The sequence below is a fragment of the Bos taurus genome, chromosome 17 (genome assembly GCF_002263795.3).
Source record: "Bos taurus isolate L1 Dominette 01449 registration number 42190680 breed Hereford chromosome 17, ARS-UCD2.0, whole genome shotgun sequence".
Lineage (NCBI taxonomy): Eukaryota > Metazoa > Chordata > Mammalia > Artiodactyla > Bovidae > Bos > Bos taurus.
Window position 1 is genome coordinate 43,585,642 of NC_037344.1, and position 144,179 is coordinate 43,729,820.

Consider the following 144,179-nt stretch of genomic DNA (forward strand, 5'->3'; position numbering starts at 1 on the left):
AAAAAAGCTTTACTTTTAAATAGCCTTTGCAGTTGACCAAGTACTTTCATGCACATTACTTCCTGTTCTTGATCTCGTGATCTGTAAGGTTTTGGTTTGCTCATTTTGGATGTGAGAACCTGAGGCCTGAGGAGAGAGGGGCTCACAAGCTGATGAGGGGCAACCCTTGACCCCTTGACCACAGCCCATTCCTTATGATGTAGCTCTTTTCCATCATGTGTCTAAAGAACTAGCAGGTGGTGTTTGTTTGCTTATTATATTATCTGATAGAGTAGATAAGAATCCAAAGAGATGTCACCTGTAGCATCTGCTGCACTGTGGGGAACAGACCACTGCCTGCCCCACCTCCCCCCACAATGTGATAGCGTGTGGTGGTGGTGGTGGTGGTGGTGGTTTAGTCGCTAAGTCGTGTCTGACTCTTGTAACCCCATGAACTGTAGTCCACCAGGCTCCTCTATCCATGGGATTCTCCAGGCAAAACACCAGACTGGGTTGGCATTCCCTTCTCCATGATAGCTGTGTACATTGAGGCAATTCACACCATTTTCCTTCTTTTTTCTTGTCTGTAAAATGAAGACCTTATAAATAGTAATTCTATATTAATACCTTCTGTAAGATTTTGATCCAGATGTTCAAGCTGGTTTTAGAAAAGGCAGAGGAACCAGAGATCAAACTGCCAACATCCGCTAGATCATCGAAAAAGCAAGAGAGTTCCAGAAAAACATCTATTTCTGCTTTATTGACTATGCCAAAGCCTTTGACTGTGTGGATCATAATAAACTGTGGAAAATTCTGAAAGAGATGGGAATACCAGACCACCTGACATGCCTCTTGAGAAACCTTTATGAAGGTCAGGAAGCAACAGTTAGAACTGGACATGGAACAACAGACTGGTTCCAAATAGGAAAAGGAGTTTGTCAAGGCTGTATATTGTCACCCTGCTTATTTAACTTCTATGCAGAGTACATCATGAGAAATGCTGGGCTGGATGAAGCACAAGCTGGAATCAAGATTGCCAGGAGAAATATCAATAACTTCAGATAGGCAGATGACACCACCCTTATGTCAGAAAGTGAAGAACTAAAGAACCTCTTGATAAAAGTAAAAGAGGATAGTGAAAAAGTTGGCTTAAAAATCAACATTCAGAAAACTAACATCATGACATCCAGTCCCATCACTTCATGGCAAATAGTTGGGGAAACAATGGAAACAGTGGCTGACTTTATTTTGGGGGGGCTCCAAAATCACTGCAGATGATGATTACAGCCATGAAATTAAAAGACGTTTACTCCTTGGAAGGAAAGTTATGACCAACCTAGACAGCATATTAAAAAGCAGAGACATTACTTTGCCAACAAAGGTCCATCTAGTCAAAGCTATGGTTTTTCCAGTAGTCATGTATGGATGTGAGAGTTGAACTATAAAGAAAGCTGAGTGCTGAAGAATTGATGCTTTTGAACTGTGGTGTTGAAGAAGACTCTTGAGAGTCCCTTGGACTGCAAGGAGATCCAACCAGTCCATCTTAAGGGAAGTCAGTCCTGAATATTCATTGGAAGGACTGATATTGTAGCTGAAACTCCAATACTCTGGCCACCTGATGTGAAGAACTGACTCATTTGAACTGACTCATTTGAAAAGACCCTGATGCTGGGAATGATTGAAGGCGGGAGAAGGGGACGACAGAGGATGAGATGGTTGGATGGCATCACTGACTCGATGGACATGAGTTTGAGTGAACTCCGGGATTTGGTGATGGACAGGGAGGCCTGGTGTCCACTGGGTTGCAAAGAGTCAGACATGACTGAGTGACTGAACTGAACTGTACTGAACTGAAGATTTTGATAAAGATTGAATGAGTCAACATATATGCATGTATTTTAGATATCAGATCAGATCAGATCAGTTGCTCAGTCATGTCCAACTCTTTGCGACCCCATGAATCACAGCACGCCAGGCCTCCCTGTCCATCACCAACTCCCAGAGTTCACTCAGACTCACGTCCATCGAGTCAGTGATGCCTTCCAGCCATCTCATCCTCTGTCGTCCCCTTCTCCTCCTGCCCTCAATCCCTCCCAGCATCAGAGTCTTTTCCAATGAGTCAACTCTTCGCATGAGGTGGCCAAAGTACGGGAGTTTCAGCTTTAGCATCATTCCTTCCAAAGAAATCCCAGGGCTGATCTCCTTCAGAATGGACTGGTTGGATCTCCTTGCAGTCCAAGGGACTCTCAAGAGTCTTCTCCGACACCACAGTTCAAAAGCATCAATTCTTCAGCGCTCAGCCTTCTTCACAGTCCAACTCTCACATCCATACATGACCACAGGAAAAACCATAGCCTTGACTAGCCGGACCTTTGTTGGCAAAGTAATGTCTCTGCTTTTGAATATGCTATCTAGGTTGGACATAACTTTCCTTCCAAGGAGTAAGCGTCTTTTAATTTCATGGCTGCAGTCACCATCTGCAGTGATTTTGGAGCCCAGAAAAATAAAGTCTGACACTGTTTCCACTGTTTCCCCATCTATTTCCCATGAAGTGGTGGGACTGGATGCCATGATCTTTGTTTTCTGAATGTTGAGCTTTAAGCCAACTTTTTCACTCTCCACTTTCACTTTCGTCAAGAGGCTTTTGAGTTCCTTTTCACTTTCTGCCATAAGGGTGGTGTCATCTACATATCTGAGGTGACTGATATTTGTCCCCGCAATCTTGATTCCAGCTTGTGTTTCTTCCAGTCCAGCGTTTCTCATGATGTACTCTGCATGTAAGTTAGATAAACAGGGTAACAATATACAGCCTTGAGAAACTCCTTTTCCTATTTTAGATATAGTACAATTTAATTACACATTGGAATTGCTGTCTTTATTACATGATTCTGTGACAGGCTGGGACCTGGGACCCCGGACCCTTCACTGCAGTGCTTGCACCTGGACAAATATCTCCTAGAAAAACAAAATACAAAGAAACATTAAGGGAGTAAAAATAACTGCCTGCATGCAGCAGTTGGGGCAAATTATGGACAAAAGATACATTAAGACCAAAACCAAACTTTCACTTCTGAAGAGCAAGGAGCAAATGCAGGGTGCTGTGCATGCCCTCTGCACTCAATATCACAAACGAGGTGGGGAAACCACTAAGCCACCCCGCCAGCCCCACCCATGAACACACTCCTACTCTCACCCCATATAAGGAACCAGCTCCAGGAGTAAGCAAAGGAACCTGTTACTTGTTCTCACTCCTTCCTGCTGCAACATGGGCCCCATAAAGCCTTGCCTGAATTTCTTGTCTGACCCTTGATCAATTTCTAGTGATTAAAAAAGCCAGGTGGCGCTAATGGTAAAGAACACGCCTGCCAATGCAGGAGACATAAGAGACATAGGTTCAATCCCTAGGTCAGGAATATCCCCTGGAGGAGGGCATGGCAACCACTTCAGTATTCTTGCCTGGGAAATCCCATAGACAGAGGAGCCTGATGGGCTACCATGCATAGGGTCGAAGAGTCGAACACAACTGAAGCAACTTAGCACGCATGCAAGGAAGCTAAGAACTTTGGTCAGTACCAATTTTCTGTCCGAATTACATGAATTTTGAACATTCTTCTTGTAAGAAGATGCGATGAAGGGGACGAGAGAATGGGACTCATAGAGCTTCTGGCCTTTGGTCTTACTGTGGACAGCTTACTACACCTCTCAAAGTCAGTCAGTCATGGAGAGGAAATGTATAATATATGTAAAGACATATTTTGGTGCTTGACACATGTAAATACTCACCGAATGTGAACTTCATGATCAATTTAAGGAATGTGTTTCTACATATGTAATGTAAACACTCCATGTCCACATGTGCTGTATTCGAGATAAAGCTTACATCCCACGCTGGCATTGTAGAAAACTGGCATTATAGAAAAAACCATGGTTTCTGCATCCTTCCCCTTATTGTCAATCCAGCCCCGCAGATAGGAGCCAACATAAGCAGAATGAAGCAGCTCTAGCCTGATGCCAATCTATTATCCTAAGTGAATGAAATTCAAGCCACCCTGGGGTATGTTTTTATGTTCTATCCACCAAAATAATGGGCATTCACTTTATCAAGCTGCTTTGTTTCTTTCTTCTTGGACTTTGTTGCTTTCGTTTTCATCCCTGCCAAAAAACCAATAAAAAGACCACAAACAATTGGCCATATTCTCCAAGGCTGTTCAATCTACATTTTTGGCTTGCTACAGAAGTCTGTGGTTTTTCCAATCTAATCTAGGTAAAGATGATTTTAGAGAAACCAAGAGTTTTCTCACATGAAAAAAAAAATGGCACAGTAGTGTGGCCTGTGAGGTGGGGAGTCCTGGGTTATGATGCGGACCTTCCCGCATCTGCAGCATCTGCTGTGCTGCAGGGGAAAGACCACTGCCTCCCCATCTCCCCCCACTCGAAGGCATCTGTGTCCTCATCCCCAGAGCCTGGGAATATGTCATCTTACCTGACCACAGGGGCTTCGCACACTAAGTCAAGAATACTGATACGAGGAGAGGACCCCAGATTTTCTGAGTGGGTCCAGTGTCTTCTAAGCAGAGGCAGGGAAGCTGGGAGAGCAGAAGCAGAGGTCAAAGGTGTTGATGGCAGTCCTGTCACCTGGTATATCTGTCTCTTTCCTCCTGTTGGCTGTGCTCTGTGTGATTCACACACACCCCACTGAGGTACCTGATACATGATATAGGACCCCCACTTCAGTGGACAACCACAGCCTTCTCTGAAGGAAGGGTGTTTCCCCAGGATTATAATGGATCTTGGTCTGTGCATCTCAAAAAGCTGCACTGCAAGCCCCAGAAGTTATGCTGACTTAAAAGGAAAAGAAACATAGGAATATTGGATAACTCACAGAATCACGAGGAAGACCATGAAAATGGCGGAGGAGATGCAATTTGTGTGTGAGTGAGTGAGTGAAAGTCACTCAGTCGTGTCCAACTATTTGTGACTCCATGGACTGTTGCCCAAAGGCTCTCCTCTGTTCATGAGATTCTCCAGGCAAGAATACTGGAGTGGATTACCATTCCCTTCTCCAGGGGAATTTATGTTTAATTCTACTCATTTCCTCCAAGAAAAGTGACCCAAAAGAGTTAGTTGTGTTGCATCAGTTACATAAGTATGTGAATTTGGTGGGGGGAGGGGGTGACTTCTTTCAAGACATAACCTTATTTAATATTGGGGTCTCTTTGTGTTGCTGAGTATATTACAGAATCTACAGTATTTTCCTGCCTGTCTTTCCACAGTTAGAAACCCTCCTTCCACCACCATCAAAATCCTTGTCTGTTTCCCAACACTAATTTTTTTTCTTTTTTTCCCATCACATTTGAACATCAGGAATATGTAAAGGGAGGTGGTTCATCCCAGGAGTTGAGAATGTGGTCTGAGAATGAGCCAGTGGTGAAGCTCGGAGGCTGGGAAAAAAGAAAAGGAGACTCAGATGAAACTCTTCATCTTAGAGGCAGAGAAAAAACCCAAAGGAAATGAGTCACATTTCAGAGATGAGCCTGGGAATACAAATCAAAACTGTGATTTATCACGGATTGTGCTGAAGATACTGATTGTACAACTGAGCACAAATGCAGGAAAACCCCTGTGGGCCCATGGGCTGGCATTTCTAGACTCTGATTCTACTTTTTCATTTTTGGTCTGTGGCTTAGTGGCCTCTCTATGGCACAGATTCTTAGTGACTGTCATTTTCTCTTCCTGTTGGTGCATGGTCCGCTATGGACAATCTGTTTCATTTGCTCTAGACTCAGGGGGCTGGAGCAGGAATATCAACTCTCTAAGCTATCTAGCCTAGGAGATGGGCCCAGGAAGCTTGAGGTTCCTCTCACTTCTGTGGGTGTGGCTGTGGTCCAAGAAGTAAGGAGCTGTGGGTTGCAACACTTACCTAGCAATCCACATGTCTGTAGCAGTGTCTGCAGTTAGCAGACTCTGCCATCCAGTGGGTAAACATTAACAGAGTTACCCAGCCCTTTGAAGGGGACTAGAGTAGGCTCCTGGAATTGAAAACTCTGATGAAAACCTCTTGAGGCATTTGTTTACAGTGCAGCTTTCTGGGCCCTGAGCCTATCATTCGAATTGATGAGTCTGTGGTTGTTTGCAGGAATCTGCAACTTTAACAAGCACCCCCTTCCTCCACTGATTCTACAAAAGGTGGTCCACATTCAGACACCCCTGTCCAGTCCCCAGGGTAAGTCACATGCTCAGCACTCCTGGCTCCCCTTCCTTGATGTCCAGGTTGGAAAATGAACAACAGGAACTCCAGGTGGAAAACTTCAAGAGGTTCTCAAGCAGATTGCAGCAGCTACAGGGAAGTTCTGCACAGATGACGTCCAGCCCTGGCAGTAACGAGCTTCTGTTAGCAGTCCCTTGGCAGTGTTCTTAGTGCACTTAGTCCCTGCTCTTAGTGCAAAACCCATCTGGGAAGAAGCCGCTTTCAATGTGCAGCTGGCAGGTGGGAAGCCCCCAGCATGCAAGCCCTGGTTGTTCAGAGCATCTGGTTACAAGAGACTGCACCCCTCCGGGGTCCCTTTACAACCTGTACTGCAGCAGATGGACGTGACTGTACACAGCCTGTCCGTGAGAGATGTTTCCTGCCTTTGCAAGGTGATGACAAGCTCTTTGTTTAGTTATGTCCTCCCGGGGGTGCCCTACCCCCAAACTGGGAACCGCCAGGCTTATAATAGATGTGTTTCATCTCTCCCTAGAGAGTTCTGGGCTCTGGTCCAGTAGGTTCCAGAGATGATGGACACAGTCCAGAGAGCACCATCCGTGGTCGTCCTAACTTGGAAGAGGGAAAGGGACATCCGACTCCCTTTGGGGAGGATCTGGTGGGTTTTGCCACATCATGATTCTCCCCCACTGTCACCTGCTCTCCAGGTTACACTGCCTCTGGCAGCATGGATGATGAGCCTGATCTGGGCAAATCACTCGATTTCCTGTTTCTTTGGAACTTCCAGATACCATGTAGCGCAGGGTGTGGACAGGTACTGGCTGGTACCCTGTGAGGCCACAGTGAATGCTTGTGCCAGAGCGCGCGCTGATTACCCAAGGACCCCGTTTCTTCCTAATGTCTCTTGCAGTGAGGTTGGACACGTCCTGGAGTTCCAGCCCCAGAAGAGATGTGCTCACCTCCCAGCCTGGACATAATCCACCTCACAGACTTTCCCATTTTCTTTCCCATCTCACCGTTGGGAGGAAGGGACCCTCTCCTCAGGGCACATCATGGAGGATACAGCTTCGTCTGTCAGCCTCTGAAGGACTGGTTATGTGAGAAATAAATTGCTCGTGTGGGCACCAAAACTCAGGGTCTGTTTGAGGATTAGCCTACGTTAACACGGACCGGCTGGCAGCCTTGCAGATGGCTCACCCTAGTGATGCCACTATTTTCTGTGCCATATACAGCCTTCCCAGGGCACGAAACTGAAGAAACTATTTTCCCTATACCCTGTCCATCCAAACTGGGTGGACCTGGGCCTTGCCCTCCTGTTAGGAATCCAGATTACAAACAAGATGGCTTCTCCTTCTGTAAACAGAAAGCAAAGGTGTGAGTTGGAACTTTGGTCTTACAGTCATCAGGTAGTTTACTCACAATAATCGAGCTGTTGATACAAGTACCTGAGGACTGAACCCAGGGCTGTTAAAGCCTGTACTTCAGCTAGTTTCAGGATGCAAACTGACCACCACCGTGTCATCTCCGAGAGAGATACACACAGTTATCTCCGACCAGTATTATAGCAGAATTGTATCAAAGAAAACCTCACTTTATAGAACCTGTGTTCTTGACAACTACACACAGTTGTCAAGACCATGAATCAAGTCACATTTAGGTGTAACAAGGGAAGAAATTTAATGCAAAAGTCCTATAGTTCATGGTAGGATTGCATGACATTTCATTGTCTTCAGAACTGAGTGTAGTTGTCAAGAACACAGGTTCTGTAAAGTGAGGTTTGCTTTGATACAATTCTGCCATAGTACTGGCCAGAGATAGTTGTGTGTGTCTCTCTTGCAGATGTAAGAGATGTGAGATCCCCTGGAGTAGGAAATGGCAACCCACTTCAGTATTCTTGCCTGGAAAATTCCATGGACAGAGGAGCCTGGTGGGCTATAGTCCATGGGGTCACAAAGAGTTGAACATGACTAAGTGACTGAGCACACACACACACACAATATGGGAGTCTCTAGAGGAAGACTCTTGACACAGCAAACAATCATTTTATCATAATTTTCATAGAGCAGTTTTGCTATACTAAAGAGGTATTCAAGAATCACAGCTCTAAAACCCACAGAGCTGCAAGGGATGTGAAGTGATGAGGCAGTTTGGGTAGGTTTGTTACCCAATCTAAGCTCATACTGTCGGCCACATGACAGGCCAATAAATCAAGAGACAAGTTGTTGGGGTGAGGAATAGTGACCTTATTTGGAAAGCCAGCAAACCCAAGGAGGTGGTGGACTCATGTCCCAAAGAAACATCTTAACCTAAGTTAGAATTCAGGCTTCTTTTATACTAAAACGTTAGGGGGTGTGGTTGCTTGTTGCAGACTTCTTGGTATGGGAATCCCTTGTTGTTGCAGCTGTTCCCTCTAGGTCAGATCACAGTGCTTCTGTAAACCTCCAACAATACAAATGCTATTCTTTGTTCTGCAACATTTAAAATAAAAGGGAGTGTTAGGAAATGCAGTGGACTGGTGAAGATTTATCAGCCCAAATGCTGCAGTTGTTACGCAGGGACAGACATTCCTTGATGGGACAGTGATGCCAAATGTACTGAAATTCCCTAGTGATAGCTTTGATCTAGATTATTATGCAAAATAGAAATAAAATAGTCTGATTTTTAAAAGTTAGCATCCTATGCTAACCACATCCACCTTGCAAACCAACAAGTTAGCCTGCTGCCATCTCAAGAACACTGATGGAAGACATGAGACTCCTGGGATAGTGGTGAAGACCACGGGTTCCTCACATCAACAGCAGTAGCCAGAGTGGCCAGTTTCCCAACTCTCAGTTCTCACAGGGGGATACCAAGAGGGCCACAGATTAGTAGTAGGCTGACGTACGGGCAAGAGTCCTGGACTTAAGGAGCTGAATCCTTTCTGCTAGATGGTCGGCATGCCTTGCTTTGCTTCAGAGGGAGGTGCTATCTCTATTTCTAAGGCAGCCAACCATGTTCACATCCCTGGAAAGACAGTGTGGACCAAAGGCAGTCAGAGCCTCTGGTCGTGAGATGGGCACAAATATGAGGGGACATAGAGAATTGTCTCCCAACAAAATCTACCCCTAGTTCTACACCATCCTGGCATTTGGTTTATTTTACAAATGTAGCACTTGGATTAATCTGATTGAAAACTGTGCCCTAATCTTTTCAATTTGGCTTAAGTCTCAAGTTCATCTCAGTCATGTCCAACTCTTTGTGCCCCCATGGACTGTAGCCCACCAGTATCCTCTGTCCATGGGATTTCTCAGGCAAGAATATTGAAGTGGGTTGCCCTTTCCTCCTCCAGGGGATCTTCCCAACCCAGGGATCAAACCACGGTCTCCTGCCTTGGTAGGCAGATTCTTTACCATCTGACTCCAAGTGGCAGTGAAGCCGCTCTGCAGGATTAACCCTAACCACGCCTGACCCCCAGGACTCTGGACCCAGCCAGCATTACAAGTCCATCAACCACCAGGCCTGTCTTACAGAGCCAGCCCTCTCCAACTGGTCCTCTTAGTGATGGCTCAGCCTCCACCACGACCTCAAGGAGAAAATCCAGGCAATTTTATCATCATTCCTAAGGTCCCTGACAGTGAGCTGAGTCTGAGTGCAGTGTCTTCAGGACCTGGGTGGTGTCTCTGACTTCAGCAGCCAAAGACATCCACTCTGCACAAAAAAAGGCCAAGGAGCCACTACAGGAGAGAGTGGGAAGGCAGGCAGTTGTGCAGGAGTTGCAGGAGCTGGAGCCAGGCCCTGCGGTGCTGATGGAATCAGTCAGTTTAAGGGAAACCGTGATTAGATCACAGTCAGGGTTGTCTGGCAGGAAATGGCAGGCCTAGGAATCAATACAATTTAAGGCATTTAAAACAGTTTGGAGAGCTGCACACACGGGGCCTGTTTCTTCATGAGAAAGGCTCCGGGCAGCTCTGGAGGACAAAGACCAAGAATATTCTTCCTCTACTGATCTGTGGTCAAGGTGGCCCCTCCCTAGGTACCAGGATCATGGCCCCCTTCTACCATCGTGAACCTATGACCTGTTTCAATAGCTATGACTTCAGCCTTTTCCCAGTTCTCTCCTAATTTAGCCCATACCATTCATCTGGAAAACTCAGGTACAGGAAAGACAAGGGTATGTTTTTTAACAAAACTTAGAGACATGAGTTCTATTCCCCACTCAGGCCCGGGTGAGCCACTGAGCGGGGAATGGACCAGAAGAAGCTCCACCAAAAGCTCTTCTTCCCTGTGATCTGGAACCTGTCACTCTGGCACGGGGACCCAAGCAGCTGAACCAAAGCTAAAACTGAACTTTCTAGGTCTTCTTGTTAATATCTGGGCTGCCAACAGATTGAAGTACAGTAGATTTACAATGCCGTGTTAGTTTCAGCATTGCTTGTGTATAGCACAGTGATTCAGATACACACACACACACATTCCTTTTTCAGATTGTTTTCCCTTGTAGTTTACTATGGAATACTGAGTATAGTTCCCTGTGCTATACAGTAGGTCTTTGTTATTTATCTATTTACATACAGTAGTGTGTATTTGCTAATCCCAAACTCCTAATTTATCCTCCCCCAACCCCTTTCCCCTTTGGTAACCACAGATCTGTTCTCTATGTCTGAGTCAGTTTCTGTTTCATAGGTAAGTTCATTTGCGTCATATTTTAGAATCCACATATAAGTGATATCATACGGTATTTGTCATTCTCTTCCTGACTTACTTCACTTAGTATGATCATCTCTCAGTCCATCCATGTTGCTGTAAATGACATTATTTCATTCTTTTTTGTGGTTGAGTAATATTCCATTGTATAAATGTGGCACCTCTTCTTTATCCATTCATTTGTCTATGGACATTTAGGTGGCTTCCATGTCTTGGCTATTGTAAACCATGCTGCTGTGAACATTGGGATGCATGTATATTTTTGGAGTATGGTCTTCTCCAGATATATGCCCAGGAGTGGGATTATATGGTCGCTCTACTTTTAGTTATTCTTTTTATCCTGTTCATTACCCAGGAAGCATCCCAGAGGAGGTGATTACTTTCGCCAACCAGCTGAAGTCAGTAACATCTTTATTAAGGTGTGTAAATCAGGAGAGGCGATGGGAGTGGAGCCAATAGAAATTTTAGTCTATTTTTGAGAAGCCTGCTCTCATGGTCTGCAGTCCTAGGTGCTTGTGGGTGACAGGAAGCATGGAAAGTCAGCTGAATAACTTGATCATTAGCACAATTCTGCAATAAAACTACGCCATTGTTAGGTTATAAATGTTCCCCAAACCTGAAAACAGTGTACAGCTTCTTTTCAAGGGCTATAATAACGTGACTTCAGTGAGCTGATCTGCTTCAGCATCATGACCTAAAAAGGTGTCAACACTGGTGGTGTCAAAGTCTGATGTGGCCTGTCTGCCAGGACTGGAGGAGGGGCGATGCTCCAAGCTAGTAGGCAGTCTCACCAGGAGACAGGTGGATCTACCTTTGGCAGGAGTCCCAAGCCTAGCAGGTGGGGGGAATCTCTGAATCTGAGCTATGCTGGGGCCTGACCTACAATAGTGACTATGTCATGTTCCGTACAATGACACATCCAAGTGGTAATGGTGGGAATCTGAGTGATCCAGACTCATTCATCCCCAGGAGTCCTATCACTGTCCTTGGAGAGCAGATCCTTAGTGTAGGCATTTACACGAACATCAACACTTGTGATTCATTTCCACAGTCAGGACCCCAAATAAAGGAGCCTTTAGCCTGTGGGTATATAGTTTTTGAAGGACGTAGGACATTAGTATAACCCAAGAATAAGCAAAAATAGAGTAGGACCCTGGGTTTCAGCTCAGCCAATCTGTCAGCAAACCAGGCCCAGACAAGTTAGAGGTCTCTGTGCACCAAGGGCTCCACTGAGCCAGTAGCTTTGGGGAGACTAATGATGCCCCCCAATTCTACAGCTGCTGCCTTTTCCTGTGAAGCTGAGATGCGGCAGGGTTAGGCTACTGCATTCTTAAACAAACCATTTCCACTTACTGAGTGAGGCTGTGGGAGCTTCCCACCTTGTTAATCATTGAGACTGAGTCAAGCTGTCCCCAGATGGAAGAGCAGGCCGGAGAGACCAGCACAGTCCTTCTAGTCAGGCATTTGGTTTTGACCAAAGCCTCAGAGCAGCCAGTTAGGCTAGACGATGGCAGGGTGGGGGGGGGGGCGGTGCGGGCAGGAGGAGGTTTTCATCGCTGTGAGGGAGGTGACAGGTCTAAACCCCCAGAGGGACCTCTGGTGAAGGCTGATTCCCTCTGCAAGGGGCTCTAGTCACCAAAATGATCAGACCAGAGTCCTGCAGCTTGATGACTTCAGCTCCTCAGGTTGTGGGCACTTGTTTGGTCAGGAGCATCTCCTCAGACACCAGGAATCAAGGAAGCAGGAAAACAGAAAGGTCACTTCCAAGTGGACACTCAGAGCTGTAACAGTAGTGGATTAGCCTAAAAGGTCCCAAACACACTGCTTCCCTTGTCCACTATGTGCGTGTGTGTGCTAAGTCGCTGTCGTGTCCGACTCTTTGCGACCCTAAGGGCTGTAGCCCATCAGGCTCCTCTGGCCATGGGATTCTCCAGGCAAGAATACTGGAGTGGGTTGCCAGGCCCTCCTCCAGGGGATCTTCCCGACCCAGGGATCAAACCTATGTCTCCCATATCTCCTGCATTGGCAGGTGGGTTCTTTACCACTAGCGCCACCTAGCCTAAATCCCATTAATGTAATTCACATGCCCCATGTCACCAGGGAATGAGCTAGGACGTGACTTGTAAACATAAGTCATAACATTTCAGTTCCCTCCTCCCTTCCCACTCCTCCTACCCAATATTCAGGTGAGTGCTCATGACCTGTGATCCCATCCCAGGGCAAAGAGACCTTGACCTCATCCCTGTCTTTCTCCTTAAAGCTGCTGAAGCCTGAATAGGAGAGGTCAGGGAATGCAGGGTTGGGGGCAGGTGGGAGATGGCTCCCACCGGCTAAGTGAGGAGCCTTCACATTTAATTTTGAGGCAGCTCATGGTTCAGCAAAGTGAAGGTCCAATGTTGGGGCCAACACCCTGGAGCAGAAGTTGGGGTCCTTGGGCTCACACCATCCACCTCAGCCTGGGGACCATGGGGTCGGCAGCCTTTGCAACACTGAATTCCAGCTGGGGGTGTGGAACTCACTCACTCCAGCTGATGAGAGCTCCACTTGCAAGGCAGCAACTTCTTTTTAAGGAGATTACTTTAATCTGGGGCATGTGTTGCCCTGTTTCCAAGAAAATATCCTTAAATTCTTTCCCAGCTGACAAGTGAGGCCTAGGGTGTCTTCCAGGGTGTGGGTGTCCCTTCCATCACTTGTCAGTGTCAGTCTCTCCAGTCACATTAATCAGCACTTTAACCCAATTGAGGGCCCAAAAGGTTCAAATACACGACCAAGCCTACATGAGTTTTCTGGGGCTGCTGCTGAAACAAGTATCCAGGTGCTTAACAGCAGAAATTTACTGTCTCCCAGCCCAGGAGATGAGAAGGCCAAGACCAAGGTGTCAGCAGCTTGGTTCCTGCTGACAGCTGTGAGAACTACCTGTTCGGTGCCTCTCACATAGCCTCTGGTGATTCTGGCAATAATTTGTATTCTTTGACTTGTAAAAGCATCACTTCGATCTCTGCTTTCATACTCATATGGGTTCTCCTAGTGTCTCTCTGTCCAGATTTCTCCTTTCTCTAAGAACACCAGTCATGTTGGATTAGGGGTCTAGTCTATCTGCCCCATGTGACCTCATCACAACGAATTACACCTACTCTGACCCTATTCCCAAATAGGGACCAGGGACTTCAACATATGGATTTTGGGGGGACACAGTTCACCCCACAGCAATGCCTTCTCGGTGGTTTCCATGCGAGTTTGTGTGGTTTCCATGAGATTTCTCAGGGCAATCTCCCTCAAAGAACCAAGCTCACTTATGGCAGCCAGGACTACTGAAAATTTTCATCGATCCCTGACTGTCATTTCTGCAAAGATCTGAGGTTCGCGTGAAAGTCTGTCAGGAGAGCTAAGCCTAAGAGTTCCCAGGAGTTGCATTCTTCCCTAACAGGCACGATGCTTCCAACGTAGCACACGCACCTCACAAGTGAACTAGCCAGTGTTTCAGTGATTCATCTGGTTTCAGCTCACAGGGCATGTGGATGGTCTTCCTTTGTATTAAGTGTGAACGTCCATTTCCGCGAATGTGGTCTGAAGAGTCTGGAACCTTGCTCCAGTCCAGGACTGTTCTTAGTACTGGTTATGGTGACAACGTGGATTTGAGCTGGCAGCCTGACTGGGGAGAAAGTTCTCACCCAGAGGAGTGTTGCAACAACCAAGTCACTCTTGAGACAACTGAACTGGAACCTCCTGCCTGGTACTTGACATGAAACTCCCCATGAGCCTTCCTCACTAGCTGACAAAACAGACAAACACTTACCACTCTGTGGGACATACAACTTGGTCACCATCATTGCTCCCACATCGCATGGACTCTCCCTTCAAGTCCCATTGATCAACCCACAAGACCCTCACCTACCCTCTTCCAGGAAGCCACATTTTCCATCAGCTTCCCATCCTCACTGCCAAACTGTCAAGACTACAAAGAGTGAGATTTTACTCTACTTGTGAGTTAACAGGTTAAACTGTCATGGTTTCATGAATTCTGGAAGAAGACACACGCATTCTCTGGGTGAGGGACAGAAGACTTCGTGGCTCACAGTGATGCCAGCAGACAAAGAGAATCAGAGTGTCTTGTACTGGCTTCCTGCCCCCAACCCCATTTCCACAAGACAATGTGATCTCTGCATACAGTGGTTTCAGTTATAGGACAGAAACCCCCAGCTTAGGAACACAAACGTTTTATAATGGGTAGTAACTGTGCCTGCCTTTTGCTCTGCAGGAAGGCATTATTGCTATTTTCTAAGGGCGCTTGTGCAAACATCCTTGAAAAGATCATGTAGAACGAAGGCAGTCAGTCCTCCTATTTCTCTACAAAATGCAAAAGAGTGATGGAAAAACATGTAGCAGCATGCGACCAGGACAAACTGACCCAGAGCTGGTGCTACTACCCATTACATTGCACTCGGATAAGCTGAGCACAGTTCTAGTCTTAAATTTAAGGTTTTTCTCTTTTAAAAAAAGATTTTGTGATTTGAAAAACTTGAATATGAGTTTTGTCAGAAGTAGGAGTTTTACATACCTAAAGAAATGTATTTCAGTCATACTAGTAGTATGGGGGTTTCCTCTGTCTGAAACGGCAAGACCCACAAGAAAACAAAATATTCAATGTTGTTTTTGCTTAAGTCAACAGTTCCTTTTCTTTTTAAACAGAACTCATTTAACATTTTAAGATTTTTATTTAACACTTGTATTACAATATTTATGTGGCAGCAATATTTAACAAGCTTCTGAGACACAGGATAAATTTCTGATAGATTTTGCAACTCTGCCAGAAGTAGAACTCAAAATAAATGTGTTATTTAAAACAACTGTTAAAGTAATAATAAAAGAAGTGTTGTTAGTATTAAGGAGGTTTTCAGTGCAAGGCTCAGTGGCTCTCCTATTTCACATAGAGGAACAATGAAAAGAAATACTTAAACCAGAAAAAAATTGCTAGATACTTAGAGCAATGCACAGTTACCAAAAGCTTGAGAAAATACACTGAGAGATATGTTTAATATTTGCTAAAAAGAAAACTTTAGTTGCTCATATGTGAAGCCCCATGAATCATTTCACAGAACCAGGAGTGAAAGAACTTACTCCCTTTGTGCTTCAAAAATCAACTGGTCATATCTAAGCCAAAATTCACAGACTTCTTCTGGTTCTTCATTCTCCTTTCATTCCAAATAGGACTTGCTATTTTCTCCCTTCTAGATAACAAGTTCTTGGTTTGAGGGTCTCTGCTACCCCACTGGGGTGGCCCAGGAGTAGATTCCAAGGAATCCCCAAACCTCTGGAAATTCATATCAGTCTTGGGGTATAAGAGCATGCCCACATGCTTGGGAAGGTGATGGTCTTATCTGTTATCTTTTATCCAGTTCTCAAAGTGATTTGTGACTCAATCAAAGTGGAGGCCCACCAGCCTGTTGTAACAGTTTCCAGAGTAAAATATAAAGACAATTCACTAGGGTAAGTGAAGAAAATACTATAATTTCTATTTATTTTCATGCTCTCTTAAAGATAAGCTTCTTACTATATTGTAATATATCAGATTGAGAACAGCATATTATATTAATCATAAATATTACTAATACATATATGATAATATGTATTTTTATGGATTCATAATATATTGTCAGTTTACTAAAAATTTTATTAATACTAATGATGTGCAGAATCCAAAAGGTTGGAGAACGCTGCTTGAAATTAGTGATTATCAAGCTGTGTCATAGGATTCTGCAGGGCATCTTTAACTTACATGTGGGAGGAGGTGAAGGAACAGAACATTCTCAAATACTAATATATTTTTATCCACTTCCATTTTCCAAGATACAATTTATTTGAGGAAGCAGGCAGCTCACTGTGATTGAACAACTTCACTGGCCACCAGTGCTTCCAAAGGCACAGAATTTCCTGAGCCTCGTCTCTGTGATTTCCCAAAAGCCCTCACCTTTACCTTCTTCTTGGGTATGTAATGTGTTGGAGTGTCCAACTTCTACAACAGCATCTTTGTTTTGCTTTGCTTTGTTTTAGTTTCCCCCGAGACTACCTCATTGCTCTTTCTTCAGTACAGATGGGTTTGGCAACATTTCAGACTAAACAAACATCTTAGCTTACAGTTTAAGATTTGGGCATTATGCAAAGTCCTTTTCTGCCAAGTGATTTTCTTCTCAATCTATAAGGTTTAGTTGCAATTTAATGTTTTGACGTGAAATACTTGGAAAAACTGAAAGGCAGCAGACCTTTATTGCAAATCTTCTACCAAAATTTCTGAGATTAAGTCCTAGACCTGCAACTTATATGTCATCCCAATTTCTACCCCATCTTCCTGACACTAAATTTATTATGATGAAAAAGAATTTGCATTGATAATAAAAGAAGCCTGGCTTTTAGGATATCATTTTTTTTTATCTTTTGGTTAGGTTTTTTTTCTAATTTTGGAATCTATGCATTTATGAAACCTATTTTTTTTTTTTTGCAGGCACTGAATGCAGGAAGAATATTAATAGTTTTAGAGGTAAAAGTGTGTGGATTGTGTGAGCTGGTCAAAACAGATGCATGTGTGACAGGTCAAGGGCAAAGCTGCTTCAGGAGAAATATAGGTGGCACTAAAGTGTAGAATGTTCCAAGAGTGCACGTCACCAAGTCAGTGCACATCACCAACACCATAAAAGAAGCATTTAAAGGGAGCCACACTTCGCCTACAATCTGGAACCAAACACACAAAGAGCAGAAGGAAACTGAAGGCAACCGGACTGCAAAGGGCTAATCACTTCCAGAAGCTCCCCGCCTCTCACACTGGGAGGGATCCTCCCCCTCAGGAGAGAACAGTTTTCCCAGGATTGGAGCTGAATTCCAACAAAGACTGTACACTGCGACACTATAAAGTCTGCTGAATAAAGCAAGCTGTCCCTGCTTTTAGCCTGTGTTTAGACCCAGGGGATTGCACTTCCCTAGCATCTCTGCAGCAGTCTCTGCAGGTTCGGTTTTGCAGATGATAAGTCCTTCTTGACAGGCTTTGCAAGGCCTCTGGCCAGACTCCCCCCATCCACCGCCCTCCCCCTTCACGTGTGCCACATCTGTCATCCTTTACTCTGCGAACCCTCCTTTACCTAACTGTCCCCGAGGGAAACGCACCCAGGCCCACAATCAGGCACAGACAAGCTCCTTGTTTCATGGTTCAGGGAAGGGCAGTGCCCTATGATGCCACCCCGACAAATACCCATGAGAGAGTCCTTTCCTCTGAGGAATAATGACTTCTCCAGGTAAAACCCATGCACTTATAGCCAGGATAATCCACTAACCCATTCTCTTTGGGACAACTACCTGTCACTTTAGCAGAGATGTGAGCGTGTCTTTCCAGCATTACACAGCCTAGACAGCATTCGGGCTTTGCTCTAGTGCTCTCAGGGTGGGATGGGGGCATGCGTGCCCCCCAGTCACTCCTCCCTTCACTCCCCCTTACCTTGCCCAGCAGCCTGCTGTGTCCACAACTGCTCCTCACCTCACCATAGCTGCCCCGGAAGGTCTGGCCAAGTCACGGATGGGTAATTTGGAGAAAAGTTTAGTAGTAAAAACAAACAAACAAACAAGCTACTGTAGCAACCATTCCTTCTTTCCCACCAAAGGGTGTGAAGGACAAGTGAGAGTGACATGAAATTTCCAGGCCGGGCATCCCAGCTTTGTGTTCATACTTATGGTCCTGCATCATTTTCTTCTGAGATACAGATGGATGCTCATTTAGTCATCTGCTCAGGTAAATTCCATCCTCATCCATGCTGCTCATGGCATGCTTGCACAGACTCACATCTCAGCATCACATTCCTTCCTTTTGCGCTTGAAGTGGTTTGAAAACTGTTGGGGAGAGAGGCAGAAGCCAATGGTCTGCTTGTTTTGCTTCTTTCTTTCCTTTATAAGCCATTTTGAACAAAGGGCTCCATGGACATGAATAATAACTAATAATAACAATGATTAACAATCATAGTCACTCTGACAAATGGACTTTCTGTCCTTTTTCTCCTCCCCCAACCACTGCTCATTCCAGGCACCTGAGGATGCAGAGTGTACCCTGCACCCCAAGCCTCTGTGTCCGTGTGCACATGTGCACTTGCCTGGCAGTCCTTCCCCTTGGCCTGATGAGCTACTTCCTTGAAGACTAAGACCCTTCTGCAGGCACTGAGTCTCCTCCTTTGGGTTCCATGGCATTTTGTGATTATTTTTCTTATGTGCACCTTCCAATTTTCTTTCTTGATAAAAGAGGCCTTACTTGGAATTCCAAAAACAGCATTATATGTTTCTGGCACATAGTAGTCATTCAGTAAAAGATGAACAAATACATGAAATGAATTTCTTCAGTGCTAGGTTCAAAAACTTTGTGTTTTCTTACGAAGTCCAGATGGAAGTAGAAAGAGAAGGGAAAATGGGAACAGATCTTTGAACTCTGTATTTCACTTTGCAGATATCTCTGGGAGACTTCAAGGGAACTCTATGCTCACTTGAGAACGATATGTGACAAGCAAATTTATTCTGTGTACTGGACACAAAATAATGGGACAAGAAGTCATGGAAACAACAGAACAGAAGAACAGCTCATGGAATTCTCAGGAGGAATAGGCATCTGGGGACTCAAATTGTATTATAGAACAGTTGACTTGGCGGTAAGATTCGGCCCTCAACCCTGTCAGAGACCCTCTGTGTCCACTCTTTATCCATTCTCAACTCCACGCCAGTCTCAAGCCTCTGTCTTGGTCCTTCACTTTCCTTGTGAACTCACCCTCAGGCTCTGTCCCTAGGCACCTTCAGTGATCCGGACTTGAATGTGTCTCTGACAAGTACATCCTCTAGAATTGATAAGGCAGAGATGAGAAGGGGATTCCTCCAAGTTTTTAGCATCCAAGTTGCAGATTTTGAGTGCATTCCATCACAGAAATGTTGTGTGTCCATCTGGCTACGTAGCATCCCACAGTTAAGGAGCCTTTGCGCACTGGGCTAGGTAATCCATAACAGGTGACTGAATATTTTTAAGAAAACACATTTTAGTAACTTTTTCTTTGGATAAAATATCAAACTTATGGAAAGATTGCAGGAATAGTACAAGGAATTCCCATGTAGCTTTGACTCAGATTGCTTACATTTCCCTCAGATTGTTTTCAACAGAGTCTGGTCAACAGAACATGCTGGTCATAGCAAATACCATCGTCCAACAACACAAGAGACAACTCTACACTAGACATCACCAGATGGTCAATACTGAAATCAGATTGAGTATATTCTTTGCAGCCAAAGATGGAGAAGCTCTATAACAGTCAGCAAAGACAACAAAGACCTTGGGCTGACTGTGGCTCAGATCATGAGCTCCATATTGCAAAATTCAATCTTAAACTGAAGAAAGTAGGGAAAACCACTAAGACATTCAGGTATGACCTAAATCAAATCCTTTATGATGATACAGTGGAGGTGATGAATAGATTTAAGAGATTAGACCTGGTAGACAGAGTGCCAAAAGAACTGTGGATGGAAGTTCATAACGTTGTAGAGGAGGCAGTGACCAAAATCATCCCAAAGAAAAGGAAATGCAAGCAGACAAAGTGGTTGTCTGAGGATTCTTTACAAAAATAGCTGAGGAAACAAGAGAAGCAAATAGCAAGGGAGAAAGGGAAAGATATACCCAACTGAATGCAGAGTTTCAGAGAATAGCAAGGAGAGATAAGAAGGCCTATCTAAATGAACAATGCAAAGAAATAGAGGAAAACAATAGAGTAGGAAAGACTAGAGATCTCTTCAAGAAAATTAGAGATATCAAGGAAACATTTCATGCAAGGATGGGCACAATAAAAGACAGAAACAGTAAGGACCTAACAGAAGCATAAGAGATTAAGAAGATGAGGCAAAAATACACAGGAAAACTATTAAAAAAAAAAAAAAAAAGATCATCTTAATGACTCAGATAACCATGATGGTGTGGTCACTCACCCAGTGTCAGACATCGTGGACTGTGAAGTCAAGTGGGACTTAGGAAGTAATAGTATGAACAAAGCTGGTAGAGGTGATGGAATTCCAGCTGAATGATTTCAAATCCTAAAAGATGATGCTGCGAAAATGCTGTGCTCAATATGTCAGTAAATTTGGAAAACTCAGCAGTAGCCACAGGACTGGAAAAGGTCAGTTCTCATTTCCAATCCCAAAGAAAGGCAATGCCAAAGAATGTTCAAAGCTATGATGCTGAAGCTGAAACTGAAGCTCCAATACTTTGGCCACCTGATACAATAAGCCAACTCATTGGAAAAGACCCTAATGCTGGGAAAGTCTGAAGGCGAAAGGAGAAGAGGGCAGCAGAGGATGAGATGATTGGAGAGCATCACTGACTCAATCAACATGAATTTGAGCAAATTCCAGGAGATAGTGGAGGACAGAGGAACGTGGCATGTTGCAGTCCATGGGGCTGTAAAGAGTTGGACATGACTTAGCGACTGAACAACAGATTGTTTATATTTTCCTTCACTGGTTCTGTGTGTGTACATGTGTTTATACACACAGAGAGAGAATATTTTTTGAATTCCAATTAACTTACAACTTTTGGAAAGTAAATTATTAGCAAATTTGTGTCTGCTTAAACAAGTGATAACACATTTTATGCTTTTTAATTTTCCTTAATTTCTAATATTTTCCTTGTAATAAGGGCTCAGTTCCAGAAAGAAAAATATATTTAAGTCTTGATTTTACTTTTAAATTCTTTTATTAACTTCATATGCTTGTAAGATTATAACTATATTTTTCCAAGTCCTGTGGTAGTCCCCAGTAATAGGATTGGCATTTAATGAGCCACATCAGTGCTTCAAGACACAGGATCATTATTGAGTAAATAATAATTATTGTAATATATATAATAATACACAGGGATGCTAAGAGACCTATCAGAAATTACTGGTATTCCTGAGGTCACCATGGACTAGCCTGGGGACCAATGGAGATAATTTTTAAATTTTTAAGCTGAATTACTTCTCAGATCCACAAATAAGAGTTTGCTGTATCTATAGCTCTGCTAATAGTGACCTAAACACTTTTATGTTCCTCTTTCTCTAGCTTTGAAGCTGTATTCATTTAAAAATCAGATCTTATCTCCAACCAAACTCTATGTTATTTAGTTCAGCAGAGATCTTAGACTAACATCACTAAAAATAAAAGTTTATGTTCCAGAAAAATGTTTTGAAAGTTCCAGAATAAAATCACAGCATCATTTTCTTCATCAACATTAACATTCCCTTTAAAAATATCATTGAGTTATTTCACTAGAATAAAATATTCACAGATGTGTACTTAAGACAAAAGCTTGATTCTGAGGACATATATACACACCAAAGTGCTCAACACAAATACTTAAAAGTAAGCTATCAGCAAAAAGAACAAGTCTTATTTCCGACTTCTGAACTTAGATTTTCCTCATGCAACTTTCTGTGGCTCAGCCTGGCAATGGAGGGTGTCTGCTGAAATAGGTCAAAATTACTTCGGTGTGTGTAAGTACTTTGCTTCTGACTTTATGGCTCGCTCCCTGAATGCTGCCTTTACTCCATGTTGCTTCAATTAAAGTAAATCATAATGATATTATTGCATTTTAATATAGGCCATAACCCTCTTTTACCCTGAAGATGACATAAAAATGAATTAATAGAAATGAAATTGCTATTATGAATTAAAATAGCCTTTACCATGTATAGACTTTTACAAATGTCAAAAAAGGAAATACTTATTTTTATGACATATTATGTTGTAGAGAATATTTTTATAAAATCATCTTGATATTTACAGGAGAACTACTTTAGATTCATATTGCATCTAACCCATAATGGCTTATTTTCTTTAAGAAAAGGAAAAAGAAAAAAGTGCAACAGGAAAAAAAAAAACTCAGTCTATCTTATTATATATGCTAACTGTTAAATGAGGAAATGTAACAAAATGTACAGTTGAAAGGTTCAAAGAGCTTATGGTATCAAGACTATTGTTTCTATTCAACAAGCATCTTTAAGGCAACCAACACTACCACAAGCACTTTGATAACCAGGGCATTCGGCCAGGGCAGGACACGCAGACAGCTCACCAGGTGGTACAGGTCACTACATTACCTGATGTATATACAAGGTGCTGAGTTTTGAGTACAGGTAATAAGTATATTACATCCCCTCAAAGTCACTTTTTGAGGTTTCTTTGTTTTTCACTGAAAAATTGAATATTGAAGTGAATACATTTTTGTCATGTTAAGTGGAAGGACAAGTAGATGGTGACTTGGCTCCTGAAATGTTAATACTGCTCCTCAGCTCACCACCATGCCAGTGTGCTCTCAGAGGGTCCACTCACGTTCCAAGGAGTCAAACCCCAAAGGCTAACAATCAGGTGTGTGTTTGGTTAATCTATTCCTGATGCTTTGCCTAAAAAATTGGCATTGGCTTCCTCAACATCTTTTTTCTGGAACCATGGCTTTGAAGTTGTTCCTTGTTGATATGCTTCCAGAAAATGACAGATCCCAGGAATGTCACTAGGAAAGTTTGGTGGAAGTTCTTCCCTTGATCGAGGTGTAAACACAAAACCAGGACAGTCCTTGAGTAATCTGGAAAGATTAAAAGGCAGATATTGATCATACAACAACACTGACATAACTGTCTAGTCAAGAAAAGGCAACATAACTAAGGGAACATTCCTGAGAATGTTGATAAACCCACCATCTTCAGTGTGATTGACAGAAAAATCCTAATGATGTTTACAAACACATTGTTCACAATAACAGAAAGTTCCACCAGATAATGGATTTCACTCATATTAGGAAAAATAACTATAAAATATTTTTGTAAAGATATCATCCATAATCTATACAATAGTGCAATTCATAGTAGTGGAAAAAACCCAAATGATACAAAGTCTAATAATATAAGACAATAATAATATAGAACTGAAGGAGTTGAAAGATATAAGACACTATACCCATTCATTTTGTAAATATTACTGAGAAATAATCATGGGCAAGAACTTTTGAAAGAAAAGTTCTACATAATATATACACACACATATATATGTGAAAGTGAAAGTCACTCAGTCGTGTCCACCTCTTTGTGATCCCATGAACTATACAGTCCATGGAATTTTCTAAGCCAGAATACTGGAGCAGGTAGCTGTTCCCTTCTCCAGGGGACCTTCCCAACCCACGAATCGAACCACGATCTCCTGCACTGCAGGCAGATTCTTTACCAGCTTAGCTACCAGAGAAGCCATATATATATATATATACACAAACAGACAGACAGACAGACAGACACATATAATGTGAGAATGGGGCTTTCTCAGTGACTCAGTGGTAAAGAATCTGCCTGCAATGCAGGAGATACAGGTTCAGTCCTTGGACTGGGAAGATTCCTTGGAGGAGGGCATGGCAACCCACTCCAGTATTCCTGCCAGGAAAATCCCATGGAGAGAGGAGCCTGGTGGGCCACGGTCCACGGAGTCACTAAGAATCAGGCACAACCAAAGCAACTGAGTGTACACACAAAATGGGGAAATAACTTTGGGATCTCTTTGGATAAAGTTTTTATGAATTCTGGTTAGTAGGACTAAAGTGAGGTTTAGTTGTATATATGTATACTCTACTTACTATCTGATATTTGCAATATGTTTTCTTCTTAAATTCTTAAGAATTAAATTTCCTCTTAAATTCAGATGTTCTACCAGCTTTTATTATTTGCTTCATTGGTCCATGAGGATAAACTCATTTTAAATTCTAATCACACTGATTAAGTTACTGGCTCCTCTTCCCATTTGCTTCCCGAGGTCTCTGTCAAATGCAAACTTAATAAGCATCTCTCTGATCTATTATTCAGGCCATGGATGAGAACAAGCTCTAAACCAGCTTCTACAGAAAATTACTCATATTGTCCCTTCCACTCCCCTGCAATGGGACATCTAAATGATGTGATGATATTATGCTAAAGTTCAGAACTGTGATGTTCTATATGTACTGAGGAAACTGCTATATAGACATGAAGGTCTCAAGGATTACAGACAGAAAACACAAGAGTGTTCAATTAACTAATTTTATAAGCGCATCAATAAATATTTAGTCTGCAAAAGAATAAAACAAGTGAAATGATGTTTTAGTCATGGATTTGTAAATATTTCAAGTACCTATTATTTATAAGGCATCAGATCAGATCAGATCAGTCGCTCAGTCGTGTCCGACTCTTTGCGACCCCATGAATCGCAGCACGCCAGGCCTCCCTGTCCATCACCAACTCCCGGAGTTCACTCAGACTCACGTCCATCGAGTCAGTGATGCCATCCAGCCATCTCATCCTCTGTCGTCCCCTTCTCCTCTTGCCCCCAATCCCTCCCAGCATCAGAGTCCTTTCCAATGAGTCAACTCTTCGCATGAGGTGGCCAAAGTACGGGAGTTTCAGCTTTAGCATCATTCCTTCCAAAGAAATCCCAGGGCTGATCTCCTTCAGAATGGACTGGTTGGATCTCCTTGCAGTCCAAGGGACTCTCAAGAGTCTTCTCCAACACCACAGTTCAAAAGCATCAATTCTTCGGCGCTCAGCCTTCTTCACAGTCCAACTCTCACATCCATACATGACCACAGGAAAAACCATAGCCAAGGCATAGTAGTTGGTAATATATAGTGAAAAATTACAGAATTCCACAGTATTGAAAGTGTAAGCTTCAAAGTGTGGTAGATCTAAGTTTGAATAACAGCAAAGATGTCAGATTTCTAGCCTTTAAAAGGAAACTATAATACACAGGGCTTCCCTCATGGCTCAAATAGTAAAGAATTTGCCTGCAATGCAGGAGACCTGGGTTCGATCCCTGGGTTGAGAAGATCCCCTGGAGATGGAACCCCATCTCTAGCTTCCTTTCTTCCATCCTTTGGAGAAGGGCATGGCAACCCACTCCAGTATTCTTGCCTGGATAATTCTATGGACAGAGGAGCCTGGCAGGCTACCATCCATGGGGTCGCAAAGAGTCAAACACGACTGAGCGACTAACACTTTCACTTTCATAATAATACAGGTCTCTTAGGACAGTTATGAAGATTAAATAAATTGTTTAAATAAGATTCATTAATCATCAATTGGATGTCACACAACACCTGCCATATTGGTAACAATAAGTTTGATAATATCAGGCATTGGGAAATAGAAACCTTCAGACACAATGGAACACAGATGGGTTTGGACAGCTGAGTGATGCTGAGTAAAGCTGAAACTGAGTAATGAAGTTCACGATCTGGGAATGTCATTCATAGGTATGTTATCTAGAGACATGTATATAAGTATATTTATCAAATCAGTTTGCATAATAATGAAAAACTGGCTATCCTGAAATTAACCATGGACAGAAGACAGAGTGGCTTACTTATATCCTAGAATACATATTACATCATAGGCACATCTGGCGACATGTTAGATTTATCTCTGACCTGCCTAGGAGAACCAACTGTTAAATACTCAGGAATCTGCAAGCCAATTAAACCATGGATAGGCTGAAACCAGCCACAGTGTAGTGTTTACACTTTAGAAATGGTAAATGCTAGAAGTCAGGGAGTATCTACTTCACTCCCCAAGCTGGTTGACCAGCTTACCACTGCATTTGGAATACTTTAACTAAATGAACTAGATTTATATGAATTGGATTTACATTTTATCAAGAAAAAAATCTCAAAAACATAATATTGAATGGATTCAAGGCAAGTTGCAAAAGAATTGAGTGGGAGTCTATTTTTCTCTGGTTTTATTTTTGTATCTGGTGCATTAAGAAGTGGCTTTAAAACAAATCATTAGAATGTATTAAGAGCTTTTCTTAAGATCACACAGCTGGTAAGCCCTGTACTGGGGACCCATAAGACATGTCTTTTGACTACAAAGCCCATGCTTTTTAAAGAAACTTATAGATAAACACAGTGTCATGGAATTAGAAATGTTCATTAAATCTTTTTTAAAATCCAAATTTATAAGAAAAACAGGTTGGAAATATAAAACCATTTAGATGAAAGCTTGAGGAAAGAAAGATCCGAGATTAGCAGCAACAGTCCCAGGGCGGATGTTCACACACGGAAGGCAGTTTTCTTACTCCCCCGGACTGGACACCATGTCCTCCAAGCGGCTGCATCAACTCTCCTAATTCTGTCATCTGTCCTTTACGCTCCTTGTTCCCTCACAGAATCCAAGTCCTGCTTCTGTGTCACCTCAGGAGTTCCTAGGTCAACCTTCCCACCCACAGGGGTGGCTCCATTATGCTCCATTATGCCCCAGTTTTGTCTTTAATGATCTTGGGATCATCACACACCCTTCTCCTCAATCCACTGATCCAAAACTCAAACGATACCAAACCTAGTCTCTGTGAGTTCTCTGCAGTTCAGTAAAAACAAATAAAAATGCAGAAAATTGTCCCCGAGAATAAAACTCCTCATGACATTTAAAAGAAAGGAATGTATAACTGCTATTACATTGCTACTTTCTAAATTACTGATTAGAATTTGGAAACAGAAGTTTGAAGGTAGTGGATATTTTTGGGTGTGGGGATGTAGTCTGTGTCCTAAATGTACAGGTTTCATAAATATATCAAGGAAGGTAAGCTTCCTAATATTATTTTGTTGAGAAATACCATTCCAGGATTTAACGTTCTATCATTAAAGCTCTGCAAAGAAACAATCACCTTTTATATCTGCATGAATTCTCATAAAATCTACCCTTGTCCTGAACTTAACCATTTCAGGCACAGGGATGAGCTGAGATGACCACGTGAGGGTGTATCCAGGGCAGGTGAGGAATGTGTCCCTGAAGAGATGACATCTGACTTAAGGTCAGATCACAAGAAGGAGGAAAACAGGAGATGACCCAGGAGAGAAAGGGAAAGCAGATTCAGGAATCAGTTTAGCAAGTCTGATGAATAAAAACGAGGCTGGGGTTGCAGGAGATCCATGAAATAAGGAGAAAGTGGAAGAAAATGAGGTGGTAAGAGCTGATGTGACTATGACCAGAGACACCACTTGAGTCTGTGGTTACAAGTCTGATTTTATTCTGGTTGCAGTGGAGGCCACCGGAGGGCTTGTAGGGCAGGGATGACAGATCTGCTTATGGTTTAGGAAGAGAACTTGGCTCTCGTGTGGAGGATGAGCCAAGGAGGAGGCACATGAGATACAAGAGTGAGAGTGATGCTGGGCTGGGCTGGTGGCATTGGAGGAGGTGAGAGAGGCTATGTGCAGGACACGCGTGTGGAGGCAGGGGCGGGGCACGATGGGGAGAAGGGAGAGATCACTCTGAGGTCCCTGAGGTAGACACTGCTGCTCTTTAAAGAGACTGATGGAGTTTCGCTGGGTGGGAAGTAGATTTTATCCACGTGGGGGTGGGGAATTGGAAATCAGTTGTTCTAACATGATCACATTAGCCATCTAATAGGTCAATTAGTCATCCAAGTAGAAATACAGGACAGAATTATATGAATCTAGCTCAGTAGAGAATCATGGGTCAGGCTAGAGATAAAAGTGGTAAATCATAACATTTCAGAAACATGAGAACACAGACATGGCTCTGGGCAGGACAATTTTCCAAAGTTTAGTGGTTTTGAGACAGCCTGGAACCTGGGGATCCTTTGCTGCAATGCTTGCACCTGGACAAACTTCCCCTCCAGCAACAAAATACAAAGAAACTGTGGGAGTCAAAATAACTATGTGCATATGCAGCTGCAGCAAATTTTGGACCAAAAAATACAAAAAGACCAAAAACCCAACTGCCACTTCTGAGGAGCAAAAGCAGGGGATTGGAAGCAAAAGTAGGGTACTTCACATGCCCCCTGCACTCAACACCACCAGAGGGATGGGGAATCCACCTAAGCCACCCCTTCAGCCAGACCCCTGGACACACCCTACCCTCACCCCATAAAAGCAACTAGCTTATCCTCCACTCCAGGAGCAAGCAAGGGAAACTTGTTACTTGTTCTCATTCCCTCCTGTTGCAGCTGCTGCTGCTGCTGCTAAGTCGCTTCAGTCGTGTCCGACTCTGTGCGACCCCAGAGGTGGCAGCCCACCAGGCTCCCCCGTCCCTGGGATTCTCCAGGCAAGAACACTGGAGTGGGTTGCCATTTCCTTCTCCAATGCACGAAAGTGAAAAGCGAAAGTGAAGTCGCTCAGTCGTTTCCGACTCTTCTCGACCCCATGGACTGCAGCCCACCAGGCTCCTCCGTCCATGGGATTTTCCAGGCAGCAGGGGCCCCAGTAAAGCCTTGCCTAAATTTTCTATCTGGCCTCTAGTCAGTTTCTACTGATTAAGGATTGCAATAACCTGGTGGGGAACGGTTTTGTGGAGACAGCAGCAACCAAGACAAGGAGAAGGCGCAGCCACAAGGGAACCTCGTGAATCCGTTGTCACAAAAGCCTGAAGAAGAAGATATTCAAAACATCCTGAGATGGTGAGGAAGATAAGGAGAGAGAACTGACCCTGAGTTTAGCAAGGGGAGCCATTGGAGTGGCCTGTGAGGGACAAACACTGACCAGAGTGAGCGGAAGAGCAAGGGGAGGCCCTGAGCACAGACGACCTGTGTGCAGAGTTTTTCTGGAAAAGGAGCAGGAACACAAGGAGACAGCAGAGACAGTCTTGGAAACAAAACAAAGATGTTACCTTTAAAGAGGTAAGTAAACAGATATGGCTGTATTTTGATGTGAAGAATCATTTCATTGGAGGAACTGATCATAGACAAAGCTGATATTTTCAAAAGAAAATGTTTGAAAGGACAGCAAATCCGGAGCAGGGCTGTTGGTCCCCAGGACAGGAACCACACACAGTCAAGAGTGCCAGGGAGCCAGGTGCACTGGATCTGAGCATGAAGCTGGAGCGGGTCTTAGCAGGTTTCAGCCTTTCTTGGGCAAAACAAAGCAAGGTTTTCAACTTAGAATCAGGGCTGAAAAGGAAAGTTGTTTGGAGTAGAAAGAAGATGCTATGAAACCATCATAGCAGTTCATTTGCTTAGATCTGGAAAATCTTTTTGTTCTTCGAGGATTTCCATTATAATTTGATTTTTCAAAGCAGATAAACTGTATATACACCTGGCACATGAATTAAGGGCATTCTTTTCAGGGACCATGCCCATCAACTTGTGTGGTCTCTGTAACTCTGATCAGTGTTAGAATACCTCCCAAGCCCATGAGAAGGAATACATTATTACCCTTTGCTTAAAGGGTAATAATGGGGGAGATAGGATATACATTGAGGATGACAGCCAGGCTACAGGTATCTCAGGAGGGTCATTCCCATAGACTAACAAGTAGTTTAAAAACAGTTAAAATGAGGATGACTCAATTATGACTTTTCTCTAATATTATCTAAGCAAGAAAATGTTATGAAGAGTGAGACAAATCAATGAACAAAAATGACAACTGCATATAAAAGAGTACATTGCAGGCGCTCAGTGGGGTCATACCTGTAAGTGGTTGGGCTGACGTTGATTTTCCGGGGAACACTGCACGATTCAAATTTGTTAGCCAGGGTGACATTGTTTCCAAAAAGGCAGTAACGAGGCATTTTAACTCCAACAACTCCAGCAAAAACTGACCCAGAATGCAGCCCAATGCGCATCTGAAAGCGAAAAGTCAGTCAGTGTTCTGGAAAAACACCCCTGCTTGTCAGTGCTGTTTGTGGACCTGTTGAAATTATTATACTCTTCACTCTTCCCACACCTCCTCCTTCCTCCAAACCTCCAGCCAATGTTCCTCTACTCCTCCCTTCCAAGGAAGAACCACTAGCGGGGCATCAGTCACCCCTCTTCACTTCTCATGGATGCACTTGGGTTTATCACACAACATGTATTTCACTCGTCTTTCCTATCTGAATCAAAGCCCCCCACGAACCTACCACAGTCGCCATGGTGACCAGACGAAGTCTCTGCAGGCTATGTGAACATGCTCTGTCCATTGGGTGAGACAGACAGGACTTCTGGAGCCCAGAAGCTGTTTCCCAAAACACGGTCACTTCTCAGGATATAAAATGTGGGTGTTTAGGTATTTTGCTCACAAGAACTTTATGCCAGACACTACCTCACTATTCAAATGACCAACCCGGGGAGAAAAAGAATTGCAATATTGAAGCAGAAAATGATGGAGGAAGCAGAAAGCTGGCATTGCTGAGCCTGGATCGCAGCGACTATAAACACTTCAGTCAACATCTGGATCCATGGAAAACAAGAGTTGTGCCATATCTGGGTATAGGAGGCAGTCAGAATACACTGAGGTGAATGTTTAGGAATTCTGAAAGCAATTGATAATTTGCAGAGCAGTTAAGGCAATGTTTTGGAGAAGGCAATGGCACCCCACTCCAGTACTCCTGCCTGGAAAATCCCATGGATAGTGGAGCCTGGAAGGCTGCAGTCCATGGGGTTGCTGAGGGTCGGACACGACTGAGCGACTTCACTTTAAGGCAATGTTTTAAACTGGGATCTTTTAGACTGAAAACTGGCTGATCTTAGAGGAGGCACAGATTTTTAAATCACTGCTACAACGAAGCAAGTGAGAGTAAGGATGTTTAAGATGACAATCAGACACCACGTTTGCTATTTTCAAAGTCTATGTTCAGTTGACCATTTAAAACAAGTTCCATCAGATTCCTGTATTGTACACAGAGGCTAAGGACTTAGTCACCTAGATGTAATTTAGAATACAGGAGACCCCACACTTCCCAAGTTTTATGGCTAATTTCAGACCTCTTCTAGAAACTTCTGAGAATCATTTGTTAAACCATGAATTCTGCAACATTTTTAAACAAAAGCAGTACATCATGAATCAAGGGATTTGTATTAGAAACCAAAATTCTGCTAATAGCTGGCAGTCTGACTTTTTTAATCGAAGTATACTTGACTTACGATATTATTTTCAGACATACAATTGTTCAATATTTTACAGATCATGCCCTACACAAAGTTATTATAGAATATTAGCTCTTTTTCTTGCACTGTACATTACATCCTATAACTTACTTATTTCATACCTAGTGGTCTGTATCTCTGACCCCCACTCCCTGCCCTCTCCCTCTACCTGCTTCTCACTGGTGACCACTGGCTTGTTCTCTGCGTCTGATTGTCTGACTTTCTCTAAATCTCCATATTTCCCTTGTACTCTTTCCTCACCTAAAAAATTCAGGATTGGATTACTTTTAAAGCCTCTTCTTCATCAGTTTTACTTTAAGCACAAAAACATAGATTTCTATTGCATCCAGCTTTTTCTTCCTTAGGAGAATAGGGTTCTATACATAAACAATTAACAAAGAACAATTTAAACAAACCAAGAAAAGGTGACAAAAGGCTATCTTCTGCTTATAAATACCAGGCATACTTTCATAAGTTTTTATTTTCTTTGGGCATTCTTCTCATTAAACCAGTTTCTCCCTTGTACCTAGTTATTCTAGCTTTTAACAGGACAAGTTCATCATAGTGTTTTAATGTTTCTATTGCATAATTAATATAGAAATGCATCCTCCTTGTAAACATCCAAACAACACAGACAAGGCCAAGGTCCTTTGCTTTCTCCCCTCCCTCCCTCCCCCGGCCCTGAACTGCACTCTTGACTCCAAAGCTATATCAGAGATCTTTGTAAATTTACAAGCACAAAAATGGTCCAAAGTTTGAGGTGCCCATCATGCCCCAAGTGGAAATCTGTTGGGGAGTCTCCCAATCAGGGCCACTTTAGACATAGCCCTTCCACACACTGGCTGCTGGGCTGGGAGGGAGGCTCCCAGAGCATGCACTCTGCACTTCCTGACTCCCGCTGTGCTTCTCAGCCTGGTCAAAGTTTCCATCCTAAGACAGAATTCACCTGCGGTCTTCCAAGCCTCAGTGGGTGGGTGTTGGTAAGGAAATTGGTAGAATAACCAGTAGACAGTTAGTACACATGACACATTGGAGAAAGACATAGAGTTTGAAAACAAAAATATTTCCTATTCTTTCACTGTGATTCCATTTCATGGGGAAGGAGGGTAAGAATGCGTAAAAGCCTGGGTTTTGCACCCAGAAACACACAGCTTCAAATCCAGTAGAGTCTTGATTGCCCTTGTCCATCACTGAATTGTGGATTCCTCTACAATGTGGCTCAATTATATTATACATTAAATATACTACATATATACTAAGTAAAATGATGTTTAAGTCACAACTGCTCCCGTGACACACATTAGTGTTTTTTTCTCACTACTAAAAATAGTCTGCACTTTTGGTAATTCATGAGTAACCCCTAAGGCCATAAGAAATTTCCTAGGTCAGTACAAATAAAAAGGCATGTTTAAACCTGAATTTATAGGTCAGTAAAACTTGCCTGGAGAATCCCAGGGAAGTAGGAGCCTGATGGGCTACTGTCTATGGGGTTGCTCAGAGTCTGACATGACTGAAGTGACTTAGCAGCAGCAGCAAAGCTAAATTATTATCACCTGGGTAACCATCTTTGAAATTAGCTATAAATAATTCTTGCAATTGCAAAACTGTAAAAGTACATTTCTACAAATGTCAAAAATCATGGCACTAACCCCCTTCCCCAAACACACACATCTTAATTATAGAATCCATTTAAGTGGAGATCACTGGGTTTATTATTAATCCGTATATTTTATGTATTCACTTTGATGCTATGAGATTCCTCATCAAAAACCAAAACAAAATATAATTATCTTCTAAAAAATTATAGAAATTAACCATCTGGAAAAGTCAGACACTGTGATGCTTTTAAAACACAGTGGAGAATTGTTTCACACTCTTCCTATTGTGACCTGGCATCTATGTCTTCTCCCTTCTGGGCAGGCTTAAGGTTGCTTTGACCAATACAATGGACGTGTCACCATGTATCTCCTAAGGCCAAGGTGTAAAAGGCCATGCAGCAGATACCAACTTTGTTCAGTGGACACCCACCCCCAGGTAAGAAGTGTGACTATCCCAAGGCTGCCCAGCTGGAGCAGGACATGTAAGCACTGGGCTGACAGTCCCAACTGGGTCCACCCTCTGCCATGCCCAGCCACAACCAGGCAGGTGAGATAGGCGGCATCTTGAAATGGTCCTCTGGTTCAAGTGATGTAATCCCAGCTACTCTGCATGCCCTCAACCACTGAGAATTCCCAGTGGAGGTACCAGATACTGTGAGAAATGACAAGGTACTCGTGCCTCATCCAAATTCCACCGCCCAGAATCAATGCATCACAAAAGCTCTGTGTGTCAGAATGGCTGCTATCCAAAAGTCTACAAATAATAAATGCTGGAGAGGGTGTGGAGAAAAGGGAACCCTCTTACACTGTTGGTGGGAATGCAAACTAGTACAGCCACTATGGAGAACAGTGTGGAGATTCCTTAAAAAACTGGAAATAGAACTGCCTTATGATCCAGCAATCCCACTGCTGGGCATACACACTGAGGAAACCAGAATTGAAAGAGACATGTGTACCCCAATGTTCATCGCAGCACTGTTTATAAGAGCCAGGACATGGAAGCAACCTAGATGTCCATCAGCAGATGAATGGATAAGAAAGCTGTGGTACATATACACAATGGAGTATTACTCAGCCATTAAAAAGAATACATTTGAATCAGTTCTAATGAGGTGGATGAAACTGGAGCCTATTATACAGAGTGAAGTAAGCCAGAAGGAAAAACACCAATACAGTATACTAACGCATATATATGGAATTTAGAAAGATGGTAACAATAACCCGGTGTACGAGACAGCAAAAGAGACACTGATGTATAGAACAGTCTTATGGACTCTGTGGGAGAGGGAGAGGGTGGGAAGATTTGGGAGAATGGCATTGAAACATGTAAAATATCATGTAAGAAATGAGTTGCCAGTCCAGGTTCGATGCACGATACTGGATGCTTGGGGCTAGTGCACTGGGACGACCCAGAGGGATGGTATGGGGAGGGAGGAGGGAGGAGGGTTCAGGATGGGGAACACATGTATACCTGTGGTGGATTCATTTTGATATTTGGCAAAACTAATACAATTATGTAAAGTTTAAAAATAAAATAAAATTAGGAAAAAAATAAAACAAAATAAAAATGCTTAAAAAAAAAAAGCTCTGTGGTTTTACACCACTAACTTTAGGGAAGCATGTCACACATCAGCATATAACTGGGACGACCATTCTCTTAAGAAATAGTTGTGAAGGCTTACACATACAGCTTCTATTGATAGTAACATTGGAGAGAAAAAGAAAGTGAAAGTTAATGGCTCAGTCATGTCTGACTCTTTGTGACCCCATGGACTGTAGCCTGCCAGGCTCCTCTGTCCATAGCATTCTCCAGGCACGATGCTGGAGTGGGTAGCTGTTCCCTTCTCCAGAGGATCTTCCCAACCGAGGGACTGAACCTGGGTCTCCTGAATTGCAGGCAGGTTCTTTACGGTATAAGCCAGAGCTCTGGCTAAACTTCTTTTTCCTCCTTCTCTCTGTATTTTATATCATGCCAGATAGGATTCCATATTATTTCAAAGGCTCATTTCTGAAGGTCATCAATTGAGGACTGTTCTATAAAAGTTAAGTGGCAGACTCACTTCAAGTAGGACAAATAAAGATATCTGTTCATGTGTTATCTATTAAATCTATGCCAGGCACGTTAATTTTATCATCTGCAATAAGACATTCTTATTCTGGGATCTGGCTTATTTAGAAATTTTGGAATTTTATGTGTCCTGGAAAATATTACTAGATTACCCAGTCCACATTCATTCTAGTTAAATTCCTCCCCTGCAGGGCTCAAAAAACCCAAAACTACATTTTTCAAACTCCCTCGAAGTTTCTAGATGTACTGAGGTTTTGGTGAATCAGACGCCCTTGCATAAGCTCTGGGAATCTGGATTTCTGCCTATAGCTTCCCTTGTGAGCACAGCAGAAGACTGCGTGCTCCGTCTCCCAGGCTTAGCAGGGAGCCCGGTTTCTAGTCATTCAATTTGTGAGTCATGATGCAGGATTTCCACGTTGCTGATGCAATTACAGTGGGTGCAACTCTGCTGTGCAGCCAGTAGTGGAGACAGCTACTTTCTGAGCACAATGGTTTGCTGCCTGGCTGTGGCTGTGTGGTTCTAGAACCAGCTTCCAGATCACAGAGGAAGCCATGGTTCTGAAGCATGGCTTTAGGATCCACTCTCTGAGAGCTCAAGTCATGGATGGCTTCCTTGGTCCTAGTGATCTGTAAGCCACTTACAGATTTTCTGATGCTTCAATGAGCTGGAGATCTACTCTATGCAACTAAACCCTGATGGATGCACCATTCTACTGATAACTAACTGTAGGGAAAAGGCTAATTAGCCAAGCAGGTACCGGTCAGGCTCTCTCACCCCATGGCCTCTCACTCTGGCCCCACGTGTTGTAAATACATGGTTATGTAACAGCTGAGCTAACTTATAGCACTGTGCATGCATGTCACAATGTACCCACTTGGGCACGGGCCACTTCTGTTCTGTAAACATATAGAAGATCCACCTGAAAAGCCCTTGAGGCTGCGTTATGGCCACGGTTATGGCTGTGTCCGCTGGGTCAACCATGAGAAAATACAGCTTGTCTGCTGCTATGGCTGCTGTGCCAGTCAGGAAAGAATAAACATGTCTGCAGTTCCTACAGCTCCTTGACTTTTCTTCCAGCTTCCCCGCTGGCACCTTGCCTACCCACGGTTCAGAGAACAGTGAGATACAGCAAGACTAACTACCCAGCATTTACTCTCGTGACATCTCCTGAACAACACGTGAGCAGGCTCACCTTGATGGGTTCTCCGTGGGGAGACACGACTTCATGAGAGAGTTCCATCATCTTGAGGGCCATCAGCGCGATCTGAACAGCGTGGGTGTCACTCTCTTTATGTAAGCCCCCAGCCACACAGTACGCATCGCCAATCGTCTCCACCTATGCACAACAGATTCTCCACATTACAAAAAAAAAAAACAACAAAAACCCAGGAAGCATCACAGTGTACATCATACAGCAGAAATTACATCATGAAGCAGAAATCTCAGCTTCATGGGCCAATGGAACATCAGAGTCAATCACAGACTCTTGGAAAAGGTTTTTCTTTCCAGGAAACTCACAAGGTTTCTAAGCTGAAAGGCAGCACCCTGCTGTGAATACAGTGTCAGGAGGGGTGTCTGCTCCCAAACTTGCCACTGATTCCCCCATATCCCTGCACCTCTTTCTTCCCACACCATGTAAAATGGACTTTGTAGAAGCAAATGACTTACTTTGAATCTATTATAATATGTTTGAGATATTGGGTGATAATATCCTCTCAGCATAAAATACAGTGCTTTGAACAAAGTCACTACTGAATCAAGGTCCTATGAATATAGTTAAGGTTAAAACTGACATTGCAACTTTTCAAAGAACTTTTGGTGCCGTCATAGCAATGATAAACTGTCTACATGAATATTAATCATAAAGTACAGAGACTAAGATGTCAAAGGGGAGGCAGAGACAATGGTGATTGGAAAGCTATCGGAAATCAATCTCTTCTGTGAATTTCATGTATTGATCAGTTATTATCATTGTCATTATTGCTGTTGTTACGAGTGCTTTTCAGTTGTCATGCTGAATATAGAAAACTAACAGTTCATTTAAATTCACAAATTAGCTACCAAATTGTAATAGGTGCATTTTTCTCCTCCAAATTCTTATTGTAACCTAGATCATATCACTGTTCTGATCCAAAGCTGGCAATCTGGAGGGGTGAAGGTGAGAGAGAAGAGAAAGGGGGACAGCATCAGCAATTGCTTATTTCACTCAGAATAAATGCCAGAGCCCTTAAGCTGCCCCCAAAGTTCCTGTCCTGCCTTTCTACTGCCCCTGATCCTGATCCTTCTCCTTATTCTCTTTCTTGCTCACTTTGTCCCAAGCTGCTGGCCTCCTGTTTTCCCTCAAACATTGCAAATGTTTGTTATTCCTTTGTCTAGATCAGTATTCCTGCAGGTGACCACTAGGCACGTCCTTGGTTTCCTCAGGCTCTGCTAAAACTCACCTTGCAAGGAAGGTGATTCCGGCCACTTCCGTGAAATCCCTGGCTCCCCTGCACCTGCTCTATTTCCTTCCAGAGAGAGCACACCAACTGGCGTGCTGTGAATTCACGCCTTTGTTGTCTGTTTTCCTGGTGGAAAGCGAGCTCTCTGAGTCTGCTGTCTCATCAACTCCTCCACCACTGGGGCCCAGGATATTCACCCGTGAGCGAGCCTGGCATCTGACAGTATCACCTTGGCCACACACACGGAGATGCACTCAGCCTAGGCGCTAACCTGTCACAGGGCTCAAAGAGCTACTCAGTAGGGGGAGAGGCCCCCTCAGCCCTGCTGGAGCCCCTGCGCTGGCAAGCGTGGCATGACGTCCCCAGCGTCACAGGGAATCTATCCTGTCCTCTATCTGTGTGTCCCTCCCTGGCTCCCTCCCTGCTCTGGGGCTCTTATCACAGGGACTGGACTCCGCCCCCCACCACGCTGGCAAACTCTGGAGGACCAGTAAGGATATTCTAAACCACTAGATAAATAATCAAACAAGCAGGAAAATGACCAAAAGAATGAAAGAAAGAAAATGAAACTGAACGGAGTCCTGGTCCAATTCGGGGCTGGGATAAACAAGCCAGCCAGGCACAGGTGAGCCGGTGATGGGAACACACTCTGTATCCTAAGTGTATTCTGAGGGGAGGCCCCCTCCCCATTTATTCACAGCATCTCCAGTGTTTCCACACAGCGTTGACGTGAACAGCAGGTGAAGCGAGGACACAGACTCACCGGCTGGGACAGCAGCTGGGTCCCCAGGGGACTCTGCGCCCCATCCTCACCATGAGGAGTAAGGCTCTGAACGCTAGAGAGGAGTGACAACAGTTTTAAACATTTCAGCAGGGAGCACCGTGCAGCAGTGGGCGGCTTCTGTGAGCAGCTGGACAGTTTGCAGAGGAGAGCGAGACCTCCTCACAGTTCTGAGAGGAGACCTTCTCAAGACATCAGCTGTCTACAAATAAATACAGTGAATTCCACAAGAGGCCATCCAGCTTAACCTAACTGAAGCCAATTATTTTATCTGTAATTATACATGGACCACTTTTTTCCCAAGGGAAACACAGCTCTGTCTGGAATTTCCTGTTAGAAATGTTTTAAAGAGAAAGTTTCACCGTGAGCATCTAGACTGGAACCAAGCAGGGCTTACATTGTCCCATAGATAATTTTTGTTTCCTCTTTAATCATTTATTTTTTTCATGTTAGGTTAAGCTCTGAAATGTCAATTTTTTATGTGGCATATTAAAACATGATTCAAGCCACATAAATGAGAAGCACGCTTTATTCTTCAAGCCAATGCTGAGAAATATGTAAGAAACATTAAATCAGTAAGAAAATGTTTTACTTCTAAAGAAACAGTCAGAATCTCTTCATTGGTTCTCTTATTAATAATGCGTGCTAAGTCATTTCAGTCGAGTCCAACTCTGTGCGACCCCATGGACTATAGCCTGCCAGGTTCCTCTGTCTATGGGATTCTCCAGGCAAGAATACTAGAGTGTGTTGCCATTTCCTCCTCCAGAGGATCTTCCCAATCCAGGGATCAAACCCACATCTCTTATGTCTCCTGCATTGGCAAGTAGGTTCTTTACCACTAGTGCCATCTGGGAAGCCCCTTATTAACAATAGTTACATTAAAAATAGTTTATTATGTTTCCGGGACAATCTCTTTACATCCCCAGAGCCTAGAATGATGCCTGGTACCCTGCAGGCACTCAGTCAACCCTGCTGGCTGATGAATAACAGATATTTTTTTTACCGTAATCTTTATCAGAGCTCCGTTCATGAAGATTACAGGACATAAAGCATGTTATTCGTGCATATTAACTCTGTGAATGGATATTATATCCTCTGTTTCAGAAATGGGAAAGGTTGTTTAACTTTCTCTGCTTACAAAGCAAACAAGGCAGAAAACGAGATTTGAAGACAGGCCGTCTCCTGCCCTTGGTCACCAGACAAGCAGGTGATTTGAGTTTCTGTTCCCTGGCCGTTAAAAGCATCCTGTTACTCTATACTGAATGAATGTGTTGGAAGACAATTGATGTAATCCTCCTGCTTCTTTACTTTTGCAGATGGAAAGGCTACATCCTCCCTCTTTGAAACATCTCAGGCTTAACAGTCCGTCTTGGTATTTCCCTGGTGGTCCAGTGGCTATAACTCCAAGCTCCCAATCCAGGGGGCCCAGGTTCAATCCCTGATCAGGGAACTAGATCCCACATTCTGCAAATAAGACCCAGAGCAGCCAAAAAAAAAAAAAATCAATACTTAAAAAAAACCAGAAAACAAAACCAAACCAATTCATCTCAGTTTTCACAGTCCAAGTGTCAGGCTCACTGACTTTAAAACGTCACCTTTCTGAGGGTCTGGCAGCCCACTCTCTTGCTGTCACCCTGCATTCTGTGAAAAGACACAGTGGCTGTCCTTTCTGGAATAATCATCTCTGAGCAGATTCAGAGCCAGAAGACACCCATACAACGAAGGCAGGATGTCTGCTCCCAGGACAGGCTCCTGGCCCAATGCCCAACTCTCCCCGTCCAGGGCCTGGCCCCCTACCTTGTAGACATCCAGCTCTCCACACTGCCGGTCAAAGCGGGTGTACAGTGCGTTGAGCATGGTGATGACCTGCAGCGGGGAGCACTGGGAACAGATGGCCGTGAACCCCACGATGTCCGAGAAGAGCATGGTGACATTGCCGAAGCGCTTGGCCTGCACAGCGTGGCCCTGCCACAGCTGCCGCGCCACCTCACTGGGGAAGATGGAACACAGCAGGTCCACCGTCTTCCGCTTCTCCTCCTCCAGGGCCTGGTGGGCCTGCTCCAGCGTGGCCTTCAGCTTGCCCAGCCTCTTCTTCAGGCCATCCTGGGCCCTGGCCTGCTCCCCAATCAGCACCACATCCCGCAGCGCGTTGTGGATGGGGATGTCGGAGAGGTACAGCCCTCGGCCTGTGAAGTCTTCCAGTCTGTCCACGCAGGGTGAGCCCAGGAACAGGATGGAGCTGGACTCCACCATGTAGATCATCTGGCCTTTGAGGTCCATCACCTGTGTAAAAGGAGGACCAAGCTTTGTGGCTTATTCACGTTCCCAACAGACAAAAAGTGAGGAAACAGGAACAGTGATAATCCCTTCTTTTTTTTTTTGAATAAGTCACACACCTTGCAGGATCTTAGTCCCCCCACCCCACCTTTGTTTTTAAACTTGAGCTTTTTCTACTTGTTGACAAAAACAATAGGCTCTCTTACGGTTTCAATTTACTATGAGCTCTAAAATGCATGCATACATCTGGAGAATATACTGGAGAATTGTTGCTGTTCAGTTGCTAAGTCATGTCCAACTCTTTGTGACCCCATGAACTGCAGCACACCAGGCTTCCTTGTCCTCTACTGTCTCCTAGAGTTTGCTCAAACTCATGTCTACTGAGTTGGTGATGCCTTCCAACCATCTCATCCTCTGTTGCCCCCTTTTCCTCCTGCCCTCAATCTTTCCCAGTATCACAGATTACACAGAAAATATGATTTTTCAATCAACAATGCCCCAAATTCTTGCTTCAAGGCTTTCTCACTGCGTGCTACACTGATGCTTCTGCTCCAACATTCTCTCAGCAGCAGCCATCAGCAGAAGGGTGCACAGGACCCCTGGGGGAGGGGGCTTCACGTTTTCATTCTGGGTCACAAGCTCACATGTGTGAAGGAGACAGATGTGTACATACGTGTTAACGAAACAGAGCCACAAAAGCAGCCTGGACGTCCTTCAACAGTGAATGGTTAACCAAAGTTCAGGACGACCACACAATGGGATACGACATGGCCTATCCCATCGTGAAAGAGAGCGGTGTCTAATGACATGGAAGAATACACACAGATATCATTTACTGATTAAAAAAGAACTGTAAAAAGTGGCTTTTTTGTTTTAAACAAAAATGTACATAATGTTTTTGATTTTGCAATGGACATCTTAAAAGTAGTACCTACTTTTAAACATTTAGTTGTACTGTGTTTATGACAAAAAGTAATAAAGCTGTTTCCATCTGGGAGGACAGATGGTTTGTCTTCTGGGTTAACTTGTCCAGAAGAGAGGTGCGTTGTGAGCCTTTCTATGAGCTCAGTTATACTACTGACTGTGGTTTCCAAACTTCTTTTCTAAATCACGCATGGTTCTCTACTATGAGATGAGAGCAGAACACTTTCTCCCACATTTTCTAACAGTTAATCAAACAAGTTATTGATTTTTTCCATGTCTATTAAATATTGACTTAAGAATCCATTTAGTTGCCTCCTCTAAGAAACAAGTCATTTTTGTTTCTTTGTTGTAGAACTCCTCTTATTATCCAAATTAAGTCAGCTATTTTGTGATGATCGAAGCCATATTTTTACAGAAGTATTTTTGTAATTCAGCTATAAAATACTCCATAAATATTTTCCAGGTGATGCTAGTGGTAAAAAACCAACCTGCCAATACAGGAGATGTAAGAGACATGGGTTCCATCCCTGGGCCGGGAAGATCCCGTTGGAGGAGGGCACGGCAACCCACTCCAATACTCTCACTTGGAGAATCCCATGGAGAGAGGAATCTGGCAGGCTACAGTCTATAGGGTTGCAAAGAGTCGGACACCACTGAAATGACTTAGCACAGCACAGCACACAAAGATTTTAAAAGGTAGACTGCGTTCAAAAAATATTTGTGAAGTAATGCCTTAAGTAAGCAAGCAAATGAATGCACAAAGAATCTTGTTTTAAGCCTTCAAAGTATTTTAGAATTATTTTAAACAGAAATATTTTATTAAAAATTCTGGCGACTTCCCTGGCAGTCCAGTGGTTAAGACTCTGCAAATTTGACCCCTGGTCAGGGAACTAAGATCCCACATTCCCTTCACCCAAAAAGCCAAAAAACAAAAAGTAGAAGCAACACTGTAACAAATTCAATAAAGACTTTAAAAATGGTCCACATTAAAAAATGTTTAAAATATTGTGAAGTGATACAGGTATATTTTTACATTTTTCACACCCAGTCTTTAAAAGTGAAATCATTGAATCCATATCACAACAGGACAACTTTTCTTCTTACCCTGGAAGATTTCTTCATGGAGTTGTCCCACCTCCTCACTCGCACCAGGAACTGCATGTTCAGCATGGTCATAATGCCGCTGAACGTCTGGCTGATTTTGGGGGTCAGGATCTCAAAGTACTCATCAAAATGAGGCTTCCCTTGCACGTCTCTCCTGCTCATCAGCCGCCTGATGCCGTGGCCGAGCTGCAGGATGCTCATATCTCTGTCAAGCATGAAGTGGAAAGGGAAGGTCTTGCAGAAGAGCGAGGCGGGGATGACCAGCGAGGACACGGGTTTCCCAGGGGGCGGGTGCGGCCGGGCGCTCCTGATGTGGACGGAGTAGAGCTCGCAGGGCTGGTCCACGAACTCACGGCAGTCCTGGTGGAAGCGAGAAGGCGTCGAAGAAACCTCCACTTCCGTCTCATACAGTATGCGAGCAGCTGCCTTAATGATGCCGGGGAGAATCAGGGAAGTGATCCTCTTGGGGAAGAAATAGTAAACATATAAGACATCGGGATCTTTATCCAGGCATAGGATGGATGCGTCCTCAAACCTGCCCTTCTTTTCTGCTTCTTGACAGTGGCTGCTCTGTTTCAGGAGGGTGCTGAAGCTATTTAAAAAATCTTTCAGGGTTCCTCCAACCACACCTAGGATGTATTCATCTTCTTCATAACATATTTTAAAAAGCTCCTCACCAAGAGATTCTTTGATGATCTCCACTGGAACTCCTGAAAGCATAGAACACATTTTTCTGCCATATCATATGCATCATCTTGGCAGAGCTGTATTTTTACTACTATTTTTAATACCACCTTATCTGACAATTTAGCTTGCTTTATATCTGCTATAAGAGTTCCAACCAAAATTAATCATTTTTGTTAAAATTATCTGCATAAATTCATTTCTAAAATTCAAGTAACTCCAAATATACACCCGAATTGGTTAATTATGAAATAATGATCAATTGAGTATATGACTTTTTATCACCCTGAAACTTAACTATAAAAGAGCAATTGGAATCAGAGGGTTAAGTCTCTTTCAAAAGAAGTTTTCCCACCTTGTTAACATCAGAAACAGTGGCACATGTTGTGAAGGGGTACTAGCTAGCCCCCTTGGAATATAAGCATCAGATATAGAATTAATTTATATCACTGGTGGTGAAATTCAATTTTGTCATTTTTCTTGAGATGATATAAAGTAATATATTATAATAGTAGTAAATATTATTATTATTATTTTTGAGCAAAATAGCATTCTTGTTGTTTAATGTTACCTGAATGAAAATGTGTTGGGAATATATCATTTACTTTCCACAACTTTTCCTTCACTAGTCTCCTTTATTCTTTAAACTCTTTGTACCACACTCTTCTCATCTATAACGTAGGGGAAACATGGATGCCCTGTTCACAGCACTGCTGTGGTGTTTGTGGGCCATGTTAGAATTGTGCCTGACCCAGAGAGAGGGTTCAGTGCAAGTCAGTCATCATCAGCAGCAGCAGAAGCAAATTCTTCAAATCTACTTCAAAAAAAACCTCACCAGTTGGTCCACATACTCGAACTTTGAAAAGGACAGTATGACAAAGTCACTCATCTGCTTGATTCTGCCAAACTAAGTATTAATATGTAAGCACTGCTCACATATTTCTCATAATTGCTTCCAACCTTTAAAAACTTACTTATATTACTATGCTGAGTAGAACTTTTCATGCATAAATGAAGGACACTTAGTTACCAAGTTCAAGACCAAAGCACATGAATGTCTATAAATCAGCCTGCCAGGCAGCTTTATCTACTTCTCAGCAAATAAACATTGTAAGAAGAGGAAACGTTTGAGGTCAAACAAAGGTATAAGTACGAAAAAGAGTAATTCTTTACATTAACACAAAACATGATATTTAACATTTCACATTGGATGTTACCAACAAATAAACATGAATATTTTAAAGAAAATATTAGTTCTCCAGGTAAATATTTTCTAGGAATAGAAAATTTTACTTTACAGGTGAAATAGTTCTATAAGCAAATTATTTTCTAATTTCATATATTTAATTCTATTACCTGCTGCAATTGCTTGGTCCACAACTATTTTTTCAAAGTCTTCTCTTTCCAAAGATTTCCTGAAATTAGTTCAATATCTTAAATTATAAACTGACAAATGAATGCTAAAATTTCAGATTATAACATACAGAAATGCTGACAGAAAATAATTTAAATTACCTTCTTTGTAGAGGCAAATCTTGACTGTCGAGTTTAAAGGACAGGAGCAGTGACATGTACAAACCAAATCAACGTTGGAAAACCCCCAAATATACATGACCTAGACTATTTCATCACTCTTCATAAAGCATATCTACCCTTGAGACTAACTGCATATAAGCTAATAGTATAAAGGTTTGTGCTGGCAGAAAACCCAATGGTACAAATGGCCAAGGATGATAATAAATCAGGACGGGCTTTTCTGATAAAACAACCAAGAAGAAAAATCTACCTACTGATGGGTTTCACGTCTAAGTAAGTCCTTATTTATTTTTTAAAGCAAATACACAGTACATGCTACTTTTAGGTTTTAGGTTCTATATATTTAACTATCAGGCATCATCACATTAAATGATCTAATTGATCTAATATAAAATTAGTAACGAAATAAATTTATTCCTTATTAAATTACTGAACTGCTTTAAGGAACACATGTTTATAATATACTTATATATTAATAATAATCAATATAATTTAATATATATGATTAATGATATATAATAGCATACATTTTGACTGATAGGATTTTGTAATTTCAACTGGACAACTTGTTGATTCATGTTTGCTTAATTGTTTTTTTGATGAGTTCTGATAGTGATAACTGATTAAAATCAAATTCACAAAACTACTAAAGCATATTAAAAGATACCCAAGTTATTTTGTGGTTCAGTTTGCTATTAGACAAGCCAAGATCACAAATAGGCATAAGTTGAAAATACTATATCAAACAGATTTCAATAAAGCATGATACATGTAGAGAAACTTCAAAAGAAAAAATTCTTGACAAGGAAAATCATCCCACTGGCTACTTGATCACATAAAGGTATACTGCTTATAACATGGCACAATAGACTGTTCAAAATTGGGAAACAAGTATGTCAAGGCTGTATGTTGTCACCCTGCTTATTTAACTTATGTGTAGAGTACAACATGTGAAATGCTGGGCTGGATGAATCACAAGCTGGAATCAAGACTGCTGGGAGAAATATCAACAACCTCCAATATGCAAATGATACCACTCTATGGCAGAAAGTAAAGAGGAACTAAAGAGCCTCTTGATTAGGGTGAAAGAGGAGAGTGAAAAATCTGGCTTAAAACTCAACATTCAAAAAACTAAGATCATAGCATCTGGTTCCATCACTTCATGGCAAATAGATGGGGGAAAAGTGAAAACAATGGCAAATTTTATTTTCTTGGGCTCCAAAATCACTGCAGACAGTGATTGCAGCCATGAAATTAAAGGATGCTTGCTCCTTGAAAGAAAAGTTATGACAAACCTAGACAACATGCTAAAAAGCAGAGACATCACTCTGCGGACAAAGATCCATCTGGTCAAAGCTATGGTTTTTCCAGTAGTCATGTTTGGATATGAGAGTTTCACCATAAAGAAGGCTGAGCACCAAAGAACTGATGCATTCAAATTGTGATGCTGGAGAAGATTCTTGAGAGTCCCTTGGACTACAAGGAGATCAAACCAGTCAATCCTAAAGGAAATCAACCTTGGACATTCATTGGAAGGACTGATGCTGAAGCTCCAATACTCTTTGCCACCTGATGCAAAGAGCCAACTCATTGGAATAAGACCCTGATGCCAGGAAAGACTGAGGGCAGGAGGAGAAGGTGGGCAACAAAGGATGAGATGGTTGCATGGCATCACCGACTCAATGGACATGAGTTTGAGCAAAGTCTGGGAGATAGGGAGAGAGAAGTGCTTCAGTCTGAAGGACTGGAGTGCTTCGGTCCATGGGGTCACAGAGAGTTGGACATGACTTAGCAACTGAACAACAACAGTCAGAAATATATTCTTATCTAAATAACTTGGGGATCAGGCTATGATATTACATCTAGTTTGAATTAGATACCCCCAACCCCTTGTTATATACTATATTAGTCAGTCTCCAGATTTGTTCCTTCTTCTCATTTAAGCAACTTCTTTTTTTTTTTTTTTTGAAGAATTAGCCTAAAGCTGCTCAGAGGACTCTTCTGCCAATTCCCAGCAAAGCTTAGCTAAGTCAAACATCACACTGCTGCTGCTGCTGCTGCTGCTGCTAAGTCACTTCAGTCGTGTCTGACTCTGTGCGACCCCATAGACGGCAACCCACCAGGCTCCTCCGTCCCTGGGATTCTCCAGGCAAGAATTCTGGAGTGGGTTGCCATTTCCTCCTCCAATGCATGAAAGTGGAAAGTGAAAGGGAAGTCGCTCAGTCATGTCCAACTCTTAGCGACCCCATGGACATCATACAGTGCCATTCAAAATAAGTTCCTTAACTTTACCTTCAAAAAATTTAAAAATAAGGTGTATGTCTGCATGTACACCAGCAAATGTAAGTATGTTATACACACAGGCACACATACACCAGCCATGAATTCACACATGATGTGATCAAAAGGTCCTAGGAAAAGATAAAAGCAAAAGCTCAAAACCAACCCAAAAGGGTATCATAATGACTGAATAAAACTCATTCACTTAAAAATGGTGGTGGGTGTGCTGTATGACTCAGGGAACTCAAATCAGGGCTCTGTAACAACTTAAAGGGGTGGGAGAGGGAGGAAGATGGGAGGGAGGTTCAAGACGGAGGGGACGTATATATACCTATGGCTGATACATAGTGATGTTTGGCAGAAACCAACACAATTCTGTAAAGCAGTTATCCTTCAATTTAAAGATAAATAAATTTAAAATTTTAAAAATGGTGGTGGGTGGGAAAGTGAAGTTCCCCTCAGCAGTCAGCACAGTGCCCTCAGTAGAAATGGCAGCCAACCTGCCAGAAAGATGGGGAAAAAGGCCCCACATAGCCAAGAACTAAAGAAACAAAGCAGAGAGAAGCCATTTGGCATTATCAGCAGGCAGTCTCATAAGAGAAAAAGTCCCTCTTCTTATTTCAACAGTGGTATAATCATTAGGACACTTTAACAGTATGATAATGCTTTAAGAAGTCAAAGAAGAGGTAAAAAGATTTTTCAAAATTTCAAATAAAATCATTTTTTAAAGTTTTGAGGTGTTTTTTTTTTTTTTTTAAAGAGCTCCATCTCTGGGAACACATCCTAATTGAATATCAGCATCGAGCTTAGGCACATTTCAGGACACCAAGCCCTGGGAATAAATTCTGAGTCAACTGGCTGCCAAGGCCTCAGGCAGACAGACAGAGTAGCACAGCTCCAGGACTTGCTGGCTATCTTATCAGCCGGACTGAGAATTAAGGTCAGAGGCTTCTGGAATGCTGTCCATATCACTCTGCAAACACAGCTTCTGTCAGACACATAGATTCACACTCTCTTTGGATCTGTCTCTGACCCCTTCTTGGCTTGCCTGCTGCCTGAAGCCTGGGACCAGTTAGTCAGCGAGTGAAATTAAGCCCAGAAAACGCACAGAGCAGATGATCCCCTCCTGAGCAGCAGATGGATAAATGTATAAAATATTCCTGACAAAGGTACTGGTTTGCAAAAGTTGCAAATTCAATTCTGAAATTTGAATGCAAGTGTTTATTGTAGTATTTACACAGCAAATAATCCTTCAATTTCTGGGAAACCAAAACAAAGCCAAATCAAGTTTCCCACCAACCGTAAATGTGCCAAGATGTATTTGTAAAATGAACTCTAAAAATCAGGGTTTGCTTGTTTGTTTTTAATTCACCTTATATATGAAACTGCTACAGAAAGCTTTCTTAAAGAAAGTTTCAAAGACAAAGTAGAAGAAAAAGTACAAATGGAATAGGTATTTGAATATCAGTATAATCAGTATAACCAAGCTAGTTAGGAAAATACCAAAACACCTCCCTAAGGACTGATCCAGCTGCTGCCCCACTCCTGAGTTGCCCACCTCTTACTCCCACATCCTTCCCTGCTGATGTGGGAGCTAAAAATTTAACCTGTGCAATATTGTAAAATAATCAGCCTCCAATTAAAATAAGTTAATTAATTTTAAAAAATTGTGGCTTAGGCTGGGGCAAAGGGACAGGCAGGCTGCACTGGGACCTAGCCCCAGATTCTTGGCACTGTTCTTCAAGCAGGAGTCTGCTCTGATCTATGCCTTAACTTTGTTAAATATTTCAGAAATTACACCCTAGCAGAAAAGAATAGGCCTTTTGGGAGTTTACTAAATGGAGAAGCACAGGGTAACATGGTTAAAATCACGGGCTCTGAAAAACCCAGGCTTGAAACTCCATTCTGCCATTTCCTAAACAGCTATAAAATTCTAGACATTTTATAGAAACCTGAGCTTAGTGACATATGAACTGTGAAAAATGAACACACTTCCTTTCAGATTAGTGGCAGCTCAAACGCTTAGCCCAGTTCCTACATACCAAAGTGATTCATATATGCGAGACACCACTAAGTGCTGGTTATTAGAAGCTGTGACAGTGATTGTAACAGGAGATTCATGCAACTGAAATGATTCAATTTACCTGTTTTCCTTTATTTTGTGTTTTGCCAATGTTCTCTGAAGGGCAAGGTTCAGACGCTCAAACTGAAAATTGAAAAGAAAAGTTTTAAACACTCCCTTAAATAATCATTTTCTTGAAGACACGTATTTCACAAAAATTTCTTCTGAGAGCTTGTCAGGAAGAAGCAGAAGCATTGCTACTTTAAAGACAAGTGTAGTTGAACTACCCCTGTGGAAAAGAGGACTGATTTTCAACAGCTCTCACATTTGGGAAGAAGCCAACCACTCAGACTGACTTGAATCTGGATGTGAGCTGTATCCCTGGTGGGTGGCACCAACAGCCACCGAGCTGGAATCACACAAGAGACTCAGTTTGGTGAAGTCAGGCACACCTTCCTCCAGGTCAGGAAATCCCTTGGACGTGCAGCCAGGACTTCAGTCTCAACGGGGCTCAAGCCAGGAGACCCTCTTTCCTTCCACAGACCCATAGCAGCCCCCTACCCTATGCTGAGATCCTCCACCCTCCCACAATCTCACATTCTGCTCATGTATCATTCCTGTCTCTTCCTTCTCTAGAAACTCCAAGCATCTGTCTCTTCCCTTTCTTTTATCCCTTAAATCCAATCTGTCACCGAGTTCAGTTGATTACTGACTGAAACAAATCTTGGATTTCCCCAAACTTGTACTCATTTCTTTTCCTTGAACAAACAATCTTCACAAAATACTTAACAGTGTTCTTCTCTTTTACTGATTTCTGAGTATCTCATGAATCTTCCTAGATTGCAAAATACTTGTATGTAAGCCTGCATAGTTTTAAATACTGGTTGATAACTAATATCTCTTAGCAGCTTGCTCTCCCTAACCAGTTAATAAGTGGAAAGTAAATCATTGGTAACTTCTTTACATTCCATAAAAAAAAAAAAGTTCTATGTATCTGCATGTGTATACAGCCACCTTCTGTAGTTTATCCAGAGGACAGTGGAGAATTCTCTGGCTCTGTGCCAAGTTGTGAAATTCCTTTTTCCTTAAGAACTATTTATATCCCTCTTGTAAGACAGTAAAGTCAAGCAAAATCGACCAAGATTCTGTTTTAATGAAATTATGAAAAGAACTTTTGGTTTCTAAAGAGCATATATTAGTAGAACTTAAATGTGAAATTTCTTGAAAGACAATATAAGTGCTGAAAAGAAATAAAATAGAACTTAAATTTACCCATATAACAATTTTTCTGATGGTTTAGATAAGGAGCGAGAGACAGAAGGGCTGGAGGGTGCTGGGCCAGCAGGCAGATTCTGAGCAAGGGCCCAGCACCCTGTGGCAAAGGGTGATTGCCTGGCAGGCAGAGAGCAGGTCTGGGAAAGGAAGGAAGAAGGAAACATTAGACTTGAGACCCTAAAGGAAGCAGAAGCAGACAGCCTAGGCTGCTTAAGACGGCTTTAATATTTCAAGGGCATTTTTTTTTGCTGTTTTTTTCTTATTCTTATGTATTGCTTTTTATTTCTGTAGGTTATATTCTTTTAAGTGGAATCCTTAAAATCTATGGATTTCCAGTAGCTCTTTCCAGATCAATTTCATAAGAGTTTGTAGCCATTGTCACTCCATCAGTTATATATAAGACTGCCAGTGTCAGCTTCACCCCATCAAGGGTCTTTGACTTCATAGAGAGTGACTCTGGAATCACGAACACCAGCAAGTCTTTGTGGATGAAAGCCCATGAAACTCTGGGTTGCTGGGAGTTTTGCCCTTCTCTAAAACCTAATCAGACAGAAAGTGTGTGCGTGCGTGCATGCTCAGTCACATCTGACTCTTTGCGACCCGACAGACTGTAGCCTGGCAGATTCCTCTGTCCATGAGATTTCCCAAGAAAGAATACTGGAGTGGGTTGCCATTTCCTCCTCCAGGGGATCTTCCCCACCCAGGGACAGAAGCTGCGTCTCCCACAACTCTCATGTTGGCAGGCAGATTTCTTTACAACTGAGCCATCTGGAAGAGGGGTCATCAGTGACATGATGGTCACTGCCTGCACAGAAGATCTTGGTTGTCCTTCAAGCATTTGCAACCTGACATTTTTTTTTCTTATTTTCTGTCTTCTCCACTAGAATAGAGACTCCAAAAGGACAGGGAAGATCTGTTTAGCTGACCACCGCATGTTGGGCACCTAGAAAGTACCTGGTCACAGGAGATGCTACCTACATACTGATGGAATGAAGGAAGAAAGGAATGAATGCACATCATCTCCCCTGTCAGCCGTTCCAAGTCCTGAAGGCTTAGTCTGTAACATGTGTATCAGTGAAGCAATATAACTCAGTACAGAGATGTTACCATTGCAGCTTGCTCAAAAACACAATTTATATTATTTCAAGTTAAAATAACTTTAATTACATTTACTTATACATGATTTATTGCTCTGACCAGGAACTTGGGATGGGCAACAAAGAAAGAAAATCCATCCATTTCTGCCCCTGAAGACTTTCTCCTTCCTCACCTCAAGTACTAGTGGAAATATCACCATCCTCTCTCCTCTTGACCTTTTGGTTAAACACTAGGACACGTTTTTACCATTCTCAGTCTGTATTCTTCCTGGTCTTTCATTTCCTTCCCACTGCCACCAGAAACTTCTTTTTCTTGTCCTTTCCTCCTAATATATATGCTGTCATTGTAAGAAAGGACAAATGGTCCCTCTCTCATTGCTGGACTTCCTAGAACAGGTGTCTTCCTGACTTTCTATGCTGAATCAGAACTTAGGACCCACTGTATAGCTTAGGGCCCTCTACTCAATATTCTGTAATACCCTATAAGAGGAAAGAACCTGAAAAAAGAATGAATATAAGTATATGTATAATTGACTCACTTTTCTGTACACCTGAAACTAGCACAACATTGTAAGTCAACTCTACTCCAATAAAACTTTTTTTTAAAAAAGAATTTGCTTTTTTTAAGTAAAAAGTTCTGAAGTCCTAGCCAAGCTGTAGCCGCATATGTTAGTGATATTACAGCTTAACAGGCTTTGGTGTCTGCTTTCATCATACACCATTGCTCCTCTGGAAACTGTTATAAATTCAAGATAAGACAAAACAAAACCCACAAGTTTTTCAGACAAAACATTTATTGGTAAAGGCTGCTGGTGCCTAGAGCTTCCTACCTTGGTGCTAAGGCTTCTCGAACACATCCTGAGCCTACACCCTGAGATGATGTAGATCACAAGAATGTCAGGAGCAGGACTCAACTTCCCTGAGATCTCACGCCTTAGGATACAGAATCAACGACTGCAGGATGGCCCTGGAGGATACCAGTATATTAACACTTCAGGTACAACTGCCATTTCATCCAGTATTGCTGGGAACACTCTGAATGGAATTTCATAGGTCTGGTTTATGGATTAGTGGCTACTTCAGATGATTTTTAACTTTTCTGCATTTTTTCTTTTTGCCTAGAGACTACACTAAGAAAGCTTATTTTTATGTAAGAGCGAAGAAAAGCCATTGAAAGGTTTTGAGTATGGCAGGACCTGGGATGGAATGTTTTCTATAGTTCTTCATGTTCTTCTAGACCAAGGAAATTTTAGCTCATAAGCATAACGGAATACTACTTCTTTTTTTCTTCTTGCAACCCAATATTCCACAACACCTTCAGAGACTTCAGGAGTTCCTTCAAGCCCCCTTCATCTCACAAGGTGTGTGATTTGGGATAATATCCTTCACAGAAGCGTGTGCTGCTGTGTGCTGTGCTGTCGCTTCAGCCCCGTGTCTGACTCTTTGCGACCCTAGGAACTGTAGCCCATCAGGCTCCTCTGTCCATGGGATTCTCCAGGCAAGAACACTGGAGTGGGTTAGCCATGTTCTCCTCCAGGGGATCTTCCCAACCCAGGGACCGAACCCGCATCTCTTATGTCTCCTGCACTGGCAGGTGGGTTCTGTATAACTAGTGCCACCTGAGAAGCCCTCATATAAGCATATGTGACTCGATTTAGTTCAGGGAATGGGTTCTGATTTGCTACAACTGTGGCTAAGATCATGATGCAGTTATTTTAAAAACACTCTGCTTGAGGAGCTTACAGGATTATCGGGGAGAATTTCCATGAAAAATCAGCTAATAATCAAATACAAGAGCAACAGATTATGAATGAGGTGCAGAGACCTTTCCATCTCCCCTAGTTATCTTAAAGCAAGTGATCTAACTTTTATGTGTCTTAATTTCCTCAAACAAATGAAAAGTTTGCACTAGATGAGCTATAAGACCTTTGTAACCTACGATTCCATGACTCTGGAATGCCATCTCCCACTCTAAATCTTCTAAGGATAATGAACTATAATACTTGTCCCCCCTAAAACATAACTAGAGTTTACATCTAATTATCGAAAACAAGAACGAGGATGCCATCAAATGCTATCTGGAGTCTCTTCTTTGGGGCTACGGATAGGACTGAAACTGAACAGTAAGCTAAGCATTAAATCTGTCCACTTAAAAAAGATCAGTTTTTTAAAAAGCCCTATTTAATCAAAGACACCTAGATGTTTGAATAGCTGATGAAGTAATCTAGTTTGGTTGCTATTCAGCATGAATGTATCCAGCCCTGCGATGTTCACTAAAATGTGAATGAAAATGGCCTCAGTTGTGGGAAAGAGTCCTGGTTCTTCAGGTCAAGGGCAGACCTCTTGCTTCCTGGAAGTCCTCAGCCTGGCTTTCTCTACTACATGACAGCACACTCAAAGCTATGAGCCCGCAAACAAACGACACACATTATCCTAAATAAAGGAAAATAAGAATGCATATATTTGATATTCTGAATGTTTTTAAAAGAGATTCCAATATGTGCATGACTTCCATTGTAGGAATTCAGAATTTATCAAACAAAATAATAAAGCCAACAGGGTAATGACAGGACCTGGGGAAAGCATGGCCACTCTCCAGCTTCCCAACCTCACCATCTGCTCATCCCTGTGCTCTGCCCTTGGAAATGAGGGTGCCAACCGCTTCCCAGACTGACACCAACCAACTGCCTGGGAAGAGCTGCATCCCTCATCCTAGTCAATGCTGGCTGCTGGTGACTGGAGCGGGGAGACTGTAATTAAATATTTCCATCTCAAAGGCCACTAGCCAGTCTACTACTGTGCTTATCTTATATTTGAAATAAGTTCCCTCAACTTCCTGCCAATTCTAATTTATCCATTCTTCAAACTTCAAGTCTCTTCTTTGCCCGTTGAGCCCATATTGCCGACAGCAGTAATTGCTATATCTTTCAAAAGCTGTGTGACTTTAGTCAAGTCACTTAGCCTCTCAGGTCCTTCTTGGGAAGTAAACAAGGTTACCTCTGAAGTTCCTTCCAGTCCTAAAGTCAGCAGCCTGTGGTCCTTCAGTGTTTCTCACAAGGCAAAGGGTTGGTGTGGAGTCAATTAAAAACCATCAATAAATTATGAGAGCCAGAATCTGATTTTTTCAATGCCCAATCTCCTAGGCTAAGTGAATCTGCATAAAACTGTGAACACTGATAGAAGGAGGAAGACATGCCATGAAGACTTTCAGTGGCTCTTCTCTTTAGGCCCATGGGGTGAGGAGCTCTCCACATGCCCTGTCTACTCCAAACATATTTTACCTAATTAGGTCTATGGCCTGTCCCCAGCATTCCCTGTTTTCTCTTTTTCCCCCAGTTTTATTGAGAAATAATTGACATACATCACTGTTTAAGTTTACGCATACAGCATGACACCTTGATTTACCTATCGTGTGAAATGATGGCCCCAATAGGCTTAGCTAACATGCATCTTCTCATACAGATGCAGAACAAAGAAAAGAAAGGAAAACAAAAAACTTTCTCTTTGTGATGAGAACCCAGATAACCTTCCTACACACCACACAGGATGGCAGGGTCACCATGAGTTACACCCATGGTACTCATTTATCTTATCTTCCAGCATCTCTGGACCACCTTCCTCTAATCCCCTTCCCCACCCTCTGCCTCTGGGGACCACATGTATCATCTCTTTTTCTATGAGTTATTGTTGTTTTTCAATATTCCACATATGAGACCATACAGTGTCTTTCCTGAATCCCTTTAAGGGTGGTGCTCCAGATCTCAAAACAGCATTAGGCTGTGCCACCCACAGACCTACACCAAGACATGTCCAAAGTGGTGACAGAGGTGTCATGAACAGGCCTGTGACCCTGTCCAACCCAGCAGGACAAGGGTGGGTCTTCCCACCTCAGCAAGTTGGTGGGAACAGATGATGATCTTAGGAATTAGATGAGGGAAACCCAGCAGAGAATAAGTTATTCTCCAAGGAATTTAGCTCTTAAAAAATAGCTAATGAATCCATAAAAAAAAATAGCTTGCCATCCGTAAGTAACTAATGGGTCCTGGTGGGTGGTGAAAGCTGTGGATTATTTCACCTAATGCTTGTGCAAACTCTAGGGACCCGGGATTGTGAGCATGTCTATTTTCAGATAAGGATGCTGAGGCCAAGAGGATGAAACAGCTGCTCAAAGTCATAAAGCTTGTCAGAGTGCAGGATGCTTTGGAAAAGAATGCAAGACTGTAAACATTTTAAGATTAAACACAATTTAAGAAAATGATTGCTTTTTAAAAATGTTTTTAAATGTTTTCAGAAAATTGTCAAATTGTCTACATCTACTATAGCCTTGAAAGTGAGAAAGCGAGTGTTCACATTTTCCTTAGGAAAACACCCTATTACCATTTTCAAAATGTCAGTAAGATCTTGAAAGGGCAGGCACTCACCTCTGGGAAAATCAGTTTGCAAATACTCTCTGCCAAAGTGTGAAGATAGACCCGGCTGCGGCTGGTCTTCCTCCGGGGAAGCCTTCCGGGAGGGTTCTTGTCGGGGACACCTGGACAGACGCCTGGCTGCCCTGGGGTCGATGCTGGCCCACTCCCTGTGGCTTCCCCCAAGGGCTCTCTGGGGACCTGCCCCGGGGCCAGCAGGGAGAAAGGGCAGTCCCCCGTGATCTGCAGGTCCTTCAGCTTCGCGCAAAACATGGTGATTGCTCCTGGGCTTGGTTCTTCTTACCAGGATGGACACACAGAAGCCACTAGCGGACCAGAGATGCTGATGACCAGGGAGTCCAGGGGCTGCAGAAGGTCAGAGGAGAAAGAGGAGTGACTCTGTATTCCTATGGAAAGAGAAAAATACAGGTATGAAAAAGTGAAGACCAAACAGTCCTATGTCATTTGCAAGTTAAAAAAAAAAATCTGGTGCAAATGTCCATTATAAAATGAATGGAACATTTGGTAAAGATCTTATTTCCTATGTGTGCATTCCAGTATACTAGAAAAATACTTGCTTTTAGTATTTTAATATTTTTCAAATAGAATATAATTTTCTCCAAAATGTCTTTAGCACAAACTACTGATTCCCATTTTTGTAGCCCATTTGGTCTCATTTGATTCCACAAGGGTGAAATATTGTGGTTTTATGACAGAAGCGGGAGAAGGCAATGGCACCCCACTCCAGTGCTGTTGCCCGGAAAATCCCATGGATGGAGGAGCCTGGTGGGCTTCAGTCCATGGGGTCGCTAAGAGTCAGACACAACTGAGTGACTTCACTTTCACTTTCCACTTTCATGCATTGGAGAAGGAAATGGCAACCCACTCCAGTGTTCTTGCCTGGAGAATCCCATGGACAAAGAAGCCTGCTAGGCTGCAGTCCATGGGGTTGCACAGAGTCGGACACGACTGAAGCGACTTGGCAGCATGACAGAAGCTGGGTCTCAAACTATGTCATATCACTGCTCATACTACTAAATTCTCATTAGTCTGTATTTTCTAAAAAATCAGAATAGCATGCATAATGTCTCCTAAACATACCCAAAGAAAAAAATGTATATAATGATGCCCAAGTATATGTTGTTAGATCTGAAATATTGTCTTTTACATGAAAAAAATTAATTGAAATGATTACTGACAAAGAGACTTATCTCTATAAATAGTAAAATATTTTTAAAATATCACCAAAATGAAAAACAAATAATATTTTTTCAAAAGACTCCTGATTCCTAAGAATAGGCCATTGGATTTACAGGAGACCTTGAATCCAAATCCAGATGACACTGGAGTAATCCAAGAAGGCCTCTCTTTCTAGGAGTCCCCAAAGTCATGAGCATGACCCTTCTGGCCAATTTTCCCCTGTACTTTTGTTTTTGTTGATGTTGTAATGGAGTCTCCACACAATTCACAACCCATGTCTCATTAATTTTTCAGTGGAACCATCTGGTTGTAAATTCAGCTTGTCAACAATACAGTGATGTTGATTAACTGAGCCCACCAGCTATTTCGATACTTGGAAAATCAAAAAACTCAAAAAAGAGGGAAAAAGAATACATGGTCTGGTACAGTGCTAAGAACCCTGTCTTTACATTTAAGCTTCACAGCAACCACTTGAAATAGGTATTCTTATCACCAGTGGGTCAGAGGCTCAACGTTTGTGTCATCTTTGATTTGAAATGCTAGAAAGTGCAAGAGCTATGATTCAAACATAGGTCCATCTGATTCCACAGCCAATGGGTTTCCATTAACTCAAACTCATATATTAACAAGTTACACTTGTTTCTAAACAATCAGGCTTAGTTTATACACTGGAATTAATTTATCTTGAAGATATGGTTTATAAGTTTACATTAGAAAGCAAATAAGAACGTAATTATCCTGCTTGCTGGCTGGTGGTACTTGAATCATGAAAAGGATTATACTTCAGTCTTTGGAATTGGAGTTCAATTATTTTGTGTCTTTTCTATGCACCTCAGTGCTCTTAGTATGTTCCTAATGTATATAACATCAGCTTATAATTTTTCACAGATAAATTACTGATAGGCTTAGAACAATGTACAATTCATTTCCCAAACTGGGACAAACAAGGAAGCTGAATTCACATCTGACAGCCCCTGGGGTGTTGCTGGGTTATCAGGTTTGGGAAAGATGATGGATGCTGACAGGCCAGAAGAAACTGCTGGAACTCTCTGCTTCTTTTTATTTTTTAATTTTTATTTTATATTGGAGTATAATTGATTTACAATGTTGTGTTAGTTTCAGGTGTACAGCAAAATAGTTCAGTTTTACATATACATGTATCTATTCTTTTTCAGATTCTTTTCCCTTAGTGTGTATCTTTTTTTTTATTTTTTTAATTGAAGCATAGATGCTTTACAGAATTTTGTTGTTTTTTGTCAAATCTCAACATGATTATCAGCCATAGGTATACATTTAATCCAAACTCCTAGTTTATCCCTCCCCCTTTACCATTTGGTAACCATAAGTTTGCTTTCTATGTCTGTGAGTCTGTTTCTGTTTTGTAAATAAGTTCATTTGTATCATTTTCAAAGATTTCACCTACATGACTCTGTTTCTTAAAGTCAAACCCCAAATCTGTGTTCTCACATAATTTATGAATCTTCAGGAAGGTACAAAGGGAGATCCTTTCAGCATTAAGGAGCAGAAACCATATTCTGCCAGCAGAGAAGAGGGCATGGTCTATCTCAGAGGCTGCTGGGTGCCTAGAGGTGATCTGGTGATGGAGGACCGGTTACTGGATTCAGAAAGACCTGCAGATCTACAGCTCTCCACCAAGATCTGTTTAAGATTCAGTTCTACAAGTAGCTGTTTCTTAGTCTTTAATGTTTCTCAACAACACTATTGAGTAGTCATGCTAAGTCACTTCAGTCCTGTCCGAGTCTTTGTGACCCTATGGACTGTAGCCCGCCAGGCTTCTTTGTCTTTGGGATTCTCCAGCCAAGAATACTGGAGTCGATTGCCATTTCCTACTTGAGGGGATCTTCCCGTCCAGGGATCAAACCCACGTCTCATATTACTACTTATCAACTCCTGTCCTCCGGCATGGTGTAGATCAGGGGTCCAACCTCCCCATAAAGGCAGAGTGGGTCACTTCAGCTTGTGGTCAATGCCTCAACTCTGCCACTGCAGCAGATACACAGAGGAGAGAGCATGGACATGGTCCCATGAAAACAGGCTGCACAGACCATAGTACTGACTCGTGTTTGCAAAAAGCTAAGCAACTTAGATGAAGCGTTTTAATACAAATATAATTTTAACCATGGGGTTAGAGTTACTTCCTCATCACCTCTTCCCAGTCCCAAAATAGAGAACCTCTCTGGATTCAGTTTTGCACAACTTGAAAGTAATTAAGAAGAGTCTAGTAGATAATTCTAAATAAATATTTATTAATAAAAATCAAAATACCATTATTTTATGTGAATTTTTAGGAAGAAAAATTTTATTAATTGAATGTCATAGTTTCAGTTACATAAAAATATAATACAATAACTAGAAAAGAGGGCACTTAAAGGCCATAAAAATAGATTATATGTTGGAGCTGATGCGGGTCTGGAATTTCTTCCTAAAATCAGTTATTCTGGTACATATTATAATTTTAGTATTGGACAGAGGATTCCGACATAATGTAGTTTATGAAAATTCTTCCATTATGCTTAATCTTCTATTTAAATTGGATTTCAACCCTTGTTCTCAAACCCAATATTTTATCCTCTTCTCTTCAATCTCATTAGAGCAGGACACAACTGACCAGTCAGACTTCCTGGAAATTCTTTTTTCTCCAATATGACACAGTGCTCTAATTTCCAGCCAATGTGCCTAACATTTTTTTTTTAATTAAAGTAAAAACAGCAACAGGAAACAAATTGTGCTTACTTCAAGATCAGTTAAGTGTTTAGTCTCATTAAATCACATATGTATCAACAAACTAATTAGCGTCCCTCGTCTGTGCAGCTGATGAAATTACACTACGAACAGATGCAGCCAATGCCAAAACCTTGGAGACTCGTGTTTGTCAGTCATTTGCCAGGTTGCCAGGAAGACAGACTATGCTCTTCAAGGGAACCAGTGATGATTCTTTTGTAAAACATCAGCAGCAACTTCAGAAATGGTTGGGTCAGTTCCTGAATGCAGTACAGAGCTGGGTGTAGATGTGGTAGTGACATGGGAGGGAAAAAAACAAGTGAATTGAAGTGATAAATTTGGTGACAAGGCCTTGGCAGGCAGTGGGAGAGATATTCTCAGAAATTCAAAGAGGTATTTGCCATCCCCCAGGCTGATGATTAAACAGCCTCCAAATTGACTGAATGCTTTCTCCCTTTACTGGTAAGTTATTAATTCCTCTAGAGTGACAATAAAGACCTATTGACCTCATATCAATAACCAGGATGCAAAAACAGTATATATATATGTATATGTATAACTGTTCACTGGCTGTACACCTGAAACACAGCATTATAAATCAACTATACTCCAATATAATTTTTTTAAAATAACCAGGATGCATTGCTGTGTAGGTAATGAGATACTCCATCATTAACCTCTAAGGAAAGAATTAAGCACAAACCCTTGTTTTCCACATGTGAAAAACCTGGGAGGTGGGAAGTGCGGGGGGGAAGCACCTCACACGTACTCTCTCACACAGCAAGCTTGTTTTACAATAGCAGGTCACATGCCAGGCTTAGCACCCAGCCATACCCAAATCTGTGATTCAAGAAATATGTGTTTTAAGATTAAATTCCAAAGTCCAGATATAGAACAGTAGCTGAAAGAGAGACCTTCAAAACAAACCCCCTCGGTAAGGATAAAGTGTGCATGCCCCACCCAAATTGTAACAACCATCTTCATAAACAAATGTCAAGAAGGCAGCTTAACATTCAGAACATCGAACCTTTTCATTCCTCCAAAGCTGAAAAATTGTTCAATAATATTTCAAAAATCAGGCTTTCAAAATGTGTTTCTTTTCACTTGGCAGGAAGCAATATTTACAGAACAGTCCCCTGTGACAGACCAGGGAAGCTGGACAAAGTAGTAGAAAAACTGTGCCTCCCTGACTGGAGGGAAAGGGCAGGGGAGAGCCGGCTTCCTTCATGCCGCCCCTGCTCCCAGCTCCAATGCCAGCTCTGCTGCTTTTTCCAGTCACAGCCCCGTGCAGCACTCAGCCCGTTTACACAAGATTTATTCTTCCACCGACCAGGCTCTGGCTTTGCTTTCACCGTGTCACCCAAACCTCCTTGCTAAATTCAGCCATGAGCTCCTGAAAGTTAAACCTCCAAACACACCTGACCTTCCCCTGGCATTTTGCTTTTCGTAAGCTCCATTCTCACAGATTCTTTGATGCACTGGCTTGCGTCTTGCTTCCCGCTTCATCCCTTCATTTGTTCACGTTCCAGTCTACTCAACAAGCATTTATGAGTGGCCTACTATATGTGGGACATTCTTCCAGGTGCAAGGGCAGAGCCATGGGCAAAAGGCATCATAGTCAGGGGGAGCTTACAATCTAGCAGGAAGACTAGACTATTTTTAATTTTTTACTCCTAATTTATCCCCCCTCCCATCCTTTTTCCCCTGTGGCAGCGATAAGTCTGTTCTCTATGTCTGTGAGTCTGTTTCTGCTTTGCAAATAAGTTCATTTGTATCATATTGTAGGTTCCACATATAAGTGATATCATATGGTAGTTGTCTTTCTCTGACTGACTTCACTTAGTATCATCATATCTAGGTCCATCCACGTTGCTGCAAATGAAATTATCTCATTCCTTTTTATGGCCAAGTAATATGCCATTGTATAAAAGCACCATGTTTCCTTTATCCATTCTTTGGTTGATGGACATTTAGGTTGTTTCCATGTCTTGGCTATTGTAAATAGTGCTGCTATGAACACTGGGATGCATGATCTTTTTGAATTATGGTTTTCCCCAGATATATGCCCAGAAGTGGGGTTGCTAGATCATATGGTACTTCTATTTTTAGTTTTTAAAGGAAGCATCTCTACATTGTTCATAGTGGCTGTCCATGGTGGTGTCCCAGTTGAAATTCCTAGCAACAGTGTAAGAGGACTCCTTTAGGAAAATACTTCTGACACGCAGCTCCAAGTGTGACGTGTGCTATCAAAGGGGGTGCACACCGCACTCCGGGAGTGACACCAGGGATCCCAATCCAGTCTCAGGAGGAAGAGACAACCAAGCTGAATGGTGACTGTGAGCCGAGAGAAGCGAGCCCCAGAGAAAACAGCGAGCATGCTTGGAGGCGAGGACAGACCAGGGCACATCCCAGGAAATGAACGGGCCCAGCCCAGCCGAAGCGTGCGGCCAGGGAGAACCTGGGGAAGGTGATGCAGATGAGCCAGTGGCGGTCAGGACATACAGATGGAGGGGGCGTGTAAACCATGCTACCTAAGCCACCAGTCTGTTCTAAAAGCTAGGTGACTAAGAAGTGAAAATATCATTGTATTTTCAAGAGATTATCTGAAATGCAGGATGAGGGACAGGTCAGAGTTGGACAGGCGGCTGATCTAGGTTGGATCAGAGTGGCCCCGCGGATAAAAAGCAGATCAATCCTGAAGCATCTCCGAGAGAGAACCCACAGGCTTCATCTCCTGGTGGGACGTGGGGCTGAAGGCAAGGGAGCCCATAGGCTCCCAACTCACCTTATCAATAAGCCATAGCCCAGGGGAGACCAGGATCCAGAAAAGCTCCCTTTAAAGTTGTCCACAGCTCACTTCCCAAGACCAGGTTATTCAGTCATAACCAAGCCCAGATGTGGGGTTTGCAATATTACATGACCATTCATGGGGACTGGGCTGCTCCAATTCTCCTCTGAAGCCTTCTTTAGGGAAGCAGCTCCTCCTTATTCCAAAGCCCAGACATGGGCAAGCCAACAGCAGTTCAGATTCCAGGCCGGCTACTGACCTCCACAGTGCAAGGCAGTTCCAGCTCTCTGCACAAGCGGAAGATGCTTAGTTTAAATTTTTGTTACTAAGAGCCCATGCTGGTCACCCCCCGCAGAACAAGGAAGTTACCTCTAAAGGTCATGGCAACGTCAGTCCTGGGGACCCAAAACACAAAAACTCTCCTTTTCCTGAAAATAACTGCTTTGCTAAAGCTATAGCACCGGACACAAATGCTTAGCACACTACATTAATTCTTTCTTAAAAATAAGGTGGGCGTGATCCATACCTTTCTTAGATTCAGCAGTGACAACTTTGAAATAAGAGCAATGTTGATACTCTAGAGCTGGGAGATTTTAACTTTAAGAATTATCACTTTTTGATTCTCAATTTTTATAGCAAACTGTTACAGGATGCTTTATGGCTAATTAAAGAGCAAAACTTTGGGGACTATAAATTCTAAATATCCGCTTTTAAACCTCTCTACCAGGATTATCACTGAAATCTGAGTGCATACAGTTAGTATCTCTTCAAATTAAATATCATACCCTCTTAATGGCAGATCACAAGGAAATCAGATAAATGTTTCAATATTTTGTTCCAGAAATATGTGGAATATTTTCCAGCTCTTCCTAGAATCCACATGATACTTGTACTGCTCAAATAGTTCCTTACGATGACTTCATCTTTTTATGAATATATTTATGGAAAATATGGTGATTCTTCTGCAGAGTTACAAGAGATAAGTGATTCCTTTATACCCTATATAAAGCCATTTTGTTTTCATCTACTTGCAGATAAATACTGTGTATTTCTGTGATGTGGTTTGGCTCATATTCACTAATGGGGGATAATGTCAGTGTAAAATAGGGGTCAACTAGACCCCCATTCACACCTGCAAATCCCCGCAGCTCAGCTTGAATATACACCCTGTCTTGATACAGTTTCCTTGTTTAGTTCCCTTTCTCAATAACTCATCAGGCTCTTCACTTTCCTATAATTCCTTCCCATCAAGCTACCTCTTCCCCTTAAACCAGTCCTATAATTACTGTAGTGCGGTATTCATCAGAATTCAGCTTGTCTTTTTAACTAAGCTTGTATGTTTGTTAGGACTGTTATAGCTTTAGCTAGTGCCGTAAGTGTTGATTGGTTTCACTTCAACACATTTTCTTCCCATAAGTCCATTTATTTTTAGTGCATAATTTTGCAGCATACAGAGATTTTTAGGAACACTTGTATCATGTTGTATGAGAAATGCCTGTATTTCAACAGTGTTTGATTGAAATTTACAAGTAAGGTGAAATCCTACTTAATTACTTAGGGAAAAAAACAATAAAGTCACATTCGCTAAGACTATAGATTTCATTACTATTCAGGTAGTAAACACTGATGAAACTTTCAAAACGGACCAGGTGCGTGGACCCAAGTCAGATTCCAGGACCAAAGGCTGAGTTAGGTTCTGACACCAAAGGCTGTGTGTTTACTTCTTGACTCTACCCTTTATCAACTCTGATTTTAGTCAAATTCCTAAGCTGCTGCTGCTGCTGCTGAATCTCTTCAGTCATGTCTGACTCTGTGAGGCCCCATAGACGACAGCCCACCAGGATGCTCCGTCTCTGGGATTCTCCAGGCAAGAACACTGGAGTGGGTTGCCATTTCCTTCTCCAATGCATGAAAGTGAAAGTGAAGTTGCTCAGTCATGTCTGACCCTCAGTGACCCCATGGACCGCAGCCTTCCAGGCTCCTCCATCCATGGGATTTTCCAGGCAAGACTACTGGAGTGGGGTGCCATTGCCTTCTCCGAAATTCCTAGGCTAATCCACCCCAACTCTCTCCATATGGAAATAGGTATTCTAATAACTATTTCCTACATGTGCTGTGAAGTCAAGCATCCCAATTACTACTCAGCAATAGGGTGATACTGAATCATTTTCTTAACTTCACTGAGCTTCTATTACCTTGCCCAAAAAATGATGAGGAAACAGGGGTATATGAATGATTAGGGAAAAGTTATGCAAAAGCATTCCACAGGATAGTCAGGCTCACAGAAGTAACTAAATAAATGATTGACAAATGTATTCTATCTTCTCAGAAAGACAGGTAATATGTTAAACCTATGCCACTTTTAATCATCACTTTTCAAAGCCAAGTAACCTCATTTATAACAGATGCTTGCTGCTGCTGCTGCTGCTGCTGCTAAGTCGCTTCAGTCGTGTCCGACTCTTAGCGACCCCATGGACCGCAGCCTACCAGGCTCCTCCAACCATGGGATTTTCCAGGCAAGAGTAGTGGAGTGGGGTGCCATTGCCTTCTCCATAGCAGGTGCTTAGTGTACCACAAATACAGAAAACATTCTCCACTTGAAGAACATTACAGCATACCAAGAAAGTCGTATCTATGTCAATAGTTAGGGTTCTGTTTATTGAATTACAAAATAATGGAGTATACAGCATAACCCAGAACATTAAGATTCTATTTTGGTTTCATCTTATGTAATTCTATTAACTAATAAGTTGCATGCCAAATTTCTTTAATAAAATATTAGAATAAACATTGAAGAACTATGCTAGATTTTAAATCTCTTTTTCCACTCATTAAACCAAACGTTATATCAGTCAAGCAAATCTTATGTCATTGCAGTGCATACTGCTTTCAATAAATCCAAATTATTTCCAATGTGGAACATTTTAAAATTAAAACCAAGCTAAAACAGGAATCCCATGGTATCTGATTTTCTTTTCCTAGAATGCTAGATTGACAAATGGTTCGTGTTTATTATACAAAGAATCTTATCTCCAGCTTTTGCTTTTATAAGTTACCTGTTCTTCTCAAAATTGATTCAGTGGTAACCCTTTTTTCTATTTACCTCTCAAAGTTGGTTTATTTTGTAGAAAGGTTTAGGTGATGACGAGGGAGAGGTGAGACACTTAGGCAAATGTTTAAGATACTTGTGAAATCAAGATAAGTCACCCAACATCCGACTAAAATAGGTTTGTGAGAAGAGTAAAGTCAATTCTGGTATTGACTGTCACATCTGTGGAGCATCTGATTTAATATTTTGAATGAGGAGGCATCCAAGTGACTTCTCCTTGATGGGAAAGAAGGGTGACCTCATGAGCATGGACTCACTCTACAGTGGAAGAAAGTCAAATTATCTGAGGTCTAACCTATCAGATTTGGAAGGAAGATTCTGGAAGAAGATACAATAGTGAGTCTTGATTCTTCTAGTCCAGCCCTTGGAACTTTTACCAAGATCCTTGAGAAAAAAGGACCACAAACTAATAGAGTCATAAAAACCTAAGACTTGTAAGCTCTGCTGGAGATGGAACCTTCTTCAGCCTAACCAAGAGCAAATTAATCAAGACATATAGGCCTGGCCACATGGAAACCAGCAAAGAGCAAAACAAGGAGACCAGGAAGAAATGCATCATGACGGAGGCGTGGGTGGTGGAAGAGATGCTGGTCCTGGAATAGTGGGAGGGTCAGAGGAAGGTAAATCAGCCCCGAGGAAGACCCAGAAACTCAGGGGGCTGGCAGACCATGACCTGTGGGTCAAATCCAGCCTGCTGCCTGTTTTTGCCCAGCCCTTGTCCTGAGAATGGTCTTCATATGATAAAGTGAAGGAAAACCAAAAGAAAATTTCATGATAAATGAGCACAACATGAAATTCAAATTTCCATGTCCATAAATACAGTCTCACTGGAACACGGCCATGTTGTGCCATAATAAGAAATATATATCTGGTCTCTGCCCACTCTTGCTCTTTTCAGTTTCCTGGCACACAGCTCCCGAAACCCTTGGAATCTCCAGAGTGATGGTCTTTTTTTAATGCTAATGAGGTAGCTGGTGGCCAGGGTCTCTGGGTCGCCTAGGACACAGCAAGCAACCTGGGGTTAGAGGGTTATAACTTTGCATCCCACCCAGATCTCTGGTGGGTAGGGGAAGGAGAGGCTGAAGTTTGAGTTAATCACTAATAGCCAATGATTTTTCTTTTTTTGCGCTTTTATTTTTTTGATTAATTTTTATTGGGGTGTAGTTGCTTTACAATGTTGTGTTAGTTTCTGCTGTACAGCAAAGTGAATCAGCCATATGTGTACATACATCCCCCCATTTTGGATTTGCTTCCCATTTAGGTCACCACAGAGCACTGAGTAGAGTTCCCCCGCTATACAGTAGGTTCCCATTTGTTATCTATTCTATACATAGTAGTGTGTATATGTCAATCTCAATCTCCCAATTCATCCCACCCACCCCTACCCCCTTGGTATCCACACGTGTCTCTCTTTCTGCTTTGCAAAAAGGTTCATTTGCACCATTGTTCTAGATGCCATGTGTAAGTGATATTACATCATATTTGTTTTACTCTGACTTATTTCACTCTGTGTGAGTCTCTAAGTCCATCCACATCTCTGCAAATGATGACCAATGATTTAACCATCATGCCTACATAATGAAGCCTCCATAGAAAAACCCAACTGTGGTGGCAAGCTCCTGGGCTGGGGAACATGTGGAGGTGCTAGGAAGGTGGGGCATCCAGAGCCCATGAAGTTCCAGGTCCTTCCCCACACCTTCCCTGTGTGTCTCTTCCATCTGACTATTCTTGAATTGTATTCTTTTATAATAAATGCGTATACAGTAAGCAAGCTATTTTCCTGAATTCTGTAAGCTCATCTGGCTATTATGGAACACAGAGAGGGGAGATGTGCGGACCTTTCATTCACGGTTAGTTGGTCAGAAGCACCAGAGGCATGAATGTGAGATTAGGATCTGAAGCCGGGGCAGTCTTGTGGGACTGTGCCCTCAACCTAAGGGATCCCGACACTAACTCTAGGGATATGGTCTCAGAACTGAATTAAACTGTATGACACCCAGCTGGTGTCGCGATTTCTGGGGAGAGGAAACACACACATTTGGTGTTGGAAGTGAAGGACCGATAATATAGGGAAAACAGGGGTTTTCATGTTTACAAGTTCATTCATTTATACGTGGCCTAAAGCTGCAGCTTTGGAACAGCGGCAGAACCAAGTAATTGCGAGAGACCCCCAAGGCCACCAAAGCCTATACTATTTACTGTCTGATCCTTTATAGAATCAGTTTGCTGATCTTATAAAACATCATATACATTATGTCCTTGAATCATCACTACCAGCCTATGAGGGGTGTGTATTTATATCTTTTACATAAAAAGAATCTAAAACATAGATTATTTGTCCTTGATCATTGCTAGTGAGTGGCAGAAACAGGAAGTGAACCCAGGCCCATCTGATTATAAACCCAACGTGCTAGGGTGCCTTTGATAAATGGGGGACCTTTTCTATATCACAGGGATTATTCCTCAAATTCCTCCACCAGTACATACAGTCTCCACCAGTATATACCTGCCCTTAGGCCTGTGGACTGAAGGAATGAAGCCAGGACATCCCAGAAATGCAGGTGTGAGATGCCCTCTCAGGACCCCGTGAACTCTCATGAGACCCCCCTGTGCAAAATTTTACTTTTATCTCTATGGTTTGGGGAAGCAAGTATGGTCAGAAGACAACTAGAAAGTCTGTGAGTGTCTCTAACACACTCAAGGGGTCTTTATAGTAAAGCAGAGGAATAAATTATGGGAAAGTATATTTTTCTGAGAAATTTTCCTTTAAAATCCCAAGGAAAAGACTAACAAAGGTGAAAAAATAGAGGTGCATTGGAGTAACGCTGACACAGAAGAGAGATTTTGAGTAAGACTCCCTCCCCTCCCCTACCATTCAACCAGGGCTCCGTCCTGGCAACACCGGAGGAGAGTCTCTCTGGTAGGTCCACGGGGCACAGGCCACTGACCGTTTAGAGGCCACTGGGCAGGAAAGGGACTTCTCAAGTGTTCTGTTCAGCTCTTTCTTATTCTTGAGACAGAAAATAGTCTTTTGTCATTGACACTGACACACAATGCTTGAAGCTTATGCTGGAACCAGGTCAGCCAAAGAAATGCAGCAAATTCCAACTGAAATTCAATTCTTTCTGAATTTTTACATTATGATTGAAGGTGTTAGACAGCTCAGCTGTGTCTGACTCTTTGAGACCCCATGGACTATAGTCCACCAGGCTCATCCGTCCATGGGATTCTCCAGGCAAGAATACTGGAGTGGCTTGCCATGCCCTCCTCCAGGAGATCTTCCTGACCCAGGGATCGAACCCGGGTCTCCTGCATTGCAGGCAGATTCTTTACCGTCTCAGCCACATTGGTTCAAAAGAAATCATTACCAGAAATGACACTTGGCTTCTGAGCATGGGTTTGCAGGTATATATCTGGATACCGCAAAGGACATGTTGAGAGAGTGAGTCCTTTCCCATTAAATCTAAAACCACAACAACATTGTTTTAAGGCCTTCTCATCTCTAACTGCCTGGAAACAGGGAAAGTTCCAAGAAACCTTCCTGTTCACAGTGAACCCAAACAATGCTTCTCCTTCATTTCAGTATTGTTTACACAAAGACACAGCATTTACATAACACGAGCTCAGAGCCTGAAGAGACATTAGAGATTATTTACTGCAATCCTTCCCACTCACAGATGGCAGAACAGAAATCCAGATTCTTGTGACTTGGCCCAAATCCAAAGCTGCTGAGGGTCAGAGGTTACTCTGAAAGGGAGGCCATTTGACCTGGAGTCCAGAGTTCACTCCCATGCACTCTGATCGCCTCCTCAACTGAGAGGCTGGGAAGCCCCCACTTTCTGTGGGCCCCCCACCGAAGCTGCAATGGCTTCAAGAACTTCACACTTGGTACTCTGAGCTCAAGTTTCACACCTGAAAGTTACTGTACATGCTACACTTCATCTTCATACCACACCAATATGAACGCACACTATAAAACTGTTTTGGCATCTACAGCTTCTAAAACATTTCCCCAGGCTCTTTTTCATGATTTTCTCATCACCTTTTGCACTTTCTCAAGAAGCTATCTTTAGTCTTTCTTTAATTCTCCAAACATATTTTCTAAATAGCCTGACTTATTCATTACCCTGTCTCTGCCCCTTAATTGAAAATTAAGTATGTTTCCAGCCTTAATCTAACAAGCCAGTGCAGGTCACAATTTATCCAGCTGTAGGCTTCTAGTAAGTTATTTTATGCTGAAATTAAAAGACAAGACTATCAGCTTGGAGTCATCTGGTATAAACACGGAAAGGATATAGAGGTATTAAGTCCTTATTATATGGGTCACTCCATCTTTTCCCTTTATTTTCCCTAGGTCCTTCTGTACATGCAACACAAACACAAATATGTAACAACTAGAGAAGAAATTATTTTGAAAATATTTTTCTATATATTTTCCTGTTCTATTTTATTGTTTTGTATGAGCTGTCCTATTCATTTTTATTATATTTATCAATTATCTTCCTTTTCCATTTTATTATTTAATGTTTACCTTTTGGGGAAGAGAAAAAAATCTCATCGCACATAGAAATGCATGAAGTTCACTAAGGTCATTTGAAAATGACGAGAGATTGGACGTGAAGTCATGAGCAGAAGGGCATGCTGTGAAAGAAGGACAGTGTGGGTGAACGGAGGGGATACAGGAAGTTGTGGGGAGTGCAGGAAAGGATGGTGCCAGAGATAGTCCAAAATTAAAGTTGGCATCAGTGGCAACTGACTAGGTCCGAGGAGCAGGATGACTCAAGTTCTGCCTGGGAGGATGATGTGCCATGAATAGAAACTGGCAGCAGAAGCCAGGTTGAGAGAAGGATGGTCCACTGTGTTTTGTACACATGGATCGTGAACTGTTAAGAGGGACATATGGATAGAGATACATCTAAAAATTCAAGTCTTTAATTAAATAGCATAAAACAGATTAGAGATATGAATCTGTGGTTCTCCACATACAGGAAGTCATTCAAATCGGGACTTTTACTCAAACTGTTCAATGTTAAAGGGCAACAAAAGAAATAGAAAAGAGCCAAATGGAAGATTCTGGGGAATATTCATACTTAAGGATGTTATGGTTCAGATGGAGAAGCAGAAATAAGAAAAGTGTGCTGAGAAGGAAAAAGAAGAGGGCACTATTCAAAAAGAGGTGTTTGTTGGGAATCTGAAGACAGTCACGGTATTGTGTTCAGACAGGCTGCCATAACACAGCACCATATTGGGTAACCGGGTGGCCTGAGCAATATTAATGCATTTTCTTAGGTTCTACAGGTGGGAGACCAATGTCATGGCGTGAGCATGGATGAGTTTTGGTGAAAGCTGTCTTTTTGGTTTGCAGATGCCTACCTTCTCACAGTGCCTTCACAAGAAGGGGAGAGAAAGAGAGACAGAGAGAATGATAATTCTCGGGTGTCTCTTGTTAAAAGGGCACCAACCCCATCACAAGTTACTGTAACAGGGAAGAACACATCTGACTCCATATTGGAACTGTTTCTTTTTCTCTACCCTTTGTGTTCTATTGCTTTTGCTACAAATGAATTACTAAAGGGATGGAAGTGTACAATAGCTGGAATATCTATTCCAATAGCTGGAAGTGTACAAAATGGACTGTCTCTGGGAACAATGCTTCCCATGCCTGAATACCTTTGTTCAGCTCACAAGAAACATTCTGAGGAGGCCCACCTGTGAATGGCTGCAAGAAAGAAAAGTTAACCCATCTTCTCCAGGGTCTGGCTTGAACCACAAAATATTTGCAATAATTTATTAAGAGCCTCTTGATGAAGGTGAAAGAGGAGAGTAAAAAAGCTAGCTTAAAACTCAACATTCAAAAAACTAAGATCATGGCATCTGGTCGCATCACTTCATGGCAAATAGATGGAGAAACAATGGAAACAGTGACAGACTTTATTTTCTTGGGCTCCAAAATCACTGTGGATGGTGACTGCAGCCATGAAATTAAAAGACACTTGTTTCTTGGAAGAAAAGCTATGACAAATTCAGACAGTGTATTAAAAAGCAGAGACATTACTTTGCCAACAAAGGTCCATATATTCAGATCTATGGTTTTTCTAGTAATCATGTATGGATGTGAGAGTTAGACCACAAAGAAGGCTGAGCACCAAAGAATTGATGCTTTCAAACTGTGGTGTTGGAGAAGACTCTTGAGAGTCCTTTGGATAGCAAGGAGATCAAACCAAACACTCCTAAAGGAAACCAACCCTGAATATTCATTGGAAGCACTGATGCTGAAGCTGAAGCTCCAATACTTTGGCCACAGACTTATTCTATTCTATTCTGTTCTATTAGAATAGACCTTGGATGCTTGGAAAGATTGAAGGCAGGAAAAGAAGGGGACGACAGAGGATGAGATGGTTGGATGGCATCACGGACTCAATGGACACGTTGGAGCAAACTCCAGGAGATGGTGAAGGATACGGAAACCTGGCATGCTGCAATCCATGAGGTCACAAAGAGTAGGACATGACTGAGCAACTGAACAACAACAACAAAAAATCACCTTTTATACTTTACTGCCTCACCTCCCCTTCTTTGCTTTACAAAAGAAACTAGAATCCAAACCCAGGGAAGATGGTTCTTTGGAACACAAATCCACCATCTTCTTGATCTGGTTGCTTTCTGAATAAAGCCAATATTCCTTGTCCCAACAACTCATCGCTGGATTTATTGACCTGTCATGCGGCAAGCTGTATGAGCTTGTACTTGGTAACACTCCCACCCTATGATCTCACCTAAACCTAATACTAATCAATAAACATCTCTTTATGTCAATAATATTAGTCATGAGACAAAAACCCATTAGAATGTCTAAAATTTAAAAGCAACAATGTCAAGACTTTATGATGATAAGAAATAACTGGAATTTTTCATAAACTGCTGGTGGGAATGAAAAAATGAACAATCACTTTGGAAAGCAGTTTGGTTGTTTCTGGAAATGCTGACACAACCTGTCATACCACCCAGCTATTCCATTTCTAGGTAATTACTCATGAGGAAGGTAAATATATATACAAACACAGGCTTGAACACAGATATTCATGAAGCAGCTTTACTCATAATAGTCAAAAACTGGAAACAATTGAGATGTCTTGAATCACGGGAATGAATGAAAAAGATGCTGAATAGCCATATAGTGAAAATGACTACTATCCAGCAGACACATGTAACAAAGATAAATCTCAAAACCATTATGTGAGTGAATGGGACTGCACACATGACTCCACATTGAAATATTACTTTGTATAAAATCTAAGTACTGCAAGCAAACCTATACCTACAGACAACTATTTTCTGCAAATAGAGGACAGGGTGCTGATTGGAAAAGGACACAGGAGAAATGATAGAAGTGATTTTTATCTGGATTGTGGTGGTGGTTTCATGCGTGTGTACAGCTATCAAATCTTATCTAATTATTGTCTGTTTTTTGTATTTGAGGTTGTTTGTATTAATATATGTTGTACCTTAGCCAAGTTTAAGGGAAAAAAACTCAGTGGAGGACTACAAGAAATCTAAATGAACTAAATTCCAAAGTAAATAGACAAGAAGCCCCAGGAGAGATGAGACCTGTGCTATTTTCATCCCAGAAGAAGTGGTGGAAGATGCAAAATCTCCCACAGGTCAGAGTCTTTTTATCAGACTTTTAGCAGCTGCAGGAGAGACCAGAACACCAAGAACCCCTCAGCTAAGATGCATGTGTGCTATATGACACACACAACCGATACATGACATCAGGAGAGGAAGAAAAAAGTGACCCACAATCAAGAGAAAACAGTCAACAGAAAGAGACCAAGAATTGGCCCAGATGCTGTCATCAAACAGAACTTTAAAACGACCCAGAGGGATGGTATGGGGAGGGAGGAGGGAGGAGGGTTCAGGATGGGGAACACATGTATACCTGTGGTGGATTCATTTTGATATATGGCAAAACCAATACAATATTGTAAAATTAAAAAATAAAATAAAATTTTTAAATAAATAAATAAAACAACCATGAGAAATATACATTAGAATCCAGTGGTATAGTTGAATAGCAGCCATAAGAGGGGGTTTCCATTAAGAAACAGAATGCAAAGAAAAAGAAACAATTGGAAATGCTAAAAATCACAGCAACAGAAATAAAGAATTCCATTTAACATCAGAGGAAAGGATCAGTGAACATGAAGTCAAATTAATAGAAATAACTCCAACAAAGCCACAAAGAGAACAAAGAGTGATCAAATAGATCTGAAATCCGTAGGACAACACCTAAAGGCCTAACATATATGCGTTTAGAGTCCAGAAAATAAAAGAGAGGAAATGGAAGTAGAAAAATATTTGAACAAATAATGGCTGGAAACATTCTCTATTTGATGATAGTATCAAACACAGATCCAAGAAGTTCATTAAAACTCATACATGATAAACACAAAGAAAACTACAGCTAGGCATAATGTTATCAGACCTCTGAAATTCAAAGATAAAAAGAAAACTTTTAAAAACATATCCAGAGGTTAAAGAAAAAGAAACAGAGAGGAAATGATATGATCTGTACTTACTTTTCACCAAAGCAATAAAGACTAGCAGATAGTGCAACAAAGATGTATGGGCTGAAAGAAGAAAAAAACTCTCTTTACCTTAAGTTGTAAATCCAACAAAATATTCTTTAAGAATTAATATGAAAACAATTTCCTAAATATCACAGTCATAACTTTAGACTGGTGGAAAATTTAATGATACTTTTATTTTAGTTAAACTATATTTCTATCATTTGTACTAAATGTATTAATTTTTCTTGTCTTATGTGTTTTATTTGGAAGTTCATAGACCATCAAAACCTAACTCTAAAGCTCATTATGCTACAGAGTCTAATCTGACTATTTTAAAAACACTATTGATTATATGCAAACCATCAGAAACACCTATATGTAAGTGGTTAAGGTGGTAAACATAGTTTTTAGAAGATGCTTGGCTAAAAAGACTGGTTCCACCACTAATTTGATGTATGATATTTAGGCAAATTACTTTTCTGCTCTTGACTTTGCTTCCGCATCTTAAATTAAATGATGAGGGTAGAACAATTCCCAGGGGGTTCAAGAAGGGTAATTTGGTTTTCCCAGTGCTTGGAATATAGTATGTACTTAATGAACGTTGACTATTATTGCCTGAAATTAGGTTTATATCTTTCTAGCCCCTTGATGTTTCTTTGTTCAAGGCTTGGTTACCAAAGCAGTAGTTGTCAGTGTGTGCAAAGTTCTGCACACCCTGGGGGATGTCTCAAGAGTCACTCACAGGACGTGCAAGGTCAGAGCTGCCTTCATGCCAGCGCTCAGACACCCTGTGTCCTTCCCATTCTCATTCTCTCCCAAGGGCACTGTGCAGCTTCCTGGAAGTCACATGACAGCTGCAATGTCATCATTCTACAACTAATGAAATGCTGCCTGTGTAGACTTTTCTAGGGTAGGAGCTTTAGGGTATGAATGTTATAAATGTATGTATTTGGGGGAGGTAAGCTCGGTTTGTTCTCAGAACTTCTACTGTGCTCCTTCTCCCTATTGTTGGTTGTACTTGCTCTGATCTCTGTTAACTTCATTATTGTCCAATAAATCATTATTCTGAAATTCCCAAGTTGTTCTTACACCTACCTGTAAACACAAGAAGTAACCACTCTTTGTGGGTTTTGTTTTGCAGTGACATTAAATTATAGTAACTTTTCTTAATTTGAAATTTTCAGCTTAACAGTTATTATTTTAAAATTTAATAATATTTACTCTAATTTAAAGAATAATTTATTTATAGTTTTCTTCTATTTAAGGACAGATTTTTGGCTTGAAAAGAGGGAACTGGAAAACTTCCTCAACCCACAGCTGTCCCGTGTACATCTACCATGGCAGTTGGACAGCTTCCCAATACTTCAAGTTTTCTTGATGAGATCATGGTGATGTTAATTAATGTGATTATTCTCCTATTCTATAATAAAGTGTAGTTTGTCAACATCTGGAAGATCTGCAAAACAAGGAGACCAGAATTCTCCAGTGACCATGATGTTCCAAACTCATGCAGGAACAAAGGTTTCATTCACATAAAGATGAATTTTAATGGCTTCAGATCCTATATGGCAAGCAACCTTTATGAAATGATCACTTCTCAAATTTCAAAATTTTTATACCAAAAGAATATCTATAGCTGTATTAAGACACATGAAACCACTCCTCTCTTTTCAATTGTGCTTCAGGGTAAAGCTGGATTTTTTCATACACTTCAACTGGAACAACTTGAATGTGTTAAATATTGAAAATATATTCCTTTTTATTTCAAACAATTATATACTGATTGTGAGTTATTTTACCAAATGCATAGTTACTGCTCACAGATGAAAAACTATAAGTCTCACTAACTGTGTGGCTATACCACCGCTTTACTCTCATCTTAACACTCACTCTCCATCAACCAAGGATGCATGCTTCTCTCCAATCCTGGACAAGACTATAACTTTCCTCTTAAAGTTCATATTCTGTCCTGGAATTCATCACAAGTGCTTTCTTTGTGTTCAGTCATTCAGTTGTGTCCAACTCTTTGCGGCCCTATGGACTGTAGCCCACCAGGCTCCTCTGTCCATAGGATTTTCCAGGCAAGAATACTGGAGTGGGTTGCCTTTTCCTACTTTAGGGGATCTTCCAGACCCAGGGAACAAACCTGCGTCTCTTGCATCTCCTGCTTTGGCAGGCAGATTCTTTACTTCAGAGCCCCCTGGGGAGCCCATGCTTTCTTTAAGACCTTTCTTTATAATTATTCTACCTACGTAAAATCTTTAATCTTTCTGTCTCTCTGAACTCCTGGATTTACCCATCCATCCAACCATTCATTTATTCATACATCCTGCAAGTTATTTATTAAGCACCTATTACTGCATTTTAAAGGACGAGGTTTCAGGAATTAAAAACAAAATCAAACGAAAACAAGCCAACACTAGACGATAAAGGAGAGTCTCGTGTAGGAGTCAGTGTATGGACAGAATAAAAACACACAAATTTAGTAAAGTGTGCTCTATTATGAGGTGTTCTGTGTCATGGGGACACAGAAAAGCCTGTTTTAACCCTGACACAGTACTTTGGTAAGTGCTTCCTCAAATAAATGACTTAAGATGAGCCTTGTTGAGTAAGTAAGAACAACAAAGCATACGAAACAAGAAAAAGGATTCCAAGGAGCAGAAAAATTTGTGCAGAGGAAAAAGGCAAAACAAGAGAGTCTGGTGACAAACTGCAGCCAAGACAATATAGCTGTAACACAGTATTCAAGTAGGAGCATGACTGAAACATGGGACCAGAGTTAGACATAAAGTATGCTGTCAGATTATCCACTTGATGCTGTGAGCACCACGGGGTTTCTACACCACTTAAAAGGCTGTGTGACACCGAGCATGCAGCAAAAATTCTTGGTACTCACGCAATGACCAATGCTTTTTTATCAAGGACAGTTACTGCAAAAAAAAAAAAAAAAGCCAAATGCCATTTTACTGTGTGTAAAACAGATTGACACACCCCAGCTCCCAACATCCACCATGCACTGAAACAGAGCCAATATTAAGACAAGAAGAACTAAACAGATTTTACTTGGTTTGATTTAAATAGATAATCAAGGCAGGTGAGCAAAAATGTTCTAGCCACCTCCAGTTAAGACATTCCTTCGTCAGCAAAGAAGAAAACTAATAGGGAAGAAAGATATAGAACAGTTACCCCGTGTCCACTCCAAAGGAATGGATCAATCCAAAAGAGTTGACTGTGGGGCAAGACCAATGGAAGAGAAACTTTTGTAGAGTAACCTTATGACACCTGTGACACCCGGTCTTCTTGTTCCTGGACAAGCCGTCAAGTGAGGTGTAGGGATAATCCAGCCTACGTAAGATAAACTAGGACAGAGGTGGTGAGAGATAGTGACTTCAGCTAGGATGACCTGCTACCCTCAGACTCTATCCAAAACTATCACATCTTGCTCCACTGGGAAAATTCTTTAGCATAAGATGACACAGTAAGAGCTTAAGAACATTATTATAAACAGTCCCCACAAAAAAGACCCAGAAATAGAGGCTGTGGAATATGAAACTGTTATTTGCTGTGGAGATGAACAAAGAAGAATGTTAATTATCATTAGTGACTGCAAATATTTTAAGACATTGAAAAAAATGAATTTTTAACCCAGAATTTTCATGGGGAGGACTGCCTTTTGCTGATCACACTTGGAAACATACAGTGCTAATCCAGCATAAAAATCTGTTGCTTCAAATCTTGACACATCAAGTCTCAATAATGTTAGTATGTTTATCCAAGTGTCTTCCACATTATATTTGTAATCCTCTAAATTCTTCATCCATGGTGAAGAATTAACCTATGTTAAGCTTTATATTCACAAATACACAACTTAAACGTTCATATTATACTAATGAAACAGTGAAATTGTGTCCCATATTTACTTAACTTAATCATATGAGCCACATATCATTTAACTAGTTATAATTGAGCATATCTGAAGTTGCAAAATGGTTGAAAATTGAAAATAAGGAGCTGACAATTCCAGTGCATACATATAAAATTAGACTAGTAATGCAACATATCTAATAAAAATACACAGCATTGGAACTCTGCTGGTGGTCCAGGGGTTAAGAATCCGCCTTGCAGTCCCCGCCTTGCAGGGGACACAGGTTTGATCCCTTGTTGGGAAATGAGGAGCCCCTATGCTGTGAAGCAACTAAGCCCATGCGCCACAGTTAGAGAGTCTGTGCGCTGCAACAAAAGATCCGATGCAGCCAAGTAAGTAAACAAATCTTTTTAAAAGACAGAGTATTAAAGTTCTAAGCTTTGTCAACCTCATGGATGGAAACACCTGATGCAAGGTGAGGAGCCACACAATTTCCTTGTTACGTCTAGAGGTGCACCCCAAACTCTGAAGTGTTCAAACTGATGTATGAAAGTCTAATTAAAAGTGGTGCCTAAGCCACACAGCCCTTCCCCAAAACTCAAAAAAACAAAATGATTTCACATAACCTAATGAAGAAAGGTTCAGTGGCCATCCCAATCTTGTAACCTAACCCCATTTTACTGTAAATCTTTTTACCAATATTCTCCAACACTCACTGCTCCCAGCTGCCCATTTCACATCATACAATTTCAATCGAATGCTCATGATTTCTGGAGCACTTCTATTACATGTCTGTGAACAGAATGGGAACTAACCTGAGATGGTACCTCCTCTCATTGCAGACAATTCAGGAAGCGATTACAGCAGAGGATAAGACAGAGAAACACAAATACCATATGATATTGTTTATACATGAAATCTAAAACTGGTACAAATGAACTTGTTTACAAAACAAAAACAGACCCACACACATAGAAAACAAACTTATGGCTACCAAAGGGCAAAGGGAGGGAGAGAGAAATCAGGAGTTTGGGATGAACATATACACACTATTATATATAAAACAGATAAACAAGGACCTACTGTATAGTACAGGGAACTATACTCAATATTTTGTAATAATGTATAAGGGTGAAGAATCTGAAAAGAATAGATATATATGTATGTATATGTGTAACCAATTCAAATTGCTATATACCTGAAACTAACACAACATGTAAATCAACTATAGTCCAATAAATAAATTATAGCAGACAATAATAATAGGATGAGGGATGAACAGGGAGGTGCAAAGAAACATAACAAGCTCTTGCAGATGTGGAAGAGTAACTAAGGTTCTGGGAAGCAGAGCCCAGATTGAGATGTGAAGGCTGAGGAGGTACCAGCTCCCCTGAAACCCAGAGAGGGGCAGGGAATCTAGAAAGGGATGGGATGTCATCCCGTTTCCTGCAAAGGGGCACTACAGAGCTGCGGGGTGTGAAGAACTGCCCGTGCAGTTCTCCGTCCATAAATGGTTTCACACATTCACATTCACAGCCTCACACACCCTCTCTCACTCACACACTCTCACCCTAACATTCTCTCACACCCTCACAGACTTTCACCCTCATATATCCTCACATACACACATACCTTCACACACTCTCGCCCACACATACCCTCACACACTCACACACACTTGCACACCTCTCACACCTACACACCCAGCTGCCTCCTGCACGGCCCCTTCCTTTCGTCTGCCTCTGACACTCTCCACCCTCCCATATATTTATACCCCACAGGTCCTGCAACATCCAGCAACCTCGTCCTGCTGTAAAACCTCCCCTAAGCACCAGACCTTCCCCAGAAAGCCTTCTTCAGCACCTCCCTCCTGTGGGATTACAGCTTCTGAGGTTCTTGAGAACTTATACAACTGCAGCACAAATATCAGTCTCTCAGTTGAGTGCTGCTGTGTAATTCTGAGACTGTTCTGGTGCTGGTATCTTTCACACACGGACTTTAACTTCAGGCAGGCAGGACTGTCATAATCTTTGCATCTTCCTCAGAGACATACATAATCCATAATACACTTCATCATGAGGTACAAAAGAGGGACTAACCTCTGAAAAGTGTGTCCTAAAACATAAAGTAAGCTGAAGCTTTCGAAAAATCATGTGTTTTGAAAAATCACAAATTCAAAAAATGTTCTTTCAATTCTCATTCTTATTGCCAGATACAGAAGTGCTAACCGTGTTCTTTAGCTGTAGGAAGAGCACACTGATTGCTGGCGGCAAAGATATTCAAACGATGCTACCTGACTGACAGGCAGAATTACCGGATGCTGGTATGGTTTCATCTCAGCTCTTCAAGAAAATATCATCATCCTGGCAAAAGCAAGGCAAAAATCAAAGTAACAAATTTAAGGTCCAAGCAAGAGTATGAAGTTAAATATTCCAAAAGAGTTTAAATCCATTAATTTGGAAAAATCTCACCACAAAGTACTGAAAGCGTGTGTGGATGTGATAAGGGAACAGTTAAAATCATCTTTTAAAACATTATGATGAAGGAAGGGTTAATAGAGAGCAAGGAATCTTGCTATGGTCTCAATTCTCAAAATACAGAAGTTAGATTCCACCAACTTTATAGCCAAGAGCACTTGACACTGATTCCAGGCTAGATTCTCAACATTATGGTCTGTACACACCCAAAATGTGAAGCATTGTTACCTACCAGCTAGGGAGACACAAGGAACCCATCATTACAGAGGAGCCTAGGGGTTATTTCCTTCTGTTTTTACAGGTTTACTTGACAGCTAGTCTGCAGAAAGTGGAAATGCACACCAGCAAGGAATCTGATCAAGTCTGTCACAGAATATACCCACTCGGGCCACACAAAGGAATGTAAACTCTGATGAATGAGTTACTTGACCATAACACAACATGAACGGCCTTCTAAAGATGGCTGATTAATTTAGGGACTCGTGAGGGGAGGCATCTGGGGCTAAATGTTCTGCCCGTTCTCCATTCTGTACAGGTATTGGAAGAAGGTATTAATTGTATCCTGATTAAATCTGCTCATGCCTCTAAATGAAGAAGAATAGCTAGCCTGTCTCATTGAATTAAAATCCGAAAATATCCTGACCCTCTGGAACAATAGGCTAACTAAAGGTAAAGATTGTATTTAGTTGCAGTAACTATTTTTTAAAGTCCCACATTTAGTGGCCAAATGTGCAAACTGAGGAAAAGAAGTATACGTGCAGAGGAGAATGCAAAAAGATGCCTAATTAAACAGTGTAGTATGGATGCAAAAAATACAGTGGAAGAGACACCAGATTTGATTTTAGGATGATTTACCATATGGTATTTAGAAGAGATTAATTATGTTAGTCCTCTCGTCTTGCTTCAGCTCTCAGGACCACATTTTCAGAAAAACAAGAATGCACCCAAAGGAGAAATTCCCTGATGATAATAAGATATTCAAACTATGCCAATTAAGGGTGAGTTGAAGAAAATGAACATTACCATAGAGATCTCATGTCCGACTCTTTGTGACCCCATGGACTATACAATCCATGGAATGCTCCAGGCCAGAATACTGTTCCCTTCTCCAGGAGATCTTCCCAACCCAGGGATCAAACCCAGGTCTCCCACATTTCAGGTGGATTCTTTTGCCATCTGAGCCATCAGGGAAGCCCAAGAATACTGGAGTGGGTAGCCTATCCCTTCTCCAGCAGATCTTCCTGGCCCATGAATAGAACCAGGGTCTTCTGCATTGCAGGTGGATTCTCTACCAACTGAGTTACCAGGGAAGCCATACATGTCTCAAATATTATATATAAAAGCTTTCTGTATAAGTACTCTAAAAGGTAAAAATTTGGATATGAATATTATAAAGGCAAATAGTATAGCTCAATATAAGAAAAGAATTATTATGCTCAGAACAGGTCAAATAAAGGAATGCCTTCCACATTCAAGATAAATCTTGGTAAGGAGCTTGCTAAATCAATCTTAATATTCACCTTGAATTTGGAAATAAGGTCACCTGCTAAGAATGAAAAAACTAAAGATAATTTGGACTGGAAAACTCTGCCACATGTCTCATGGAGAAATTGATAGGAATTATCCAAGAAAGAATAAAATAACTGCCTAGAGCTATTAACCACCCCTGAAGCTGAAGTTGGTGGGAATCAAGAGCTAAGAGGTCTAGCAGCAAGAAAGCAGAGGAATGGAGCACAGCTGACATTTCTTGCCAAAATCATTGCACTGAGTAAAGACAGAAAAACCTGAGAAAATTGGAAATGGCTAAGGAGTAGTCACCGGAGAGGAGGGTGTAAGTGGTTTTGAGTAAAAGGGCTTATCGGAAGGACAAGGGGTTGAGGTCAGAAAAAGAATATGAAATGCTCAGCATCTTCAGCTGGGCAGAAAGGCCCAGGGAGGTGGACTGCAGTCCTGTGGATCCAATGCTTAGAAGTTGAATTAAGTTATAGGCGATTACAGTTGGTCAAAGTGTAGAAAACAAATCCTCTGTTAGTGTAGATTCTCAAGGAAAGTGGAATGTTCAGGAAGTCAATAAGCACAGGTCATGGGGAGAGGGTAAATGGTGTAAACTTAGAAAGACGAAAGGTAGTTGGGCAGTGGTGAATGAGCAGTTACAAGCAGCTCTGAACCAGCTGCAAGCCCCATGGGAAAAAAGCACAGCAGTGTTCTTTCCTGCAGGCTCCTCACAAGACAGATGCTAATCCAGAGACAGTATTCCCAAACCAAATACCCACAGCACCAACGCATCAAAAAACTTGAATCGATAACTATGAAGAAGAAAAAAATAATTACGAAGATAACACAATTAAGCTTATTAGGCACCTACCATGTGCCAGGCATCTTGAATCCAAGGATGAACAGCCTGAGAGTGATTTGAGTTTGGTAGTGATGCAGATATATAAACAGGTATTTTTTTTAAATTGGAGTATAGTTTATTTGCAAAGCTGTCTCAGTTTCACGTGTACAGCACAGTGATCAGTTATACACAGACACACACACACACACATATGTAGGTATATTCTTTTTCAGACTCTTTTCCCGTTATAATTTATTACAAAACATTGAGTATAATTCCCTGTGCTATACAGTAGGTCTCCATTGTTTACCTGCTTTATATATATAAAGTAGTAGTAGTTTTGTATTTGTTTATATAAAGTAGTTTTTATATCAAGTAGTAGTTTTGTATTTTAATCCTAAACTCCTAATTTATCCTTTCCCTTCTCTGCTTTGGTAACCATAGGTTTGTTTTCTGTGTCTGTGGGCCTATTTCTGGTTTGTAAATCAGTTCCTCTGTATCAGCTTTTTAGATTCCACACATAAGTGACATCATATGATAAATGTCTTTCTCTGTCTGGTTACCTGTCTGAATGGGTATTTTTGATGTAAGGCAACACAGCGAAAAGGCAAATAGAATTATGTCAGACCTGGAAAAAATTCAGAATGAAGAAGCTTTCCTTGGTCTGCCCAGACCCCTTTCCCAGAGTGCTCGCTCCCAAAGCCATTGTCTTCTTTGGGCTTCTTACTAATTCCTACTGTGGTGAGGAGGAGGAGGTGGTGAGTGAATTAACTTGAGTTGCCTTTGATTTTCTGCAAGGGAGGGTTTATTTTAATAATAATAATAACAAAAGATTATTAACAGAAAGAATTCCAGGAAAGCAACTACAAGCAGTTGATAATCACAATTTTGTGGGGGGGTGCCAGGTGAGGGGGTGTGCCCACGGGGGTACATGGCCCAGAGTCCCTCCAGTTTTATAAACTACTGCTGCTGGTGGTGACTGGCCTAAAACCCCTCACTCCTAGCAAATACTTCCGTTCATACTCTATAAGCCTGAAGGCTATGGGAAGTGCAAGCCTATTGGCCTACACTCAGGGGACAGAGAAACAAACTAGGTCAGACACTTCCAAACCGTTTGAGAAAAACAGAAGAAGCATATGTAAGTCAGGAAAGCCAAAAAATTACTCTAGTGTCAAATGAGTCAACTAGTCTATGAGTGGCTAAATTTATTCATCTAAAGACCTAAAAATGGCAAAAAACTCTTCTTGTATCAAGAGGGAGAGACCTAACCAAAACTACTGCCCAGCCACCTAACAAATGCTTACTGAAAACATCTGGAAGGCTAGAGATGAAAAACCAGTGAAATCACTGATATTTTAGAAAGAAAAATATGTTTCCACAAATATGCAAAAAAGTAATAAATAGTAACATTTAACAAAAGTTGCTTGGGTAAATATTTATAATTAAGTGGTATAAAAATCAATGACATAAAAGTTTTATTTCCTAGCAAATAAAAGGAAGCTAAGCAACTTCCTGGCAAATCTGACATTCATAACGGAAATAACAATTTGAATTCACTTACTTCTTTACTTATTAATCCAATATTGGATTAAATCCAATTTTAATTAATCCAATTCATTCCAATTAATTAATCCAATTTTAATCCGATATTTTTAATCCAATCTTGATTGATTTAAAGTTTTTCAAAATAATGTCTTAACATAAGATCACTTAATAAACCGTAGTTATAAGAGATATGAGGACCAAGCCTTGTGAAGCTGCATCTCCTTCTACGTTCTCAAGAATGACAAAAAAGTACCTTGAACATGTTATTTTATACCCAAGTACCTTGTAGCAGACCTTTAAGGTGCTTCTTATATTCATACATTATAAAACACTGTACCATGCCTAAGTACTTTCCATTATATTTGTGTTGGGTTTCAATGAGAGAAAAATAAAATTCCTTTTTTCTCTGTCATGCACTGAAAAAAAGATCTTACAGCACAAGAAGCAGCAGAAGGTAGCCATCTATTAATTACAAATTTCTATTAAATAAACTTAAGCTACTTCAGTTTCCTAACAGATACATTTTAAAATATACAAGTGTGTCTGTTTTATGTGAGATGCTTAATTACTGTAACAATATTTAATTATTCTAGAATTTTCCTACACAGGTTTTATGCAAAAAGCCTGCTGTTTTAACATGAAAAGAATAGCTTATTTAACTCTGTGGTTTTTATTTTTCTATTGGGTCGAAAATCACTTTAAATTACCTGAGAACCCTGGGTTATCTCCCTCAAAATGCAGCGACTCAAATGTTTTATGTAAAATTTCTAGACCCCGGGAAGCAATCCACAAACCAAGCTGTGTAATAACTGAACAGAGTGCAGACTACACCGGCAACCTCCCCAAATGCCTAATAAAGTTTGCATGGCTTTTTGACAAGTTAAGATTTGCTTTGAAATTTTAGACATTCATATTTTTGTTATATTGTTGCCATTATTGACTTTTACCACTCTTCATAATATAGTACCGGAAATGACAACTCCTGAAGAAACAAAACAAAAACAGCCGTTTTAGGAAAAGCAACAGATTAGTATTACACTATGAACCAAGATAAAAATCTATATCCATCACTTGAAGACTCCAACGCTTACCCATGTGTCATCAGAGGATCAAAGATGTTCCTCCTAAGAGCAGTTCTAGTGAAGAGGTAAACATTTAATAAAATCACCATCACACAACAGACTCTGATACGTTATAAATGAAGCTCTAATTTAGAACTATGTTTTATGACCTGTTCTTCTTAAAATTCCGAAGGGGTTCAATATGTTGGAAACCAAGATGCACTGCCACAAGTAAGCGACACGTTCAACCTTCTGGTTTACTTCGGAAGATACACACTGTTCACCAAGTGTAAAAGGAAGGCACAACCCTGTGAAGTGAGGGAGCAAAAGAAGACGCAGGGAATCCATAGCCTGAAACCACGTGACCACAGTGCAAAGCAGCCTCCGCACAAGTGCCCCCGCGAGGCTGCTCAGCCCATCCAAGACGGGCTCCGGGCACGGAGACGCAGACCCCTGCTCACTGCTCCCCAAATCCCAGTGGGAATCACACACCCCAAGCAGCAATTAACACACGCACCAGCGGGCACCCCGACACAGACACGCGCGCTCACAAACACACGCGAACACACACCCCGACAAACATGCACAGACACACACACGCGCACGCACATTCACTCCTCGGTGGAGCCCCGGCAGCCCCCGTGGAAGTTTGAGGGCGGCCCCGCTAAGCTATACCGGATCGCAGCCTCCCGCCCCGTAGGAGCGCGAACCGCGCACCAGCGCAGCGCGGCCTCACTCTGCGGGCTCCGATCCCCCGGCGCCCGGGCCGTGGGAGAGCAGCTCCCGGCTCCCGGCGTTCTCACGCCAGGGCCCCTGGAGCGCAGCCGCCAGTTCGGCGCGGCCCGGCGCCCACCCACAGCTGGCCTTCCGCCCTCGGCCGCCGCGGGTCCCCCGGGCCCTGAGCTGCCCCGGGCGCCGTCTTCTTTGCGCCCTCGCTCCTCCTTGGCGTGGGAACCCGGCCGGCCCCAGGGCTAGACAGCTGGGAGCTCAGGAAGTCTTCCCAAAGGGGTGGGGGATAGGCCTGGGCCGGGGGCCGCGGAGAGGGCCGCTCCCCTGGCAGCCCTGACCCGCGCGGGCACACGGCGACCACTTACTCGGCTGCGTCCCAGACCTCGGGGCTGCGTTCTGGGATCGCCGGTAGCTCCCGGGCGCACCTAGCAGATCCTCGCTGCCAACGCAGGAGAGTGGGCGGCAGGGGTGGGGGGTGAGGGGGCGGTGGGCGGGAGAGGAGACCCGGCGGCGGCACCTGCGGCTCCCTGCACCGGTTTCCCCACAGCCAGCGCTTACTCGGCTCCTGCTCAACAGGCGGGGCAGGCGCAAAGCGCTGCAGACCCGGTTCCCGCGCTGCGCCCACGCTCAGCCAGCTCCAGCCTGGGTCTCTCCCAGCGTCTCCATCTCTTTCTCTCTCTCTCTCTCCCCCCGCCCCAAGGATCCCTTACAGCCTCTCCCTGCTGCCTTTGACTTCTTTTTGGAACCCCTCCCCTTCCCTGCAACGAAAGACTGAAAAAGAAAGTAGAGGCTGAAACGCACCATGGTGAGGTCACTCGAGGCCTCTGTCCGCTCGCGGCGCGCCCTCCTCGCAGGAGTCGGTCGGTCGCCTTGAGGGGTGGGGTGGGAGGGTTCCCCAAGGCGACTCCCTGCTTTTTGCCCGGAGTCTAGCAGCCAGAGTGGAGAAAAACTGCAGTGAAACCAGATCGTGGAAAATCAGCTCGGTACTGAGTCCCACCCACCACGACGACCCGACTAGGGCCGGGGAACTGAGTCCTCCAGCCGCCCAATAGCTTTCCCAGCAGTTCCTGTGTAGTGACAGACAGTAGGGGATGGGGACAAACGAGGAGAAAGGAAAAAGAGGGAGGGAACTCAAGGAAAATTTGGCCCACTTAAAAATATATATATTTTATGCTGTGCACTGGGCCGGAAAAACTGTAGTTCTCCGTAGTTAGAAACTCCAGCGTTTCTGCTGGAAATTGATGTCTGCGTGGATGGTTTTCGTGCCCTGGTTCTCAGGTTAAAGCCAATCTACTCCTTTGCAAATGCAGTTCTACTGTTGCAGAGTATTTACATCTTTCCAGTAAGGTCCTGATTCTGCTTGGTTTGGTACATTTAGTTCTGTTTGGTGGGTGTGCAGGGTGTGTGTGTGTGTGTGTATTCCAACACAGAAAAATAGGTTCTTACATAAATGTTTTTAGTCACCTTTCTGACTAAAAGAAAAACTCATTATGCTGTTTCATTTTGAATTCATTAATTAATCATGATTATTATGCGGTCTTTCTTCAAACCCAGGAACTCTGAGATAGATTGTTTATGGTTATCTCCAGTTCTTATATTAATATTTCTCCCCAAACTTACCCACCTAGTCCGTTCATTTTAGACTCATCTCCCAACCCTGACAATTACGCTGTTCTCATGGCAAACATCAGTCAAACTAAGAAGACATTTAAATTAGAAAAAATGCATTTAACTAAAATTTGTCTTAGTCTTGGGGAAAAGTCCAGACCTGTAAGTTTGTGTTTTTTAGTTCTGCTGTCTCTGGAACCTTCTATTTCTCTACTTGCAACACTTGATAATCTCTTGGGTCAAAATTTTGGTCTTTTGTCCAAGAATACTTAGAATTTAAGACCTAGGAGGAAACATAAAAAGAAATACCCAGTAACACATAGTTGAAAGGGGAGCTCATGCTATTTTAGGAAATATAAAGTTAATGATTTGAAAACTCAGAGGAAGAAGAGAGATCTTCTGACAGGAGAAATACTTTACAACAGAACACTATTAGAGATAGGCCCTACAGGGTAGGTCATATTTAAGAAAAGATAAAATAAAGAAAGTTTTGTCTTTTGTGTTTTTCAGGCAGAGGCAAACTTGTGAGTGAAGGCCTGGAGGTGGGAAGATAGGACCCTGATGTTCAAAAAGAGAACAATGAACACACTGGCCAGAACGGCCATCATTTAAGAAGTCTATAAATAATAAATGCTGGAGAGGGTGTAGAGAAAAGGGAATCCTCCTACACTGTTGGTGGGAATATAAATTGGTAGAGCCATTTTGAAGAACAAACTCCATATGGAGTTTCCCTAAAAAACTAAAAATAGAACTACTATATGATCCAGCTATTCCACTCCTGGGCATATATCCAAACAAAACTATAATTCAAAAAGATACGTGCACCCCAGTGTTCATTGCAGCACTGTTTACAATAGCAAAGACAGGGAAACAACCTAGATGTTGTAGATGAGTGGATAAGGAAGGTGTGGTACATATATACAATAGGATATTACTCAGCCATAAAAAAGAATGAAATAATGCCATTTGCAGCAACATGGATGCAACTAGAGATTATCATACTAAGTGAAGTAAGTCAAACAGAGAAAGATAAATACCACATGATACCACGTATATGTGGAATCTAAAATATGACACAAATGAACTTATCTGTGAAACACAAACAGACTCAAGGACATAGAGAACAGACTTGTGATTGCCAAAGGTGGGGGAGAGGGAAAGGATGGACTGGGAGTTGGGGATTAGCAAGCATATACCAACTATTACATGTCAAATGGATAAACAACAAGGTCCAACTCTTTAGCACAGGGAACTATATTCAGTATCCTGTGATAAACCGTCATGGAAAAGAATATGAAAAAACATAATATCATATATATGTGAAAAAAGTCAAAGTGTTAGTTCCTCAGTTGTGTCCAACATTTTGTGACTCTATGGACTGTAGCCGGCTAGGCTCCTCTGTCCGTGGAATTCTCTAGGCAACACCAGAGTGGGTTGCCATTCCCTTCTCCAGGGGGGTCTTCTCCAGGTCTCCCACATTGCAGGCAGATTCTTTACCATCTGAGCCACTATGCACATATAAAACTGAATCACTTTGCTGTATAGCAGAAATTAACACAACATTGTAAACCAACTTCAATTAAAAAAATTTTTTAAATGAAAAGGAAGTGGTGCCATTTCCAGAGTACATTAAAAAAAAAAAAAGAAAAAGAGAGAAAGTATAGGCAAATGAGGTAGAAGAATAAGTTGAGTCCAGATGGTCTCATTTGTCCACCTCTAGTTGTCATACATTGTAGGGTTGTATAAAACCTGTTTTTTGTTGTTGTTGTTTGTTTTCTTCTACTGGCATTACTCTTCTCAACATGCCTTCATCTTGGATTCAGTTCAGTTCAGTTGCTCAGTCGTATCGGACTCTTTGCGATCCCATGGACTGCAGCACGCCAGGCTTCCCTGTCCATCACCAACTCCCAAGCTTGCTCAAACTCCATCGAGTCGGTGATGCCATCCAACCATCTCATCCTCTGTCATATCCTTCTCCTCCTGCCTTTGATCTTTCCCAGCATCAGGGTCTTTTCCAATGAGTCAGTTCTTTGCATCAGGTGGCCAAAGATTGGAGTTTTAGCTCTAGCATCATTCCTTCCAAAGAAATCCCAGGGCTGATCTCCTTCAGAATGGACTGGTTGGATCTCCTTGCAGTCCAAGGGACTCTCAAGAGTCTTCTCCAACACCACAGTTCAAAAGCATCAATTCTTCAGCACTCAGCTTTCTTTATAGTCCAACTCTCACATCCATACATGAATACTGGAAAAATCATAGCTTTAACTAGACAGACCTTTATTTGCAAAGTAATGCCTCTGCATCTTGGATTATGACTTGCTTAACTCATTCACTTGTGCCTTTACCATCCTCAGACACAAACTCTTTAGGAAGGATTACATTTACCTCAGTCCTTTCTACCAGGACCTGCTCAGTTTCACCAAAGTTAGCTCTCAGCTAGAGAGTGTCCTGTGCAGGCAGTTCTTCAGACATTCTAGATTCAGTTCCAGGCCACCAAAATAAAGCAAATATCACAATAAGGCGAGTCACATGAATTTTTTTCCTAGTGCATATAAAATATGATGCTGTTAAAGTGCTGCACTCAATATGCCAGCAAATTTGAAAAACTCAGCAGTGGCCACAGGACTGGAAAATATCAGTGTTCATTCCAATCCCAAAGAAAAGTAATGCCAAAGAATGTTCAAATTACTGTACAGTTGCACTCATTGCACATGCTAGCAAGATTATGCTCAAAATCCTTCAAGCTAGGCTTCAGCAGTACATGAACCAAGAACTTCTAAATAAATATACAAACTGGATTTAGAAAAGGCAGAGGAACCAGAGATCAAATTACCAATATCTGCTGCATCATAGAAAAAGCAAAATAATTTTTTTAATCTACTTCTGCTTCATTGACTATGCGAAAGCCTTTGACTATGTAGATCACAATAAACTGGAATATTCTTAAAGAGATGGGACTACCAGACCACCTTCCCTAAATAGCTCAGTTGGTAAAGAATCTGCCTGCAGTGCAGGAGACTCTGGCTCGATTCCTAGGTTGGGAAGATCAGCTGGAGAAGGGATAGGCTACCCACTCCAGTATTCTGGCGGGGAGAATGGGATCACAGAGTCAGACACGACTGAGTGACTTTCACTTTCACTTTACCTGCCTCCTGATAAACCTGTATGGGGATTAAGAAGCAACAGTTAGAACCAGACATGGAACAACTGGCTGGTTCCAAATTGGGGAAGGAGTATGTCAAGGCTGTATATTGTCACCCTGCTTATTTAACTTATATGCAGAGTACATCATGTGAAATACTGGGTTGGATGAAGCACAAACTGGAATCAAGTTTGCCCAGAGAAATATCAGCAACCTCAGATATGCAGATGATACCATTTTAACAGCAGAAAGTGAAGAGGAACTAAAGAGCCTCTTGATGAAATTGAAAGAGGAGAGTGAAAAAGCTGGCCTAAAACTCAACATTCAAAAAACGAAAATCATGAATCCAGTTCCATCACTTTATGGCAAATAGATAGGGAAACAATGGAAACGATGGCAGACTTTAGTTTCTTGGTCTCCAAAATCACTGCAAATTGTGACCACAACCATGAAAATTAAAAGACACTTGCTTCTTGGAAGAAAAGCTATGACAAATTTAGACAGTGTATTAAAAAGCAGAGACATCCCTTTGCCAACAAAGTTTCTTATAGTCAAAGCTATGGTTTTTCCAGTAGTCACGTAGGGATGTGAGAGTTGGACCATAAAGAAGGTTGAGCACTGAAGAATTGATGCTTTTGAATTGTGGTGCTGGAGAAGACTCTTGAGAGTCCCTTGGGCTGCAAGGAGATCAAACCAGCCAATCCTAAAGGAAGTGAATCCTGAATGTTCATAGGAAGGACTGAGGCTGAAGCTGAAGCTCCAATACTTTGGCCACCTGATGCAAAGAGCCGACTTACCGGAAAAGATCCTGATGCTGGACAAGACTGAGGGCAAGAGGAGAAGGGGGCATCAAAGGATGAGATGGTTGGATGGTATCACTGACTCAGTGGACATGAGTTTGAGCAAACTCAGGGAGATAGCGAAGAACAGGGAAGCCTGGCATGCTGCAGTTCACAGGGTTACAGAGAGTTGGACACGACTGAGTGACTGAACAACAGTGCATATAAAAGCTAGGTGTACACTACACAGTAGTCTATGAAGTGTGCAATAGCAATATGTCTAAACACAATGTATCTGCCTTGACTAAAAAAATGCTTTGTTGCTAAAAAATGCCAACCATCTGTCAGTCTTCTGCAAGTCTTAGTAGTAAAATCAAAGATCACTGAAGGACTTCCCTGGCAGCCCAGCAGTTAAGACTTCTTCCATTGCAGGGGGTAGGGGTTCCATCCTTAGCCAGGGAGCTCTGGGGCCAAAATGCCACATGCTTTAGGGCCAAAAAATCAAAGTATAAATCAGAAGCAATATTGTAACAAATTCAATTAAGATTTTCAAAATGGTTCACAGAAAAAATATCTTTTAAAAAATCACATATCAAATAAAATAATCAGGAAAATCTTTGAAATTACCAAAATGTGACACAGACATGAAACGAGTAAAAACTGTTGGGGAAATGGTTCAGATGGACTTGCTTGATGCAGAGTTGTCACGAAACTTCAAGCTGTAGAAAAAAATGCAATAAAGGGAAGTGTAATAAAAGGAAGTCTGCTTGTGGTCCCTATTCTCTTTGTGGCCCTATTCTCCGTGGGGTTTGTGAAAAAGCAAAAGGTACAGGAACCACTGAAGGCTGATGAAAGACATTCTCTAATCTGAATGACTGATGTGCCCTGAAAACTTACCAAGAATTCCTTGATGTTAGGGAAGACATCTTTCCAGCCTAAGTGCCCAGAAATGAACATGATTTGCAGTAGGGATTTAGTAAAATTATCCTTAAGTGGATAAATTAACACCTGAATATTTCATCATCTTTGAGATCAGTTCTTTCTTATAGATGATGTGTAGTTTAAAACCTACTTGTTTTCACTTTATTGAGCACAGGAAAGTCATCATGACAACTTCATCAAAATATTAACAAGGACAAGTATTCGATTTAAAACAACTTGCGGGTAACTTTGTCTCTCAGGCAGAAAAGATCAAAATTTTCTTCTCAAGATGCCTTGTTTCCCCTGTTAGCACAATTGGCAACAGCACACAAGCATTCAACTGTGTATTCTTTTCACACTTGCAAATGACAATGACAGTCAGAGATGCCGTCTAACTCCTTGCTACTCAGAGTGTGGTCTGTGAATCAGCAGCCACACCATGACCTGTGATCTTGTCAGAAATATAGGCTTCAGGGACTTCCCTGGTGATCCAGAGGCTGAGTCCACTCTGTCAATGAAGGGGCCTAGGTTCAATACCTGGCCAGGGAACTAGATCCCATATGCCACAACTAAGAGTGCAGCCAAATAAATAAATGACTAAATAAATATTCAAAAATAGATAAAATAAAACTTGACTAAAAGAAAAAAAAAAAGAAATATAGTTCTCAGGTCTCACCCCAAACCTGAATCAGAACTTTTATTGAACAAATCCTAGTTAACTCATATGCATATTACAGTTTTGGAAGCACTGATCTGCAGTCAGCTCATTAAGTGTGCTTGACCTGGAAATGGGTTTTATGAATCTGTTTAAACCTGGGGATTTTTATAACCAGTGTTTTTCCTTTTTATCTGGGACATTATTACCATTCAGTTCAAATTAACAGTATTGCGACTGAAGAATTCATCTCTTTGGCTTCTTGGTCTAGTTCATAAACCAGAACCACAAGTTCACAAGCCAAGAGGGATTTAGAGAAAAGCAGGTGGGGATAGGAGGGAGAAATATGAGGTACTAGTGCACATGTACTTTTTAAAAATATTTCAGAAGCATAACTTCTCTTTATTTTTTAGCAAGCAAAGCACTGGCTGTACCGTTTATCAAGGTAAATTGTCAAACTTCATTATATTTTTTCCTCTCTATTATTCTTTTTTCCTCCTTAAGGTCCTTTACCCTCAATGTGTTTGAAATGCACCTGGTTAGATACCAGGTAACTTGTGATGGTTGGGACCATGTTAGCATCCACGTCACTTTTGCAATGTGAGGTTTTAATTAAAGAAAGTGGAACAGCATGAGGTCAGATTCCCTAAATTTCTGGCCCTGTTACAAACATTCATGAAGCAACATGGGTTTGGGGATACCAAAAGTTAAAAAATGAAAGTGTTAGTCTCTCAGGCGGAGAAGGCAATGGCACCCCACTCCAGTACTCTTGCCTGGAAAATCCCATGGACAGAGGAGACTGGTAGGCTGCAGTCCATAGGGTAGCTGAGGGTCGGGCATGACTGAGCGACTTCACTTTCACTTTTCACTTTCATGCACTGGAGAAGGAAATGGCAACCCACTCCAGTGTTCTTGCCTGGAGAATCCCAGGGATGGGGGAGCCTGGTGGGCTGCCGTCTATGGGGTCGCACAGAGACAAACACAACTGAAGTGACAGCAGCAGCAGCAGCAGCAGTCTCTCAGTTGCCTCTGACTCTTTGTGACCCCATGGTCTGTAGAATTCTGTCCATGGAATTCTCCAGTCTAGGATACTGAAGTGGGTTGCCATCTCCTACTCCAGGGGATCTTCGAGGGTGACAGAAATATAGTTCATTCTACTTTCTCAAAACAATAGTGTTTGTTAACATTAGAGTGGTCTGGTCAGCAGAATAATGCACCCCATACCTGTCACTCTGGTCTTGGCCCCAAAATGCCACCTCCTGATCCCTGAACCCTGTGAATAGATTATGGCATGTGGCAAGGGGGAGTTTTGTTGTTCAGTTGCTAAGTCATGTCCAGCTCTTGTGAACCCATAGACTGCAGCCTGCCAGGCTCCCCTGTCCTTCACTAGCTCCCCAATTTGCTCAGATTCATGTCCATTATGGAGGAGATGCTATCTAACCATCTCATCCTCTGCCGCCCCCTTCCCCCCAAGGTTGCACATAGAATTAGGATTGTAACCAACTGACCTTGAGATGGGAAATCATCCCAGATGATCTGTGTGAGCCTAGTATAATCACAAGGGTCCTTACAAATGAAAGATAGAGGCAAATGTGTCAGTGTCCTCATCAGAAAGAGTCAGAGGGAAGCAGTGTGAGAAACTCTTGACCAGAATGACTGGCTTTGTAGATGGAGAGGAGTGAGTAGCCAAGAGATGTGTCCAGCCTCTGAACAAGGATGAGGCTGGAAAACCCTTTCTCCCCAAGAGCCTCCAGAGAAGCAGCAGCCACATACGCACTTTGATTCTAGCCCAGTGAGACCCATTTCAGACTTCTGACTTCCAGAAATATTAGGTAATGCATGCCCATTCTTTTAAATAACTAGATTTGTAGCTTTTCATTATAGTAGCAACAGGAAACTAATACGATTTTGGTCCCAGCAGGATTGGGATCCTGCTGTAACAAATCCCCAAAATGTAAAGTAGCTTTGGAGTGGGGCAAGACTGGAAGAATTTTGTGGAGCATGATTTTTTTAAAAGCCTAGGTTGCTTGGAATGTCTTGAGAAGTGGAATATTTCCTGGAATGTCAGTAAACAAAGGATGTCACAGTCCTCAGTGATTGCAGCCACCATAGCTGGTGAGCCCAGAGGAAAGTACAGGACGCAGGCCCCAGACAGCTGAGGTGCCCCAGACAGTTCACTGAATGATTTCAGTGAACCCAGGCTCTTGCATCTTCCCGTACATAGAAAAGCACTAAACCCCTTAACTTAGGATATCTGGTTTTCTTTAATTAGGAATAATCTTTTGATGTTCAGACTATCTGCGCTTTGTTGCCAAACCTCTATATAACCTGGGTCCTCCCCTTGCCTCCTCAGGGAAGTTCTCTCAGGGTTTCTTGAGATGCTGCCTCCCAGGCTCAAGTCCTAAAAATTTCTGTTGAATACAGTATAATTCTGTCTTAGGCTGTGAATATTTTTAAGCTTACAGTACTGTTAGTAAACATATGACTGTTAACTCTGCTAGTGAGGAGTCAGAAGCAGGGCAGAGAAAGCCTCCATAATCTGAGAGAATTCCTAGTACATCATGAATAATCTGCTGGCAAAAGTACTGCCAGGGAAGGCACAGATGGAAATGAACCCATTATCAGAAAATGGAGGAAAGGAAATCCTTATACAGTGGCAGACGTCAGCAGCATTGGCGGCTGCAGGTTATGTGGCACCAATGAATTTGGATATTCACCAAAGGCAATTTCTAAGCAATGTGTTGAAGGAACAGGCTGGTTTCTCTTGCTGCTTATTGGAAAATGTGAAAGGAAAGAGACAACTTAAAGGAAGAACCATTAAGCAGAAAGGAACCAGGACTTGGTGATTTGGGAAATCCTAAGCTTATCTGGATACCACGCCATCCTCTTCTAGGTAAACAGTGATGTCCTCGTGCTTTGGCAATCCTGAGAGGTTTTGTTAATTCTCATATTTGAAAAATCTGCTAAATGTATTAACACAACAGATCCCTGTATTTTAATTTTATGTCCCAGAGTATTAATTATATTGACTCTTTTAGCTCTGATATCATTACATAACACTGCTATTCATAAATTGTTTGTGCTCCAAAAGGAGGCCAAAATGTTCTTTTATGAATCTCAACATATTTAATGCTGCTTTTAAAATGCTTCCCTCACAGGAATAACTTACCACTGCACTGACTTCAGGAAACTGAGAGGAAAACATAAGATAGAAACAGTGACAGAAAAAGGTCCTAAGATAAATGGGCTAATGGATACTGCAAAACAAACTTTGGCAAACTAGTTCAAAGGTATTTATTGAGTGTAACTATGTTGAATTGCAAAGAGTCAGACATGACTAAGCAACTAAGCACAGCACATGTTATGTAAAGATATTTGTAAAAAATAAGTAAAAGATATTTCATATGAGCAAAACTTGACAGGTTTAAAAAGAATAGTTCAGTCACACGAAGATATGTTGTCCATAAAGAAAAAAGGAGTCCACAGCTAAGGTAAAGCTTTTATTCTAACTTAGTTAAAAAATACACTTAGGGAAATTCAAGTGGTTAGGACTCTACCCTTTCACGGCCAAGAGACTGGGTTTGATCCCTGGTTGGAGAACTAAGATCCCACATGCTGCATGATGTGGCCACATAAATTAAAAAAAAAAAAAAAATTTTAACACTTAGTTTTCCATATTGCTCTTTCTTTCCCAGCTTAGTCCCTCACACCACACCCTGCTCTTACAAGTCTTCAAGGTTTTCCAAAATTGATCATGTGAAGACAGACTATTTTCTGAGTCCTTGACCTTAGTCATTTTTAAATAGAAAAAATGAAACTAGCTGCCAACAAAAAGGTTACTTGAGTTACTTATAGTAACCCCAAATAGGAAACAACTCAAATGCCCAGTAACAAATGGGTGGATGAGCAACTTACAGTACATCCATAAAATAAAACACAGCTCAGTAGCAGAAAAGAAACTACTAATCTAGACAGCAACACAGATGAATCACAGAAACAATGCTGAGGAAAAAAGAAGAAAAACAGGCAAAAAAGAGTACATGTGTCATGTTTCCATTTATATGAAATTCTAGGAAAGGTAAAACCAATCTATAGAGACAGAGGGCAGACCCTGGTTGCCTAGACCCAGGGTTGGGAATTGCCAATAAAGGGGCAGAAGGTACTTTCTGGCTGATGGAAATGTTCCACATCATGATTGTGGTGGAGATGATGAGGGTGTATGTATTTATCAAAATTCATCGAATTTTGCACTAAAAATGGGTGTTTTATTGTATGTACAGGTGGTGCTAGTAGTAAAGAAACTACCTGCCAAGGCAGGAGATGTAAGAGATGTGGGTTCAGTCGCTGAGTCTGGAAGATTCCCCTGGAGGAGCACACAGCAACCCACTCCAGCATTCTTGCCTGGAGAATCCCATGGACAGAGGAGCATGGGTGGCTACAGTCCATAGGGTCACAAAGAATTGCACGTGACTGAAGTGACTTAGCACGCACACACACTTATTTCAATAAAGCTGGCTTTAAAATGAGAGCTGAAAACAACATCAACAACTTTCAAAGTTATTTAAAGAAGGATGATTGAATTGTTTTCTGGGGTTGTAAATGTTAATCGTCAGGAAAGAATCATAGTAGATTGCACTGTAGGATGTAATTATATATTAGACACTGTTCCAAGCACTCTATGTGTTAGGTCATTCTTTTCCTCCAGGAATCCTTTGAGGTGAGTACTGTTATTATATCTGCTTTACATACGAGAAAATTGAAGTATAGGGAAATTAACCAATTTCCCCCAAATCCACAAGTAGCAAGTGGTAAAAGCAGGGCTCAGACTCAGGTGGCTTAGTTCTAAAACCAGAGTGTGAATCCCTCTGGCCATCTTGCAAAGAGCTTGCTAATTGTGCAAGACAAAGAAGCCCAGCTCAGGCTGATGAAATCTGATTCTCTGGGTACTTGCAGGTCCCAGGAACCTACATTTTAACAAGCACTATAGATCATTCTGCTGTTGAGGGTCACAATCAGAAACACGGAATATTTCATGGTAGTAAAGGTGTCTTAGTGAAGAAGTCCCTGGGTGGGTACACATTCCCAACACTGTTATGCAATAGGATTTTCAACATTGACACTTCAAACTGTTTATTATACTCCCTTAATTTCCTTGTTTGAAGCTAGTTTAAGCTGCATGTGAGCAGTGGAGACATCTTTAACAAGCTTTATGTCCTAATGGAACAGTTAACTAAATTGGTGTAATAATGAGTTTCCATTTATTTATACACTTATAGAATGAAAGAGAGGAGAAACTGATTCAGACATAAAGGGAAGAAAGAAAGGAAGGAAGGGAAGGAGGAGGAAGGAGAGAAAGGAAGATTCCTGAAACAAGTAGACAAAGCATTAGAAGTATATTAATAAAACTGCTTACAAAAGAAAATATTAAGGCAATCACACTCAGGTAATCTTATCCCAGTTATTCAAATGTTACCAAAACTTGACTTGTCCCAGCTTCCTTTCATGGCAAGGCATATTAGAAAATAAGCCTTTGACAAAAAGCTGAAGATTCCTTAGCATCTGCCATGTCTGGTCAGTGGTCTTTGAAAAAAAAAAACCCAGAACTCTTACAGGTGAAGCATCTTCCTTACCAGGCTGAGCATCTCCCAATTTCAGGGGGTCCTGCAAAGCTAAATTGAAATAGAGTTTTAAAAAATCACAGCCTTAAAAGAATGACATTTTTAGAGGAATGCATTTAATCCAAATGAGAAGAGGTTTTTATGTAAATATGAATACAGGAGAATCTTTGAACCCTTCAGTTTTTTAAAATTTATTTATTTTTAATTGAAGAATAATTGCTTTAGAATATTGTATTGGTTTCTGCCAAACATCAACATGAATCAGCCATAGATATACATATGTCCCCTCCCTCTTACATCTCCCTCCTGCTTCCCTCTCCATCCCACCCCTCTAGGTTGTCACAGAGCCCTGGTTTGAGATCCCTGAGTCATACAGCAAATTCCCATTGGCTGTCTATTTCACATATGGTAATGTATATGTTTCCATGCTACTCTCTCCATTCATCACACCCTCTCCTCCCCACCTCACCTCACATCCGTAAGTCTGTTCTCTAAGTCTGCATCTCCATTTGAGCCCTTAAGTTTTAAGGGGAACGTTCCAAACCAATATGACATACTTACCTACAGGAAAGAGAGCCATCTATGTAGAAAAACACATTTTCAACGCTGCTTTTTTTGGTAAAAGGAATGAAAAGAATATTCTAGTCAGTAACATTCCCTGTCTCCTTTCAAATATTGTAACAGATAAAACTTTCTCTGCTTTCAAAGTATGGAGATTCCTTTAAAAACTAGGACTAAAACTACCATATGACCCAGCAATCCCACTCCTAGGCATATACCCTGAGGAAAACAAAATTGAAAAAGACACATGTACTCTACCATTTATTACAACCCACTCCAGTGTTCTTGCCTGGAGAATCCCAGGGACGGGGGAGCCTGGTGGGCTGCTGTCTATGGGGTTGCACAGAGTTGCACATGACTGAAGCGACTTAGCAGCAGCAGCAGCAGCAGCAACAGCAGCAGCAGTAGCAGGACATGGAAGCAACCTAGAAGTCCATCAACAGATGAGTGGATAAAGAAGCTGTGGTATACATACACAGTGGAGTATTACTCAGCCATAAAAGGACCACATTTGAGTCAGTTCTAATGAGGTGAATGAACCTAGAGCCTATTATACAGAGTGAAGTAAGTCAGAAAGAGAAAAATAGCATACACTAACACATACATATGGCATCTAGAAAGATGGTGTGATGAACCTATTTGCAGAGCAGCAATGGAGAAACAGACATAGAGAACAGACTTATGGATACAGGTTAGGGGAAGAAAGGAGAAGGGAGGGCAAATGGAGAGAATAACATGAAAACATATACACTACCATCTGTAAAATAGATAGCCAGTGGGAATTTACGGTATGACTCAGGGAACTCTAACCGGGACTCTCTGACAACCTAGAGGGGTGGGATGGGGAGGAAGGTGGGAGAGAGGTTAAAGAGGGAGTGGACATATGTATACCTATGGCTGATTCAAGTTGATGTTTGGCAGAAACCAACACAACACTGTAAAGCAATTATCCTTTAATTAAAAATAAATTTAATTTAAAAATTTTAAAAACTTTTTCTGCTTCCTATATTTTATTTTATAATTTAAAACCATAAAATATGGCATGACAAAAATAATATGCCTCTCCCTGAGCAGTCTCATGGGAGTATACCTTGATCATTATTCCAACACAGGAGCCTCACCCTGAGGATGTATTGAATCCATGAGCTGATGAGTTTATGCCAGAAGTATCTAAGGAATGGATAGCACTGTTGCTTCTGGTTTTCACTTTACTTGCAAAGACAAGACGTTTCCTTTGAGTCTCGCTCATAAATGTTTGCTTCTTCTTCTGGGAAACACGAAAGACATAGATCTGAAAGCTACAAAAGGCATCCAAGGAGAAATAAGAGGCTCTTAAGGGATCATCTCGCTGGATGGGGCCCAAAGGCATATCTTGAGCCCTGGTTCAAAACAAGAAAATGATCTGAATTTCAGAGTAAAGAGAACTCTGTTTTGACATAAAGAAAAGGCGGATTATGCAGAGGCAGACTTGTTGAAATCTCACTTTATGAAAATGACAGTTATGGCTGCTGCTCCTATATTTATAAAATACAGTGTTTAAACAGTTGACAATATTACCTACAAGAAGTAGTGTCTTACCAGATTCTTCTTCCTTTTCAGAGGATCTATTTTGGTCTGATTATAGAAATAATGCAAGCAATTAAAAGGGCCTCCCCTTTCCAACATGGGGGCAGACATGCAGAGAAGCCCTCCCTGGTAGAGAACCGCTGATGACTCTGGGTAAAATTAAAAATGGGATTTTAGGGTTTAAGCAGGCTGGATGTTTAGAAAGGGTAACAAACTGAAGCAAGGAACAGAGAGGGGCAAAAAGGGCCTCACTGGTAGCAAGCACAGTAGTAGCAGGAGTTCCTGGGAGTTCATCACCTGACGCTGTGGGCGAGGGCCTCGGAGCTCGGACATGGGGACAAGAGAGAATAAGCGCAGATAGGAAGTGATACCACAATAGAGGTCTTGCACGGTGGGGGTGCATTTTCTCCTCAGTGTTGGCTTAGAACCTAGAGAAGACAGTCTCTCCTGAGTTTTCCTGATCTGAAGCCTGCATGTCCATGGTTTCAGCTCAGAAATTCATACATATTCAGTGGCTTGAAACTCCGCAGGTGGAACCTTGAATTTAAAAGTGATCCTGTGTTGGGAAGACTGCAGGAGCCTGGCAGAAGCAAACACAAATTCTCTCTGGAATAAAAAGTGTTCCCTCAGAATCACCCATTCATTAAAATATTTTGGTAGAAAAACAATCACACAGCAGGCACTGTTCTAGAAACTGGACACTTAACAATCTGTAAAACAAAGACCTTTGTTGTCATGGTGTTTCCACTATGAAGGACAATTAAAAATATTAACGAAAAATGTAGGTCATCAGATGGTGGTGTGTGGTGTGAGAAAAACAAAGCAGAGAAAGACGATGGACACAGAGTGGAGAGGTGGGAGGGAAGAGAAGTCACTGTCTGACCAATGCCATCGTTTTAATATCTCAGGTATAAAATATATGTTTTATTATGAACACTATGTCAGATTGTTTCTTTTCAGGAAAACGGAAATCACCTGATGCATTTTAGACAGAGCTGTATGAAGACCTTGGCGAGGAGTGTGGGGATCAGAGGAAGGTGTTGGTGATGCCAGCTGCCTGCACGTGGGGGACATAAGTCCCTCTGTGTCTGCTGCTGCCCAGGGGACCAGAGACGCTCCTTCTCTCTGCTGGCTAAACCTCCAGTGAACTCAGAATCCAATCTCAAGGCTGTTGGAAAGGATTCTGAGATGCGTAGTTTCCAAGTTCCCTGCTTGTGGTGCTAAAGAGACGGTAGCAAAGGGCAGGACTGATGACAAAACATCTGGCCTAACAATATAGCTTGAAAACATTATTGCAAACACCACACCAGTATGCTTTTGGCCTTTTCCCACATACAATCTATTTGATAGGATATTGACTTTGCTCATCTAAGTTGTAAATAAATCCACCAGTTCTGAGTTTGGCCATAGAGAGATGGTATTAGAAAAAGAGCAGGTTGCAGAAGAACACTGTGGGAAGGTGAGTGAGAAGAAAGGTAGCTCTGGGGAGTCCCCTTTTGGGCTGATTGGTAGACTGAGAAAGCTCAAGACGTTGAGAGTGATAGACACATTAGTTCATCAATTACATGAGTTCAATCAATTACATTTCATATTTATTAATTAAGTTCACACATTTAAACATATAGTCTACCATCTCATGAGACAACAATTGCTGTTTAAAGGTAATGCTTCAATCAATTAGTTAATTATTTCACTTGATTCAATAATATTTTAGTTGCCTAGTAACCTAACCGCTGTGAATTTTAAGAGGTGTTATCTAATTATAGTCCCTCCTGGAGTTCACAGTCTATGGGCTGAAAGGACATTGAAAAATAATTGCAAAATAGATATACAGAATATAATAGAAATACCTGGACGGTGTGTAGGAACCCACAGAGGGTCATGAGTCATTTCAGAGAGTTGATGAGCTTAATTTGGGATTTCCAGGTTGTCTAGTAATTTTCTGTGGAAGTTAAATTACAATTCCAATTTTATGGACTAGGAAATTGCAGCTCAGAGAGGTTGAGTAACCGAGTAGATTCGTGCGGCACCCAGCACAGTGCCTGACACAGAACAGGGCTCCCAGATGTTTGCTGAGCAGATGGATGGGTGAGAGGTGGCTTGGTGTCGAGAGAAATGAAGATGAAGATATCACTGCATTCCCTGGTGTTCTCTAAGGTATATATTCTCAAATTTCAGAAAATAAAGAGCTTAGTGCTTGATTCAGATTCCTTTTTTGACTCATGGTGTACTTTAAAAGAAAAAGAAGTAAATTTCTTATTGTAACAACAACCTACCAAACAATACTGACAGTGAACACACACACACACTCACACACACAGACACACACACACACACACAGAAACTGCTTAAGGGTCACACATAATTGTTAGATAATTATAACAAAGGGAATCAAGAAGGCAAGAAAAAAAGCTTATAAGAAAGTTCACAACTATATTCATACTCTTTAATAATGGTTTTATATTATCTTTACTAATTCAACAAACGCTATAAAGCATACCCAAGTACTTTGCATCTGCTCTTGTTGGGCGTTTGTAATCTAAATTAAGATCAAAAGATATAAGAATCTTCTGAGACTGATGGCTTTTGCATAACAATAATTTTAGCCTAGAAGCCATGTCCAGGCACTTTTAATAAGTTAGTTATCAAGTCAAGTTAATTATTTTCATCATAGTGGAGCAGCAGGAACCTTGTTATATTTACTTATGTGCTTTCTCTCCTTCTTTCTCTCTTTCTTTCTGCACATTATGATTGTAATCTTTGGGGAGTTAAAATGAGTAAATTAAAGTAACTAGAAATGTGGTATACTAGAACATTGTTGCTAGATGGGAAAACAGAATCATAATGGTAAAGTTGCTGTGTCTCAATTTTCCTTTCTTCATGCAAGGTGAGACTGGTGCATAGATTGGGATAATTTTAAGGATGTTAGGAATTGTCAGCTAAAATATGGAAATAATTTACAATGAAAAATAATTTAACATATTTGATATAAACTTAAGTATGGGAAAGTAGTAAAATAAGGCAGGCATCATTAGTAGATGAAAAATCTCGGCTGCATTAAGTTACTCAAAAACTGAGACTTGGTGACTGATCTTAGGCTGACAGAATGATTTATTGTCTAAACTGCATCATTTATGAGAATGGAGAGTGTGCTAATAATAATGATGTTGGGAGAGCAAGCATGGAACAAGAATTCCTCCTGGCAAATTGTCTCTGACTGTTTCCTTCTCCATCAGGACCGCTCCTCCTGCACCCTCCACCCTCCTGCACACACACATGTGTTCTCAGTAAAAAGAACTTTACTGAACACTGAGCCTCCGCTCACCTCACCCACAGGCTCTTCAGCACTGTCGGTTGCTGCACATCTTTTCTCAATATGTTTTCCCTCAAGTTTTATCGTGAGGGGCCTCTATTCCTCTTTACAAGATCAGAGTCATGATGTACGGTAGGAACAGTATATATTCTCTGGAGAATGGACTTTTGTGTGTTTGGAGCCATAATTGTGGGTCAGTGAAAGGAGAGAGAGACATTGAGAAGATACTAGACTTTTCCCTAATATTAAGGAAGGGAAGTTATCAATACCAGTCATTTCTATAGATATCAGGGAAGCGATAACAAAGAACGTGAGCAACTAACACGGCCGTGTGGTTGAGTAAGTGGAACAGCAGACACAGTCCTGGTGAATCACATGCAGCAGATTACCTGTTACCATATGATCAGAGTTTCTAGTTTACATATTTTACTTGATTGTAATTTTTCCTTTTGTCGCATCAGTAGTATTTGTTGTTGTTTGGTCTCTAAGTTGTATCCAACTCTTTTGTGGCCCCATGGACTGTAGCCTGACAGGCTTCTCTGTCCATAGGATTTCCCAGGCAAGAATACTGGAATACTGGAGTGGGTTACCATTTCCTCCTCCAGGGGACCTTCCTGACTCTGGGATCGAGCCCATGTCTCATGTATTGGCAGGCGGGATTCTTTACCTCTGAGCCACCAGGGACGCTTCAGTAGAAAGACTGCTCTAATTTGGAATGCTGCAGGCTATTACCTTTCTCAGAAGCTCATTAGCTTCCAGTAAATAATGTGTGCTTGAAGTGACTTTTCAAAAAACTCTTAATTTTCCTTGTGAGCCTTTATTTACACCTATTTTATGGTTATCAGCTTGACATGCAGCAGTCACACACACAGCAGTTATAATCTGTTTGCAGATTATAAGCTTTCTAATATCTTCTGTCTAAGCTTCCTTTCCATATGGGGTGCGAGTGAGCCTAGCTCATCTCTTTCACTCTTGCAGTTATAACCTGAGATCATATTAACATCGTAGAGAGGATAAAATTCAGAAAAGAATCTTCTTTTTCACTTCTTCCATATGTGCTAGAAATATGCTTCCATAAACTTAAGGATGGGGTCATCTATTAAGTAGAAATTAAAATTCTAAATTCAAATACTTAATTTTGTATAACTTAACCCTGATTAAAGTTAGGTTGAGAAAAGAGGGTCAAACCCCATAAACAGACACTTTCAGCACTTGTGCTAGTTCTCTGAGCACAAGTAAAGAAAGCACTGGGTAAAGATCGCCTTTTGTGTAGGCTAGAAAATATTTCTATATCTGTGTGCACAAAACAAGTTTAATTTATACTTATTCCATATTTTATGTCAATAACCTATTTTATTTTAATCCTGTTTCCTAAAAGAGGCAAAGAGCATTCCTATAATGTGAATTTTTTTTTCAGTATTTTCAAGGGCTTTGAGCTACACCACTTAAGTCCTTTATGCTATCTTCACTCTCTCATTTTTTTTTTTTCTGCCATTCTGATTGAATGAGTTCCATTGCCGTGTCTTCCAGTTCACTGTCCCTTCCTTCTGTTTTATCTGGTTTGCTGTTGAGCCCTCTACTGTGTTTTCCAGTTCAGATATTGTATTCTCCAGCTCTGGGACTTCAAGTTGGTATTTTCCTTTATTTTCTACCTCTTTGTTGAAGTTCTCACTTTGTTCACCCATTGTTCTCCTGAACTTGATGAGAATCTTTGTAACATTTATATTGTACTCCTTTATTTTTCATTTGAGACATAATTGACATGTAGCAGTGTATTCATTTCAGGTGTACAACATAATGCTTTTGTTTTTTTTTTCAAACTTTAAACTTTTTCTTTTGTATTGGGGTATATTCAATTAACAATGTTATGGTAGTTTCAGATGAACGGTGAAGAAACTCAGTCATACATTTTCATGTATCCATTTTCCCACAAGCCCCCCTCCCATCCAAGCTGGCACATAACATTGAGTAGAGTTCCATGTGCTATACAATAGGTCCTTCTTGATTTTCCATTTTGAATATACCAGTGTGTACATGACTTCCCCAAACTCCCTACCTATCCATTCCCCTCAGGCAACCATAAGTTCGCTTTCTAAGTCTGTGAGTCTCTTTCTGTTTTGTAAGTAAGATCATTTGTATCATTTCTTTTTAGATTCCACGTATAAGAGACGTCATACAATATGTCTCCTTCTCTAGCTGACTTATTTCACTCAGTACGACACTCTCTAGGTCCATCCGTGTTGCTGCAAATTGTATTATTTCATTCTTTTTAGTGACTGAGTAATATTCTATTGTATATATGTACAACATCTTTATCCAGTCCTCTGTCCATGGATACTTAGGTTACTTCCATGTCTTGGCTGCTGTAAACAGTGCTGCAATGAATACTGGGATGCATGTAAGCTTTCAGATCATGTTTTTCTCTGGATATATGCCCAGGAGTGAAATTGCAGGGTCATATGGTGGCTCTATTCTTAGTTCTTTAAGGAACCTCCTTATTGTTCTCCATAGTGGCTGTATCAATTTATACAACATAATATTTGTATAATAACAAGTAAAAGATGTCCACATTTTTCTTGTGATGAGAACTTTTAAATCTTACTCTCCTGGCACCTTTCAAATACAAAAGGCAGAATTACTAACTATAGTAACTCTGCAACGCATTGTGACATTTGTTTTGCAAATACTAGACGTTTGTACCCTTTCAACAATTTATCAGGTAAATCACTTACCTCCACTTCAGTAGTGTCTTTTTCTGAGGTTTTATCTGTTCTTTCATTTGAAATATATTCCTCTGTTTCTTCATTTTCCTTCACTCTCTGTGTTGAATGTAATTTTTTTTAAAAAGTTTACTTCTTCACTTATAGTTATAAACCATGTTTGTCGTAAGAAGTAAATATACTCACCTGTTTATTCTCTTAATACTCTTTTATAGAGTGAAACTTTATTTTTAAATACTTTTATTTTTAAAAACAGTCTTATATTTATAGAAAAATTCAAATTAGAACACAGAGTTTCTATATACCCCACATTCAGTTTCTCCTATGATTTTACATCTTACATTAATATCATACATTTGATATAATTAATAAGCCAATTATGGAATCAGTGACAGGCTTTATTTTCTTAGGCTCTAAAATCACTGTGGACAGTGATTGCAGCCATGAAATTTAAAAAGATGCTCCTTGGAAGAAAAACTATGACAAACCTAGACAGCATATTGAAAAGCAGAGACATCACTTTGCCGACAAAGATTCATCCAGTCAAAGCTATGGTTTTTCCAGTAGTCATGTATGGATGTGAGAGTTGGACCATAAAAAAGGCTGAACGCTGAAAAATTGACGCTTTCAAACTGTGGTGCTAGAAAAGATTCTTGAGAGTCCTTTGGACAGCAAAGAGATCAAAGAAGTCAAAAACCCCAAAGGAAGTCAAGCCTGAATATTCATTGGAAGGACTGATGTTGAAGCTCCAATACTTTGGCCACCTGATGCAAAGAGCCAATTCACCAGAAAAGACCCTGATGCTGGGAAAGATTGAAGGCAGGAGGATAAAAGGATGACAGAAGATGAGATGGTTGGATGGCATCACCAACTCAATGAACATGAGTTTGAGCAAACTTTGGGAGATAGTGAAGGACAGGGAAGGCTGGCATGTCCACAGGGTCGCAAAGAGTGGGACATGACTGAACAACAACAATGCTAAGTGAATATTGATAAATTATTATGTAATCCATAGTGTATTCATATTACCTTAGTTTTTATAAGATATCTTATTTTTTCCCCCAAATCCTATCATTCAGCCTCTTCCTTTCCATGCTACACACTTTAGTCTGTAGTTTTCCTTTTTTGTAATGTCTACTTGGTTTTAATATTAGGTTAATATTGGCTTCATAGGATGAATTAGGAGATGTTCCTTCTGCTCCTATTTTCTGAGAAAGTTATATAGAATATTATCATTTATTCCTTAAATGTTTGGTACAAATCACCAGTGAAACCATCAGGGTCTGGTGATTTATTTTCTGGAAAGTTATTCATTTTTTAATTTGATTTCTTTGATACCTATATGTCTATTCAGCTCATCTATTTTTCCTTGTGTGAATTTTGGTAATTCATGTCTTTCAAGGAATTTCATCTAAGTTATCAAATTTATGGGCATAGAGCTGTCCATAACATTCTTTTATCACTCTTTAATGTCCATGAAAGCAATAATGACAGCCCTTCTCTCATTTCTGAAATGTGTAATGTCTGTCTTCTCTATTTTTTATTTATTAGACTGACTGAGAGATTTATCAATTATATTTTCAAATGACCAGCTTTTGATCTGATTTTCTCTACTTTCCCTCCTTTCAAGGTCATCGCAATATACATTACTTTTTGATGTTCATTTTCTTATTCTTGTCAAAATCCACCCTAGATGCTTGATAGTGTTCCTTGTGCTGAAGTCAGCTTGCTCTTAGATTAACTCAGCTGCTACAGTTTTCTTTTGATTGGTGTTACCATGGTATTTCTTTCCTCATTGCTTTGTTTTTAGCATCAGTTTTTCATATTTAAAGTGGGTTTCTCATAGATGATGTATAATTGAGTCTTTTTTAACCCACTATACAATCTGTGTGTCTTATTATATCTATACAATTTATACTTAAGGTGTTTATTGATATAGTCGGATTAATACCCACCAAATTTGTAACTATTTTCCATTCATTGCATGCATTCATTGTCTCTTTCCTTCTCCTGTTTTCTGTCTTCTCTGGCTTAATGAACATTTTTACATGACTTCATTTTATCTCTTATCTTAGTGTATCAGTTATACTTGTCTTTATAAAACTGAGTGCTGTCCTAAAGGGTTTTTGTTTGTTTGTTTCACTACTTTTTAACTAATCTGTTATCCTTCAAATAATACTACATTGATTCATATGTGGTGTAGGTAACCTATAACAAAATATTTCCAGTTCTCCTTCCCATCCCTATGACATTATGTCATTCATGACACTTACATTAAACATAATTTATAAACACTCAATATATCCTACTATTGTTCCTTTACAAAGCAGTGGTATTTTAAATAAATTAAAATAAGAAAAAGAAAAATACCTTAATTCTTTCTCTAGCACTTCCTTTATTTAAGTAGATCTAAGTTTCTGACCTTAGAATTTTCTTTCTTTCTGAACAATTTCTTTTCACATTTTTTACTGGGCAGGTCTGTTTGCAGTGGGTATCTTCAGTTTTTGTTTGTCCTTTTTCCTTCACTTACAAAAGTTAATTTTGCTGGATTCTAGCTTAGAGGATTTTTTTTTTCTTTTAACATGTTATCTTACTCCTGTTTCTTCTTGCAGTTTCTCATGAGAAGTGCAATGTGATTCTTACCCTTATTCTTTTTCAGACAGCATTCCCTCCCTTCCTCCAATGTCTTTAAAGAGTTTTTTCTTTTTCTTTGTATTTTTGCGGCTTGAGTAGTATGTATCTGCTGCTGCTGCTGCTGCTAAGTCACTTCAGTCGTGTCCGATTCTGTGCAACCCCATAGACGGCAGCCCACCAGGCTCCCCCGTCTCTGGGATTCTCCAGGCAAGAACACTGGAGTGGGTTGCCATGTCCTTCTCCAATGCATGAAAGTGAAAAGTCGAAGTGAAGCCGCTCAGTCGTGTCTGACTCTTAGCGACCCCATGGACTGCAGCCTACCAGGCTCCTCCGTCCATGGGATTTTCCAGGCAAGAGTACTGGAGTGGGGTGCCATTGCCCTAAGTGGAGCTTTTTTGGAATTTCTTCTGCTTGATGTTCTCCAAACTTTCTGTATCAGTGCTTTAGTGTCTGTCATTAATTTTAGGAAGTTCTCCACCATTATTACGTATATATTTCTTCTGCTTTGCTCCCTTTTTTTCTCCTTATGGTATTTCAATTATACATATATTTTACATTCTTAAATTTCCCCATAGTTCTTAAGTGTTCTATTCTATTTTGTTGTTGTTGTTCTTTCTTTGTCTTTGCATTTTGGCTTTAAAGATCCCCCTGATGTATCTTCATATTTCCTGATTCTTTCCTTGACTGAGTCATATTCTACTGAAAAAAAAAAAAAATCAGTCAAAAGCATTCATTTCTGTTGTACTTTTTTTGACTTCTACAATTTCTTTTTTAAAAAATCTTTATTGGAGCATGGTTGATTTGCAATGGTGTGCTATATACAGTATACTAGTATGTGCTAGTATACTTTTAGGTGTATAGCAAAGTGAATCAATTATAGGTATACATATATCAACTCTTTTTCTAATTCTTTTCCCATATAGGTCATTACAGAGCATTGAGTTGAGTTCCCTGCACTATACGGCAGGTCCTTATTAGTTACCTATTTTATATATAGTAGCGTGTATATGTCAGGGGTTCCCAGGTGGCTCATTGGTAAGGAATTCACCTGCCTATGTGGGAAACACAGGAGACATGGTTTAGATCCCTGGGTCAGGAAGATCCCTAGGAGGAGGAGATGGCAACCCATTCCAGTATTCTTGCTTGAAAAATCCCGTGGACAAAGGAGCCTGGAGGGCTACAGCCCATGGGGTCGCCAGAGCCAGACATGACAGAGCATGCATACATGTGTATACGTCAACCCCAGTCTCCCAATTTATCCCTCCCCCTGCTTACCACTGCTTACCCTTGGTAACCACAGATGTTTTCTACATCCTTGACTCTATTTCTGTTTTGTAGATAAGTTAATTTGTATCCCCTTTTGACTGTGTCTTAGAGTTCCCATCTCTCTGCTTACATTACCCATCTGTTCTTACACATTGTCCTCTCTTCATTAGAGACCTAAACTTACTCATTTTACTTACTTTAAATTCCTTGCCTGATGATTCCAACATCTGTGTCATATCTGAATCTGCTTCTGATGCTTCATTTGTTTCTTCAGATCATGTCTTTTCATGCCTTTGGCATGCCTTGTAATTTTCTGGAGAAAGATGGAAATTTTGTATTGACTAGTAGAAATGGAAGGAAATAGGCCTTTAATCTGAGAAGTTTTGTTATGAGAAGCACTGGGATTTTCTTGATGTTTACTTGAGCTGTAGGTGCAAGAGGCTTCAAATTCCTTCAGTGTTCTTGTTTTTATCTCTTGATTCTGGGCTTCAGTGAGAGTCTGCATTTTGCAGCAAATTTCAGCTATACAAGAGCCCTGTTGGTTTCGTGGTAACATGGAGAGCAGGAGTGCTCTATGATCTCAGGTCCAGGAAGATCCCACATGCTGTGGAACAACCAAGCCCATGTGCTATGACTACTGAGGCTGCGCAACACAACTACTGAAGCCTGTGCGTCCTGTAGCCCATGCCCTGCAGCAAGAGAAGCCACTGCAATGAGAAGCCCATGCCCTGCAGCTAGAGAGTAGTTTCTGCTTGCCACAACTAGAGAAAGCTCATGTGCAGCAACAAAGACCCAGCACAGCCAAAATTAATTAATTAGTTACTTTAAAAAGAAAATAGACATATTTTTTAAAAATGCATTTCTCCATAATATACTGCTGCTGCTAAGTCGCTTCAGTCGTGTCCGACTCTGTGCGACCCCATAGACGGCAGCCCACCAGGCTCCCCCGTCCCTGGGATTCTCCAGGCAAGAACACTGGAGTGGGTTGCCATTTCCTTCTCCAATGCATGAAAGTGAAAAGCGAAAGGGAAGTCGCTCAGTCATGTCCAACTCTTCCAGACCCCATGGACTGCAGCCTACCAGGCTCCCCCGTCCCTGGGATTTTCCAGGCAAGAGTACTGGAGTGGGGTGCCATTGCCTTCTCCGATAATATACTACTGCTGTCTTATTTGAAAAAATAAACATGTCAAAAGTTGCATAATTTCAGTTACTTGTAGCATCCTCTGTACTCTCAGAAATTCTGGTTTAGACAAGTTACATGGGAAGACTCAGGCAGCTACAGTTTGACTTGGACAAGTGTTTGAACTCAAGGCTGCCATTTCACCTGTAGAGACTATTATCATTACAAGATTCAAATATTTGATAAACATAAAATCATGTTCTTACATTACCAGCAAATGGTATTTCTTATCAATAATTAAATTATGCTTCTCTGTCTTGTGTACAAACTGCAAATATTCCCATCAAGTTGATGAGAATGTGGTTTGACCTCTGTTTCTCTAGATGAAGCAAATCTATTTCTGTGATGAGGAATTTTCTTGGATTTATATTAAATTCCTTTTATTCCTAGGTGGGAATAGATGTTAACAATAATAATTTTCTTAGAAGTTGTGGAAAAGGAAACATCTGACTTCCTCTGTTTATAACAGAAATTTCCTATGCCCCACATTAAAAGGGCCAGCAGTTCAGAGCACTTTTCTTTCTCAGAAGAAACTTTTTATAACTGTCAAGTTAGATATATCAAAAGAATAGCAAAGATGAAAAGTGGACACTAAGGGTTTTTCCCTTAAGTCTTACTCTTAAAAAAGCTAAGATTATTTTTCTTTGGATGCTTGAGATTATAGAAGAGAAGGTGCAATGGAAAATGAATAAAACATCTGGTTGAGAATTTCATGCTGAGGTTCAGATACCGGGGATATCACAGAAGTAAACACAAGAGGGTAGGGGAGTGTTCTCAAAGACGACCTTTTCAGATGGATTTAATAATACTTTTTATTTATTAAATAGAGTCTAGCTACATATTAACAAAATACCGTGGTGAGCAAAACAGTTTAAGATTTTGCCCACAGCCCTATAGTTAGAAACAAGCCAAGTGCTATAAAAGGAAAGTACAAAGAAATATGAGAACCTGATCTTTGCAGGTGCAGATGAGAGATGGAGATGTGGTCAGAGGGAGTGAAGCTCGAGTTGAGATATGGAGGGTGCATGGGAACTGGATGGAGTGTCAGGGAAGGAAGGGGGTTTCCTACAGAAGGAACAATATATGCGAGATCCCTGAGGACAGGAAACAGCAAGTCTGAAGGACTGAAATCAGATGAGTGTAGCTGATGTGGAGACTGAAAGGAGTAAAGAAGAGATTAGAATGAAGTAAAGAATAGATTAAAAAGACCAAGTAGAGAAATGGTGGCCTTGGCAATGCACAAGAACAAATTCCTCTGTCTCTGACCTGTGGTCCAGGGAGAGACCAGAGGCCACATTCTGTTGTCTGTGTATCCGTTCGGGACCCCTGCTACACTGGACTCTCCTGTACATCCATTCTCCCCAAGAGGCATCTCCAGCTCTGGGATGCAGGTAAAGTTGGCTCTGTTGTGAGCAAGCTCCAGCCTCAGCGCCTTGCAGACCCTTCCATGGAGATTTTTTCTTACCCTTGAAATTAGAGAAGCCAAGAGTGGTGTTGGCACTGTCCTGGATCCTACCCCCTCCCCTTGCCTGCTTTCACTTCCTCTCATGTGTGAGGTCTTCTCTTCCCATGTGCAAACGCTGAATACAATTTGAGTTTTGTCTGTTTTGTTCATATGAATTTTTAGGACTTAGATACTTTATTGTAGTATTTTGTGTACACCTGTCTACTCCTTAGGCTTCCCTGGTGGCTCAGAAGGTAAAAGAATCTGCCTGCAATGCAGGAGACCCAGGTTCAATCCCCAGGTTGGGGAGATTCCCTGGAGAAGGGAATGGCTACCCACTTCAGTATTCTTGCCTGGACAATCCCATGGACAGAAGAGCCTGGGGGGCTACAGTTCATGGGATCAGAAAGAGTAGGACACAACTGAGTGGCTTAGCATGCACGTACTCCTTGACTACAAGTTCTTTGAGGTCTGAGCTCCCTTGACTGGTATGCAATTGAGGGTCCAATTCATTCTTCAGAGTAAAGATGGTTTTCTTTGTCTGCCCCACACAGAGAATGATGTGCCCCAAGCCACTCATTGTCATGAGTCTAGTAGGAAGGAGGTTCAGACCAGAGAGGGTGCCAGCTCACAGGGCCTGAAGATGCTCACTCTGATGTCATTCCTCACCTTCTACTCAAGAAACACTGCAATGCTATAGGGAGAAAGTTGACTCTAGGATCTACTATCATTTATTTTTCCAGCAAATCACACATTCTTGATTGCTCTGCTGAAAACTAAAATTTTGAAAACACTTTAAAACTGATCTTGACTTGCAAACTATTATGTATAGAATGTATAAACAACAAGGAACTATTGTATACCACAGGGAACTCTATTCAATACCCTGTAATAAACCATAATGGAAAAGAATGTGAGAAAGAAGGTATACATATATGTATAACTGAATCACCTTGCTATACAGTAGAAATCAGCACAGCATTGTAAATCAACTATACATCAATAAAATAATTTATTTTCAAGATTTTTTAAAAACTTGATCCTGACAAATCATGGCTTAGAAGTTCTCTGAATAAAACTGAGTAAATCTTAACAAACTGAGAGACAATCTTGACATAAAGTCAAGAGTCATATCATGGTTATACTGTCTCATTTTCTGTCATCAAAACTACTGATCAAAGCACTGATATCAAGCCTTTTTTTACAGGTGCTCAGAACCGCTAAATGTTGTCAAGTTGCAAGACCCCCAGACTCTCAGTCACATGTGCCCTTCAAATGTACATTTTACCTCAAAGTCACAGAGTCTCTGTGACCTCGTGGGAGTACTATGTGACATGTCAATACCAAGTTACTGATCACTGCTTTGCCAATATTGGATTCCAGATGGTTCTAAGTTCATTCAGTAGATTCGTCTTCTATTATTTTTGATAACAATATTCTTTTTTGAAATTTTATTTATTTATTTCTGGCTGTACTACACAAGCTTTTCTCTAGTTGTGGCGAGCAGGGGTTACTCCCTAGTTTCAGTGCAGGCTTCCCCTTGCAGGGCCTTCTCTTGGGTTCTAGGGCACATGGACTCAGTAGTTGCAGCTTCTGGGCTCTAGAGCACAGGCTCAGTAGTTTTCTGATCTGTGGCATGAGGGATCTTTCCAGATCAGGGACTGAACCTGTGTCTCCTGCAGTGGCAGACAGATTCTTTACCACTGAGCCACCAGGGAAGCCCCTGATGAAAATATTCTTGAGAGGAACTCAAATTGCCAACTGTGGTCTACTCATCTATATCTGTGAATATATTAAAACTTTTACATTTTAAATAGCTCTTTGTTTAAATGGACTGACATTTCACTAGTTCTAATATTATCTAATAAAATCTTAACAACATGTCATATAATTAACTTAGAAAACCTCAAATCATTGATTTCTGGTTCAAAGAGCAGGAACATTCATTCCCGCCCCCATCAATATGCTTCAGTCATGGAAATTAGACCCCTTAGGCTCTCTGGTAATTATCAAGGCCACACAATCACAGCATAAGTCATTTTAATTCTCATTTGAGACATGTGGTTATTCAGGAGAGACTGACAATGCTGTGATGTAACCCATGAATTATGAGCCTTTCTGAAGCAATAGAGTACTTTCTATGGTACTATCAGATTATCCAATGTAAGTAGTATGACTAGTGATTTGTGCAGTCTAAGTATATTTTAATAAGTATACAGTCACAATTACACCCCAGCAAAAATACGCAATAAAAATATATAATAAAAACCAGCAAATACACAATAAAAATCAACAAATAGCCATTTATGTTAGGTTTTTTTAATTTAAAGAACCTTTTATAATTAGCCATCAAAGACTTATTAAGTTGATTCAAAGTGAGTTTTAAGTGTGGGCTGTCTACAAAGAGACATACTATGTGCTGATAATAGACACACTTCTGAAGCCACTATTTTTGGATATGTTTTTACCCAAACTGTATTTTTAAGATCTCTTTGTTGTGCTATAGACAATGATATACTATGGCATTTTCCTTAGCACTTGGAAATTGATTTCATGCCGTCAGGTAAGAACTGTGCACTACAGTCAAGTTGCCAAAGGCTCCCCACCAGGCGTACAGGGTAAAACTCACCAACTAGTTTGTTACAAGTCTCATAACTGTACCAAACCAGACATTTACTATTAGATGAATGACTAAGATGAATCTGTTGAAGATTTGACTTGAAAAGGGGACAGATAGAAAATGTGGTCCAACAGATGGAATGTATAAAACAGGAACAGCTGCTTACCGTCAACTTGTTTTCTTGAACAAATCTCCTTTCCTAGTCATTAAAACACTTTTTTTAAGGCCACGCACAAAGTTTGAAGTAGCTATTTTGTCAACACACATCTGCATGATATCAAGAGCTACATGGTGCAATTTTACAATGCGGTTAGGGGACTTTCATTTGGAAGAGTCCAGTGGAATGTGAAAAAGGAAAATGCCTCTCAATAAGAGGCGTAGGATGTGCTCTGGAAGAATAATGATAACTTTCCACGTTAGTGCACAATAAATGTCCATTTTATTACTGCTTTACAAACAGTAATGAAGAGATTAGCTGAGATTTGAGAAAATAGACTGTAGTCATGGAAGTGATAAAACAAAGGTTTGCATAAGATTTAAAATCAACTTTTTCCTTCCTAAATTCACAATTTATTTGAAATGAGTGTAGGAATGATTGCTAAATAGTCATTAGTGATTAACAGTTAGCAAATACTTCATTATTTGGGATGGTAGCAAAGAGTGACAGAGACAGTAGTAGTAGGAGAGTCATAATTTATTATTCCATAAGTAGTGTTAATACCTGTAAAAAAAAAATAGGTAGTTGCCTATAGCTTAAGTGCTTATAGCATAGGTTAAGTTCTATGGAAGATTTTTTATATTCAAAGATAAAATTTACATACAAGATACATCTACTGTAGATAAAGTAGGATGAAATACATTTGACTATTGGTATTTATCACCTGTGAAGACTGCTGGCCTCAGGGTGGCAAACAGGTAAGTAACTGGACGTGGCTTCCCAGAGCATTGTGTTGAGAAAAATTCTAAGGACTGACTGAGAACATATAAAATGATAGTGATGTTTGGGGTGAGTGTGGTGATTAATGGTCTACATACCTAACATTTATTACCCCTCCAGCTTGTATATTATAGCTTACAAATTAACTCAAGGACCAAACAAATTCTATTGTGTATATGCACCAAGCATGTTTTTAACATTTAAAGCTTAAAGAAACTTAATTAAATGTGTAGTGAAGTTCTTTTTCTCTCTAAACTGTGATAGTTCTTGTGGTATATGATGAATTTTATCATATTTTCACATTTGGAACACTTTTTGGTTGTGAAAATAAAAAAAACTATAGTAAGCTGAAGCACAAGTTCCCACTCTTGACAGTCTTTAAAATAACACTTGACCTACAATCAAAAGTCCAAAATTTCCCATAACCTGCTTGGATAGATTTAAATGGGAGTTTACAAGAACAAAACACAAGCAATGACAATGAAGGTTACTCTAATCTAAATAAATAAAAAGCATTGGAAAGAGGATCATAATTACTGTTTGAAAATGTCAGTTATAGAAAACACATTCACTGGACCGTTGGCAGTGGAAACACTCTAATTCACATCTCTAGAGAAATCTTCTAGAATTAGTCTTCGTTTAAGTATGTGGATATTCAAAGGTTTTGGTTAATACTGAGAGCTCCATAAAAAAAGATCACTAAAAATTTGGTGACATAATTGGAAAACTTAAATGTTTTGCTACCATTTAAATGTATCTTCCTGAAGGGGAAAATACAAATATTAGGGTTGGGGTCAAGGCTACAGGCTAAATCATGTGTAAATAATGACAGACACCTCAAAAATGAGCAATGTGAAACAATAGCAATCTCAGTCCAACAAGATTTCTTAAAAGTGCTATTTTCCATAAATTTCTATTTGAAAGGAGCCGACCCTTATCTGATAGTTGGTTTTCAAGAGAAGAATGAGTCATGTCAAAAATGTTGTCAGTTTTGCTTTTATGAGATTTGGCAAAGGACTTTCTATTTCCTTCATATTTTATGAGATCTCAAAATAGATCTTGGAATTTCCCCTCCTCGGGTGAATGGTATAACGCCAACTTGTGTTTAAAAGGCACTTCAAGTTTCAAGGAACTTTCACCTGTACTATATAGCTTTTCCAGCCCTGACAAGCTCCTTCAGGAGGGAGCTGAGGTGTTAACACCCTTGTTTCAGGATGAGAAAGTTCAGACACTGCTGATTAAGGTATTTCCCAAGTCCGTCCTCAAGAACATCAACCCTGAATGCACATTGGAAGGACTGATGCTGAAGCTGAAGCTCCAATACTTTGGCCACCTGATGCAAAGAGCCGACTCATTGGAAAATATCCTGATGTTGGAAAAGATTGAGGTCAAGAGGACAAGGGGGCTACAGAGGATGAGATAGTTGGATGGCATCACTAACTCAATCGACATGAGTTTGAGCAAACTCTGGGACTTAGTGAAGGACAGGGAAGCCTGATGTGCTGCAGTTCATGGGGTCTCAAAGAGTCAGACACAACTTATCAACTGAACAACACAGACACATGGTTGCTATGAGCAAAGCTGAAAATTGGAACCCAAGTTGCCTCATTTGTGGTTTAATTGTCCTTCTGATCATGCTATGTTGAGAACAGTGGGAAAACCTGTCCCAAACTTTTCTTTGGAAATGAGAGCACTTCCTCTAAGACAGAGAAATAGAAGTCTGAAAAGTGTGTGTTTAATAAAGGGCTAGAAAATCTCAGCTGGAAAGGTGTTTTTGTTATGCTGCCTTCTTCCATCCTTTCCCCTCTTCTTTCACACAGCATCTGGGTGACGCCAGCCATTCAGCTCGGTTCATGCCTATATCCTGATGAACTCTGTACACCTCTAGCTCAGATTTCCCCTCTTCCATAACCTTAGACCTAAATATGTCCTGACTCACTGATACCTTTGCTGGAATGGCTTCCAAGAGCCAGAATCAAAAGTCCCCAAATGCGATTTACCATCTTGTTCCCTAGCCTGACCCTGCTCTGTGTTTCTATGTTGGGCTTGAGACCCCTCTTCTGGGAATTGAACAAAACTTGGCTGTCTCCTTGCATGTTCTGGTGTTAATCCCTCATATACAAGAGTTCTCCAACCACTGCTGATTCCATTTTCCAAACACCCCTTAAATTCTATTATCTTTTTCCTACTGCCTTTATTCAGGTTTTGTAAATTTTCACCTGGCTTAATGTCCACACTTCCATCAATCTGACTTCTCTCCAATCCAGTTTCCATAGTCCAAGCAGCCAGCAAAGGCTCCCAGAGCATTTGTGATGAAATCCTCTCTCTAAGGCAGCCTATGGAGCTTGTCTGTCCCAGCTCTTGCCTTGTCACTTTCCATTTCACCATCTAAGATCAAGGAGCATGACAACCATTGAACTCTGAGACTGCACCACTTCAATGACCGGTCTGTCCCTTTGTTTACAACATTGATGGATGGTCTCAGTCTTCTGCTACAAGGCCAGTTCATAGTGCAGCTTCCTGCCGTGCCCTTTGGGAATTATACACCCTGACCTTGTGGACTTGGCCACATGATTTGCTTTGCCCAGTGAAATGTAAGCAGAAGTGGCACATCTCACTTGGGGATAATAGCTCTGTGCTTCAACAGGATGTCTGCCTTCTGCCATAAGACAAGTGATGGCCCAGATGAAGGACCTGTCAACTCATGTCTTAGAGAAAGAAGGTAGAGAGCAGAGCAGAGCTGATACCAAATGGGATACTTGCCCTTCCCAAATCAGTAGAAATTGACTAGAGGCCAGACAAGAAATTTAGGCAAGGATTTATTGGGGGCCCTGCTGCATTTGGGAGAGCAAGAACAAGTAAAAGGTCCCCTTGCTCATTCCCCAAGAGGGGGCAAACTGGTCCTTACATGGGGTGAGGGGAGGGGTGTGTCCAGGGTTCAGGTGGGAGGGATGGCTTAGAGCAGACAGCTTGTATAGTATCCTGCTTTTGCTCCCAATCTCCTCCTTTTGCTCCAGGCTCTTCAGAAGCAGCTGTTGGATTTTTTTGGTCTTTTTTGTATCTTGCTGTCCATAATTTGCCCCAACTGCCCATGACAGTTATTTTTAGTCCCTTATAGTTTCTTTGTATTTTGTTGCTTGAGGAGCTGTTTGTCCAGGTGCAAGCACTGCAGCAAAGGGTCCCAGGTCCCAGCCTGTCTCAGAGTTGCAGCCAACCCATGAGGGAGACACAAACCACTGAGACCTGCAGATCTCTTTTGTTCTGTCAGCATGATTTAGCCTGCTTTCACTGATGCATGTTTCTGCAGGAGTCTTCTTCTCGCTTCAGCTAACTCATTGTCTCATCTGAAGTGTCATTCTCTTCAAAACTGATTTCTCACTCCTCGACTAGTGCACCTTTTGTGTTTCTATAGCACTTCCCGTAATAGTAACATTCACTGCATTGCGATGATTTGGTCATTGTCTGTATCCCCTCTTGGATGGGAGGCTCTGTGAGCCCAGGGCCCCTTTCTTTTTTTTAACCACTTTATTTCTATTTCTTAGGACCTAGAGCATAAATTTTATACAATAGCTGCTGCTGCTGCTAAGTCGCTTCAGTCGTGTCCGACTCTGTGCGACCCCATAAACGGTAGCCCACCAGGCTCCCCCGTCCCTGGGATTCTCCAGGCATGAACACTGGAGTGGGTTGCCATTTCCTTCTCCAATAGCTAGGTTGTATGAATGAATGAGAAATAAATAAATGGAGGAAAGTAGTCAAGAGTAAACTTGATCTGTGGATCTATTTCTGTTTTGTACATAAGTTCATTTGTATCATTATGATTGCCAAAGGGTAAAAGGGAGAGGGAAAAATTGGGACCTTGGCATTAACGTATACAAACTACTAAATATAAAACAGAGAAGCAACAAAGACCTACTGTGTAACACAGGGAACTCTACTCAATAGTATGTAATAACCAACAAGGGAAAAGAATCTGGAAAAAATAGATACACATGTATGTATAGCCGAGTCACTTTGCTGTATACCTAAAACTAACACTACAGTGTAAACCAACTATAGTTCAATTTAAAATTAAAAAAAAAAAAACCAACAGAAAAGAGTAAACCTGTTCTCACATGCAAATCTTTTTTTAATTTAAATTTATTTATTTTAATTGGAGGCTAATTACTTTACAATATTGTATTGGTTCTGCCACACATCAATATGAATCTGTGGAAGGTTTTCAGCTTCAGAGTTGCCTGAGCACAGTGGTACTTGGGGATTTTTGCTGCAGTGACAGATGGAAAGCTAAGAGGAAAACCTATCTCCTTTGACCTCCAACCTATACTAGCCTCACTTTCTGTCCTCACACATTTACAAAGAACAGAGCTGGGAGGAGCGTTTTATTGGTAGATTACAGCCTCAACTACATCTTTGTCCCGTGAATTCCCTGAATGTGTTCATTGTCATTGTGGTCATACCCAGTGACCACTCCACAGCCTGAAAGGGCAAGTTCATCCTCCTCCACCAACGTGAGGTGGGAGTGGGGGTGTCACCAAGTTTCAGGCAAACCTGCAGGAGCTTCACAGAGGCTTAGCAAGTCACAGTCTTTCTTAACTTGTCTGGTGTGTATGCTTTCTTCTTTAGTCTGTGTGGTTTTTAGCAAAGATGCTAAGCAGGATAATTTAAGTCTGGCATTGTGGTAATTTTAGTTTTACATTAAAATCATGGCACAGTTTGAGGTCCAGGTTTGTTTAATATGTTGCTGACTCTTTAGAAGCAACATATAGACATAATAGATTCTCAATAAATATTTATTTTCAATCTATACTCTCTTCTAACTGTTACTTATATTTTTCCTGCATTATCAAATGTCTTGAAAACATGAACAGAATAATTTACATATACTCACATTCATTATATAATATCTCATTCGTATTTTAGCCCATTGCTTTTTTATCTTTAACCTTTCATCCTCCTTTCAAGCTAGCATTCACACACAGACACAAAGAGACAGGGAAATACATGCACACACACACACATATACACACACACACAGACAGAGCCAGGTCAAAGTTTTAGCCAGAGGACATGATCAGCCTTTGACAAAATTCTCATGAGAGAAAATTTCTAGAATTTTTCTCTGCTTCATATATTGGGCTGACCAAGAAGTTCATTTGGGTTTCCCCACAACATCTTACAGAAAAACCGGAATGAATTTTTTGACCAACCCAATATGTTTTTCTCCTGTCTGCCTAAGTCCTTTGTTTTTTAAATTACAGTATAGTTGATTTACTATGTTGTGTCCTTTTCTGCTGTACAGTACAGTGATTCAGCTATATAAATAAACTTCTTAATATTCTTTTCCATTATGATCTATCATAGGATATGAGTATAGTTCCTTATGCTATGCACTAGGACCTTGTTGTTTATCCACTGTCTGTGCGATATGAAATAGTTTACCACTGCCAGCCCCGAACTCCCACTCCACTCCTCACTGACCCCTCCCCCTTGGCAACCACAAGTCTGTTCTCTGTGTCTGCAAGTCTGTTTCTGCTTCACAGATAAGTTCACTTGTGTCATATTTCAGACTCCACATATAAGTGATATCATATGGCATTTACCTTTCTCTGTCTGATTTACTTCACTTAGTATGATAATCTCCAGTTGCGTCCATGTTGCTGCAAGTGGCCTTATTTTCTTCTTTTTCATGGCTGAGTAATATCCCATTGTACACATGCAGCACATCTTCATTCATTTATCTGCCAATGGGCACTTAGGTTGTTTCCATGTATTGGATGGATGCCCCAGCCCTTTAGATGGTTTAGATTTGTTTGGTGGTCTGGTTGGCTTTGACTCAGACTTCCTAAGATGCTGTCCTGGGTTACCCTTCTCCCTCCACCACACCTAGTAGCCATGGACAAGAGATGCCCTATCTTATCCTTGACCAAGCCTCTCAGGTTCTACAGCCGACCCTGGCTTAGCATGGCAGGTCCTGATTTCCTAGGATGGGGACACTGGGGAATTGCATGCTCTCTGGCACCCCCCTAGTAACCTGAGCACCTCTCGAGGCCTGCTGAGGTCTCTACTTGACTCCAGGGCTCTCTCTTAATCTAGCTTGAGGATTGCAACCTAGAAAACAGGGATTTCTGAAGAAAAGTCATACAGTGTCAGGACTGGAAAGATCTCATGCCACACAGACTAATACTCCCATCTCAAGTTACTGAAAACCAACAGTGTTTAATGGTTTACTGGAGCTAACTAGTACAAGGAGAACCAGTTCTCCCAATTTTTATTGAGTGGTCTTTTATTTACGTAGCTTATCTTTCCTTTTCTTCCCTTGCTTTCCTCCTTCCTTCCTTTCCTTCTCCCTTCCTTCCTTCCTTCTTTCTCTCCCTCTCTACTTCCTTCCTCCTCTCTTTTCTTCCCTCTTTCCTTACTTCCCTCCCTCTTTCTTTCCCTTTTTTCTATTAACAGTGACTATTTCTCAAATAGTTTCTTAACCTCATTGGACTTACTATTGTTGACATTTTAAGTGAAACTTAGCAGGGGACCTGTTGCAAAGCCCAGGCTTTCTGCACGCGAGGTCACTAATGGATAGTAAATGAAATAAACTGATATCTCAGTTGGACAAGTTGGAAGAGAACATAGGAACCAGGAGTGTACTGAGAATTAAAAATAACTAACAGTTTTCAGCCGGGTAAAAGGCTAGCTGTACAGATGTCCTTGGGATAATGAGGCATTAAGGTTTCTTTGGAAAGAGGAGAGGGAAGAATATACATTTAAGCTTAAACATATTGAATTTGGGATGACAGTAATTCATCCAAGTGGAAATATCTGTCAGGCAGTGGAGATTTTTTAAAAAGAGATGAGAAGAAGAAGAACCATTAGGTTGATAAAAGATGTAGGCTGGGAGAATTTTGCTTTTATGTGAAGAGACGAGACTGACATCTTCCTGGAGAAGCTTGGAGGCTGAGCTATGCAAGGTGTCTGCCGTGTAGGCACAAGAGCTCCAGCCACAAGGACATGTTCTCGTCAGCTTCCCACGGCCCACGAGGCCCCCACTGGCTGGAAACTATTTTTCTTAGGAAAAGACTAATTAATAATCTGAGTTTTAACTTGGTAGTTCTTTATTTACTTTTCTGTGGTACTTAATATTTTGGTGTGTTTCTGCAACTTCTAAGGTGGATTACGAGTAACATATAGAACGGTTTATCTGTTTTTTATCTTATCTTCTTATTTCTTTTTGTCCTTTGATCCCCTTCACCTTTCTCTCCTACCCCACCCCAGCCTCTGGCCACCACCAATCTGTTCCCTGTATCTAGGACCTTGGGTTTGGTGTTGATTTTGTTTTGTTTGTTTTTAAATTCCACATGTAAGACAGATCTTGTGATACTGGTGCTTGTCTCTCTCTGTCTGCTGACTTATTTCACTTAACATAAGGCCCTCAATGTTGTCACCAATAGCAAGATTTCATTTTTATATCTGAATAATACTCCATTGTATGTATATATGTGTATGTATAAATTTAGCACACCTTCTTTATCCATTTCTCCATTGATGGACACTTAGGTTGCTTCCATGTCTTAGACTTTGGAGATAGTGCTTCAGTGAACGTGGGGATGCATGTATCTTTTTGAGTTAGTATTTTCCTTTTCTTCAGATAAACACCCAGAATTGGAATTGCTGAATCACATGGCAGTTCCATTTGCAATTGTTTGAGGAACCTTCATACTGTTTTCCATAGTGGCTCCCCCAATTTACATTTCCACCAACAGTGTACGAGAGTTACATTTTCTCCACATCCTAGCCAACACTTTTTATTTTTGTCTTTTTGATAATAACCATTCCAACACGTGTGAAGTGATATTTCACTGTAGTTTTGATTTGCGTTTTCCGGATGATTAATGATGTAGAGCATCTTTTCATGTACCTGCTAGCCATCTCTCTGTTGGCCTTTGGAAAAAGGTCTATTCAGATCTCCTGCCCATTTTAAGATCAAATTGTTTGTTGCTATTGAGTTGTATGGGTTCTTTATGTCTTTTGGCTATTAGGCCCTAATCAGATATATGGTTTGCAAACATTTTCTGCCGTGAAGTCGGTTGCCTTTTCATTCTGTTGCTTCCTCTGCAACCCCACTTGTTTATTTTTGCTCTTGTTTCTTTTGATTTTGATGTCAGATTCAAAAAATTATTGTAAGGCTTATGTCAAGGAGCTTTCCTCCTATGTTTTCTTCTTGGAGTTTCATGATTTGGGGGCTTATAATCAGGTCTTTAATCCATTTTGAGTTAATTCTTGTGTATTGTATAAGATAGTGGCTTGAGTTTCATTTTTTCACATGTGGTTGTCCAGTTTTTTCCAAACAAATTTATTGAAGAAACTGTCCTTTCTCCATTGTATATTCTTCTTTATCATAAATTAATTGACCACTTATGAGTGGGTTTATTTCCAAGGTCTCTTTCTGTTCTATTGATCTATGTGTCTTTTTTTAATGCCAATAACATACTATGTTAATTACTAAATATTTGTTAATTACTAAATTTGTTACTTTAGTAATTTGTTAAGTAATTAGTAATTTGTTAAGTAATTTAGTAATTTGTTTAGTAAACTTGTTAACTAATTTGTTAATTACTAAATATTTGGATATTTGGTTTCATCCTAGTTTTATAATTATTTGTTCTATTTCTATGAAAAATGCTCTTGGAATTTTGATAACAATCATATTGAGTCTGTAGATTGCTTTTGTTAGTATGGACATTTTAACAATATTAATTCTTTCAACCCATGAACAGAAAATTTCTTTCCATTTATTTGTGTGTTCTTCAATTTCCTTCATTAATGTCTTATAGTTTTCAATATAAATGTCTTTCACTTCCTGCTTAAATTTATTCCTAGGTATTTTGCTTTGCTTTTGTGGATGTAATTGTAAAGAGGAATGTTTTCCTTTTTTTCTTTTTGTTGTTCAGTTTCTCAGTTGTTTCCAACTCTTTATGACCCCATGAACTGTAACACACCAGGCTTCCCTCTACTTCACCAACTCCCAGAGCTTGCTCAAATTCGTACCCATTGAGTCAGTGATGCCATCCAACCATCTTGTCCTCTGTCATCCCCTTCTTCTCCTGCCTTCAATTTTTCCAAGCTTCAGGGTCTTTTCCAGTGAGTCAGCTCTTTGCATCAATACTTTGGTGGCCAAAGTATTGGAGCTTCACCTTCAGCATCAGTCCTTCCAATGAATATTCAGGGTTGATTTCTTTTAGGATTGACTGATTTGATCTCCTTGCTGTCCAAGGGACTCTCAAGAGTCTTCTCCAACACCACAGTTCAAAGGCATCAATTCTTCAGTGCTCAGCCTTATTTATGGTCCAACTCTCACATCCATACATGACTATTGGAAAAACCACAGCTTAACAGTGGCTCATCATATATGAAGGTTGGACTGTATGCCACATGCCTGCAAGCCCAGCCTTGAGACCAAAGAAAGAGTCTGGAGTCAGTGACAGAGACATCAATGATTTAATGGATGGGGAATCTTTCATGTCTGAAGCAAGGCCCTGGAGCAACACCTCGCAGTGTGCTGCAGACATTGGGCAGGACAGAAAATGGCCGCAGTCTTTGCTACTGGGGGAGAAGCAAGTACCCAGTTACAGGGGAAATTGACATCAGGTTGGCTGAGGGGTTTCCAGGGAAACAGCAGAGCGAAATGCCCCTCACAGTCCCTCATGCTAAGGACCAACAGCGGGGGATGTTTCTCACTGATCCACTATCATACTGGATCAATAACTAGCTGGGGACCAGGGGCTGGGGGAAAGCACATAGACAGTTACTGATTGGGGCTCCATGATTTAAAGGGAAGGTCAGTCATATGAGTGGGTGGATGTTGTGCATGGACTGGTCTGGCAGGAGATGCACAGAAATCAAGAGAGCAGTCCTCTTGGGTGGGCTGGCCATCCAATGACTTTACGATGTGGAGGTACTGCTCTCTACACCTGCTTTATTGGGAGTTTTTCTCATCAATGTATGCTCAATTTTGTTCAATGCTTTTTCTGCATCTCTTGTAATGATCATGATTTTTTTCTCTGTTTTGTTAACTTGGTGCATCACATGACTGCTTTGCAGATCCATCCACCACTGCATCTCTGGGATGAATTCCACTTGATCATGGCACACCACCTCTCTATCCTACTAGATACAGATGGCCAGCACCAGTTTCTGTTGCCACAAAGCCCCTTGTCTGACACACAGGGTGACTTCATATTATTTCTGGGAGCCTAGCACTGGGGGTGGCAAGGATGGAGGAAAGGTATGTTTAAAGATGAAGAGTCTTTGATGATCTGGTAGGGGTCAGATTCAATGGTCTGTGGAAGGTTAGTTGTTTCATTGTAGAGGTCAAGGAATGAGTAGCTAGTGAATTAAAGAGGGAAACTAATACAATATTTTAAAGTTTAAAAATAAAATAAAATTTAAAAAAAATAAAAATAAAATTATCTTCAAACCAAAAAAAAAAAAAAAAGGAAGAAATCACTGGGGAAATGACAGTCCTTGGTGGCTTCACAAATTCCTCGGTAGCAGAGTCTGTCTCCTGTGTGTATTGTCAAGGTTAGCTCTTGTCAATGTATGGACTCCGAGATCCAAATGTGAGGATCCTATTTTAAGAACTAAGGTGTGAGCTAATCACTCTATTACCTGAGCATGGGGTGAGTTATTTCATACTCTGTGGAAAAGTCATTTATCACAGCCAGAGTCAGAATAAAGCATTTATAAGAAATTTGAAAAAAAAAATACAGACAAGTTTAAGAAATTTTCAAGCATTATGGTCTTCACATGTGGTTATGGAGAGGGTGTGCATATGTGAGTGGTGGGGTTCAAACATCACTGTGAGAAAACCAGACACAGCAGAGCTGGGTTAGATCAACAAACACGTAACAAAGTGTTGGTGGAGTGGGTGACTGGGGTGGAAAAGGGAAGCATTACAGCCACTGAAACAAATAGAATAAGTTACAAACATTAAGTTATAATGTAATGGGTTTTTACTACTACCTTCCTATCATCTTCCTCATTTGTACCAACACCACAACTGAGATATTAATAAATTATATTTCATCAGGAAAAAAAATTTTCCACCATTAACTTACTGTTGAAATTACCCAAACATCAATGAGAGCAGGATAATTATTGTTTAGGAGGGTAATTTTTATCAGTTCTTTTTAAATGGTGAAACACATTTGACATCTAAAAACTCCCTACCTTGCGTGAGGAAAATATTCCCACCTAGTGTATGAAAAGTATTATTTAATGTACTGATTAGATCTCTTGACATATTTTAGCAGAGCTCATTTATATTTCCATCAGAAATCATATTTTGGTCACATATAGCATTGGAGGCAATATGGTTAAATATAGAATAGCTTTAATTTTTTTCCATTGCTGTTACCATAGATAAATGAGCCATATCATGTGGGAGATGGTAAGCAAATTTCACAGTTCTAAACAAATTTATAAAACATTGCTTTTAGCATTTCCATAAAAAGACTTGTTTGCTTTTATGTTTCAAATATATTTTGAATTAATTTGAAGCAATGAAACTCTAAAGTCCAAGGAATATGAAAAAGAAAGCGATCAAATTGTAGAATCTAAAATAAGGCAAACCCTAAAAGGGGACATTAATTTTTTCAGTTAATTTCTTAACAAATAGGTCAACATACATGGACATGTACACAGAGTGGACTCCATGGCTTTATGGAGCCCCTAGTCTGTTTGATGGGCTCACCATTCTATCCCTGCTGCTGCTACTGCTAAGTCACTTCAGTCGTGTCCGACTCTGTGCTACCCCATAGACGGCAGGGCACCAAGCTCCCCCGTCCCTGGGATTCTCCAGGCAAGAACACTGGAGTGGGTTGCCATTTCCTTCTCCAATGGATGAAAGTGAAAAGTGAAAGTGAAGTCACTCAGTCGTGTCCGACTCTTAGCGACCCCATGGACTGCAGCCTACCAGGCTCCTCCGCCATGGGATTTTCCAGGCAAGAGTACTGGAGTGGGGTGCCATTGCCTTCTCCGATTCTATCCCTAGTACATGTCAACTACTCAACAAATACTGATGAGCAAGGTAATAAATGAATGGATGATGGCATCTTAGAAAATAGCTTCATTATATGACTTATATGTAACTAGTTTCTATAGTTTCAACTAACTACAAGAAAATTCCAGGGATGGAATCAGTAGTAATCTCTTTATCTCTACAAAATTGTGAACTTTGTTTACTAAACCAATTAACATTAAAAAGTCTCTGCATCTAGCATGGAATGCTCACCTTTTAGTAGGATGCTTTTGGCATTATATTAGTATATATATAAATACTCTCATGGAATACAGTCACAGAAAACTAACCAATCTGATCACATGGACCACAGCCTTGTCTGACTCAGTGAAACTGCAAGCCATGCTGTGTAGGGCCACCTGAGACAATGGGTCGTGGTGGAGAGGTCTGACAAAACGTGGTCCACTGGAGAAGGGAATGGCAGCCACTTCAGGATTCTTGCCTTGCGAACCCCATGAACAGTATGAAAAGGCAAAAAGATAGGACACTGAAAGATGAACTCCCCAGGTCGATAGGTCCTCAATATGCTACTGGAGATCAGTGGAGAATAAAGGGATGGAGCCAAAGCAAAAACAACACCCAGTTGTGGATGTGACTGGTGACGGAAGTAAAGCCTGATGCTGAAAAGAGCAATATTGCATACGAACCATGAATCAAGGCAAATTGGAAGTGGTCAAACGGGAGGTATCAAGAGTGAATATCGACATTTTAAGAATCAGCAAACTAAAATGGACTGGAATGAGTGAATTTAACTCAGATGACCATTATATCTACTACTGTGGGCAAGAAGCCCTTAGAAGAAATGGAGTAGCCATCATAGTCAACAAAAGAGTCTGAAATGCAGTACTTGGAGACAATCTCAAAAACAACAGAATGATCTCTGTACATTTCCAAGGCAAACCATTCAATATCACAGTAATCCAACTCTATGCCCCGACCAGTAATGTTGAAGAAGCTGAAGATGAATGGTTTTATGAAGACCTACAAGACCCTCTAGAACTAATACCCAAAATAGATGTATTTTTCACTGAAAAGAAGAAAGCCTTCTTCAGTGATCAATTCAAAGAAATAGAGGAAAACAATAGAATGAGAAAGACTAGAGATATCTTCAAAAAAATTAGAGATACTAAGGGAATACTTCATGCAAAGATGGACACAATAAAGGACAGAAATGGTATGGACCTAACAGAAGCAAAAGCTATTAAGAAGAGGTGGCAAGAATACACAGAACTATACAAAAAAGATCTTCATGACCCAGATAACCATGATGGTGTGATCACCTATAGCCAGACATCCTGGAATGTGAAGTCAAGTGGGCCTTAGGAAGCATCACTATGAACAAAGCTAGTGGAGGTTATGGAATTCCAGTTGAGCTATTTCAAATCCTAAAAGAAGATGCAGTTAAAATGTTTCACGCAATATGCCAGAAGATTTGGAAAACTCAGCAGTGGCCACAGGACTGGAAAAGGTCAGTTTACATTACAATCCCAAAGAAAGGCAATGCCATAGAATGCTCAAACTACTGCGCAATTGCACTCCTCTCACACGCTAGCAAAGTAATGCTCAAAATTCTTCAAGCCAGGCTTCAATAGTATGTGAACTATGAACTTCAGATGTTCAAGCTGGATTTAGAAAAGCCAGAGGAATCAGAGATCAAATTGCCAATATCTGTTGGATCATTGAAAAAGCAAAAGAATACAAGAAAAACATCTACTTCTCTATTGACTATGCCAAAGCTTTTGACTGTGTGGATCACAACAAACTGTGGAATATTCTGAAAGAGATGGGAATACCAGACCACCTGACCTGCCTCCTGAGAAATCTGTATGCTGGTCAAGAAGCAACTGTTAGAAGTGGACATGGAACAACAGACTGGTTCCAAATAGGGAAAGGAGTATGTCAAGGCTATATATTGTCACCCTGCTTGTTTAATTTATATGTGGAGTACATCATGAGAATCGCTGGGCTGAATGAAGCACAAGCTGGAATCAAGATTGCCAGGAGAAATATCAATAACCTCAGATATGCAGATGACACCACCCTTATGGCAGAAAGCAAAGAAGAACTAAAGAGCCTCTTGATGAAAGTGAAAGAAGAGAGTGAAAAAGTTGGCTTAAAGTTCGACATTCAGAAAACTAAGATCATGTCATCTGGTCCTATCACTTCATGGGAAATACATGGGGAAACAATGGAAATAGTGAGAGATTTTATTTTGGGGGGCTCCAAAACCACTGCAGATGGTGATTGCAGCCATGAAATGAAAAGACGCTTGCTCCTTGGAAGAAAAGCTGTGACCAACCTAGACAGCATATTAAAAAGCAGAGACATTACTTTGCCAACAAAGGTCCATCTAGTCAAAACTATGGTTTTTCCAGTAGTCATGTATGGATGTGAGAGTTGGACTATAAAGAAAGCGCAGAAGAATTGATGCTTTTGAACTGTGGTGTTGGAGAAGACTCTTGAGAGTCCCTTGGACTGCATGGAGATCCAACCAGTCCATCCTAAAGGAAATCATTCCTGAATATTCATTGGAAGGACTGATGCTGAAGCTGAAACTCCAATACTTTGGCCACGGATGTGAAGAACTGACTCCTTGGAAAAGACCCTGATGCTGGGAAAGATAGAAGGCAGGGGGAGAAGGGGACGACAGGATGAGATGGTTGGATGGCATCACCAACATAATGGATATGAGTTTGAGTAGGCTCCAGGAGTTGGTGATGGACAGGGAAACCTGGCATGCTGTAGTCCATGGGGTTGCAAAAATAAAGAAACAACTGAGTGACTGAACTGAACTGATACTATCATGGGCTTCCCTAGTAGCTCAGCTGCTAAAGAATCTGCCTGATATGCAGGAGATCCTAGTTCAATTCCTGGGTCGGGAAGAACCCCTGAAGAACGGATAGACTACCCATTCCAGTATTCTTGGGCTTCCCTGGTGGCTCAGGTGGTAAAGAACCCTCCCGTAATGTGGGAGAACTGGGTTTCATCCCTGGGTTGGGAAGATCCCCTGGAGGAGGGCATGACAGCCCACTCCAGTACTCTTGCCTGGAGAATCCCCATGGACAGAGGAGCCTGGTGGGCTACTGTCCACGGGGTCACAAAGAGTCAGACACTACTGAACAGCTAAGCACAGCACAGCAGTGAATACGATCACACACATAATTGTAAATATATTTGAAACTAAAAAAATTACTTAAGGGTCTTGTATGTGATTTTGAAGAATTTTGAGATTGAACACAGTTTTTTTTTAATTAATTAATTTATTTTAATTGGAGGCTAATTACTTTACAATATTGTAATGGTTTTTGCCATACATTGACATGAATCAGGCATGGGTATACATGTGTCCCCCCTATCCTGAACCCCTCTCTCACTTCCCTCCCCATCCATCCCTCTGGGTTGTCCCAGTGCACCAGCTTTGAGTGGTCTGTTTCATGCATGGACACATTTTTTTTTACATCCTTCAAGAGCTTTTATTTTCTGAGAACTGAATATTTTTAAAAGTGTGCTATTATTTGACCAAATTAAGTCAAGGAAATAAAATGGGGAGAAAAAGGAAAAATTGCCATTTTGTATTATTCTAAGCTAGTGATTAGCTATGATTTAATACTCTTTCAGAAATACAGAGGATTTCCGTATTGGTCTAATTATTAAGAACCTGCCTGTCAATGCAGGGAACATGGGTTCAATCACTGGTCTGGGAAGACTCCCCATGCCTTGGGGCAACTGAGGCTGTGTACCACATCTACAGAGCCCACATGCCTAAAGTCTGTGCTCTGCAATAAAAGAAGCCACTGCAACGAGAAGCCCTCATACCACAACTAGAGAGTAGGCCCCGCTCACCGCAACTAGAGAAAGCACTCGCACAGCAGTGAAAACCTAGCACAGACAAAAATACATAAATAAGTAGGCATTTTCAAAATATGGTTTCAGTTCAGTTCAGTCGCTCAGTTGTGTTCAACTCTTTGCGACCCCATGAACCGCAGCATGCCAGGCCTCCCTGTCCATCACCAACTCCCAGAGTCCACCCAAACCCATGACCATTGAGTCAGTGATGCCATCCAACCATCTCATACTCTGTCATTCCCTTCTCCTCCTGTCCTCAATCTTTCCCAGCATCAGGGTCTTTTCCAGTGAGTCAGCTCTTTGCATGAGGTGGCCAAAGTATTGGAGTTTCAGCTTCAACATCAGTCCTTCCAATGAATACCCAGGACTGATCTCCTTTAGGATGGACTGGTTGGATCTCTTTGCAGTCCAAGGGACTCTCAAGAGTCTTCTCCAACACCACAGCTCAAAAGCATCAATTCTTCTGCACTCAGCTTCTTTATAGTCCAACTCTCACATCCATACATGACCACAGGAAAAACCATAGCCTTGACTAGACGGAGCTTTGTTGGCAAAGTAACGTCTCTGCTTTTTAATATGCTATCTAGATTGGTCATAACTTTCCTTCCAAGGAGTAAATGTCTTTTAATTTTATGGCTGCAATCATCATCTGCAGTGATTTTTGGAGCCCAGAAAAATAAAGTCAGCCACTGTTTCCACTGTTTCCCTATCTATTTGCCATGAAGTGATAGGACCGGATGCCATGATCTTCGTTTTCTGAATGTTGAGCTTTAAGCCAACTTTTTCACTCTCCTCTTTCACTTTCATCAAGAGGCTTTTTAGTTCCTCTTCACTTTCTGCCATAAGGGTGGTGTCATCTGCATATCTGAGGTTATGGATATTTCTCCTGGCAATCTTGATTCCAGCCTGTGCTTCCTCCAGCCCAGCGTTTCTTTATCATGATGAAATTTCCACAAAACCACATGCCCAGAAATGAGTGATATTATCTCTAGTCCAGAAGGAAAATATCAGAATGCAGAAAGATTAATTGATCTCATATCATATTTGCAGAGCAAATTAATGAATTGGGGGTAAATACCTAGGACTCCTACTAAATGAATGTTCTTTATATACACCTTATTTTCTCCTTTTATGCTGTGTAGCCTCCTAGTACCTTCCAGCAATGGGAGTGAAGACTCTCCTATGTTTGATATGAGCACAACTGTAGCAGCATTATTAAGTGACTACTGTATACAGGTCATGATATTACATATAGAAAGACATTTAAATATTTCCCCTGGTTTCCTCCAACAGCAATAGAGAGTGGATACTTTTGTTACTAGTAACAGGATTGTCTATTTTTCAGACACACTGTGACTCTTCAGCATATGGGAGTCACATAAAAATAAAATGATCCCAAATAATCACTTGTGAGTGTGTTATTTTATAATTATTGGAAGCTATAGGATTGAGCAATAAAATATTTTAATTCCAAATCAGAGGAGTCCTTTAACAGATTTCATGGGTTACACTTTTCCTACATCATAACATCTTCAATATCTTTCCAATTCTCTCCTCTTTAGACATTTATTCCTCCTACAGTATGTAGGATGAGGCAAGGCTTATCCAACGTATCTTCTATGGCCTGGTTTTCATTTTTATGTACTATATTAAACAAAAAATACCACTTACATTCATTGCCTTCAAGAATATTCATGACTGAAATAAGGGCCAGGTTTTGCTCTTATGGTCCTATCTAAATGGGAAAAATTAATTTTCTATAGGAAAGAAGAGGAACAATGGTTGTAGAAAATATCTAATGCCCTAGAGGAGATCCTAACTTCAATTAACAATAAAAAGCAAGGAAAGAAGGATAAGTCTTTAAGTACTGGTCCCCATGTCTACTCAACCTTGAGTAACAATGTTAGATGGATGCTTTGGGTACACAGACCAAAGGGAATGAGTCCGTGCTTCTGTAGATTAGCATTGGTGTTCTTGTTATTGTTGTTGTTTAATCCCTAAGTCATATCAGACTCTTACGCCCCCATGGACTGTAGCCCACCAGGCTCCTCTGTCCGTGGGATTTCCCAGGCAAGACAACATAGACTTCTCTAAGTAGCTGAATATTGAGCTCTTATGTGATTCATTTTTAGATCCTTTGAACTTAGCCTTCATGGGTAGTGTCAGACCACTAAATACAGTGTTCCCTCAGTATCCACAGGGAACTGACTCCAGGACCCCCTTCAAATACCCAAATCCATGGATGCTCAAGTCCCTCCTACAAAATGGTGTTGCATTTGCATGAGACCTTTGCATATCCCCTATATAATTTAAATCATCTATAGATTATACCAAATGCAATGCAAATCTATTAATTAATAGTTGCAAAGGCATGCAGGCTCAGTCATGACTGACTCTTTGCGACCCCATGGACTATAGCCTGCCAAGCTCCTCTGTCCATGGGATTTTCCTGGCAAAAATATTGGAATAATTTGCCATTTCCTCCTCCATGGGATCCTCCTGAACCAGGGGTCAAACCTGCATCTCCTGCATCTCCTGCATTTCAGGTGGATTCTTTACCACTGAGCTACTGGGGAAGCCCCAATATTTGCCAGGTGCAAGGCAAATTCAAGTTTTTCTTTTTTGAAACTTTCTGAAATTTTTTTTCAAACACTTCTGAATTACTATTGGTTGACTCTGTGGACAAGGAACCTGTGGATAAGAAGAGCCAAATGTGTATCATGAGAGTTCCAAAGTCCTTAATATTTTCCAACTTTTGCACCAATATATCCAATCCTAGTTTCAGACAACTGACAACAATGAAGATCATCATTGACCAAGATGCATTTTTTTTAGGACACCTATGTTCTCTGGTTTGTGAAAAATTTGGTGTGTGTGTGTGTGTGTGTATGGCAAGGAACAGAGAGGGAAATTCTTTGCTGAAATAAATGTGGGCAGCTCTGGATAAGCAAAGTCAGACATCTGTTTAACACCAAACGTTCAAACCATGAATACATTAATAGCATTTCTACATCATGTGCAATCACTAAGGCTGTTGCCCCAACCTTCTGCCCCCACCACTGTGGACATCATTTAAATGCTTTGCAGGACTGTAGCGCCCCTTTGACCCCCTGGAAAATACAGGAACAGACCAGCAAGCTCCTGGCCCAGTGTTGTGGGCAGCAGGTTTGCAGTCCTTGGACCCCACTTTTGCCTCATGAACAGAGATTTTTGACATATTTCATGGTTCCTGCTTTTCTGTCAAATGAGCAAAGCTGAAATACTCTGTCCTGATAGTCACATTCAGCCCCTCACATAGGGTTAAATCATCTTGCTCTCCAGCCCCTAGCTATTTAATTTCCACCAAAAGCATGACAGATAGTTTTTGTCTCCTGACTTAGAATATAATTATTTTTCAAATCCATGTATTTTCTCTCTGATGATTACAAAAAACCAACAAGACATTTGTTTTTTTTTTCTTTTTCTTTTTTTTATTTATTTTTAATTTTATTTTATTTTTAAACTTTACATAATTGTATTAGTTTTGCCAAATATCAAAATGAATCCACCACAGGTATACATGTGTTCCCCATCCTGAACCCTCCTCCCTCCTCCCTCCCCATACCATCCCTCAGGGTCATCCCAGTGCTCTAGCCCCAAGCATCCAGTATCGTGCATCGAACCTGGACTTAAGATTTAGAAAATATATGCTTTCCCTTCCTGAGTAACCAATAAGTAACAGAATGCTGGAAAATGGGTCGCAGATAAACTTTGATATGATCATTTTTCCAGGGTAAATTTGAGATGTTCAAATGTCTTGTTGGCAAACGAGATGCCCTGGAAATTTGCCCTGGAAAAATGATCATATCAAAGTTTATCTGCGACCCATTTTCCAGCATTCTGTTACTTATTGGTTACTCAGGAAGGGAAAGCATATATTTTCTAAATCATTTGATATCATCCCCCTCAGGTTTTTTTTTGTTGTTCTTAAGATCTCTCCATGTCTGGAAATTTTTGCTCAAAAGCAATGAAAGAGGAAAATTTTGCTCAAAAGCAAAAAAAAAAAAAAAAAAAGGAAATTCAGTAATAAGAATACAAGTCAATCATAGGTTGAAATTCCTAATTACTTTCTCACCTAAAAAGGAAACAATCTAATGTTGGCCTTTCATCAGGTTAACAGGCAAAATGGTTGAATTAACCACGGTAAGAGTATTGTTAACATTACAATTTGTTTGGAATTAGGCTGTGGGAAAGAGGAGTTTCTACAGAAAGCTAAGCCAAGTTAAACAGAGAAGGAAAAAAACACTGTTATTCCCTTTACTCCAAGTCTGGGTTAAAGAGCTGATTATGTGGGAAGATGCCAAAGGGTCAGATATTCAAAACCCATGGAATCTGGCTTCTTGACAAATACCTAAATATAACTTATGGCTTCAAGTACTTTTTTTCTATTTTGTTCATTTGGAAATTCTGATATAGATTATTATCAAAACACAAAAAGTAGTTTATTCTTTCTTACAAATGGTTTAGATATTTACAAAGTAAATACAAAGTTAATATTATGATACTTTTGCATACAATTATATGGTTTTATAGACATATTTTGCAGATGAAATGTAAACTATCTATTTTGCAAAGAACTCCCAAGGCATTTTATACATGCACAATATCATGGTCTCATCAAGTCTTTAGAGACCATTCTTAATGGAATAGACCATATAAAATTATGTAGTATGTTCTCTAGTTGAAATATGAAATTAATTTTATATTCACATGTATTAGGAAATTGACTCAAAATGGAAGCACTTAATATATAAATTATTGAAACCCAACTGTGGGAATTATCGCTCCATCCTACATCTAGTGTCAGTTTGATGATAAGCATGTATATTTTTATTCATGGAGGCTTACACTATAAAATAACTCTTCTGTAGTCAAACATTTGCCGTGTTGCCTTATTTTAGCACAACTGTGGTCCAACATATACACTGTTCTATGTTGCAACATCAATAAATGTATGAATATTGTAGGACTGTTATAGTGGATCGCTCAGATGTACTGATTATTTTATTGAAAAAAGTCTTGATTCTTTTCCAAGAGTCATAATGCTGTTATTTTTAGTTAAACGTTGTGTTCTTTGGGTTGCAATTTTTAGACTTGAAAGAAATCTCCTAAACTCTCTTGAAACACAGAACAATTTTTTCTTTTCCTTTTCCTCTTTCCAACCCAATGCCTTACAGCTGCCCTGATTTAAATCTGTTTTGAATTAATTGTTCCTTTGACCAAGAGCAAATAAAATTTCCCCATAGTCCATTCAGCCTCCTTGAGGAAGTTCAGGATGTTTCTGGAAAGGACTGGATATGTTTGTTTCCTTGCTAAGCAAGGCTTGCTGCTGTTTGTCCCCAGGAGCAAGCAAACAGAAACGTCAGTGTGCATGGAGTTGTGATCCGACCCTAAGTCAACAATTTAATAAGTGAACAGGCCACACACTTTCTTACTAAAAATCTTCCTTCAATATAGTTTACTTTGGCTTCACGTGTTGTTGCTCTGGAAAAGTGCAAAAAGATCTGGTCTTTTAGCCTCATTGAAATAACACTACTTCAGGCTTAATTCATTGACTCATATAAAGATGTTTTTAGGTAAAATTAGTAACTTCAGTTAAGAGAAATGGAAGAAAAAATTTAGTCAGACGGAGAGTAGAAAATTAATAAGTGGTGAATTCTATGGTTAACTGTCTGTAATTACTTTTTATCTTATCAAGTAGAAAATTAGAGAAGGTGGGCCTGTTTCCATTCTAAAGGAGAATGCTCCTTCTGACAGGTATGAAACTCACAAGGGAATCTGACAGGCAATTTCTTTTTTGTGTGATGATTTTGTACAATTCATTTATATACACTTCATCATAGGACTTAAAAGATAAATGACTTCTTATTTTGCTAATTTTGCAAAGATAGAAAAAATAATAATCTTCAGTTGGTATAGGAATTTAACCCTCAGGAGGCAAAGTGTACTTTGAATGACAAAGAAAATTAAATTAGTTTATATGGTTTGCAATCTTTCTTTGTTCTCATGAAAAATATAGTTTCTTTAGAAGAAAACTGCACACTACTCTGCCACCTGAGTAATATCTATTCTTCATTAAAATCTTTGCCAAGAAGAAGACAAAAAACACTGCTGCTGCTGCTGCTGCTGCTAAGTCACTTCAGTTGTGTCCGACTCTGTGCGACCCCATAGATGGCAGCCCAACAGGCTCCTCCGTCCCTGGGATTCTCCAGGCAAGAACACTGGAGTGGGTTGCCATTTCCTTCTCCAATGCATGAAAGTGAAAAGTGAAAGTGAAGTCGCTCAGTCGTGTCCAACTCTTAGCGACCGCATGGACTGCAGCCCACTAGGCTCCTCCGTCCGTGGGATTCTCCAGGCAAGAGTACTGGAGTGGGGTGCCACTGCCTTCTCCTTAAAAGTAACTTTAATAAAAAAAAAACTTTATAACAGCACAAAGTAGTTGTTATATTGAGGCAGGGGACAATGCTAAAACAGAAAATTCTTTAAATGGAAAATTTTAGACCAGCATGAAGCTTCTAGTTTGTCCTTCTTAAATACACAAAAGCAGATAAAAGAAATTATTTGCTTAATAGCTTTGCCGATCCTCTTCCAATGTCAGTGCAAGATGGAACTACCATACAGCTGCCCCTTAGAGACACGAGGGATCAGGTGCTCTGACCTCTCACAGTGGAAAAAGTACAGGCTGCCACCTCTGCCTCAAAAAAATGCCCTCACACCAGGGCAGGAAGCTAAAGCAGTTTGGTTGAAATCAAGATTTGAACCCTTTTGAAATCACATTCTGTGATCTCTAATCAAACACAAACTTCCCCCTACATTCTGTTAATCTAAATTTTTGTACAGTGAAAATATAAGCACTGTATCTATGAAAAAATTCACATATAAGTGGACTCCTGCAGTTCAAGCCCATGTTGTTCAAGGGTGAGTTGTAGTTTAATCTTCTGGTGAATCATTGTTGCAGATATCTAACTTATTAAGCCAAGGTGGGGGAAACAATGTGTGATTTAACCTTAACAAGCTACATCACCTCTTCTTCTGACAGATGGGGCTGCAGAACTTGACTCTTGCTGGAAGCCTCAAGTTCATCAGAAACAGTCGTGGCCCATGTCTTTGAGGTTTGCTTCTAAGGTTAAGGTTCCATAGCAAGTGGAGAAACCTTCAATTGCCTTAGTGGAGTAAGAAGGACTAAGCAAATCTCTAGTACAGTAAGTACCTACATACAAACTTTCGAGTTGTGAACTTCCAAAAATGCAAATATGCCCCTGTATGCCAGCTGTTGTACTGTACTACTGAACTTTTCAAGGTACTGCACTGTAAGATTAAAAATGTTTTCTTTATTGAGTGTATGCTTTTTTATGTATTGTTTGTGTGAAAAGTATTATAAACCAATTTCAGTGCAGTGCTATAGAGTCGATCGTGTTAGTTGGGTACCTGGGCTAACTTTGTTGGACTTAGAAACAAATTGGACTTTCTCTCGGAATAGAACTCATTCATTTGTAGGGAACTTACTGTGAAGCCCACATCCCTTCACATCCTCTGACATAGCTTTAGATTTTAGTAACCACACTGAAACATTAGATCACTCCAAATATATCTTTTGAGCATTTCTGTGCCTGCCAGGAAGAACCATAGTTCTATGGAAGGGCATATGCTCCTCTGCAGTGGTTGAAGTCAGAAATGATGAAAAAGAAAAGGAAAGTTTGTGGTGAGGAAGGAAGTTAAGCTGGAGCAGGAGTAGAGAACAAGGAAATGAGCTCGGGAGATGTGAGGGAGGAAAGAGAAGAACACACTGAAGAAAGGGACCTGTTGGTGAAAGAAGAGGAAGGAAAACAAAAGCAGAAAATGCAGAGAAAGGAGGAAAGGCAGAAAGAAGTTTAAAGTGGCAGTGATGAGATGGGAGTGTTATCTGTGTGTGGATGGAAGGTGTGCCCTTTCCCACGGGGGCTGAGCCTTTCCTATGATTGACAAAGGGGACGTTTTCCACCCTTTTCTGGGGGTCTGTGCCCAGGAAGCTCCTGAGGACCCTTCTGTCCTGGGTCCTGGGGTCTGGGCACCTTCCTCACAGGGATGTTTTAAACCAAAGTATACAACTGAAAGATTGTGCTTCATCAACAGGAACCTTGCTGGGCTGAGAAGGAACCTCTCCTGCAGCCAAAGAGGGAGTAAGCAGAGGTCCCAGACCTCAGACCTGCCCTCTCACACCAGACCTTCTCTTCTGAGAAAAAGAGGAACCACCTATTGCAAATGGGCAGCAAAGGTATCTCATTTTTGCTGTGCTTTGGAGTAATATCCATAATAATATTAAAAGGATTTAACAGTAAAGAACTAAAGACAGTTATGAATATCCAGTCTCTACTTCTATGCTGTACGCATTGTAGTGTCCATGAAAGGTTTTACCAAATTTAGGAAAACACTCACATTAGATCCAAAACTCATCATCGGCAAGTTGCCTTTATTCTTGTATGAAGAACTTGACCTTGATCAGTCTTAGAGAAAAAAATAAACAGAATATTTTCAAGCTCTGGCATGAGAACATAGCAGTTGTCATGTATCTGTGATCCAGAATTTCGGGGCTGGCAAAAAAATGACATTCTCTTTTATCTGATTTACTGATAAGCATTAACAAAATTTTCTCACACTAATTAGGTCTTATCAGGACAAGAATTTTAAAAATGACAGTAAGTTATAGTCATCACATGGGGCCTTTTTTAAATTAATAAATCTTAAGTAAGTAATATGTTGAAAAATTAAACATGTGCATTTTTAAAGAATCTGAAATAGAATATATAACTGAGTCGTGTTATTGAACACCTGAAACTAACACAACATTGCAAATCAACTACACTTCAATAAAAAATTAAATTAAAAAAAGAAAAAACTAACAACTCATGTATGCAGCAGCTGTTGAACTTAGTCTGTGCCCCTGTTCAAACTTCAGTGAGACAAAGCTGTTCACTTCCCTAAGCACAGCTGTCTGGATTGCATGGACAACTCATATCATTCTGAGTTGAGTTTTGTTTGTGTCTCCTAAGTTATTTGATATTTACTGAGACTTAGAAATATTCCAAAAATCATTTCCCTGTAAATCATCTTCCTGACAAGTGTTGATCTGCCTGCCTATCCTTTCTGCATATGATCTCCTGTGAGCATCAGCACTCTTTCCTGGCTGGACTTGCAGAGACAGAAAAGTGAGACAAAGTGCCCTTTTCTTTCCAATTAATGAAGCGAGCCTTCTCAGTCTTTCCCATTAATTTTGAGAACAGACCCCATAAATAAACACCTCACATTTCCTTCCCGGTAGTCATTTAAGCCTGGGTACAAAATGCAGCTTCTGATAAGCTTTTCATAAGACTATGAAATCTTTCATGGATCACAGAGTCATAGTTACCTTGAATAATAAGGATTCTCTTTATCTTAGAAATGAAGAAAATGAGAACTAACTTAATTCTATGAACCCCTCCATGATTTTGGATTCGGTCCTCAAATTGGATATGATGCTACTGAACATTCAAATAGATTGTTTACCAAAAATATATGCCTGTACATTCTTTTGATAGTTAATAAGATTTCACATCTGACATTTGTGTGAAAATTAAAAGCCTAAGATGACATTTAATAAGTGAATTGCTTATTTTTATAATATGAAGAAGCAGTTGTTGCTGTTTAATCACTAAGTCTTGTCTGACTCTCTTGCAACCCCATGGACTGTAGCCCACCAGGTTCCTCTGTCCATGGGATTCTCCAGGCAAGAATACTGGAGTAGGTTGCCATTCCCTTCTCCAGGGAATCTTCCCAACCCAGGGGTCAAACCCATCACTCCTGCATTGGCAGATGGATTCTTTATCACTGAGCCACCAGAAAAGCCCATGATGAAGCAGAGCTATGTTCAAAATCATGTCTGGCCAGAAGTGTCACCCTTGACAATAGACCCATTGTATGAAGTTCATTATTTCACTGTGGCCTGTGCTGGACAAAAAGAAAGGGTGAGAGGAGCAGAACATGGCTTAAGGATTCTAATGTTGGTGATGAGATGCTAGCTTTATGTTCTCTCCTGTCAGAAGCACTACTCGGGAAAAAATGTTATCATCTCAGCAGCAATGTTCCAGGTCCACAGTGTTTAAGAATGAGAGAGATTGCATCAGAAGGAGAGACTGGGTCCTAATCGGACACAAAATCTTGCTTTTTCTGACACTTGGGGCTAAGACATGAAAATGTGTTTCTGCAGACAGGAGACACCTCCACTTCCCACATCTGTCTGCATAGAGATTTTGGAGAAGGTGAAATCATACCCACCAAAATCACTGTGTCCAGTTTGGCTTTCAGGGTTAGATGGATGTGTCCTCCCAAGAGGCAACCTCGGGGTGGGGCTCCTTTGATGGATATGTCACAGAATGCAGGACAGTTCATGAGTAAGTGAGTATACTTGAAACCCTCTCTTTACTCATCTCTTCTATGAGCCTCTGCCAAAACCATAATTATATACTCTGTCTTATTTACATAAAATAACAGTGTATCTAGCCATGCCTCAAAACCTGAA

General features: G+C 41.0%; 1 protein-coding gene and 1 long non-coding RNA gene across 10 annotated transcripts in view; one reads left to right on the plus strand and one right to left on the minus strand.

Moving 5' to 3' along the window:
• Positions 1 to 15,562: 15,562 nt before the first annotated feature.
• Positions 15,563 to 87,717, minus strand: GUCY1A1 (guanylate cyclase 1 soluble subunit alpha 1). Of its 9 annotated transcripts, none has more exons than XM_005217641.5 (10): positions 87,531 to 87,717; positions 60,384 to 60,527; positions 56,324 to 56,715; positions 49,613 to 49,674; positions 45,009 to 45,067; positions 42,969 to 43,678; positions 40,461 to 40,946; positions 36,634 to 36,777; positions 30,338 to 30,492; positions 15,563 to 23,486 (listed from the first exon to the last, which is right to left on the minus strand). In XM_005217641.5, exons 3-10 carry the CDS (start codon positions 56,579 to 56,581, stop codon positions 23,285 to 23,287), a joined length of 2,076 nt encoding a protein of 691 aa, XP_005217698.1. In that variant the 5' UTR covers positions 56,582 to 56,715; positions 60,384 to 60,527; positions 87,531 to 87,717; the 3' UTR covers positions 15,563 to 23,284.
• A 52,914-nt stretch (positions 87,718 to 140,631) lies between these two features.
• The window catches only part of LOC101904168 (uncharacterized), a 4,202-nt gene continuing 654 nt past the window's right edge, over positions 140,632 to 144,179 (plus strand). The window contains exons 1-3 of the long non-coding RNA XR_003029956.2: positions 140,632 to 140,847; positions 141,758 to 141,899; positions 143,954 to 144,179. The exon at positions 143,954 to 144,179 is cut by the window's right edge and continues 654 nt beyond it. This is a non-coding gene — a long non-coding RNA (uncharacterized lncRNA). The remainder of the gene's footprint in view (positions 140,848 to 141,757; positions 141,900 to 143,953) is intronic.

What these genes read in the sequence shown, in the direction of transcription:
- GUCY1A1 (XM_005217642.5), bottom strand. Translation starts at nt 56,581, where the DNA reads ATGTTTTGCGCGAAGCTGAAGGACCTGCAGATCACGGGGGACTGCCCT. An exon ending in CCCACGGAGAACCCATCAAG is followed by an intron (nt 30,493 to 36,633) that starts GTGAGCCTGCTC and finishes TTTCGCTTTCAG; the next exon opens with ATGCGCATTGGGCTGCATTC. An exon ending in GTCAGCCCAACCACTTACAG is followed by an intron (nt 23,487 to 30,337) that starts GTATGACCCCAC and finishes TAATCTTTCCAG; the next exon opens with ATTACTCAAGGACTGTCCTG.